The sequence below is a fragment of the Anopheles funestus genome, chromosome X, assembly GCF_943734845.2.
Source record: "Anopheles funestus chromosome X, idAnoFuneDA-416_04, whole genome shotgun sequence".
NCBI lineage: Eukaryota > Metazoa > Arthropoda > Insecta > Diptera > Culicidae > Anopheles > Anopheles funestus.
In genome coordinates, this window is record NC_064597.1 from 3,301,698 (window position 1) to 3,423,571 (window position 121,874).

The 121,874-nt window shown below is 44.2% G+C and overlaps 9 protein-coding genes and 1 long non-coding RNA gene across 19 annotated transcripts; 6 read left to right on the forward strand and 4 right to left on the reverse strand.

Moving 5' to 3' along the window:
* Positions 1-3,244: 3,244 nt before the first annotated feature.
* On the reverse strand, positions 3,245-7,116 carry LOC125761063 (uncharacterized). Its single transcript, XM_049421861.1, has 6 exons — positions 6,721-7,116; positions 5,700-6,236; positions 5,560-5,625; positions 5,394-5,468; positions 5,218-5,277; positions 3,245-3,861 (listed from the first exon to the last, which is right to left on the reverse strand). The coding sequence occupies exons 1-6, from the start codon at positions 7,114-7,116 to the stop codon at positions 3,547-3,549; spliced, it is 1,449 nt and encodes a 482-aa protein (XP_049277818.1). The 3' UTR covers positions 3,245-3,546.
* Positions 7,117-14,862: 7,746 nt separating this feature from the next.
* On the forward strand, positions 14,863-28,724 carry LOC125763046 (uncharacterized). 4 transcript variants are annotated; one of them, XM_049425822.1, is made up of 5 exons: positions 14,863-15,118; positions 18,615-18,915; positions 23,471-23,569; positions 27,981-28,169; positions 28,268-28,724. In XM_049425822.1, exons 2-5 carry the CDS (start codon positions 18,751-18,753, stop codon positions 28,466-28,468), a joined length of 654 nt encoding a protein of 217 aa, XP_049281779.1. In that variant the 5' UTR covers positions 14,863-15,118; positions 18,615-18,750; the 3' UTR covers positions 28,469-28,724. The 4 variants fall into 4 exon arrangements, with proteins under 4 accessions (XP_049281779.1, XP_049281769.1, XP_049281758.1 ...); XM_049425812.1 differs by lacking the exon at positions 14,863-15,118 and adding an exon at positions 17,173-17,416; XM_049425801.1 differs by lacking the exon at positions 14,863-15,118 and adding an exon at positions 18,219-18,409.
* Positions 28,725-29,827: 1,103 nt separating this feature from the next.
* Positions 29,828-30,512, forward strand: LOC125763154 (uncharacterized). Its single transcript, XM_049425991.1, has 2 exons — positions 29,828-30,208; positions 30,286-30,512. The coding sequence occupies exons 1-2, from the start codon at positions 29,897-29,899 to the stop codon at positions 30,379-30,381; spliced, it is 408 nt and encodes a 135-aa protein (XP_049281948.1). The 5' UTR covers positions 29,828-29,896; the 3' UTR covers positions 30,382-30,512.
* A 78-nt stretch (positions 30,513-30,590) lies between these two features.
* Positions 30,591-33,839, reverse strand: LOC125763010 (uncharacterized). Of its 2 annotated transcripts, XM_049425711.1 has the most exons (3): positions 33,018-33,393; positions 30,815-31,207; positions 30,591-30,732 (listed from the first exon to the last, which is right to left on the reverse strand). In XM_049425711.1, the coding sequence occupies exons 1-3, from the start codon at positions 33,162-33,164 to the stop codon at positions 30,625-30,627; spliced, it is 648 nt and encodes a 215-aa protein (XP_049281668.1). In that variant the 5' UTR covers positions 33,165-33,393; the 3' UTR covers positions 30,591-30,624. The 2 variants fall into 2 exon arrangements, with proteins under 2 accessions (XP_049281668.1, XP_049281661.1); XM_049425704.1 differs by having other exon boundaries at positions 30,618-31,207; positions 33,018-33,839.
* A 4,847-nt stretch (positions 33,840-38,686) lies between these two features.
* On the forward strand, positions 38,687-49,609 carry LOC125763096 (uncharacterized). 4 transcript variants are annotated; one of them, XM_049425938.1, is made up of 5 exons: positions 38,687-39,130; positions 47,363-47,496; positions 47,581-47,739; positions 47,818-47,964; positions 48,032-49,609. In XM_049425938.1, the coding sequence occupies exons 2-5, from the start codon at positions 47,398-47,400 to the stop codon at positions 48,161-48,163; spliced, it is 537 nt and encodes a 178-aa protein (XP_049281895.1). In that variant the 5' UTR covers positions 38,687-39,130; positions 47,363-47,397; the 3' UTR covers positions 48,164-49,609. The 4 variants fall into 4 exon arrangements, with proteins under 4 accessions (XP_049281895.1, XP_049281878.1, XP_049281887.1 ...); XM_049425921.1 differs by having other exon boundaries at positions 38,690-39,130; positions 47,380-47,496; XM_049425930.1 differs by lacking the exon at positions 38,687-39,130 and adding an exon at positions 46,013-46,600 and having other exon boundaries at positions 47,380-47,496.
* Positions 49,180-49,885, reverse strand: LOC125763215 (cecropin-B). Its single transcript, XM_049426083.1, has 2 exons — positions 49,648-49,885; positions 49,180-49,570 (listed from the first exon to the last, which is right to left on the reverse strand). Exons 1-2 carry the CDS (start codon positions 49,750-49,752, stop codon positions 49,493-49,495), a joined length of 183 nt encoding a protein of 60 aa, XP_049282040.1. The 5' UTR covers positions 49,753-49,885; the 3' UTR covers positions 49,180-49,492.
* Positions 49,886-50,892: 1,007 nt separating this feature from the next.
* LOC125763208 (cecropin-A) lies at positions 50,893-51,389 on the forward strand. The gene is made up of 2 exons (XM_049426072.1): positions 50,893-51,090; positions 51,175-51,389. The coding sequence occupies exons 1-2, from the start codon at positions 50,899-50,901 to the stop codon at positions 51,250-51,252; spliced, it is 270 nt and encodes an 89-aa protein (XP_049282029.1). The 5' UTR covers positions 50,893-50,898; the 3' UTR covers positions 51,253-51,389.
* A 1,574-nt stretch (positions 51,390-52,963) lies between these two features.
* LOC125762954 (uncharacterized) lies at positions 52,964-57,747 on the forward strand. 2 transcript variants are annotated; one of them, XR_007418283.1, is made up of 4 exons: positions 52,964-53,150; positions 53,219-53,779; positions 53,857-57,002; positions 57,089-57,747. XR_007418283.1 is itself a non-coding variant. In XM_049425619.1 (2 exons), the coding sequence occupies exon 2, from the start codon at positions 54,670-54,672 to the stop codon at positions 55,447-55,449; it is 780 nt and encodes a 259-aa protein (XP_049281576.1). In that variant the 5' UTR covers positions 52,964-53,150; positions 53,219-54,669; the 3' UTR covers positions 55,450-57,747. The 2 variants fall into 2 exon arrangements, 1 of the variants encoding a protein (XP_049281576.1); XM_049425619.1 differs by having other exon boundaries at positions 53,219-57,747.
* A 1,065-nt stretch (positions 57,748-58,812) lies between these two features.
* On the forward strand, positions 58,813-61,044 carry LOC125763225 (uncharacterized). 2 transcript variants are annotated; one of them, XR_007418328.1, is made up of 3 exons: positions 58,832-59,963; positions 60,463-60,971; positions 61,030-61,044. It is a non-coding gene; the product is annotated as an uncharacterized LOC125763225 (long non-coding RNA). The 2 variants fall into 2 exon arrangements; XR_007418327.1 differs by lacking the exon at positions 61,030-61,044 and having other exon boundaries at positions 58,813-59,963; positions 60,463-60,706.
* An 11,786-nt stretch (positions 61,045-72,830) lies between these two features.
* LOC125762931 (carbonic anhydrase-related protein 10) lies at positions 72,831-117,113 on the reverse strand. Its single transcript, XM_049425572.1, has 8 exons — positions 116,439-117,113; positions 97,310-97,798; positions 82,049-82,099; positions 75,235-75,371; positions 74,945-75,157; positions 74,551-74,868; positions 74,293-74,476; positions 72,831-73,957 (listed from the first exon to the last, which is right to left on the reverse strand). The coding sequence occupies exons 2-8, from the start codon at positions 97,365-97,367 to the stop codon at positions 73,935-73,937; spliced, it is 984 nt and encodes a 327-aa protein (XP_049281529.1). The 5' UTR covers positions 97,368-97,798; positions 116,439-117,113; the 3' UTR covers positions 72,831-73,934.
* Between the last annotated feature and the right edge of the window lie 4,761 nt (positions 117,114-121,874).

A 121,874-nucleotide genomic window follows, 5' to 3' on the forward strand; every position in this document is an offset into this window, starting at 1 on the left:
CTTCCTATTCATACCCTCCGTTGCTTCCCTTCTTCGTGTACACCAGAAGGGGGGTTTCTATGGAGGTGTTCTAAGCAAAGACCTGTTAAAGATCACCATCAAACGCAACGGCATACGTAGATAGAACCAGAAGGCAACCCGGCGCACAAACCTTACAAGCGCAACCGAAAGGCCACCGTGAAGGTGATGGACATCTGCAGCAGTTGCACGAGCGCAGCCTCACCTCAGGGTCAGGTGGCTAAGGTCAGCAGAACCGAACGGGCAAATGCGCGCGAGGAGAACAGGTGTTCTTTTTTTTTTCGTCTTATTTTTTTATCCCCCGCGCGCGCAAGAACATACGTGTGTGGGGGAGAAAGGGAGCGAACAAAAAAAATAAATAAAAGCCTCCCCAACACTTGCAACGTGAAGAATCATCACTTTTTTATCTCGCGCTCACACGGATTGAGGTTAATTGTGCGCACGATTGTGCACACAAGCCGTTTATGAGCTTGTTTTTCCGAGCATGTTTAGATCCAACCGTGATCGTGATCGCTTCCTTCTACTGCACTTGAGCGCAGAGTTGCAAACAAGAAACCCGTGCAAAAAGGGCAGGCTATAGACCTGCGCCTGCACAATCGTAGCACACCGTCAGTATTTGCACAGTTTCGAACGAATTCCGAATAGAAAGGGGCAAACAAAAATCTGAAAGCAAAACGTCATTAGCGTCTGCATTAGTCAGCAAAACACCCACCCTAAATGTATATATTCATATGTTTTATTCCACCATGCGAATTGGCTTCGAAATGAGCAATTTTGGAGAAATGTCTCCAGCCGGGGCGGTACATTAAAACCACTTCGGCACTAATGCCTAAAATTGGTCCACTCCGCGGTCTCCGGTGGGTGTTAATGCAAGGACTTTAGACTGGCGGGCTGTCACTGTTTCCCTTGTTTCCACACCCGCCAAAACGGCCGAACCCCCATCAGCCTGACCCAGTGATAGTTTTGTCTTTTACCTATAATTACAATCATTAGTGCCCGTTCGCTGTTCAAATTTCACTACGAGGGAGAAGAGAAAGAAGGAAGATTTGCTGTTAGGTGGTGAGGGAGGGAGGGGGGGGGGAAGGGGTGATGCGGTGAAGAAGTGTTGATATGAAACGAACCGGCTGACATTTATACCTTCTCGGTTCGGTGTTTACAGACAATTTCATCAGCGGCTGCTTTGTGACGGCGTCGTCGTCGTCACTGCCACTGAAGAAAGGAAAACAATTTTAGGCCCCATTTTCAACTCACCGCTCAACCGTTTGCTAACATATCAACAGATACAGGAGAGACAGAAAAATACCGACCCAATAGATAGCTATAGACGTTTTCTGGTGTGTGTAAAAAAAAGCTAAAAAGGAAAGATGCACAGCGGAATGATACAGCAAATGGAAAACAAAAACCAAACTCACACAAAAACCGAACACAATAGTAAAACGAAAGAAAACGCGAACGGGGAGGGAAAATAAAACAAACAAAACTACCGAAAAAATGCGCAATCCGGTGCAGTAGAGAAGAGAAGACAAAATAAAACCGAGACACACAAAAAGGAGAAGCAAACAAACAGGAGCAAAAGATAGCCCGAATAACCCATCAATCTTACGTAATTCGATTAAATCAACAGCAAACGAGTCAGCAATCGCAGCGGACGGAGTGAGAGAGAGAGGAATGAAACGAAAAGAGAAAACAACAACACATCGAAATGCGGCGAGAGAAAATAAGAAAGAGAGAGAGAGAGGAAGGGAAAGCGCGCGGATGGTTTAGTATAATGCTTCGAAACAGATTAGTGTTACAGATGCGCCATACAGCAGCAAGGTGTGATAATGTTCGCCCTCCCCTGGTAGGTCGGCACCATTAAGGCTGTCCGTCCTGCATGAAGAAACACGTCAACTAGCTATCACTTTCTTTCCGTAATTTTGCTGTTGTTTTCATTCGAATCCGTGGATTATCCGTGCTCATCGGGAATCGTCCCAGACCCGGATAAGCGGACAACACGGATGATGCGGTTATTTTCTTTTTATAGTGTACAACTTTAATTTTCTTAGTGAATTTTTCGTTGTAAAAGGGATTTTTTTTGCTCGTTTAGAACGACCTGGCCGTATCAAGACTTATTTTACCACGTAGCAGGATAGTCAATCCATGCTCCTGGGGATGGTCCGGATGGGATTTGAACCCGGTCCTGCCGTGTGGACTAGTGATGGGTAAATTCGACAAGAAAACAGAATCGCTTCCGAATGACTCCATAAATTTTGCAAGCGGCTCCGGAAGGTAGGTGCAATACTCCGAATTCGGAACCGTCCGGAACCATCCGGAACCGTCCCGTGTCGCTAGTCGGGAGCCGAAGCCGTCCGGAGCCGTCGGAGTAGTCGGAGCCGTCGGAGCCGTCCGGAGCAGTCCGGAGCCGTCCGGTGCCGCTAGTCGGCAGCCGGAGCCGTCCGGAGCCATCGGAGCCGCTAGTCGGCAGCCGGAACCATCCGGAGTAGTCGTAGCCGTCCGGAGCCGTCGGAGCCGTCCGGAGCCGTCGGAGCCGTCCGGAGCTGTCGGAGCCGTCCGGAGCCATCGGAGCCTTCCGGAGCAGTCCGGAGCCGTCGGAGCTGTCCGGAGCAGTCAGAGTAGTCGGAGCCGTCGGAACCGTCCGGAGCAGTCCGGAGCCGTCCGGAGCCGTCGGAGCCGTCCGGAGCCGTCGGAGCCGCTAGTCGGCAGCCGGAACCATCCGGAGTAGTCGGAGCCGTCCGGAGCCGTCGGAGCCGTCGGAGCCGTCGGAGCCGTCGGAGCCGTCGGAGCCGCTAGTCGGCAGCCGGAACCATCCGGAGTAGTCGGAGCCGTCCGGAGCCGTCGGAGCCGTCGGAGCCGTCGGAGCCGTCGGAGCCGTCGGAGCCGTCCGGAGCCGTCCGGAGCCTTCGGAGTAGTCGGAGTAGTCGGAGCCGTCCGGAGCAGTCCAGAGTCGTCCGGAGCCGTCCGGCGCCGCTAGTCGGTAGCCGGAGCCGTCCGGAACCTTCGGAGCTGTCGGAGCCGTCCGGAGCCGTCCTGACGGTTCCGACAATTCCGACGGCTGCCGACTAGCGGCTCCGGACGGCTCCAGGCGAAATCGTGGTTTTAACCTAGCCGGAATCGGAGCCGTAGTTGCTATGCTCGGAAGCGGTTCGGAGCCGTGGGTGCAATTCCGAGAACCCATCACTAGTGTGGACGGGTGCCATTTATCACATGCACCACCAGGCCGCAAAAAAATACTTTAAGGGAAATACTTCTCGTTAAAAATGAACTTTAATATGTGTCAAAACAATCGTTACTACTTGCATTCCTACACTCAAAAACATTGTACTAAAGTGCGCTTTGTTATATACATAAAACCTACGTCCTCTTAACGCCACTTCCAATCACTTCTAAGCGAATAGTGTCATGAGTTTGCAATCATCCTGCAGCGAGCAAACTCTTATAAGCCTTTCCATTCCAGCAAAACCGACTCATACCCTTGACTTTCACTTTCCTGCATCTACAGACCACGTGACGTGACGACCGTAATGGATCTTACATAGCCGGATGAGGATGATCGCCCGATGATCCACTGCTCCCGGCAGACGATGCACCGAACGCATCGGCTGACCCCTGCGATGAACCGCCGGACGAACCGAGGGATGCGTTCAGCACCAGACTGGTAATGCCACCGACAACCGACGACACAATATTACCGATGAACGCAAACAGATCCGAACCGCCCTTATGCTGGCAACACTGCTCCGCATCACTGTTCGGATCGGCCTTACGCTTCGCTTCCTCCAGCCCGGTGAAAAAGTTCTCCACGAACAGCTTCGGTTTCAGGGGCAGATTGTCATCCTCCGGATCCTGAATTTGCCAAAAAAAAACCGAAAAATAAAAACCCGGCGAGAGGGGAAAAGCTATTAGAAAGTGTTTTGCAGTGTTTGACAGTTGCATAAATCTCAATCAGCTAGTCTTTAATAGAGGGCGAACGGGATTAGCGAACGTGTCATTAACTCCCGCGTCACAAACGCGGTGAAGGGAATTTGAGGTGTGCGTGTGTGTGTGAATAGATGAATCTGACACAACGCTCATGTTAGTCGTTTTACCCAGCTACCCCTATTTTTTGTTCCCCGCTAGTTGTAATTAAGCTCACTCTCACAGCACGAAAAATGGTCAATTGGATTGGTGATCATGTACCTGGCAAAAGCGACCATTAAGCAAAAACCCCCGTACCCCGTCCATCCATCGTCAACAAACAGAAACGCACTCATTGTTCATCATTACTGGCCTATGACCACCGGGACCAAACAGACAACCCTTCCCCCCCCCCCCAACCCCTCCCTCACCCTCATTGCGATCTGCGCCAACACAAGCAAAACAACACCCCCTGATTGCTGCAGTTTCATAATTTAATCGTAAATAATATGCATTTGTCTTCCGTGTGATGCGAAATGGGCGGCCAAGGTGTGTGTGTGTGTTGCGAGGAGTCGCAGGTTGGTTGTAAAGTTTTTTTTTTTTTGCGGGACCCGCTTCCCCCCGCTTGTCGCCAGTTGTAAAACAACAACTGCAACAAGTGCTCCGCACGGGCTGATGTACGATCTAACGACGCATCGGTGATGGAGCGTGTCATTCCGTGGCCCGTTTTGCATTGCGTTTAGTCCCCCCCTCCCCCCAGAGTTGCGGTGTATATGCGATGCAACACCATATGCAATGATCTGGTACCCTTCCTCCCCCTCACCTCCCCCCCCCCCCCCCATCCCCCTGAGAGAAGGGGTTTTGGGGAAAGATGGAAAAGGAGAATGGGTTAAGAAGTCGCGAGTGCCTCATTACCGTATGACCCATCCACCCCCTCCCCCCTCCCCCCGGCATACCGACCACACGGGACGACCTTTCCTGACGTTCAAGAAGCAACCGTAAACGATGTGGACCTGATGCGTAACCTCCCCCATCAGATCAAAGCAGGAGCCGGGAGGGGGGGTGGGAGGTATGCGATACCAATTCGATCGCAACAATGTGTTGTGCAGCACAAAATGTCAGATTTGAGGAACAGGTGTACAACATTGCTCAATCATCGGTCAACCTATCGGATGGCATTTTCGTTGAAGATGGGCGACGGTAGAACTTAGCCACGCGATTTACGAGCGGTTTACGATTTCTCGGCGTTGTTTGGTGGGGGAAGGTGTATGGAAAGGTGTATGGAAGATGGAAGATGATACTTACCGAGCTGAGTGCAGCGATAAGTGCACCGAGGAAGTTTCCAAAGAATGCACCGTTCATGTCCTGGCTCGCATGTTTAGATATTGTTCGAGAGTAACAAAATGAAATGAAATAAAAAAAAACAAAATGTGTGTATCAGATTGGTAAGCAAACGTGATGGAAGCAGCAAAATTACATACCGCACCACCACCGGAAAGGCCCTCGATCGCGATACCGACGTAACTGCCCAGCACTTTGCCGAAATTGTCATCGCCCTGCAGTATGGGAGAAGCAAGGAAAAAACAAATCGATACGATCGTGCTGATAAGTTGTTGTTGAAAAACAAAAACTCCATTATCAACTTACACCGAGCAATCCAGCAATCAGGGAGGTGCCCGTTCCAAGCAACCCCGGTACATCCAAACCTCCCGGCTAGTAGGAAAGGGAATAAAAAACGAATATAAAGTCTGGATTGAACAAAAGAAAACAAAAGCAAATATGCATACCCCGAAAAGGTTCGTTACGACCGCAGACAGGGAACCGATCAGTGCACCAACATCGGATCCTTCATCGCCACCGCTCAGGCTCGCAATTAGTCCCACCAAACCCCCCGGGCCTTCCTCCTCCTCGGACGATTCTGACTCCTTCGAGTCGGAACCATCGGGCGAGGTATCCACCGAGACAGCTATTTCGTTCGTTTCCGGCACCGTTTCATCCTGTCGCCGGCTGCGTAAGATTCGCTCCAGATGTAGCTTTAACCCACCTTCAATAAGCTCCTCAAAGCGGACTGGTTTTGGAAGGGTTTGTAGCAGCAATCGCTGTATTAGCTCACTGCCGAGCGAGGTGGCCAGGTTCGTCGCTTGCAATCCGTCGGAACCGTTCAGATTGCGTACGGCACGCATCAGATGGGATGCAAGCTGACGGCGCATTACATTCACCTGCTGATCGACCTGTCGCTTCACGTCTGCTGACGCTTCGGATGAATCGTTACTTGGGGCTTTCATGCCGATCCGTGCCGTGGAACGTTTGCCGGACAGCATTTCCTGAAGGGGATATCGAAAACAAACCAAAAAAACACGCATTTTTTGTAGTGTGTATGCATGGGGTATAAGTGGAAGGGGGGGGGGGGGGGGGGGAGAGGGTGGTGAAGGCAAAGGAGGAAGAGGAATGTGCAACACCTTAAAAACCCTTAACGAAGCCACTTTGCATCTTCTAACGTTCATTGTTGAGGTTTTTGCGTTAAAAGAAATCAAAAGACTTCAACGACTTGAGTTAAGCAACGAACCCCATTCTCCGAATGAAATTTCTTGCCACCTTTCACGCACAAAAACCAATCATGCGGTTTCGCTTTATCGATAAACCTAACGATCAGGGTTGTACGGTTGTTTGGTGATTACGATACCTTCATTTGAGCGTTGTATGTTCCACTAAAAACACATTTTTTCTTTGTTAAGCTCGAGCCACTAAAAAAAACCACAAATCCCGCAAACTGCCTTAGCATCTTTGGGCGGGCGGCATGCGTCTTACCTGTGTGCGGGCGATCAGCACCCGTCTGAAATCTCCCGTTGAAGCGTCCGGTCGGCGGGAAGCGGCCAAATCCAGCCCAGTACCAAGAATCTCCATTGCGATCTCGGCACGCTGCAACGTTCCGGTGACGGCGCGCCGTACCCGTTGCTGCTGTTGGCTGGATGGTGATTCACCCAGCTCGTGCAGCAAACGTTCGAGCCGACGCTCAATAGCGGCTTCCGCTTCGATCGCACCGAAAAGGATGCCCAGTGTACCGAGCGTACGCAACGGTTGCGAATTGCCCGACGGTTGATTGTAGCGCACCGTACCGACGTCGGTTGATGGATGTGCTGCTGCATCGCTTGGCTGAAACAGTAACAGCAAAACCACTGCCAGGATACTACCAACGAATGACATTTTCTATCGATAACGATCGATCACAGAAGCGATGGCCAGAGAACTACGGCGCGTTCTGGGCATGGTCGAGGGTTTTTGTACGGTTTGCTCCCACCTTGTTTGTGGTTAAATGTTTTGAGGTTGCTGCAATTCCCGATTTCAATTTTAGCGACAAACGGCACATGACCGGGAGCTGTACCTTTCGTACAGGGATAATTGATGGGTTTGCGCCCTAACATCGTTGACATCCATCGGTATCGGTATTGATGCGTTGCAACAGTCTCGGTGTCCATTCGATGCGATACGCATCGTCAGCCACGCAAATTTATTTGCTTTGCAAAAAAACGATCGACAAGAGTGTAGGAAAGATGTAAAAGACTAAGATAATGCTTTACGTTAAAAAAAGAATAAAAAATAATAAAAAATTTAAAAAATTCTACAAATGTGACAATTTCCTAAGCCTATAGCCTTATATTTTTTTGGGAAATTTAGCAAAATTTATAAATTGATATATTTTAATGCCAATTGGTTGCAATAGGTTTCTTTTCACTCAAATAATGCTTTAAATAAGATAAATAATATAAAATCGAAAAAAAATTTTCAAAAAAATTTCAACTCGAAAATTTCGTAAGGCTTACCCCTTATGATTTTTTTGAGAAATTTTGCAAAAAAAAATAAAATTGATTTAATTTAATGCCAATTGGTTGCAATGAGTTTCTTTTCACTCAAATAATGATTTAAATAAAAAAAAGAGTGGAAAATAATGAAAAAATCAAAAAAATAAAAAAAATTAAAATTTACTAAGGCTCATTTTTGCACCTAATTTTGCCTATAACTCGGTCGGTATCCAACGGATCGCCAATCTTTAACTTGTGGTCGATAGATGGCATCAATGGCTACATTTTCTTCTTGGACGGCCATACCCTCAGATTTCTGTGCCAGAAGTTATTCGAGGAACCAAGTTCCTTACCCTGTTTGAGAAAATGTAAAAATTTTCTCATTTTTGCACCAAATTTTGCCTATAACTCGATCTATACCAAACGGATCGCCAATCTTTAACCTGTGGTCGATAGATGGCACCAATGGCTACATTTTCTTCTTGGACGGCCATGCCCTCAGATGTCTGTGCCAGAAGTTATTCGAAGAACCAAGTTCCTTACCCTGTTTGAGAAAATGTAAAATTTTCCTCATTTTTCTGCAGTTCAGCAAAATTTTTAAATGTGATATATTTTATTGCGAATTTGTTGCAATAGGTTTCTTTTCACTCAAATAATGCTTTAAACTAAAAAAAGAATAAAAAATCGGAAAAAAAATTTCAAAAATATTTCAACTCGAAAATTTCATAAGGCTTACCCCTTATGATTTTTTTGGGAAATTTTGCAAAAAAAATGAAATTGATTTATTTTAATGCCAATGGGTTGCAATGAGTTTCTATTCATTCAAATAATGTTTTAAATTGAAAAATGAATAGAAAATTCGAAAAAAATTGAAAAATTATAACAATTTAAAAATTTCACAAGACTCATTTTTGCACCAAGTTTTGCCTATAACTCGGTCGGTATCCAACGGATCGCCAATCTTTAACTTGTGGTCGATAGATGAGAACAATGGCTACATTTTCTTCTTGGGCCGCCATGTCCTCAGATGTCTGTGCCAGAAATTATTCGAGGAATCAAGTTCCTTACCCTGTTTGAGAAAATGTAAAATTTTCCTCATTTTTCTGCAGTTCAGCAAAATTTTTAAATGTGATATATTTTATTGCGAATTTGTTGCAATAGGTTTCTTTTCACTCAAATAATGCTTTAAACTAAAAAAAGAATAAAAAATCGGAAAAAAAATTTCAAAGAAATTTCAACTCGAAAATTTCATAAGGCTTACCCCTTATGATTTTTTTGGGAAATATTGCAAAAAAAATGAAATTGATTTATTTTAATGCCAATGGGTTGCAATGAGTTTCTATTCACTCAAATAATGTTTTAAATTGAAAAATGAATAGAAAATTCGAAAAAAATTGAAAAATTATAACAATTTAAAAATTTCACAAGACTCATTTTTGCACCAAGTTTTGCCTATAACTCGGTCGGTATACAACGGATCGCCAATCTTTAACTTGTGGTCGATAGATGGCATTAATGGCTACATTTTCTTCTTAAGCCGCCATGCCCTCAGATGTCTGTGTCAGAAGTTATTGGAGGAATAAAGTTCCTTACCCTGTTTGATAAAATGTAAAATTTTCCTCACTTTTGCACCAAATTTTGCCTTTAACTCGGTCGGTATCCAACGGATCGCCAATCTTTAACTTGTGGTCGATAGATGAGAACAATGGCTACATTTTCTTCTTGGGCCGCCATGCCCTCAGATGTCTGTGCCAGAAGTTATTCGAGGAACCAAGTTCCTTACCCTGTTTGAGAAAATGTAAAATTTTCCTCATTTTTCTGCAGTTCAGCAAAATTTTTAAATGTGATATATTTTATTGCGAATTGGTTGCAATAGGTTTCTTTTCACTCAAATAATGCTTTAAACTAAAAAAAGAATAAAAAATCGGAAAAAAAATTTTAAAAAAATTTTCACTCGAAAATTTCATAAGGCTTACCCCTTATGATTTTTTTGGGAAATTTTGCAAAAAAAATGAAATTGATTTATTTTAATGCCAATGGGTTGCAATGAGTTTCTATTCACTCAAATAATGTTTTAAATTGAAAAATGAATAGAAAATTCGAAAAAAATTGAAAAATTATAACAATTTAAAAATTTCTCAAGACTCATTTTTGCACCAAGTTTTGCCTATAACTCGGTCGGTATACAACGGATCGCCAATCTTTAACCTGTGGTCGATAGATGGCATTAATGGCTACATTTTCTTCTTAGGCCGCCATGCCCTCAGATGTCTGTGTCAGAAGTTATTGGAGGAATAAAGTTCCTTACCCTGTTTGATAAAATGTAAAATTTTCCTCACTTTTGCACCAAATTTTGCCTATAACTCGGTCGGTATCCAACGGATCGCCAATCTTTAACTTGTGGTCGATAGATGAGAACAATGGCTACATTTTCTTCTTGGGCCGCCATGCCCTCAGATGTCTGTGCCAGAAGTTATTCGAGGAACCAAGTTCCTTACCCTGTTTGAGAAAATGTAAAATTTTCCTCATTTTTCTGCAGTTCAGCAAAATTTTTAAATGTGATATATTTTATTGCGAATTTGTTGCAATAGGTTTCTTTTCACTCAAATAATGCTTTAAACTAAAAAAAGAATAAAAAATCGGAAAAAAAATTTCAAAAAAATTTCAACTCGAAAATTTCATAAGGCTTACCCCTTATGATTTTTTTGGGAAATTTTGCAAAAAAAATTAAATTGATATATTTTAATGCCAATTGGTTGCAATGAGTTTCTATTTACTCAAATAATGTTTTAAATAAAAAAATGGCGTTGTCTTCCGCGAATTCGATAAATTGGAGTTCCAGATGTCGAAGCCCACGTTTCGCATGACACCTTCCAAAGGTTGTTAAACAGCAAACGGGAGATTCCATCCTCTTCCTTTAGATCTCGGCGAGATTCCGACATAGTTCGGTCCAATGTAATTATATTTCATATTTCTTCTATTACTAATCTTCAAGATCTTTAAAACTATGTCAATAAAGTCTCGAGCTCATTCTCCCTTTCCTATAGCAGAAGTGCTAATTTACGCTCGTTTACTGATTGAACGATAACATTGACTAACATTGTGTTGAATTGATGAATGTTTTTACCGTGTGCAACTGCATATGACCTCTAGCTTTGAGGTTAGCTGTGTTTGAATGGCGTTTCTTTGTTGAATTACATTTATTTAATCAAATGCATTTACCATGGCACATGCAATGATCCATTAGTAAGGCAAATATGATACGATGGGTGTATACAGACCACAACCGTGATTCGTGATCGAAGATCGTCAACGTTTTTTTGGGAGGGTTACCTTCTATACCGTGCTGCTGCTGGTCGGATTGCCGATGTATAAAAATATCATAATTTCACACGCACTTGCGACCCCTGCTTGGGGCTTTGGGGCTTACAGACACGAACGCTCACACACGTATCGGGTCGACCACCCGAAAACCCGTTTTCTTGTCTCGGCGGCTATACAGCTGATTAGCCCCTCACTAGCCCTGACCTGACGGGCCACGCCTGATGCGGTTGCGTTGCAGTACCGACGAAAGAAAAAAAGGTGAACATGATAACCGTCACAAACGCTCAAACAGGATAATACAGCTGTCATCTGGAATGGGGCGCGCTCATCAATTGGGTCAAATCCGTATGGGTCGCTTTGGGTAGCAGCGCTGGTAGAGGTTAAGGTTCGGGTGGTGTATATTTATCTCACCCCCCGGAGGGGTGGGGTGGGAAGAAAAACACAGTAAAGGCAAAAAAAAGTCGTCACCAGACCAGGTCATCGTCACCCTTCCCAGAGCGAGGTGGTTGCGTAATGCACGGTCACAGTTCTTCCGTTGCCATGCGCCCACACCAACAATCACGCGACGGGTCAGACCAATGTAATAACTTGTTCTTGAGCCCCCCCCCCCCCCCCCCCCCCTTTCACCTGCCTAGAACCGGTTCGGTTTGTCCACCCGACAAAAACCTCCCAAGAACCTGAATCGAACGTGTGTAAAGGGTATCGAAAAGGGTGCTCCAACATGTGCTGTGAAGTGAGCGCGAAAGGCCGACAAACAAGCGTCTAAAAGGAAATCGTGCAAAAATTCCACTAAAATGTAAAGCAAATGCAAATGCAAGTGTTCGGTCTTGGAAGGTTGTAACATGCAAACAGAAGAAGCGAAAAACCCCCGAAAACAAGCATGGCGAAACAACAGTCATTCATCCGGCCGCCTGTACCCGGGGCCACTTGTGACATATTGCACCGCGCGTGCACTGTAATGTTCGTCAAACATTGCAAATCCATTCACCATTTGCACTCTTCGATCGGCCCGAAACCACGATCACTCTATAAAACGATGCGCTTCACTGCCGACCTTTGAAATGCAATTTTCGGGTCCGGTCATTGAACTTGAGCGAACAACATTCTTTATTCCGTTTTGCGATGTAGAGCTGTAAGGACTTAACTCTATAAAATATTTTTTTTTTTAAGAAATAATGCACAAATTTATTTTCCCTTTGAGTGCATTATTATTAAACTTCTCAACCCAAAAAGGTGAAGAAAAAAAATCAAAGAAAAATGAGAACTCAACCCTCCCGTGCTCCAGTTGAACCTTTTTGCCGAAGGACAAGGCTCTTCATTATTTAAAAATAAACGAACCATATTCATCAACAACCCAGCACGTAATGCATTGGGAAAAGATGCAGAAGCAAAACGCAAAAAGCAAAAAAAAAAATAGTCCCATACACCATTCTGCTTATCGTGAACGCCCTTCATCGGGTGCGTTTTTTTTACGGTTTTTACTTCGGCCAAGTTTCACTTTCACTTTCTGTGTCCGTGTGGTGTCACACGCGGACACGCTTTAACGGCTTTAGAATGCGATCGATCATGTAAATTACTGCCTCTGAAGTGTGTGTGTGTATGTGTGTGTGTGTGAGTTTCTTGATAAAATAAGATCAAAGATTTTATTATCACATACAGGCTGAAGGGGTTTCTTTCTTTATTTTTCCGTATGACGGCATTTATCGGCCATATTGGATTTTTTTCTTTTAATTGTTGAGAAAAAAATCTTGTGGAAGAAACACGTGAGAAGTTTTTTTGGATTAACTACTACTAAAAAGAAAAAAAACCATTTTTGCTACAATTTTATAGCTTTTCCAACAAAAAAAAAACAAATATAAGTTGAACAACTTCATCAATCGTGCGCAACCGTGTGTGTGTGTATTTTTTTAAATCGCGCAACAATGATTGTTTCGTGTTTTTTTTTTTGGAAGGTTCGTAACGGATAGACCTTGGCTGTAGAGGGGTCCGATCAATTTTTGATTCGTTGCAGACCTTTTCCAATCATTTCTACGGTTCAAACCAAATGAGCTAATCAAATGTGAGTGACCCACCCCGCATAAGGTGTGTATCCGTTTTGTAAAATTTAATTTATATTTTAAAGCTTTTATTTTTAAATGTTCACTTAAAAGTTTGAGTCGGTAGAATGGAAGGAAATGTGATTTGCGTACTTGGCGTGAATGTTTCCAATGATTCAGCGGGTTCGTCGCTTACTTTCTCTTTTCGCTCCATATGGGACGGCCTTGTGGCCGCCTCGAGGGGTGAACACCAACGGGGGTAGCGCTCTTTAAAGATTGACTCTTTTTTATCAATTTTCGATCAGTTTTTGTTTTCTTCTTACAAAAAAGGAAAATATGTATGTGTTCAGAAAAAAGAAGAAGAAGAAAAAGCAGGTCGAAAAGCGAAACACATCACTTTAAATTTAATTATAATCCATTTTTCAATTTTTATCTGATTTTTATTTTCATCTCTTTCTTCGTTTTCATTGCCATCTAATATCGATACTATCAATTGCTGTTGCACCTTCAATTTTTTTTTTGAATATCAACTAACTCTTCCCGTTTTCTCCTTACAGTCTTTCCCTTTCTGTATCTCTCTCTCTTTCTTTTTAACCCTGTCTGGTTTTGCTCCCTCTTGATTGTCCCTTTTTTTTTATTAAAGTGACGGCTTTCTCTCCCTTCGTACCCAAAAGATGGACCAGCCTTGTTTGCCTTTCTTCGCACCTTTACGTGCATCACATAGCTCGCTACTTCCCACATCACCTCCCCCAGTCCCTTTCTCCCATCCACCTTGTTACAGACGTGCTACTTTTACTTGTAGCTCTCCCGCTCTGGCACGGTGTAACCCCGGTTGGGTGGTGTGAACGAGACCACCATTTACGGACATCCGGCGACATCGTTGGTTGGTTGGTTGGTGCGGCTCAACCAGCCAGTATTCCGGAATGGAAACGGTCCAGCCAACATACCGGACGTTAGCCCGACCGGACCTTCAGTGTCCACCGGGACTGTGACGTGATCGGTGTTGCATTGGTCGTTTTTGATATTATTATTATTATTTTTTTTTTGCTAAAGCTGTTAAAGCCTTGTTGATATCCATCCCGTGCGTTCGTCGTTTCACTTTCCATTTCCATTGTGTCCGTTTGTGTCACGAAACAGTGTGCTTAGTGCAGCAAGTACCGTGCTGGGATTGTGCCGTTTGGTTAGCTGGCTACCGCGTGTGCAGTGCAAATTTGTTATGCAGCTCTAAGCCCGGTGTCTACTATCAAAACGGGGTAACAGGCATCCTCACCGCAAAACGAACGGGGGGGAGGTTCGTCGCCTGCGGCCTGTCGGGAATCGGGAAGCTGCGGGAATTTGAGCTTGACGTAATCCGAACGTTTGCGGGCTTTTGCGGGCCTTCTTCACGCGAAATAGATTACGATCCGCGGAACCACGACGATCAAAACCCATTTTGCAATAAACGACTACAGAAAACCGACGAAAGAGAAAGAGAGAGAGAGAGAGACGGGGAAAAGCATGCGCTAAACGCTACCAACGCTCGTCATTGTGCTATTTCGTATCTTTTCATTTTGATTACACTGGAAAAAGGTTTATTTCACCCAAAAACAAGCGACGAAGAAGAAGGAAAAAAAACACAGACACACAAAACATACGGTGCTGCAGCTAAGCGCAACTAAGGTTTTTTCAGTTTACGAACGATTTTTCACGCAGACGCCTATTTTCGATTAGTGTTCACCCTTCCCTCCACCACCCCACCCCTTCCGCAGTACATCGTTCATCCGACCGTTACTACCGACCGTGGAAAACAAAAAACAAAAAACACTGCGTCCGTTGACGAAATTTTAATCGATATACGATAAACCAACCAACCTAGTGTGAGCTAAAAACAAAAAACACTCATCCAAATTAATAGTTTTGCTGTGTGTGCGCGCGTGTGTGTAAGTTTGTGAAGCGAAACAATTTCGTTAGTGACGAACACGCTTCCGGTCAGACGTTGAGCACGCGGAAGCAACTAAAGCAAACAACCCGCAAACCAAAAACCTTTGTGCGAATCGCTCGAATAAGGTAAGTGATTTTGAAGTTAATTTCTGGCGTCCAAAAACAATCAGGTTACGGCTCTTAGTCTTACATACTGAAAACACTTCCAAACGCTGAGAAATGAGGGTAGCAAACAAAGAAGAAACTTTACAAAAATATTGCAAAAGCAAAAAAGCAAAACACAAGGTATGAACAAGGTTCCGGGAAGCGAGAGGATGGCAAGGGTGTTGATAAAACGGATCCTTCCTTACACTCTAACGGTAGCTAACGTAACGCACAAATTTTTCACACCTTCTGCGCCATTGCAGTGCTGTGGAGACTGGCGTGTGGGAAAAAAGGGGTGAAGTGATTGAAAACTGAAAAATGGTTAAACTTTAGTGCTGCGCTTCCAAATGCTGTAAGAGCTAAACGGTCATTTTATCAAGCATGTTGTTTCCGCACAACGGGCGAACGTTACGCGGTCGCTTGTGTAAGGATCTTCAACCTCAAAAGCTACTCCTTGAGACGCATACTAGGGAAGAAAACATAACTACCTTCCCATTCTTCAAGGTCTTCGTCATACTGGCTTCGAAAAAGAAATCGAATTCTCCTTAACAACAACAAAATCTCCTTAATAGAGGGTTCGTCGCTTATGCTCCTTATTTTTTTTTTGCAATCTTTCGTTCAGTCTCTCACACGCTCCCTGTCTCCCTGAGCCAATTTCACTCGATTGTGTTTTATTTTCCACCACGCTGTGCTGGAGATTTCCTTTCACTTTGTGACCCGTTTTCGCTGTAGAAGGTTGCGGTACCCGTACTTGGGAAAATCTACCCCAAAAACTTCAAGGTAATATTCTTCATATGGATACTAAAAAAAACAACCAAAAAATTTAAAAAAAATAGTAAAATAAACCAAAAACATAAAAGTAAAACTCTGGATCAGTCAAGTATCAAGTGGTGTTGCAACGCCATTTTACAAATCCATGAATATATCCACCAACGAAACGGCAGCATCCAGCGTGCTAGTAAAATGTTCGTGACGCGATCGGTGGCGTCGCGCTCGTTTCGTTGCGCTTTTGTTGTGGTTTTGTCATCAAAAAGGCAACGGCAATTTGCCATCGCTACCCAACGGGATGACAATGTCGTTGATTTCATCCCCCCCCCTCCCCGTTGCCGCAGCTCACCCTTTTCTCCCCAACCCGGGGAGTTAGTGTTTAGGCAGTTACGTCACGTCAGGGGTTGAACTTTTCGTGGTGGGATACTTCTCCCGCACTAGTTCCGCTTCCTTTTGCTGGTGGCGCAGGTTTTTTTTGTTGTTGCGGTTTGTCGGTCAATTTTTGGTCGATACGGCCCGATAGACCGAACCTCTGATGTCACCAAGATGATCACGCAACGCCGCCGGGTTATGTGTCACACCAAATGTTGCGCGGCGTCCTCGGCGCAACTAATCGTGCGACAACAAATGCTGATAGATGGAAACCAGGTTAGATCCTGCATTTGTTTGGACCAAATCAACAAAAGAACAGCACGGAATAATTGTCCTACTTACGGGATCTCATAATAAATCGACTATTAACAAAATGGTGTAATTAATTAAATAAATCAACCCCCTCATAAGATCAATTTTCACCCACTTGAATGCCTCCAATTCAATGCTCATCACAACCACACACATCTTGCTAGATTCTTCCAATCCTTTTTTGCCTAATCGCTTTCCCATCTGCTTGTTTCGGCGTCGTACAGTTTCACGTGAAATCGCCCCTTGTACCATTACACACAAGCGTCTCATTCCTCATCGATCGATTTGATGGCGTCTTTACATTTTGTTGTTAGGGTGAGTTAGGTTTTTGGCTAACCACCCCCTCCGTACCCGCCTTCTTCCCACATCCCTTTACTTTTGCCTGTTGCCCTTCAAACGTTTTTTTTTTGTGTTGCCTTCTTCATCGCGGCATCGAGATGCAATCCGCAGAGAGATGGGTACACACGCAGTAGGGCTGGCTAAAGCTAAAAACGGGGTTTCTGTCGCGGGCAGGACAAGTGGTTCTGCTGGAAGGTACGGTCGGTATATGTGCATGTGTGTGTGTGCTGCTACTAAACTAGCAGCTCCTGAGCACGGAAAGCCGGCATCGAAAGAGTAGAAATACGGGCGTCCACTTTAGTAAGGCAATCATTTACCACTGTACGGCGCCAGCGTCCAACACACGGATCAGGTTTGCTCGAATCGGCATTAAGCTTTATTTGGCCGACTAGCCGACACTAAGCGTAAAGAACGTTCTGGCGATTGGTAGGAAAAAAGATCAAGTGTCCTGGAAATATATTCGCTTTCGCATGCAGTAGCTACTTAAGGGTAAGTTTAGTAGGCTTAATAAGCTGTATAAGCTAAGTGTGTAGATATATTACGAGATATACCGGAGATAGTAGACAGATTCGATCTGCCTGCTTTTATCTTCTTCTCCTCCTCCTCCTCCTCCTCCTACCAACCATTCACCTCCCGCTCTCCTCATCCCCACCATAAGGATGTAATGGTGTGGTGAATTTGGTGGTGAAATTCCATCAAATAACCCGATCGATCGTGGTACGGTTCGTACGCGTCCGCGCTAGGGAAGGGAGCCTACGCGGTGCTAGTTTTTCCGTCCCGATTGATGGTCGGAAAAGCGATATCGTGCCAAGACGTACCACCTTCTCTCAAACACCTCTCAACAAAAAAAAAAAACCGATACAACTCCTCGTACGGAGGGGAAATATGAAGTCGAACCGTACTCAAACCGAGGTACGGATTTGTACCCCCCCGGGGGGGGGAGGGGGTAGGAGGAGAGAGGCGTGAGGGGGAGGGGGGGTAGCGGTAGATAGTTTTTTTTCTTATTTTAATCATTGAGCGGCCACACACCAGAATCAAAATTGGTGGCTTCGCGTCGACTCCCACCCCACGGCCGATGATGGTGATGGTTTGGTGGCTTGATGGTCGTTGATGGTGAAGGTCTTTCGGCATATGGTGGCAGACTTCGGGCCCAACCCGCGAGCGAACGGGAAAGAGTCACTCACCAAACACCAGCACAGGAAAGGGAGGGAGAGAGAGAGAGAGAGCACACACCCGACAGGGACCGAGTGAGAGAGAGAGAGAGTGTATGTGTTTGGCGCCGAGGCACGTTCATCACGTGGCGTGGCGTGGGCTTCTTGGGGGCACCCGAACAAGGCGAGCAAAACACCAGCCACCCGATCGAACGGTGATCATTTGTGTGTTTGGAGCTGTTAGAGTCACTTGCATCTGCGCAGTGTAGAGCGTCGCAGACACCGGCCCAGCCCCAACAGCAATCGCAACAGCAAACCAAGCCACACCAGGGTAAACACCAGGGTCTCGCAATTTTTTTTCGTCCTCCTTGTAGGGGATTTTTTTTCCTAAATTTTCTAAGCTACAAGACTAAATCCTTTTTCCAAAAAAAAAAAAAACAAATTTTTGATTGTAACAAAAAAAGCAAAACTAATATTTCATTCTTCTCTACCATCTCTTCCATGTGCGGTACAAACTTCATGCATAATCGCATCAGATCCAGCTTCCTCGCATTGCTGCCGCCTAGAATCTTCAATCAATCACCACACACCGCCGCCGAAAAACACCGTTTGCAAACGGTTCTCATCCTTTCCCTTCCTTTCGAACGGGTAACAGCAGCAGCAGCAGCAGCGATGAAGCCGTTCCACAGCTGGAGTAGTGTGGTGACGATCGCCACACTCGCCTTATGCGCCGGTGTTGCGTTCGCTGCACCGAACGTGCGCGTCAAGCGAGGCGACGAACCCGAAGCCGTTATCATCGCGGATGCCGAATCCGCCGTCAACCCGCTCACGTCCCAGGTTAGTGCAAAAAAGCGTTATTATAAGCAACAACAACAACAACAAAAGCCCGCAACGACACACGCACACACACGCACACACATCAAGTATTCCCGTGAAGGAAGTCTGAAACTGGTGTACAATCAAATTTTGCCAGTAGGGTACACGGTGACTTCAACGAGTGTAATTTGACGAACCTGTAGACTCTGTTTGATAAAGTGTACATATGTGTGTGCGTGTGCGTGTTTTTGTATGTGTGTGCATATTTGTGTTGACGTTTAGAGGTTGCGGTGACGGGCGAAGGTGATGTTTGCGTCCAGTGTTACGCATCATCTCGCTTATCGGGCACCACACCCAGCCAGCCAGGGTGAAGATCACGCGTGAAGGTTTCCCGGTAGCATGTAGCCGAGGCCTAATTGCCCTCATTGTTTATGCCGATCGCATACCGCAGACCTTCTTCCGAACTGTTTGGAGGTTTTCTCACGCCCATCGCCCCAATCATCGAGCCAAACTCAATGTCAGGCAATACCGTGTTTCTTGGGTGTCATTCTTAAAAAGAATTTTTTTATTTCTTTTTTTTGTTTTTTTTTGCAAAACCTTCTCAAAAAAAAAACAACATATCCATAACCTATCCTAACGTAAAGCCGCAACCCGAAGTGGGACAAACGTTATTGGGCGATAAATTCTCCAAACGTCTGTTGCCTAATCTCGGGGTTCGTGTCTTAGTGCTCGAGAGCTTTCAAGATATATAGATTTTTTTTTTCCCCCGTAGTATTTACTGCGTCTCCATCGTAGCCGATGTTGAACGTTGGCTGCTTCAGGTACCGTTTTCGGGCCAGATTGGAACCGGTTTCCTTTATTTTCTTATACCGAACTCCCAACGCTCGTCGCCACACACGAGCACGAGCTGTGCTTTGAGGGCAAATTTTGTAGGGTAATAAGGTTTGCCGAAGCCACTCACCTGTGGCTCCAGTGATTGGTACAGAATTTCGTCTATGAGCAGTCGTACCAGAATGTAAAGATGAGTCCACGCAAATTGATTTTTTTTTGTTTTTGCAATACGGATCAATTACACAGCGCTTGTAAAGGTGCTTCCGTTTACATCTCTTGCTGCTCGCACGCACAACAGCACAACGTGTTGAAATTCCCACCCGCTGTTACACATTACCCGTGCCATAAAGGTCGGAGTCCTTCTAGGCTTTTTTTTTCTTTTATTGCTGCCACACTGGCGAATGTGTAGCAATCGGTGATTTGCTTTTGCCTTGCCTTGCTGCGATATACAATTTCAGCTACTTCATTTGCGTTTTTTTTTTTTTTGCATATCGTACCGCCCTTTCCGTCCAGTTTCTTTCCCTATGCACACGAGGTGTTTATGTGTACGAAACTAGAACGGTCCGGTGAGGTTCGTCGTCTGGTCTGGTTTTTTTGTTTTGTTTTTGGTTTTATTTACTGTTCAGTTTCGCTTTTCGTCCACGCCTTTCGCTTAATGTTTCGATCTCGATTTCTTTCTCAGTAACTAGACCTCCCTCTCCCCCCCCCCCTTCCCCCCGCCCACCTTCTTGCTCCTTCTCGCAAAAAACCCGCTCACCTCCTCAAGCGTACATTCACCGTACAAGAGCGCGAGGAGTCGTTCTTAGGCGTTGTATCAAGTTGTGAAGCAAACGAACAAAAAAAATAACAGCAAAACACCCAAGCCTTGCACATTCAGTGCAGCAAGTTGGGCGAGATGTTTGAATTGCAGAAGGACCATGGTGGTGGAAACCGATTATTTCGTCCACATACACCTCCTGAGGTCACTTCGGGTGGCTTCAAAGGCATACACAGACAACAAAAAAGCGACACATTAATCAGAATATTGTTCAAGTAATGCCACTTGCGGTCAACGCCTGGTTTTTGTCTTTTAAGAGGCACTTTTCCGTCTCTCTTTCTTCAATGCACACAAGCGAACAAATTGTCCAGTTAATTTGCAAAACCCCTTGGTTCGATTCGAATTTAAAAAAACACTCACATGCAATGGAGAAGTCTGCATAACGCCTAACGATTGCTAAGTATGTGTGTGTGAGTGTGAAGGAGCGTGAAAGAGCGGGAGGGAAAGAGACAAAAGGAAAAGGCTGGAAAGGAAAACTCCATTCTCCTTTGGGCGTGATGCTGCGGCGCAGTGCGAGGAGAGAAGGGAGAATCGAGGAAGAAAGGGTAAAGGGGTGAAAAAGGGAGGGGGGGGGGAGGGGGGTGGTAAAGTTACAAGTGAAACGGGACGCTTTGCTTAATGACCGACTCGCAACACTTGAAAACACCATTTTCGAAGTAGCAAGATCGGATTGATTAAAACACACAAAATTACAGCTTCCCCGCTTTTATTTTTTTGTTGTTTTCTTTCCTCTCCCTGTTGTGTTGTGCACACAACGTCTTTAATAAGTGCCGAAAGTTAACCCTGAAAAAGTGCACCCGAAAGTAAAATTGGAAGGCGCACAAAAAACCGTAACGACATAATTCGTTCACGCGTTACAAGCGCACTACATTGCATAACGTAAGGGGCTGCTCGTTTTTTTTGACGTTACTGTATTTTGGGGAGACACTTATTCGGGCAGTTGGGTTTATATGGCCCAGTTGAAAGATTACACAGGATGATTGAAAATTTCGCTTCATCGCGTAAGTTGAAGGTCACAACAGGTTCCAAATTCAGGTCGGGCCAATGAACTGTCTACAGAGCTTTGCGTAATTTAAAAATAAAAAAACAACCCCGTGTGCCGCCGTCTGGGTTACATCTTCCGTGTCGGTTAGCTCTTCAATCCCGATGCGCAAACCTATTTGATTGGAGGACTTTAATCGCTTTCTGTCTTGTCGCTTTTATTTCTTTATTTATTGCTGTCCACCGTTTTGATGCTGTGAAGTGTGGCCGATGCTGACCCCCTTACACAAGCGGCTTAATGTGTTGCCTAATACAAATATTTTTCGATGACAGGCTGAAGAGCTATCCGCACACACACACATAGTGAAGCCTTGCCTTCCTGTTTAATGGAGCAGAGGTTTGCTTAAAAATCTGTTTGCCCGTGTACTGTTCCAAGTACCTTAACGTACTTAATACCATCGAAAAAATCGTTTTACCCTCCTCAATTTCTTAGTTACTTCCTACGTTGTTGCTCGGTTGTTTTACCCAGTTGCACTACCCGAGAAGTGATGTAAAAGGACACGGCGTAAGCGGCTGACCACACACACTCACCGTAACGGGTGCATGTAACGCTGCGCTCAGCGAACCGCGACGACAATCGCGCTTGGCTTTTCCCACTTCACTTGGAGTCCCGAAACTCTTCCGAAACTACTAGCCGAACAAGCGTGTTAATTTGATGCGCAACAAGTGAAAGAGAGAGAGAGGGAGAGAGAGAGAAAGAGAAAAAAACTGATTAAATCACCGCGAATCAGTAACTTCCGAAGTTGGTTAAATGAAAACCCTAACACAACCCCTAAATGATCGTATCAACGGGGTATGAAAAATGCTTTTTTTGTTGCCTCTCTTCCAAACTAACGCCGTGTAACGAATATTTCAAATTATCTCATCGGCTTCTGCCTTTACCACCGCTGCAGAAGAAGCAAAACTCAAAACAGGTTTTTGCAGAGCGAATAAAATTCCAACCGATTTACATACACACACACAAACAAGTATGTTTAGGGGGAGGGAGGGCTACGAAGAGAGAAGCGGGAGGGCGCGCGCGGTTTCAGCTAACCTGACGTAACGCAAATGCCGAGTAACGGGTGCCCCAAATCCATCGCGATGCCGTAATGTGCGTGTGGATCTTCTTCGCCTACTTTCCGAACAGCTGGTTCGCGCTTCCACGTGCTTTTCCAATGCTGCTCCATTCAATCCAACCCCCCACCCCCACCCTCCTTCCCCCCAGGGGGGTCTTTTATCATCAATTTCTCTTTCTTTCTCTTTCGCTTATCCTTCTTCACACTTTCTCGCACTGCGCTTTCCATCCTCGGTTCGGGTTCGGGGCCACTATCTGTGTTGTCCACGGCTGACCTAATTGGTAATGCGCTTTAACTCTCACTCACCGTTCAGCATCGGCGGCGGGGTGAGAGTTGCATCCCTCACTTTCACTGCCGGTGCCGTACCGCACCGTTACGTGGTTTTAGTTCGCTTTTGTTGCACACACACTTGACCACATGCGGACACACTTTACGCGCTATTTCCGACTCACTTTTTTATTTCTACACACTTCGTACACGTTTTAAGGCTTGCGTTTGCTTGCTGTTAGGATAGGCGGGGTGGGAAGGAGGTTTGTTTTTGTTATTGCTTCCTTTAGTGCCGATAGCTATTACGTTTGTTTCGAGCTTGGTTACTTTTTACGCCCGATGACGTACGAAACTGTTCCACCTTAGTGTTTTTTTTTTTTGCTTAGTAAACCTCTTCTTACACGCGGTGATGTGAAACAATATTTTTATTGCTTTTTTTTAAGCTTTTATATTTTATCCTCGATTTCTTCAAATTACTATTTTTCTTCTCCTTTTCCTGTTACGTTTTTCCGTTTTTTTCTTTCTTTTTTTTTGCTTTCCTTTTCCCTCGATTTCTCCAATACAGGATGCGGTAGCCATCGGCGACGACCTTGACCGTGACAAACGCAAAGTTCCCGACCCGAAGTACGAAACCAAGAATGCCATCCTAGGATTCGTGTTTGGAGTGAGTAAACACATACACACACGCACACACACACATCCTTTTTTTTAATAGACTAACATGGTTACAACCATTCTCAAACGGTACAACGGCTTTATGAGCTGAATTAATTGCTTTTTTGGAGGGTGCATTACTAACCGTAATTCCTGCATCATTTGGTGGATTGAGTGCCTTTAAAAACACTTATCAGGTGTGTTTATTTCACTGTAAATTGTGACACGCAACAATAGTTAACATTTCCTACCACGGCACCCACCAGTACGGCAACACTTCCTGTAAGCGACCCACTAACATAACCGTCCTCATAGCGTGTAAAAACTCGCAGGGCTGAAAGTAAAACAGTTGGAAGCCATTTTGATTTTGCACGAGCTGGCCTTCAAGCGGTCAGTCTGCGTGTACGGAAAGCGCAAGTGACTGAGGTGCAGGAAAGCTTTCGCCTCTTGCCACCCGGTCTGCATTCCAGTTTGACCAGATCCTGCCAGCCCCAGTTGCTCCCTTTCCTTCTCAACCACCCCTATTTACACCCTAACTCATCCCTTCGCCCACTCCCCCCATCGCCTTCTCCACCAAGACTCCCCATTTTTCCGATTCCTCCCCCCGAAAGAGGTGGTTTAACAGGTTTTAAGTTTTTTTTTCTTCGTCTAATGCAACCGCTAGAACCGCTCTATTTCTTTATTGCATCGCTCACTTAGTGCACGCGCCTGTGCATGTGTGAGGCTCTTATTTTTTTTTTTGCTTTCTATTTCACCATACCGTACGCACGGTTGCGTATTGCGACCTTCAGTGTGACGTTTGCCAACTGCCGTTTCGTTTGCACACCTTAACAAGCGCTTTTTGGTACAAAAGACTTCAAGCGACGAACCCCGCCACAATTCGTATGCACAAGGAAAGTATCAGTACGGCCGAAAGTGGGAGAGAAAGAGAGAATGAAAAAAACTTAAAGCAAAGAAAAAAGCTTAATCTTCATAACGAAACAAGAAAAAACAAGCATTTTTTTGCTCTTTTTTTGTTAAATCACTTCGGCCCCATCGTAACACCCAAAAATTAGTCATTGAGGTGTCGGATTTCTTGTGAACGTTCGCGCAGCTAATGGATTTGTCAAGCTATTTATTTGGTCACACTGACGAAAGGCAACCACGCTTTCATCTCCATTTGGATCCAGCAAACCAACAAAAAAAAAAAAAAAACGAAAACACCTTGAGCCGGCGCTCCGTTCGACAGCCGCTGGAAACTGTTTCAGTCGGTCAGTAAGCTCCCGTTGTATTTTCGGTGAAGGTCGTTAGGATTTTTTTTGTTCGTCGATTTGTTTGCATTTGTTTTCGGCCCAGACAAACTGGGCCAGGACGAAAGCAGTTGACCCTAGCTTAGAAACCGCAATTTAAAAGCCATTTTTCATCAGCTGGTAGAAGTTCATGCTTCATGCTAAATAGGCCTTGTTGAGATTAGAGACGAAGCTTTCAAATTTCAAGTTCATCTACATTTGGAACGTAAAGATAGGGGACAAAAAAACAGCTGCTAAAAATACGTAGGATGCAAATGTGCAAGCAAACGCATTTAGGTTGAATTTAGGTTTTAAAACTCCCCCTTTCCAAACTCCCTCTCATTCCATCAACCATTGCCTCGGTGGTAGGATATTTACATATTTAATCTATTTCCTTTTTTTTGGGAATTTTGCACGCTAGCTCCTTTTAGGCTTTGTATGGTGTGCACCTACTCTAAAACGAGGTTTCAGACATGAAAGGCACTGTATCATTAGTTTGTTTGTAGATTTATGTCCTGATCGATAGAGAGACTTGTTTGACAACTTTGACAGCTTTGTGTTTATGAGTCATCATTGATTACCTTCTACTATGGAAGAGATCTTCTATCCCCCTCCCCTTCCTTTCCTCTCCTTTTCTTTCCCTTTCTCTCTCTCTCTCTCTCTCTCTCTCTCTCTTTCTCTCTCTCCTTTTTTATCGAATTCTACCAACAACTACACGATACCGTGTCTGTCATGTTCTGTGATAAATCTTAAGTGGTGACATAGTTTGACCAGCGTCAACCGTCCACCCTCCGGTTACTGAAACTAATAGCATATCTCCCACCCTTCCCCCTACTTCTTCCACCCGCTCGATTCATGTGTACGCCCATCCGCCGCGTGTTGTGTCGCCAAATCCTCAATCAAAAACCAAAATGCTCGTACGTCGCGCGCAGAAAATCAACTCGTTCATTGACGCAAAGACGCGCTTCATCGACAAGCTGGACCATGCGAACATTGAGAAGAACAAGCAGCATCACATCGAACCGCCAAAGCCGGTGCCAGACTTCCAGTCGCTCATCTCGTCCGTCATCACGCCGAAGGTGCAGTTCATCACGTCCAAGATCGGTTCGCTGAGCGGCAGCTTCCTGGGCGGTTCGTCCGGTGGCCATAGCGGCGATGACGACCATCATGGCAACGGTGGTGGCGGCGGTGCACCCCAGCTCGGTAACATTGTCTCCTCGCTGCTGAAGCTTTCCGGACCGATCCTGTCCGGCTCGTCCGGTTCGCAGCACGGCGGCTCGAACACGGTTTCGCTCGGCGATCATGACGATGATGAGTAGGAAGGCAAAGCAGGCCCAAAAAATAGCAGCACCGAGCGGGGGGGTGGGTTTTTTTTTCGTGAGGAAGGGTTGGCTAAACAACCCCTTAAGTTTGCTCCTCCCCGAAAAGCTCATTCAAAAACAAAAAGGGAAGCAAAAACCTCACGAAAAAACGCTCCCTGCAAGACACTCACATACACTCATTCTTGGTCACCCACACATGCATAAACATTACACATATACGTACACGTACGTTAGGATATCGGAATTGATGCTTTTATTTAATTTGATCGCCCAGTGCAAGAGGAAACCGTACAATATGTTTCGTTTCTGTAAGAAAGCAGCCTGCACGAAGCTTAGCAAAATGAGCTAAAGAGAGAGAGAGAGAGGGAGAGAAAGAGAAAAACGCAAGAATAATAAGAGGGATTAGTAAGGGACATTTTTTATGTACTCCTCGTTATTTTATTATCTAACTCTATCGCTTTAATAACGCACCCCCCCCTCTGCTCGGGGGGCGGTGTACCCTTCTTCCTCTGCTGTCTTTTTTTTCTATTACTTTCCTTCTATCCTTTTTTTTATTGTTTTTCTGCTATATTTTCCTTTTCTTACTAATGCTTTCACTTTCGCTCTACCTTCTTGTTGATTTAATTATTCGTTAATTGGGGGGTTTTTTATAGCCTGGTTGTTAGACAAAGTTATTCCCAAAATCAACTGACTAGCTAAAGCTGTTTGAAAATGAGAAAATGAAAGAGAGAAGAGGAACGAAAAAAAAAACAAAACGGGAACTTAGATGTAGTTTGAGGTTAGGAACTACAGCAAACTTCCATACAGTGCAGACCATAAGTATAGAACAGAGGTTTTTCCGGTAACGTAGAGACAGTTTTTTTTCTTATGTTAAAGTAAGCTCATCATCAAATCACACACACTTCTTAGAGAAACCATTTTTTTCATCCTTTACTTCAATTTGTGTTGGTCAGCGTTACGTCACGAGCGCAGGAAAACAAAAAAAAAACACACAGTGCCAACGGAAGAAGATTTTTGTTTTAGTAGCGACAGTAGGTTCCTTCATTCAACAGTTCCTTTCCATCAACGGCGCCTTTCGATGAGCGAATGGTTGTGTGAGAGAAAAAAATAGAAAGAGTCACAGTAGGGAAACGTGAGGTTCGTCGCTTATGTCCAACAATAGATAGCATTTGTTATTTTTGTTTTTTTTAATTGAATGGTTGTGGTAGGAATTTTAGTAAAGCAAACAAAAAAAATGACAATTAAAAAAATTTTTAGAGAAAAAATAATTAAATGAAAATCATTGCCACAGGATACCGGATTTGTTCAGGGACAACATTTTCATACTTACACCTCGTGCACCTTTTTTGCTCGTAGACCGTCACGCCGATACGATAAATTTCTCATTTTCTCAATGTGTAAATAATGGATTAATAAAATGCAAATCTTATTCACAAATTTATGTACACGGTTTTGTTCACTTTTGGGTGTGTTCGTTTGTTGCCTGAATTGGGTTCTATCATCCGTAAAATGGTGGGCACAGTTGAGTTGGTTTCTTACTCCGGGAATGCTCCGCAATACCGAATGGGAGGGATATAAGAAGGGAGGAGGGTGTGGGAAATGGTCCTTAACGTATCGTTTTTGTATATAAATTTTTACATGTAATAATTAGGCCTTAAATCAACCCAAAAAAAAGTACACTAACACGTTCGAAGCATGCGATTTGTTTGTTTTTAAAAAAATTAAAAGATCAATTTCCATGGCGACAATTTTCATCGTTTCTATAAACACTTCCTGAAAGAGAAAATTAACGACCCATTTGTTTTCGTATTCTGTTCTGGTGTTCCGGCAGGCTAGCAAACAGTCAGCACAAGCGGTCAAGGACGCCATCCATCCGACGAGGGCTCCCATCCCGGTGACGACGGACGATACGCCCGACCTAGACCGGCAGAAGGTCTCGCTGCAGGTGCCGGACGAGCTTTTCGGCAGCTCGTTTACGCTGGTAACGAATATTTCCGGTCGCGTCGGTGATTTGATCATGGTAAAATTGAACCGTTCCAGCACGTTTGCAGGCTCTCAATGTGAGGAAAATTCTTAAAATCGTGTTTTGTTTTTTTTTCTCCACCCCACAATATCCAGAATACGGCACGCCGGGCGGGTGAATTTTTCTGGGTATTTCAACCACTGTTCGGTAAACATTTGACGATCGAGATACCGACAACCACCACGACGACCACGACGCAGCGTACGACCACGACGACCCGGGCCGCCCGTACAACGACCGACGCAGCGCTCGTACTCGATCTGCTTTCCGGTGCGACCGATACGAACGACATCTAACCGTATCATCCGGTTACGTTTCCTACCCTCACTTATTTATTTATTACGCAACACAACAAGCTCGCGGGAGTGTTGTTTTTTGCTTTGTTTATGTTTCTTTAAAAATATTCGGTAGGTCAAAATTATTGCTTCCGGCGTACTTCTTACTAGCAGAAGCACGTTCAGGACGATTACATATGGTTTTAACGCACGTACAGGAAAGTATAAGCAATAAGCGGTAATAAAGGTAATCTACACCAGCAAATCGTTAATTAAACCGTTGTTACAACAAAACTCTTTCCTTCAGATTGTTCCGTTCCGCAAAGAAAAAAAACAGAGGGAAAGTTTTTAAAGAAATCCGCCTAAAGGTAGGCAATGCGCGGTACAAACATTCACCTACAAAGCTTTATTTTGCTTTTTTTCTTTCTTAAAGCGCGCAACTGCTGAAGTTACTTTTTAAATGTACCTAACGAGATGTGTAAAATTAATGAAATTACCTTGACCCATTAAGAACGGGTTTTTTTGTGTGTTATAATTAGGTGAAAGATATTCAATTAGTAGCACGCATTAGTGCGTAAATCGTCTCATTCACCACAACTAATGAAGTTGATCCTTTATGAATGTTTTTTTGTTTTCTTCTTCCGCTCACTTACGCACCCTTGCACGCACATATTCAATTTTTTTTTGTAATTTTTACCTTAAAGAAAAAAAAGCTACTTAATTAGCAGCAATGTTCTCAAAGTCCTACAAAGAGTGCTGTGTAAGCGATTTAAAAGTGCGTTTTAAAAAATGCGTATCAAATAGCGTTTCGAATCGGGAATTTGTTACAGTAGTATAACAAACCGCAACAAAGAAATTCTTCTGCTCCATCTTTGAATGCTTCACCTACCGTGTATGTGTGTGTGACAAATTGGTTAGCATCCTTCGTGAAATTAAACGAAATAGAAAGGGTTTTTCGTCGTTTGCTGTTAGTTGTTGATTGCATAATTTAAAACGCAGGGTCAGTATAGGTTCATGTTCCCACGGTAAGCTACTACAGAAGTACGTATTTTTCTCAATGAAATGTAGTTTTTTTTTTCTTTCTTGGTTTCTCCCAATTGGACACTTTTTTCCTCCCTTTGGTGCGAAGCAATACATCTCATCGTAACATGAGTCACCTTCCCTTGTGTCCACGACGACGCTGGAATGCATCTAACGCTTACATTCGTTCGGAAGCAGGCGACCTCGACACTGTGCAAAGCACTGTCTTACGGACCGCCGTTCGCCGAGCAAAATGCAACAGAATTATATGCACACCGTTCTCGTTCTAAATGCACCTTGCACCTTTGCTGGACAAGTGGGTTTTTTTGTGTGCGGAATCGCGAACAGCGAAACTTCTAACCAGTCTGTTTGTGTCCCTCGATTCGATTGGATTGCTCGGTAGAATTATTCCTGCGATAAAGCACCACGATGAAGCTGTTCTGGACTGTACAAATGGTGATCGTGCTGGTGCTACAACTCACCAGCTCGTTACCGACTGGAAGCCTACCTACAGAGAACGCTAGTGAAGCATCCGAAACAGCGGAAGATGTCACGACGGAGATGGAACCACCAACCACCACTACATCAATCAATCCCATCCACAACGAAGTGAACACATCCGATGATGAAATACCGACCTTTAATCGCAATCAAGTAAATCTCGATCTACCGAATGATCTGTTTTCATCCACCGCTAATCTGACGTTTCGTTTGCGCAACTTTATCGGTGACTTTATCACGGTAAGTAAGGGTTCTCCTTACTCTGGAGGTAAATTCTTCATCACTAAACGATCGGATCCAACGCCCCATTTTTTCAGCGTGCCTCCGTACGAATTGCGCAGGTGGTACGATTCTTTCAACCCGTGTTCGGATACCATCTGATGATTGACATCCCGAAGGAGCTGGACGTATAAAGTTGTGCCTGTTCGACCGCGGAACCACCCAGCACGGGTTCCACGTGTGAAATTTGTAATAATTTATTTACGCGTTACATTGTTATTAGTCTAGAATTAAATAATTTATCTGCTTCCTTCAACAACAACAAAGCAAAAAAAAAATCTTCGTGTCGTGTTACGATAGAGCTACATCCGGTAAAGGCTGATCCCCATACGGGTGAGCGACATCAGGGAAATTCCGCACCAACATTTCCCAGCACCTCAGTTATCTACACCGGACGGACTCGGTGTCGGTATTTGAATGAACAAATGGCGACCCGCAATCGGTTGGAATAGCTTCATAAATCTGGCCGTACGTATTGCGGTGTTCTGGAAGTGATCGGGATTTTAAAGACATTGGAGTTAGTTTGGTCTTAAAGTTCTCAGTGCGTGTAAAATCATCAAAACTTACCGTGAGAAAGTCTCCAAACAGCTTGGCCGCCGCCAGTACAAAGTTGGTCGCATTACCGAACAGCTTACCAGGAAGTTGTAGCATGATCGTACCATCCGGATTGAACTGCGGTATCTCATCCTCATCCTGACGCGAGCTTCTGTCCGCACGTGCTCTAATGTGTGGCACTGGAGTTATAATAGGTGGTGGAGTTGTTGTTGTTGTGGTTGTTGTTGTCGATGTTGTTGATGTTGTTGAAGTTGTCGTTGTTGTTGATGGTGGCAAGTTCCGACGCACGGACGCATTCCGAATATTCTTAAGCTGCTCCAACAAATCCAAGATGGCGTTAGCTGCGGCCCATTCCTCCGGTCGGTACTTGCGCTTGGTCCGGTACACATCCTCACCGATGGCTTCCTGGGAATAGTGATGAAACGATGTTGAGAACAAGCAGAGATTAAGCTTGAATCTGATAACACCTGGATCAAATTAACTCTAGGGTGGAGTGACGAAAGTCCTCAAGAAAATCTTGAAGTCCATCAACTACAGTATCAACCTTCAATGACTTCCTGGGAATAGTGGAAAATGGATGTTGGGAACAAGCAGAGATTAAGCTTGAAAGTTATTTTGCTCGAAAGTGATAACACCTTGTGTGAGCTAACTCTGTGCCAAACTGACGAAAGTCCACTAGACAATCTTGTATCTTGCATCAACTACAATACAAAGCGTAGCATTAAGGTACAATTTCTTTTTGTTTTTATGCACGCACATCGATGGCGTGGCTCCACAAATGGTCATATTGCGTCCGGGATGTTAAAAAAAAAAAACAAAATTGCTCAAAAATGGGCTTCCTTCACGTAGATGTAGATTTTACGCTTTTGATAATATGCATGTATGTTCGACGTGTTGCGCATACTACTCTATCACTAATTTAACTCCACCACGCACCTTCCTTTCCTTGGAGCGGCACAAACAAAATGACACATTCATCATGGAACCTTTGCTTTTGCATTTTTTTTCTTCTTTCGTTTCTTGACGATGCTGTGCTATTTGACCTCACTGCGAAGTGTGGCTTTTGCTTGGTCTGGTCCAGCCGTTTATCTTCCTTGCAGCGACGCACGAAGAGTTTTTGATTGATAGTGAGGCGTCTGCGTACCGTAGGCTGACGCATCTATCCGTGGACGGTGCGTTACCAAACAATCGACCATGATCGTCCGCACCGTTTGACAAGTGAATGGATTTGTCGTGAGGGCGTCCGGTATTTCATCTTTTCTTCATCTCACATTTTTTCGTCTTTTCTTTTTTTTTGGGGGGTTATTTTGTTACTCCTCATCGGGGTGCCGGTGCAAGCGTGTTTTCGAACAAAATTAATTTTATTTTTCACCTCTTTCCGCTTGCTCAATTAGCTCACCGTATTTATATAAAAAAGGTTTTTTTGTTAATAGTGCACTACGTAACGCGGATGTCTATTATCGGTTTGTCCGTCGTACACAAAAGCTATCCTTATTTTCTACCAGTCCCACCCGTTGTGGGCAGTGAAAGGAATGATTTGTACTAGACGTCGCGTGTACAAAATCGTCCCCGAAACGATGACATCGCGCAAAAAGTCTAACGTACCAGAACGGGTGCGTGAAATTCTTGCGTGAAAGAAAAACCCCCAACTTCATCGTATCGATTGCGCTATACACGAGTAACGCCCTCCAGCTGGGGGGGGGGGGGGGGGGGGGGGGGGCAATGGGAGCCATGGGAAAGACATCAAACAAGTGTAAAATCGTAACCATTTGGTAAGCTGTGGCAGTAACAAAAAAAAACCGCATTGTGATGCATAATCGAGCCGCGCATGTAAACAAAACACATGCCATTGGGAAGGGAATTCTGGCAATTTCTGTTGCTGCAATTAGTACTTTCACTGACATCACAATTGGCGCGCTTACTGATGCACATTAGGGTCTTCGTTGTTGGGTATTGCTCAAGCACACGTGCACGAACTCGTTGGGGAGTTATTATTATTTTTTTATTAACTCTTCTTCTTATTGTAGGACTCCTCTTAGGACTTTTCTTGAAGATGGCACGGCAAAATTGATTGGGCTTTGTTCGTTTGTTTCATCGCCAGTAGATGTGTAGCAGGATGTAAGATTTGATTGCTGAAGATCACTTTCCAATAAATTCCTAACCTCAAATTACTTCACTTTCGACCACTTCCGGTCATGTTCAGCTGTCAACTCACCTTCCACTGTACCGGATCTAGTGAACTGTTCACCTCCTCCACCGTCAGTGGTTCAATTGGTGCCGCTTGGAGCGGACATACCAGGATCAGCCCACAACACCACAGCACAACGCACCGCACCGTTCTACACCATGCTGCCATACTCATGAACTTCCTAACGCTAGGAAAGTACCCGACCCAGTAAATACTGCCGTGCACATACTACAACCCAGCCCTAGAAAAAACACCACACTAGCACCAGATTAAAGAACGCTCCCTGTTTCCACACGTTACGTACGATCGTTTGCGTCCTTCCGGCTCATTGAGCAATGATGGCCGCACGAGTGATGCGCCGCAACATGCGTACGGTTCGGCAATTCGCCCACAAATGGTACCGGCCTGCGCACGGTTCAGTTGACGGCTGTTTTGCGCCCGGTTGGGCCCTGTTTCTTCTGCTCCTTTTGTCCCATCTCGTACGCTACGCCACCACTTGCTGCTGTTGACTCGCTTGCTTTTTTTTAAATTTCCTTCTCCTCTTCTCTCTGTTGTCTTTTCCTTTCCTTCGTTCGAATTTCGTCACTTTCTCTCCTGCTCTGGTTGGTTGTAAATGCATATGCGTGTTATTAAGGGTACACACAGCCAAGATTATGCCTACGTTTGGGGGGGGGGGGGGAAACAAACGTACCATTGAAACCAATGGCTGTGAATCACAATAGCAAAGCAAACTATGTTCCATCGGTGGGTGAGAGAATGAGTTTGTTTTTTTATTGATTTTTTTTTCTTCCTTTTGGTTTTTAATGAGCTTTTTAATCTGTCTTTCGGTCGCTTTTGCCCCAGCATCACTGATTCGATCGATACCGTACGATCGATCGATCGTATCTTATTGGGTATAACCCTTTAGGGCTTGGAGAAGTCCCACAAACTGCATTCCAGAACAAGCTTAGAATAAAATAATCTGTTGGTGGTTCCCTATTCTCCAAGGTCTGCATCTTCATCGCTGACATTTAACGACCTTCCAACACCGATCCGGAAAACGAGATCTTTCGCTCCCGGGGTCAGAGATTATATTATGGGCGTTGTTTCAAGTGCCTGTTGATGAGTTGTCAGCGTGGCATTAAGCCGAACCACTGGACATGCAGGTTGCTAGTGTAAAGCATCCTTTGCCCTTTATGCGCAGCGACCTGATCCTCCTTGACATGGCGCGGCAAAAGCATTCGGTAGCGTTTCGTGTCATGCTCCACTTGCACCTTCGGTTCTGGCCCGCCAAAAACGCACTGATAAAGGGTTCAACTGTTGAACCGTAAGGAGAAAGTGACTGCTGTGTGTGTGTGTCTGTGTGGAAGGTAGACAACACGTGCAATTTCGGACGGTTATCTCACCGCTGTTCGCGTTTGCAGCGTTTGCTGTGTTCGTGCACGTTTTTGGAGGAAGCGTAATCGCTAAGAAAGCAACCGCAGCACAACACGCGAACACCGCACATTAGCTTATGGATGGATGGATGGGTGGGAATAATAAAAAAAAGCAACAACAATGTGACCCCGCATCGTGTAATCGATGCTGGCAATAATACCGGACCGTCGGTACCGTCGGGACACCGAGAAGACGCGCACCGGATCTATGTTTGCGTACCACCATCGGAACGAAGGGGTAACACGAAAAGGTGCTTTCCGTAGCGAATCCTTAGCATTTTTGAGTTGGTCCGTTGTGAACTTGACGTTTATGGACATGGAAAAGAAAAACCGAAAACCGATACCAAGCGTTCCTGTTTGCTTGACACGCTTGCGCCTGAATGTATGCACAAGCATACAAAATCGAACGAAAGACTCAATAATGCAAATAAGCGACGAACCCGGGTGAAATAGTACACACAACACAGCGTTTGCGAAAAGAAACCATTTTTAACTAAAACAAATTCCAAACACCCTCACCCTCCATCCTGTAGCTTCCGCCTTTCCCCTCACCCCCTACCCCTTTACCCCGTCTTATTCAATTCTTCCGCATGCGTTATTTTTCCACGCTTTCGCTTCTGGAACGAAGGGTAATATGAAAGTTGCACAAGCCTGAGAACGCGTGTTTAGGGGCGATTTACACCCGTTTACGAACGAAATGGAGATTGAAGAATGAATTTGCTGCGGGTTTTCTCTCTTTCTCGATTCAATCACGAGTGCGCGGGCGGGTAAAGGTAAGTTGCAAATCACGCAAAGAAAGCCCTTCATCCAAATCGCGCTTCCTATTGCACATCGGGGTTTTTTTTGGGGAAGGATGGAAGTGGAGCGGAGTGGGTGGGTCGTGTACACGTGTTGCACAATGTGCGCTTCCATTACAGCATAACGCGATGGTGCGGTTCGATGCTGTTCGACACACACACGCACACGCGCCCGAGAAACAAAAGTGTAGACCTCAGGCATCCATTAGCCTGGGTCAAATGATCGGTCGAATCTGTCATTAACAGCGCCACGCTAGGGTCACGGTATCAACGCGTTCATATGGAAGGAATAATAAAAACAACAAAAAGCCCCTTGCCGTGTCGCGTAATACTTCCTCCGATCTGCACGACATTACGGTTTGGTATACCCATTGCAGCCGATCGATCACGATTTCGATTATTATTACCACCTGTAACACATCCAGTAAGAGTTGTTTTTTCCGCTTGAATATGTTTATTGTAGCTTCTTTTATTTTTCTTTTGTTGCCATACCACAAACCGATGCGGGCGTTACGATGGCCTTGGTCCAGTGGCGCTTCATTCATCCATCGTATCAGATTAGACGATAAGGCGTACACGGTAAGCTGCACCTGGTATGACTTTATTCGATTTGACACGGCTTAACTTCTGTTCATCATATTTGATACAAGACCGCAAATCCAATTCGAACGAGTTTGCTTTACGAAACGTCCTCTGACCTCTCTCACCCCCCCCCCCCCCCTCCCTTTCCCCCACCCACAAAAAGAAAACCGGTTTAATCGAAGTGAAATTGAAAAATAAATTACTATGCCCATAATGGGCGATCTGACAGGTCGCAGAGGGTTTTGTGTGTGTGTAGTTGCGCGCTTTTTCCTTCAACTTCTTCCTTTCAGTTGCGCGCGCTAAATTTTGCAGCTCTTCGGCTCACCTCATAAATTTTCAACCGAAAACCAATAATAATAGCTGAGTTGCCGAAAATCTGTGTGTGTGTGTGCGTTTTTTTTAATTCATCACAACAAAATGGCAGCTTCACACGCAAGTGTTCGGCATCCCGTTTGGCGCCATGTTGATGAGTGATGTGACACGAAGAAATGAATTAAATTGTCATTTAGTGAAACTATCCTTGAAATAGTTGAGAAGCCTAAAGGTAAATTAAGGTCTAAAGGTAGTTATTAGCTGCCTTTTAGCACAGCGACGTGATGGTTGGTAACAGTAGCCATCGAACGTTACATTAAATTTCTTGTGTTATATATAAAATAACATTAATTGTTTTTACCTTTCAAAATAGTTTATACATTTTAATCAGTTTTATTCATAACTTTTTTTTGTTATGTTTATTATTTTTTTGTTATTTTTATTTTTGTGTTATTTTATTTTTTTTTATAAATGTGATAACTAATCAACTTTTGATTATAGGTTATAGGTTTCCCATTCCTTGTCCCATTCCCATGTCCCATTTTTGTTGTTTTATAACTTTTATAGTAAAAGCCTTGTTGTACGGATATTTTTCATTAAATGACGATCGTACGTGCAACAAATGAGATGCGATAGTACACTTTATGTTAATATTAACTATTTTATTCAAAATAAAAAGGTGGAAATATTTTGTTTTACTTTTTCCAAATTTTCTTACAGTTTCATAATTTCTGTTAAATTTATTCTCTTCTCTTAACTTTTAAACGGGTTTTGCTGTTCTTTGCAAAAGGTTCGTCAGTTGCATTTGATTCAATTCCTCGCTTAAAAGCACTTTTGCAACAAGATTAAAAGCTTCATTTGAGTCGCTTAAAAGCCTACGCCTATTGTATTCGCCTACAAGTATGCAATGTTTGTACATAGTTCATTGGCATCATCTTACACAATAGAAAAAGGTGTCAATTTTTTTATTTCAATTTCTGTTCCGTTTTGCATTACTAAAGCATTTAATCTTCTGTTTCTTTTTCTTTTTCTTCTTCTTCTTGACCTTATGACTCTAAGGTCATGCCGCCTATTTCTTGCTTAATAGACTTGTTTTTACCGTGTAGTCGGATAGTTAGTCCTTGCCAGGGGGTGACTGTATAGATCGGATTTGATACCCGGTCTTGTCAGGTGGATCCGGTGCCTTGCCTTAGCTTTTTTTTAGCAATTTAGCAAAATTTTTGAATGTGATATATTTTAGTGCGGATTTGTTGCAATAGGTTAATTTTCACTCAAATAATGCTTTAAATTAAAATAAAAAAGGAAAAATCAGAAAAAAATTTCAAAAAAAATTTCAACTCGAAAATTTCATAAGGCTTACCCCTTATGATTTTTTTGGGAAATTTTGCAAAAAAAATTAAATTGATTTATTTTAATGCCAATGGGTTACAATAAGTTTCTTTTCACTCATTTAATGCTTTAAATAAAAAAAAGAGAAAAAATAATAACAAATACAAAAACTTGAAGAAAAATGAAAATTTTGCTCATTTTTGAATCAAATTTTGCCTATAACTCGGTCGGTATCCAACGGATCGCCAATCTTTAACTTGTGGTCGATAGATGGCACCAATGGCTACATTTTCTTCTTGGACGGCCATGCCCTCAGATGCCTGTGTCAGAAGTTATTGAAGGAATCAAGTTCCTCACCCTGTTTGAGAAAATGTTAAATTTTCCACATTTTTGAGCAGTGTAGCAAAATTGATAAATGTGATATATTTTAATGGGAATTTGTTGCAATAGGTTTCTTTTCACTTAAATAATGCTACAAATAAGATAAATAATAAAAAATCGAAAAAAAAAATTTCAAAATAATTTCACTCGAAAAATTCATAAGGCTTACCCCTTATGATTTTTTTTGAGAAATTTTGCAAAAAAATTAAAATTGTTTTATTTTAATGCCAATTGGTTGCAATGTGTTTGTTTTCACTCAAATAATGTTTTAAATTAAAAAAAGAATAAAAAATTAGAAAAAAAATTAAAAATTAGAAAAAAAGTTGAAAATTTCATAAGGCTATAAGGCCTTGCCTTTTTTTGAGTAATTTAGCAAAATTTTAAAAATTGTTTTGTAAAGCCAGTTATTCCTTATTAAAAAAAAAATGTAAATTAAATGGAGATAAATCTCATCAATGATAACTTATACATTCATGCAATGTTTGCTTGCAGCGATGGAAAAGTTTGGTGGGAACATCAAGCAAACAAACATGTTCTTAGTGGATGATTCTCTCTCCCACTACTCCAGTGGGGTGGGGGTGGAGTTTACAAAAAAGGTAACTAGGAAGGAGCTTACAGCACGCGCCAAAGGAATTGCATTGTGCAAGGGAGATAGAGACAGCGTGATCGCACGCAATATTATAGCCCAACGTTTCAAACGGGTGCTAGGGCGATAGAGCGAGCGACATACATGGAAAAAAAAGAAGAAGGGGGTTAACAAATAAAAAAAACCGCACGCATACAAACACACTGCAACGACCATGCTGCGATGCCGACCATTCATCGATACGCACACGCGAGCCAATACGCCGGTGTGCAATGCGCGGGCAACGCAACCGCGCGCATATGCTTGAAGCGCCCGCTAGCCCCGTGTGAAGGTGCCGTTTGGGGTTTGTTTGTTGTTGGTTGTTGTACCGTCTTGCTCCGTCTGCAATTGCACTATCAAACTTAATCCGTTTGCGAACGTACGCGCGCGTCTGCCACGCTCTAGAGTGCGTACTCTCCGTTTTACGGGGTTTTACTTTTTGGTTTTTTCGGGGGGTTACTTATTTTAGGGTGCGCGACAATCACACCAAAAACTGGTGTACCTCCGCGTGTGAACAGTGTCCAGAAATCGAGTGGAAATTGTGCTTCTAGTGGTGGATGAGACGCGATTTGTGGCTGTAATTGGTGGACGATTCGTGTCCCAGAATGTGCTGCTGCTGATGGTGCCTGGTGTCGCCTGGTGTACGCTTCTCGGCTGGGTCCTGGTTTAACATCGCGAGCAGCAAGTACAAGCGTCAAGGTATGCACAAGGCGTTAACATTCCAGAGGTTCGCTAGTGTTGTCATTCCGGTGCCTGCTGGGATCCGGTTTAGTCTCGTCCACCTTGACCGTTCGTAGACCGCTGAGATTATATGCATAACCTGCAAGGTCTTCCAGATGATGCCGGAGCTCGGTTTTTCTTTTTTTTCATTGTGTGACAAAACTTGACCCATAGGGGACGTATGTGGCATGATACATGAGCAGGTCCGTGAGTGTGAAACCAAAATACATACGCTCGTGAATATGTAAATCATCCTTACCTCGATAAGGTCCAACCTGATGCGGCTGGAATTGAAGATGAACTGCCTGGAACGCTCCACACATTTTCGGCGGCAAGTTAAAATTCAACCCGTCTGGACTGGCCGCAAGCATTGCGCAATCGGATAAAACACCCGAAAAAGAAATCCATCAAACGTGGTCGTGCTGTGTTGCTCGAACGCCGATCACGCGATTGCTTCATTCGACTCCTAGGAATTCGATCCCCAAACTAGGCCGACTGAGGTGTGCTCGCGACTTTCAACATTAGGCTTTTCCTAACGCTATTCATCGACGATGAAGTTCTAGCACATGGGGAAGTACATTCCGTACAATCAACTGGAGAAATCAATCGTAACGGGCCCGGCGCCGGTTTTGTGAAACCAATATGGCGCACGGGTGCTCAAGATCAAGTTCGAACCGATTTGACAACCCTGGTGATCTATTGCTACGCGAGAACCCCAATCAACCTTTGGAATTTCAAACAAAAAAAAATGGAAAAACAAATCAACCTGTAAAAGGCTAAAGGGCTCGGTATGAAGACGGCACGCATCATAAACCCCATAAGGCACATGAGGCGAAGTGCGACACGCCTGTCAAACTAATCAAACACATACGGTAGTCAGTGTCAGTGTCTGTTACGTGAAGTGATGGGGTGATTTAATTGCATACGATGAAACGGACAGATCGAGGACGGTGAGAAATTTTTTTTGGGTGGAAATGTGCAGGGGTGGAGCGGGGGAAGGAAGGTGGTCATTGAAAACATCTATTAATCCAATTATGTCAATTTATTCACCGTACCGCCACGCCGTGAAGGACACGGTAAAGAGAGACTTTTGTTTACTGCAAAGCGAGGAAGAAAACGCAATCAAAGCGAAACAAAGAGAGAGAAAAAAACAAACGGCGAAAGAGTGCTAAAAAGGGAGAGAAAGAAGTGATGTACTAAGTATCGTTTAGTATGTAAATTAGGATGATGAAGAAACTTCCTCCTGCAAAACAAAAAAAAACAAACATCAACAATCACCCTTTACGTCACATATTGATTGTTTCCTTCGATCGACATTTTCAACTGTCAAAGTAAAAAAAAAAAGCTACTAAACTACTAGCGCACAGTGGGCTTACCTCATCACGAATATTTTTAACGTTCCTGATTGGGTTAGATCGTGCCTTCTCGAGGAAAGGAAAAAAAATCATTTTCGCAACCTTTCAAGATTAATGCACGGATTAGCACAACGTTGGCCTAGTATAAAATTCCTTGTTTGATTTTTTTTCTTATTTAGATATACGCCTAAATCTAACCCGCTCTAAATACGTAAAAGGGTGCACAACTTAAAGACCCCACATACGATAAAAGCGATTGTAATAAAAAAAAACGAATAATAAACAAGCAAACAAGAAGGGGCATTGGAGTGTGCTTCACCGTTCGGTTGCTCCAGGGGGGTTTCTTTTCTCATTCGCTTCCCTCTGCTACGGCGGCGGGCTCGTACGGCAACAATTCACTCTCACTTTCACGCAGCCGTCGTTCGGCTTTCGGGGTTAAGTGTGTTGTATGCATTTTCACGCTCGGGCAACGTTACTCGGGTTCGTTACTTGGTCACTTGGTCAGTCGGTTGATGCCTTTTTTTCTTTTGGTTTTTGTTTTGGTCTTTCCCTCTGCGCTGTTGATTTAGTTTCGTGAACTCAATTCCAAATTTCCTTTCGCGTTCAGTGGCGCTCTTCCTTCTCTACATCCCCCGGGTTAAGATTGTAAAATGTTTACTTGCATCATTAAATAATTCCCTACCATCATAATGGGGGAAAGAATCGAAAGCAAAAGCTAAAATTTCCGAAAGGAACACATTCCCTTGCCAGAAAAAAATTCGCCGTCCCGTATTGCTTCAGCAATCGATTTGCAATTTGCCAAAAAAAAACTATTTATAGATGAGAGTTTTGTCACCGTTTTGCGAGTAGTACCGCGCGACTGTTCAGGTTCGGGACAAGATTGCAAATTTTTCCAAAGAAGTGGTCCATCTTGTTCGCTTCACGCGCGTTTTTCGTGCGCTTCTTTCATTTATTGTCCAACGAAACCTTGCGTCGGGCAGCTTATAATGTTTTTCGCAACCGCACAACCACGAAACCACAAAGCGGTACCCGCAAGGAGCCTATAAAGTGACGCGCCACTCTTAACGAGCACGTTGAGCAATTGCGTTCGAACGAACCTATCCTGTGGCCTGGCTGGACCGTGGCCACGGTTCAACTTTTTTTTGTTGTCGAAGCGTGTGTTTGACCGTTTGTAATCGATTCGGTTGGCGGAGTTATGGTGTGCCCGGGACTGCTGAAGCATCGTTCGAACATCGGCCATTTTGTCTGGTTTTGGATGAGGCTAATGGGTACCCTTTCAGCAGCTGTCAAAGGTCACCATTAGCAGCGTGATGCTGACGATAAATAGCAATCAGCAACGGTCAATTGAGGGCACGCAACGTGCTTAAGCTAGTCCGAATGTTTACTATATGCTGCATACTAAATGGAAGCGTACCGTACCACTGTGCAGTACTAATCTGAACTGTCATCGAAGAAGTCGGCTTCAAGCGCACAATGGTACGGTTCACAACAACAACAAAACTTAATTATTCCCAGCCGTGGGTGAGAACAGTTGACACTAGAGCCGACTTCTCACACACAAATCACCACAATTGTGTATGGCTGTGTATGTCTGCTCTGTCACACATTGCTTAACATTTAATCCGTACCTCCCTCAGTCAGCAGTGTTCGCGAGATGATGTTAATGATGAGAACAAAATGACTGTAATTTTGTATGCACCATCGTGTCCCTTATGGAGATGCGCTAGATACGCTCGAGTCGCTAGATTGTATACATCGGCACACGCAGATAGGTGAGATGATGCGCACTTTGACACTTCTCCTTTAAGGGTCAGTGGCCTTGCGCATTGGTGCATTTAATGATGGGTGACCTCAAGGTACAGTAGGTGGCAAAAACCCACTCATTCCGTCCCCGTTTGTACAGCAGCTTCCCCCCAACCAAGGCCACTCTTCGTAGTTCCAATTCCTGCCGCAAGGGGTGGGGAGACTGTTACGCAACTGTGTGCCGGGTGCAACTACGATCACGCGGAACGTTTTTTTCCGTACTGTCCAAGCTTCTGGAGCAAGGTGATATTATTCGCTCTACAATAGGTTCTGCTGGGGTATGGTCTGCTGCTTCAAGGTCTATTTATGGCGCACCGCGATGTCCTAGACCGGTGGATAGTGGATAGGCATTCTCCCAAAGTGGGGGCTGCTGAAAAGGGAAAACGAAAAATAAAAAAACAAAAAGGAAGCGACAAGATTCGCAACCCAGCTTCAACTGGGTTTTAACCAGTTTAAGATCTTTGCTGTTCGCTTTTGGGTGCTTTCATGGGAACGGTTTTACCCTCCCCATGTGTGGTTGTTTTTTTTTTTGTTGAAAAGCGTGCGAGAAGCAAGGAAATTGCACCAAGCCGCGAACGCTTGACAGAGCAGCAAGATAGTGTTGGGGTGTCCTGGATGCAGCTAGTGTGGAGCGTTACTTCCAAGCGCCAAAAACAAGCGGACCACGTCAGATCCTGCCTCAGTTGCAAGCCAACCGTGAGACAGGTTTCAAGACTTTCACTGCCACAAAACGCTCCGTAGCCAGTCGGTGACCATTGTATGGGTTTTTTGGTAGAATTATTCCCCATAATAGTGTTTTGTGTTTATTGACTATTCGAGTACCCAGCAGCAAGTCATCAATCAAAGTACATCATTCAGAGCACTTCGTGTGAAAACAATATGGCGCCAAAACGTAACGTTCTTCTGTGGAAGATGGTGAGCCTGCTAACCGTACTGCTGGTGCTGTTCATCGCAGAATCCTCCACTGCTAGTCCCGTGTCTAGAGTGAGCAGTTCCAGCTCCCGATTAAGACGTGTCCATAAATCCACCCACACCGAAGGGAACTCAGCCGAACAAATCGCCATGCAGTCCGTTGCGAGTGGACGTCCCCAGAAGGCGCATCTTTTCGAGAGTCACCTCGTCACGGGACGTTCCTTCATCACCAAGAAGACGACAGTGAGCACAACCAAATCTGCCAGCAGCACCCTGCGGCAACGTGTCGATCAGGCAGTGCAGAAGGTACGGGCCCGTTCGAAGGAGATTAAAATGGAGCAGGAGCAGAAGCGCGTTGACCGTAAGTTGGCCCGCGATCACAAGAAGCAGGAGCGCGAATCGAGCGCACCGGTTGCACCAATCAATCCACATAACCTCAAAATGCCCGATTGCCCGGCGGGCAAGGTTTACAATGGACGGCGCTGCGTGACGATGGGCAAGATGCCTAAGCATTAGGTGGGCACCGCCGTAATTCTTGGGTATGGTTAAGTAAGTTTGAGCTGTTTACACTCACGTAGATTTGTAAGATAAACACATTTTGACGAATAAATGTTATTGCTTGTACCATTCTATTAGGTTTTTCGTTGGTGTTTGTTTTTTCCTGGTTCGTCGGGGGGGTTTTTTTAAGCGTGTTTCACGCACAAACTGTATCTCATGCGAAACCTTCACATTGCGCAGTGCCGTGTTGCTTGCAAGCGGCTGATACATGCGTCTGGTCGTGTAGACGGTTCGGTAACGTCGCAACGTTGCAGTACCCTCCAGCATTCTATGGACATGGACGATTACATCTGCCTCGTACCGTTATGACCACTATCATCGTAAGCGGTGAATTCATGTCCAGATACCCCTTTTGTTTAGATGTAAACAATCAAAACTGCATTGATTATGGCGGAAATTGCCAGCAAACGATCGTAGCCGTTTACAGATACACATCATCAGCTCAGTAGCAGCGTACTCATCTCATCCGGCTCCGGATAGACGTACAATGGTGGAAGTCTCTAAAAACACTTAGAACGCACCGAAGGGCAATGATTGTGTGATTATGCGGTTGATTGTATTGTTTTGTGCGTACCGCAACACGCAACTGCGAGGAAATGCTACTTCCTATCGAACCGTGGAAGCATTACCTATGCTAACGAGACTCACTCCACAGCTATATGCAAACCACTCTGTCATTTTGGACGACGTTGAAGAGCTAGAACTCTGTACCCTTTGGTCTGTTGCTTTTAATTTCCTTATACGTAAACAGACTGTTTCTTCTCAATACCGAACTAGTTTGATCTATTTTGGCTACTTTGCTGTACAAAGCACGTCCACGAATGTTCCAATGATGATGACCTTCACCTTCGCGCGTCGGAACGAAATGTAGAAATAATCCACCATAACATAAAATGCCTCTACCCCGGATGAAGGGCATTTCCGAGTGTCGATTTGGCACTCTTTTACACGCTTGCATTGTTAGCTTCTCGTCAAGGAAAGTTCGCCTTTTTCAAGTTTAAAAAATAAAAACCCACCACCTTTTAGCGCACGACACCTTAAGCCATGACGCCGTACCATGGTAATGGTATGATTTATTACCCGCTTTGACTAAGATCGGTAAGCAAAAACAAAGCTCATGAAACGTACACCGCTTAATGGGGAGAGTTGACTTGCACACGAGGGCATAAGAAAATGGTGTAGATTGCCATCAGAAAGAAGGCTATTACGAATGGATTTGGTTTTGCCGGCTGTACCACAGCACTACCTTGCGGCAGTTCAATAAAAATCAATAGAATATAGCGTTTTTCGTCGGCTTACTGCACGGCCTACGCTGCCGAGTAGTATCCACGAAACAGTGTGAACGTTCGCAACCCAGAAGAGGACAAAAAGGAGAAGGGATGCTGTAGCCAACCTGGTAACCTTTATCGTTGTCTGTTTAACCTGTTTTATTTTCCCTACCACACACACACACACCGACAAGGCGACAAGTAGGCAAACGAGCTTGGACACGAAGGCGTCACCGCATTAAAAATCGCATTAGCTCGTTTTCTTAACGCTTAACGCTGCCATAGTGATTTAGTACGCGCCGCTTTTTTTAGTACAACTGCATCAATACTTAGTACAATGTAGTAGCGCTACATTACAAGCTGACCATCTGTCAATCTCTAACGAGCTAATCATATCCATCAATTGATCATCTCTTTAAAAACGTCCCCAGAAATGCAACAGCAAGCAATCAAAACAACTACACTAAAGAAGGTACGAAATAAAAGCATTGTGAGGCCAATGTGAACGAACCTTTCCCTCTCCCCACCTCCCGATGCCGATTCAGTTTGACAGGTAAACAACCCTTCCCCTGGTACAGATGATGCCCCGAGAGCAGCCGCACACGCATCGGTGAGCGGTTGGAAAGAGCTAAGTGAAAGACAAAACGAGTCAAGGTCGTGGTTTGTTGGGGAAGTTACGCCATGGTTGTGGGTAGGCGAAAAAAGAAAAAACACAAACCAAACCAGACAAGGATGGTGCGAACGCAGGTTTTGCCGTTCGTTCCGTTTCGCTATGCGGTAGAGTAGATCGTGATCTAGTGAGCCTTGGGAGGAGTAGGCCAATGGGGATATCGTATTCGAAGAAGGAGGATCGGTCCCCACACTGTTGTTGTAATGGGTTGAAATATCGATGTCAATAGTGGATGGTGAAGCACGCTTAATCTGCTTGTTTTACTTGCCGTTCAGTGAAACCGAGTCGAGTACTAAAACACGCTCAGCGGTCAGCTGACCGGAGCATATAAACTATGTCTGAACATTTTATACCAGCGATCAGCTTCACCGAAAATGCATGTCGACATCCTCAGAGCACCCTTGCCGAAATGGCCGTCTTGGGTCCGATTAGTAGTGTAGTAATCTACACTCGGCTTCGTTCACATCTCCGGCACACACGTTCGTTGGTTCAAGTTTTCACACCACAACAATGGCTAAACGGCACACGATGCCGTCCAAAACGCCGCTGTCACCTCCACGGTACCAGCCCGCGTACGGACGGATGGACCCCAGGCCCAGGCCCTGGCGGTGAATCGACCCGAGCGAACGGTGGTGGCCTCTATCCCTTCTCTCGGCAGCAGCTGCTGCTGTGTAATGGTACGACGAATGCGCACGGTAGGACGCACCATCTAGCAGTAGTCCCCGGCGGTGATCTCGGTGATACATCTTACCGCTGGCGCTTAGACATTAGTTAGTTATTTCTGTTCGAGCGATACACCACGCCAATGAGGTGGCCGTTACCACTACCTATCCTGTGCTAGTGACGCGCGTACTGGTTCCTTATACTGTGCAGAACACACCAGGTTGGTTGTGGGGCTCAAACATCTCCTTCCCGAAAGTGGCTTAGCATATACTTCCTCCGGAAACGTATATTACTATATATTCCCCCCCAAAGTGCTTCCCAGTGAGTGTATTTTGAATTGGTGTCTGATCCTTGCGGGATCTGTCCACCTTGGCCTGAACCGGACTGAAGCGTGTGTTTTACTTTTACTTCTTGTAATATCTCGCAAGGTCGCGCGTCTTGTAAATATTGCATCACGATGCGCAGGTGCCCGCACGCGTAGTAAAACAGGCTTTTTTTTTGTTGTTGTTAAAAAATAATCATACCCTAATCAAATCCCAGCCATTTTACCATTCGCTGCGGGTTACCATTCGCCACTAGGTGCTGCATCAACTAGGGCGACCTTCGTGAAACAAGGATCAGGGGTAAGAGAGGTGTCACCCGGTTCGGTTTGCAGCCACACACAACGGTGTGCCAGTAAGAGCAGCAAAACTGGATCGAGGAAGCACTCCTAGTGTCTAGGTACGGCTAAAAAGCAAGGTCGAATTCGAATGTCATCCGCGAGAGAAGGAAGTGGTCACGGTGACAGTGTGTTCGTGGCGTTCGCTGAAGAGTGCGCCCGTCCAGTGTTTTCAGCGCGTCACTTCACATCGGTTCAGAATTTCTAGTCTCCTGTTGGCATCTCGGGTGTTGTTGTCGTACGACACGATTTCCATCGATCAGCCGCGCCTAACCTAACCGCAATCAAATCACAATACAATATCTTCAATATATTTGCATGCAGCTATATCTCACTTCTAGCGCCATCCACCATCGAGAATGTTTGCCAAGCAGTGGAGTCCCGGTAAGGTTGCGTTCGTGGTGTTCCTGCTGGCGGCAAGCGCCCTCAGCACGGACGTGGATCCCGCTCATAAACCAGTAAGTGACCCTTGAGGATGTACTTGGAAGTTCGCTTTTGCGGAGGTGTGAATTTCTTCGCCATACAAATCTATTCCTTTCCAGCACTCAAGGCAACCGCGTGGATTGGGCTTCTTTCACAAGATAACACACATCGGTTCGTTGCTCTATCAGCAGTACAATGACACCACCTACACGCTGAAGAATGTCTACGATCTGCTGAGCAACGAGTTCACGGACACCTTCACGACGACCACACCGGATGTAAGTAGCGTTGCAATGTACTGTACAGTCTTCAGGCCCTGACCTGACCTTCGTTGTCATCTACCTTATCTCGCACAGCCTCGCACGACATCTACTACACCTGATCCGTCCACCAGTACAACACCAAAATATCGCATCTCACGAGCAGAGCTGGGACGCATCCTGAACCGCAATTACCGGGGTCTTCAGAAACTGTTTCGGCTCGAATGGAACGACGCATGGAACGTGAGTTCTTGCTGGTTATTCTTCGCTGTATAAACACTCGTAACCCTTTGTTTTTATTCTTCCTCAGCAAACAAAGTACAACATCGACGACTACAAGCGGGAACTGAAGAACTCGGCGTTCCCACCACGCAACAAAACTGCCGGCCCTATCAATGTTAACCTAACGGTGGAGGTTAATGCAGATCTGAAGAAGCCGTAAGAAGAGCGTCCGATACTACACCCCAAACGCATTCCTCACTGTGATAATGATGCAATCTCGTCCCTTATCGGAATGCGTAATACCTGCTCTAACAGAGAACCCTTATTCATGTGAGAACTCTGCCGTGGATAGGAAGCTAGAACGCTACCTAGCAGCAGCTTCCCAACACTTCCATTTCCATTTAAAATTAAGATAGGCTTAGCTAGAACTTGACCTGAGTATGATAGGTAGGTACTTTAGAACACACATTTCGTGGGACTCGCAGGGTTTAGTGTAAAGCAGGTGTGCCGCGTATGTGTATATAGCGTAAAACGTGACGGTACGGTAAGCATCCATGGGTAGTAAGAAAAAAAGGAAGGTTTCTTTGTAACTAATTTTGCGCTCCTATTCTAGCTGGGTGTTGTCATTAGGTGTAGATAGATCGTAATCTGAGACATAGCTAGACAAATTCGGTTTGCCAACGAACAGATAAGCGTGGCGCAAAACTGACGCACCCGATTTGTTTTGTGAGCAATCCGTTCCATCTCTCAGGTGGACACACCTGAATGATCCTCTATCGCAATAAAAAATGTCTGACAAAGCTTTCCGACCGTAAGTAAACACACACAGACACAACGCATCGGTATGTTTGCATTTCACCGACTCCGAACGCCCCGATGTCGAAATGTTGACCGATCGGTCCCACCATCGCGCATCAAGGTTAGCGGGCCTTCAGGTGGCAATGGCTGGGCATCGAAGCAGCAGAAAAACGACACATTGACGCATCTTCACTATCTCGCATATTCACCGTTGGCTATTCGCGCTTTTTTTTTGATGGTCGTTTTTCTTCAACATTTCACACCAGGTTGACATTGGTTTCGTGCACCAGGTTTCGTCACCGGATGTATGCCGCCACCATACGCGGTCTTATTATGCCGTTGAACTTGAAGGTTTGTAATTTCGGTTTTTCGCCAAAAATTTGGCAGCTATTACGCCGTCCAAGGTTATTGGACGGAATGGAACCCGACAGCGGCGCGTGATGTGAAATCTATGCAGACATTTTGCCAGTTTTTATTTGTAATCAGGTATAAAAATACTGTAAAGCAGTAGACCGTAACAATACGCCAGTGTTTAACGGTAAGTCGTTAAAGCCATCTATAACTATGGAACCAATATATAGATAACCCTCAGTCTTGCGAATAAATTCACCGAGCTAGTTGATCAGTGAAACATGTTGATAATGGATGCCATTAGTAGTGGGGGGGTTCCTCTTGTGTACGTCCGTTAATGCATTATCGCTAGCGATAGTTCTGAAGCAGGGGCGAGCGGGTTCATGAAGATCAGTTTCATCTAGCCAAGGGCTTTATAGCCGGCAATGACTGGCAGCGCTTTCTTAGCCGCCCGGAACACATTACGTCCAAGTTTTTCCTGCAAGCAAAGCGAATGATGAGAACAATTACGCTTTTTGTACTTTAACGGTAATAATGAAAATGCAAAATTCTTACCAACCGCTTGCCAAACTTCCAACGGGGAGCACCATCCGCGGGCTGTACACCAACGATCACCAGCACAGCGATCGCCACCAGAATGAACAGTTTTGTGAAGTTCATCTTTTCTGGGTTTTGTTGTTGTTGTTTTGGTTAGGGGTACCGAGGGAAAAAGATCCAGAAGTAGAACCCTTTTCGCGAACTACACGTTGAGAGATCTCAGGCACAACTGATGCATCACACAGCCTCAGAGAAAGCTATTTAAAGCGATCCGGTTCGTTCAGCGAAAGTGCACTGTCGAGTTTTTGTTTTCCGCCGGGGGAATTCCCTGATTCTTCACCTAAACATGCCGGTTGAGCAGATTGGTCTGGACGAGATGTTTGGAATATGGTAACTGTTTACCAGCCCATGTCTGATGCCCCCGCCTCGTCTGGGACGTACATGTTTGTCTTCTGCGAATGTTAACATCGCAGCGAGATCAATACCTCTATCGCTGCGTCTTTATGGACGGGAATTCCCCGTTCTTAGTTTCTTGCGGATCTCCGATTACCGGCAGCGTAAGAATGAGAACATAAGGAACTGGAATAATTATACAGTGCGAGAATGATAAACGGATGAATTAATTAGCGGTTTTTGAGGTCTGTTCGATGGAAGAATTCTGAGAGTGGTAAAAATATTATAGTTTATACAAAATTTATTTTATTGGAATTTTTCAAGAAGTCGTCTATTTGTGAAGAGTCGTTCGAATTTCTTGAAGTATAACAAAACAATATCACGAAGGTGTTTACACCTTCAACTCAGTCTCAAGTAAAGAGAAAACAATAAAACATGGATACATGCTGCACTCAGGTTCTGAACGAATTGTACAATCAATGCACACCGATAAGATAAATGTCGTAACAAAAATTCTTCAAAGTGCGTTGATATCTTGATATCTTCACCACCCACAAAGGAACCCTTTATATGGATGGTTTTTTTTCTCCCCTTTTTTTTGAGTCATTTTCCTTTTGAACTTCCTGATGCGGTTGCTTACCTAGGACGATGCGAAAAATACCCTTTTTTCCACCAATGGGGAACCCCCGTTACACGGGAGCACTCGCCCCAAAAAGGGGACTTTGCGCGGAAGCAAAAATACGTGCATCCCTTGTGATGGTTTTTTCTTCGCTTGGCAGTCAGTAGAAACCGGGGATTCCCTTTCGTCTTTACGGTCTCTGGACGCTCTTTGTGGAGTTCATTGAGCGCGAGGAGTATATAAAATCATGCTGATCGATGCAACGGTATCATCAGTCACCTCGGTGTGTTCTACCAGCCAACATCCTATCAAACGAAACAATCAACCAACAACCAAAACCGTTATCAACAATGAACTTCAACAAGATCTTCATCTTTGTCGTACTGGCGGTGCTGCTGCTCTGTAGTCAGACGGAGGCGGGACGCTTGAAGAAGCTGGGAAAGAAAATTGTAAGTATGAATGAGGTGTTGGTGTGAGGGAAGTCTTCCACCTATTACTTACCCCTTGCACGTTGTTACATTTCGCCCCGCTAGGAAGGAGCCGGCAAACGTGTGTTCAAGGCGGCCGAGAAGGCTCTACCGGTGGTGGCAGGTGTCAAAGCACTTGGCTAGAGAGAGAGAGTGCAGGCGAATGCTTTTTAGAACATAAGACGACGTCTCTGATAATGGTGACTACCTGTGAACGCATCCTGTGAAGATAAGAGAAGAAAATGGCTTTAATAAATTAACATATTAATCAGATCACAAAACCACCTTAGCTCTCACTTCACTCATCTCACTATCATCCCTTTACATCAAATACAGCCAAGTACTACATCTTCTTCTCCTTCAATCGTTCTCTGTTCTCTCACAACTACTTCGCACACATACACACAGCATAGTTTGGGTTAGATTTTGATTTCGTCACACACACGTTTTTGGTCCGACTCTATTTGACCCCATTTTGTAGTTGTTTGAAAGAGCCTTGACAAACCTTTTTTTCTGGAGCACAGCAATTGTCTCAATGAATGATAACCTAGAACCGAAAGAAACTCAACCACCAAATCACTTACCAGGTCAACATCGTCAGAAGGATCGTCCGAAGAGTTATATCTGTATCTGCCGGACCGATCAGTGCAGCTAACGGTATTGGCTTTTAGTTTTCTTTGCTGTTTGTCACAGGCCACCATTCGACCGAGGAAACGACACACTAGCACTGATTAACGTATTCATACTAGTCAAGCTACTTTCGATCTGACCGGTGAATGTTTGCCGACTCTTTTTGGGTCTCCTTTATAGCTGTGTTTTCGTTTTTTCGGCCTCTCAAAACCTCTCAAACATTCCCTTTCTCAAAATTTGAATCGTTCGTTTGGATCAATCAATGGAAGGCAGGGAAGGACAAATCGAGCTTGCTTGAAAATTTTAATATTAACCACAGAAAACAACATGGTATAATAAAATTTACAATTAGTTATGATAAATTTACTACTTAACTAGCTAAAGAAATTTTATAAATTATTATTATTATAAAACTGTAGTGCAGTGAACAAAAATTTATAAATGGGAAGAGTTTAAGGTGAGTTACAGCTGATGGTACATCTTTGTGATAAAATGCGGAAAAGGTACAGCTGTAAGAGGAAAAATGTAGCTATAAGCTTCAAAATAATTGTTCATTATTAATTATAATAATTCTCTTTAACACCTCTCTGTTGCAAAAGTTGCCAACCCCTGACAGCTTAGAGTTAATCGATCCACAAGTACAAGGGGTAATTCTTGAGACATTTGGTTATTTATTGCACATTACCAGAACATTATGAACATGTTTTAAAGCTCATTTTCTGCCATTTGTTTCTGTTTATTGGTGTTATTTAGAAGCTTAAAATGTTTCCTTAATCACGAGAATATTAAATATTTAATGGCTATTTTAATGATCTAAAGTTTATTACAGTTGCCTAACCAAGGTCATCTTAATAAACTTAAGTGTCAAAAGTGTAATTTTTTAACCTAAGACAATTAAATAAATTGACGGAAAAAATCCCCACGAAATTTCTAACATCGACATTACCTGTTTCAGAAAATTGTTCATATTTGCATTAAAATAATATTGTTTTACCACGATGTCTGATATGATGTGTCTGGTAACTTTGAGAGAAAATATTTTCAAAACTAACAACACTTGAACTCGTGCCATTACCTGCCGGTACTTATCAATATTAAATACTATCTGCATCATGTCGTACGGTAACGATAAATTTGTTTTCCAATTTCATGTACTTGTGCTCAGTAAATAAAGTATTTCTTTGTGAGGAAAAGTTCCCCGTTTTATAAGAATTTCCAAATCGCCTATATAATCATTGGTTGGATTGTGGAGTAGCTATTACCGAGTGTCGCATCCTTCACGAGCGGATCGTTTAACCATTGCAAAACACACCATGAACTTCAAGCTGATCTTTCTCGTCGCGCTGGTGCTGATGGCTGTCTGCCTGGGCCAGAGTGAGGGACGCCGTTTCAAGAAGTTCCTGAAGAAGGTGGTACGTGTTGCGCGCGTTTGCGGAGTTCTGATCGTTACCGGTGACTAATGTTGTTTCCATTTCCACAGCAAGGTGCCGGTCGGCGTGTTGCCAACGCAGCACAGAAGGGTCTACCGTTGGCGGCGGGCGTAAAGGGTATTCTTGGGTAAGGCGGGGGGCCTGCAAACTGCCGGACATTGCAACAGCTCGACAGATGATCACGAACGCAAACAGTCTGGACACACGTCAACGAACTGGGGTGTAGTGCGTACACTACACCACAATCACAGCAACCCGCGGCAACCCGAAATGGTTTCAATAAAATCCCAGTCTCGGGCCACTTCCTTAATCCGTAAGTGAGCAGAACAAAACCGGTGGGTTAACAGTCTTTGCTTGCCTTTGTTAGCTATCGAGACAATCAATTTGATTGACTCTGATGGTGTGGTCCTATTTGGAGGCTGATAGTGACCCAAGATGAACCTTCCGGAGCGTGTTTGCTGCTGCAGCGAAAGTGTTGATTTCGCAATTTTTCACACTTTTCCTCTCAATCACTTTCATATTCAGTAGCAAACAACAACAAACTGGAATTTGGGGAAGATTTGTCCAAACAAACAAACAAGATGGCGTCCTCTATCATGATCCGTTCTATGGTATAACAAAGAATTTTGGAACCGCACTTAGCGGTTCTGAGATGCAGAAATGAGATTAAAAATGTTCTTCCCATCAGGAAACCGGTTTCATTCGTTTTTGCGTACCGTTACACTTCGCGCAATTTCGCAAAGCCGCGAGCTCCGCGTTCACCTCCAAGCAAAACCTGTCTTGCCAGAAATTCGTTCTCCTCTTCCTCTTCCGCGATGTCCGGTCGCGCGAAATCTTCCGGTTTAGAGAGGGAAAAAACAGCATTCGTGTGATCGCTACACAAGACGCTTCCCATCAATAATCTTGCCGTTTGAGATCAGACGTCAAACAATGGGCATGGAACCCCGCCGAACCCCAACACCTCCTCCGATAGACTGCCGGGACAGCAAAACGGGTTCCGCGCCTGTGTGTGATTTGCATCACTGCAGGTGTGGATTACTCACGATATTCACAGATGTAGCTGTTTGTGTGAGTGTGTGTGTCGATCATCACCTACGCAACGAATGATGGCGACGGGGGCGGGCGGGCGGTAGCGACGACGAGCTGTAACTCTCGACGTCCGCAAGGTAATGAGGCCTGTCCAGTTCCAGGCTGTACTTCCAGCCATCTTCATCATTTCGGCCTTTGGGATACCGTTCGTCGCGTCGTGGAAGTCATTCGTGTTCCGGTGCTTCGAGAAGGTGGTTGTGCTGTGTCTTTCCTGTTTGTTGTTTTGTTGTGTTTATAAAACCCGGATTAGAAAGTTAATTTGGTTGCGAGCGAGCTACACGATAGTTTAAGTTTCTCGCCTAGTGTACGCTGTGAATATTCACGCTCCAATAAAAACAAAACGTGAAGGACAACTTCAAGACTTTCAGTATAACCTGCGCAGTGCATTAGAACTGAGTCGATTTTTGACGGAATGGCTTCACAACTGGTGTGGTTATGTGTCGGGGCTCTACTGTGCTGTTTAGCGAACGTTGCCCACACAACACCGATCGAGACGGTGACGGTACACAACTCCCTTCCGGTACCGTTGGCGACGGACGCTCCGTCCACGCTGGACGCAATCCTTCCGACCAAGGGTACCGAGGTGACGAGCTCTACCGAAACGAGCAAGATGTCCCGGTTTCTGGATGATTTCACGTCCGCCTTCAAGCAGGGTACGGCCAAGATGAAGGAGAGCTTAGAAAATGCGGCCAGCTCGGTAAAGGACGGAGTCCTGCAGGGGTACGACTACGTACGTAGCAAGCTGACCGGTACCGGTACGGAGCTAACCACCCCCGGTACGCCCTCGGTCGACGACGAGACGCACCCAAACAACGGCGGTGCTACATCGACGGCGGCAGCACTCACCTCGGTCACACCATCAACCGAACGTCCTGCAATCAGTGCCGCAACAAGCGGCTTGTCCCTCGCCGACACCAACGATGGCCTAACCGTGCACGGTGGCGTGGTCGGTGTGTCTAACGAACCGGCGCGCATCGTACCGAACGACGACGATGACGACGAGCGGATCTTCTTCAACGATAAGGACTACACCGCGGTGAAACCGCTCGACGGCAGTGAGGACGAACGGGACGTGACGGAGTCACCGGTCACGACGACGGTCGCGGTGGACAACCGATTCATCATCGCCGGTCCGCTAGCGTGCAAAAGCGGCCAGGAGGTGGTAAACGGGAAGTGTCGAAATGTGTTCTGAGCATCTCGCCCATCACGTCCATCTATCCATAAAACCCCCTTTCCAACCCACGCGCCCTTCCCACGTTCCCAAAATCACGAAGTTGGACGAAAGGCGATCACACCGTTCTGCTCGGTGTGGTTTTCCGGCCACCATATACTTGCCCCCCTCCCCCTCACCCCCACGGAGCGCCATTTCGTTAGGAAGTGTGATTTTTTAATTTAATTCTATTACCGTTAATACCGGTCGCCCGCATTTTTGCCACACGACAACTCGCACCGTATGAGCGGTGTATGAGCTCATGCCCTCACCAACACTCACACACATACATAGACATATACACAGATATCAAAACTAGCAGAAACTTATGATGAATCTCGGTACGCAAAAGGCGCGAAGTAGATTGGTAAGGGCGTGTTACAATCCAGGCAAAAAACGTACCGGGAGCGCGCGAGTTTGTGAGTCAGAAGAAGCGAGAAGAAACGAAAATAAATTTGATTTGATTAGCAAAACGGAACAATTGGTGTGGATAAATGGTGCTGGTCAGTTGATACGTCAGATGGTCTGACAGAAGCGAGAACGAGAATAGGTGGGGGAGAACGAGATGGAGTGAGAGAGAGAGAGAGAGAGAGAGAGAAAGATCAAAAGCAAATGAAGCTTGTCGGGGGGTAAGCATGTGCGAATTATTTGCGAGCTCAGCTAGAAGTCACTAAAGTAACTCATTTCCGGATGCTTCGACGACAGCTGACATTGTGAAGGAGGGCGTATACTAATGGAGCTGTTAAATGCGACATTTATCATATCGTCCAGTCGTGTTCAGTCTCAGGTCGATAGATGATCGTGCCTTTCGCACTGATTAAAAGCTATTGAATGTCACGTTTTCTATTGAAACCCCAACAAAAAACTGGAAGCTGCAATTGCAACGTGTGCGGGGATAATAGTGCTTGTCGAAGTCACATAAAACGAGTTCCCTGCTTGTTACCTCTGCTAGCCGATTATCGCTTTCTCGGTGTACCTGCAGTCTCCGGGATCTCCGGGTTAATTAGGCGACTTTTAATACAATTTTAACGATTCGAACGTCCCATTTCCAGCTGGTTCGGTATCTGTCGCCCGATAGTAATGAGTCCGGGTAGTTTGATGGTCACCATTGGTTGCTTGGTAATGACCCTGGTCGGCTCAACAGCGAACAAATGCATTCGATTTGTTGTGTCGCAGTAACGCGCGGTGGGTAGCCAAACCGTACGTCATACGCCATAGCGTATGCGAACGTATAAGAATGCTCATAGGCATGGATGATCCGCCACCGTGCCGCCTATTACGGCGTCCACTAGCAAAACAGCATCCTTCGCCGCTGTCATTCATCCAATCAATGTTGATTTAATAAATAAAACCTACGCCCGCCCGCCGCACTGTTTTGCTGGTAGCGACGCAGTTTAAGACGTTCGGTCCCCCACCCCGCCCGATTATATGAATTCGAACGGTGGTCTACCCGAGGCACAGTGTGCCACACGGCCGCAACAGTATTCATCGTGGGTTCGACGCCACAGCTAGCTAGGTTTTGTTCTGCGTGCGAGGTAATTAGCGCGTCTCGAGCTCCCGGCCTCGAAAGCAAAGGTCTTGCCAAACCGAGCGTTACACCGTGTTTCCGTTTTGTTTTTAGGGGGTTCTGTATTTTTTTTTTCGTGTGTCTTATTGTTTTGTTTTGTCGTATTGGAAGAAACCGTCGTCTTGCCAAGGTCCTTAAGTTCTGAACGTTTTTCTGAAGACGCTAGCCTGAAGATCGTTTGTGGTTGGTGAAGATTGCAGTCTTGTTACTTCCTATCATATCTCTACCGGTGAATATGGGCTCCAAGTTGATCCAGGCTGTTGGTGTGTTGCTGGTTATTGCTGCGCTGGTAACGGCCAAATCTGTTCCGGAGCAACGTTCCCATCTCGATCTGGCCGAGGTGGACTCCAGCGAGGAGCAACCGTGTACGATCGATCGCGTAAAGGGGTTTTTCGGTGATCTATCGACGAAGGTCAAGGAAGGTGTACAGGAAGGTGTGGTGAAGGTGAAGGATGGCGTCAAGAAGGGCACAACCAAGGCGAAGGAGTATGCTACGAATGTGCGCGACTATTTGCGCGATAAGTTTAGCAGCGAGTCGAAGGAGGTGCAAGTAACGACCACCACCACCACCGCGAAAGCAATTGCTGGATTCTGATGATTTTTTGGATAATACGTTCCGCGCACGCACAAATCGGGTGCACTGAGTGCACGAGGACTCTCACCCAATGTTTTTGGTCAATGAATAAAGGCAATGTTACATCGTAAAAACTAAACGTCTGCCACTTGGCCCTCCCGAAAATAATTTACTACACCATAAGAGTCGTTCTACTACCGAAACCCGACGACTTCCAAGCCAACTCCACGTGTACTGGGTATTCTCAAAATAAGAATAGATATGTATCGCCATACAAGTACTTCATATTTCGAATTGCTCTTTCGCATGTAATCATTCGAGTAGGAACGATGAAGTTAAATTTAATTATATTCATTTTTTTCCTGTGAGATTCACGAGCCAAGGTTCCCAATCAATAGCTACTCTGCTAGCTGTCCGTAACCTTGTTGTGAGGTATGTAAATAACACCGTATAGCTACTCCAAACCGCTTGCTCCAATCGGAAGATTTGCTTGTGGACGTTGATAAGTCAGCGAAACTGTAATCGGCGTAAACAAACAAAGGTCAAGAATTTTCGGGGTAATTCGGTTCTGTACGTTGTTTAGGAGGAATTTTGCCACACTCCATTTTCTAGTCCACTAACAGCATCGCGATGAGCCGGTTACGCACGCACCTCTCGTCAGCAGTACTGCTACTGGTTGTGCTAGTCAGTGTATCGCTCGCCACGGCACAGCTTCAGCCCAGCTACAGAAGGTATCTACGCACACGCAAACCTTCACAACCGGCCGAGGTGCACATAGAGGAGATACTGGAGGTGTTCCGTACCGCTGGGCAACCTTCACGCTACGGTGTCGATAATGCGAGGGTGAATCACTTCCTAGCAAGACAATTGTTGCACCCTACCAGAACGACTGCTAGTGGTGAGAGCAGTACGGTGCCGACGTTAGCTGATACTGCAACGACAACGGAAGCGGTCGCTGTCGTTGAAGTACCAACCCGAACCGAACCTACCACCTTTCCGACGCCGGTGTACGAGAATGATAGTCCGATCTACAATTATCTATTTCGTCCATCAATTACTGCAACCAAATATGGCGGCAATCCGGACAAAAGTACGATCATCATCAAGGAAGCGGATCCGGTGCTCGGATCACCAAAATCACGCACGGTATAGACCTTTTTTTTTGAGGCTACTGGCGACGGCTGGTCAAACATTGGAGGTAAGTGTGGAGACATTCGAATGCAATCGAATCTGGCGCTAGTTAGTATGCGTTCGTACGCGGAACAGCTCGTTGTTTGCTAACGTTGCCACACCGAACCGAGGCATGTCTTATCTTATCGCCATACTCCAGAGTATGCAAACAAAACAAGAACGTGAATGACTGTGGAGGGTTTTGGAACCATTGCGAAAGCGTTCGGTTTCATTCAGTCAGCACCCGTAAACGCGATGCGCGCTTCGCACTAGTGGTGTTAATTTTACTTCGGAATTTTTTGCGAACAGTTATGTTGCGTCACAGCCTACTATTGCTTTTGCCTCTTGTGCTGGTTTTGCTGATAAGTGGCGTACCGTTTCGTCCAACCGTAGCCGACAGCACGGTACCATTAGCAGAGCGCGCAGCGCGCCGCGTTATCTTCTACAAGCCGGAACGTGACAATAACGAGACGCAAACCGTCAACAAGTCGAACATTTTCGATCCACCAAAGGTCTGCAAGGAAGGTTATCAGCTCGATCGGCACTCCCGGTGTCGTCGATTGATGGGCTAGGGTTCTAGCGGCTCACCTACACCTACTTCCCACCCCCTCCCCGGGCGTGCCCAAGCAACCCAAGTGTGCGTATAGCTGTCTACCAGGAGACAGCTGTCAGTGTGTCGTGCCGTATATTGGGGTCCAGTCTCGGTCAGAATTTACGCCGCGAAAGTGTGCTCTCACGGCGGCAAACGGATTGACCCGGAACGTATACTTCACGCACACACACACCGACATCAGCACGCCTGAAAACCCAAAGTGCCCCAAAAGACGAACCCACTCTATCATGAGATCATCAAATCAATTACCGCTATTGCTGCTAGTACTTACCATGGTACTCCTGGTACCGGCTGCCACCGGTGTGAGGGTAATTTTTTGGCGTCCACTATCACCACCTACCAGTACTACCGGCTTGAACAACGCGAACATATTGCGGTCACCTAATCTGGCTGGCAGCAGCTGTGGGAACGGTCAAGTGACAGATAGCCGCGGTATCTGCCGTAGTACTATATCGTTCTAAAAACCATACCGCTGCCGGTAGTTAATTCTCGGAAATCACATCACGCCTTATTATCGGACAGGTGGTAATTTCAAGAAACGAAAAAAAGGATAAGGATTCTGATAGCTAAAGGTGCGGATAAATATTAATTCAATTGATAAGTTAACATTTTAGTGCACCAGCACCTGGCAAAGAAGGTATCTACATTTGTGCGATACTGTATCTCTAAAATTTGGTTAGTTAGACGTGTTTCGTGTAGCCGGTCTGAAGGAACCGTTCAAACGTGTACCCGAACACCATGCGAGTTGATCGTTTGCTTACGGTAGGTGCGCTCCTGTTCGCCCTAGTGCTGGTGTGCGATGAACTACCGCGTACGGAGGCGGTACGGTTGCTATACCGAAGTCTCTGCGGTGACAGCAAGTACGCGAATGTGCTCAGTTCACCGCATACTCCCAAGTGTCGGTCTAACGAAAGCGTCGACCTGTGGGGCTACTGTCGACAGGTGGTCAAGTTTTAGTGCTGGTGCGTCTGTTTTGTTAGCTTATCCTTAAAACACATCTTTTATAATGCGCACACAATGTGATTGAACGTAGATTTTAATTGTTAAAAATTGTGATTGATTTCATTGCAGCGGCGACCTTCTAGGTTAATGGGCCAAGTTCACTCACTGGTATAGATGGCACTCAAACATGGGAAGAACATGGCTAAACGATGCTACATCCTCAGGCTGAACATCCTCAGTGAAGTGGAAGCGCTACTTAGACAAAACCTCAACTACCTAGTGTAAACGTAATTACTATTCTATCGCTTGTTACCCAAGCAAAAACCCCATACTGTTAATCTGAATAAAAGCTAATATAAACCGTTCTACTTCACATCACTGTGCTTGCTGTTTTGCCTATTAATTAACCACGTGCGAGCTCAGCATGTCACAAGATAAAGGTTCTTTACACCGTTCCATCGTACTGACCACTTATCATTCTTTATTGACATCGGTTCGCTTTCTTATGCCTGGTGTTTCATATCTACCACGCTACACCGTGCCAACACACAAGGTCTCACATATTTCCCTCCACCTCCATGTGACAAATGCTCTACGAAAATTTCGAACCAATACCAGAATGTTTCCTACCGTCTCCCGTAAGTATTGGATTGAACCCCTTATGTTTTAAGATAAATTATACCCATTTCATAATAGTTCCAGCATTGCACCTCGGAACCTACCTGATAAACACGGGGGGGGGTACACACCCACGGCCAGATTTCTCACCACCAAATGTTGCCCGAAATCAACTCGGGCTCGCAACTCTGCTATCTACGTGCACAGACACACAGGCCGATATTTGATTTTGACCAGTCACGTAACATAAATCAAAACGTTATTAGAATGCTTTACGCCTATTGGAAACACATCGAGCGCATAGCCCATACTCCCGAACGGGAACACTTGCACATTGAAAGTGGAGTGTAAATGAAAGCATGAAAAGTGATGAATTATCTGGAAAAGGTTATACAAGGAAATTTACGAAATGTGAGTTTTTAAAGGTACTATTTAGAGATGAGAATAATAACTCATTAAGGTGAGTTATTGACTGAGTGAGTGACTCACATAACGAGTTAACTGTATGGTAGACTCTTTGAACAGTTATTGGGTCGGTCCGGTGATGTATGTGATAAACGGCGCCAGTTCTACACGACAGGACCAGGTATCAAATCTCATCCAGATCTTCCCTCCATGGCGAGGACGTTAGAGGTCATAAGTAGTGTTGGGTAAATCTGATTCAGATTCATGAATCTGAATGAATCTTTGAACTGAATGAATAATTCTGAATCTGAATGTCAAAGATTCATGAATTGTCGAAGATTCATGAATCTGTTGGGAGTCGACTCATGAATTGAATGATTCTTCACTGAAAATTCATATGAATGACTCTATTCAGAAGATTCATTAAGCACAACACTAGTCATAAGGCTATAAAGAAGAAGAAGAATGAGTGAAATCACTCTTTCAAGAGTGATATGACTCGTTAATGAGTGATTCAAAGGATGCCATAAAGAGTCACGATTCTTTTGAGAATCAAGTGAGTGACTTACATTGCAAAGGAGTTATAGTAACTCTTTGAGGATATTCGAATTAACTCACTCACAGGAAAGATTTAATTCACTCATTAAGAGTCACTTAGTTTCGTTCCTCTAGTTTGAACTTATAAACACTCGACTACGTTCAAGTCACAATGTGAAGTATGTAATCTGCACGACAAACTATTTGTATTACCACTAAGCAGTAGCTTTTTAAGAACGAAAAATGACACTTATTGTCATTTACCTTTTTCTTTCGTGTCTGTAAGTAATGTTTTGCTATAAAAGTTAACAACCACCATTTGACCACATCTGACAACAGTTCTATACCTATAAAGGCAAAAAAAAAACAAATCCACTCAACTAATGAAACGAAGTGAGAGTTTTGCGTTTGGTAAGTGAGGTGTGTGTGTGCGTGTAGATGTGTGTGTGTGTCCTTATCTATTTACGTACGTTTCAGGTACGCTTAACACCTGTCATCCTCGAGCGGAACTCCCGGGAAGTTAGTAAGAATAGTCAATACAGGAGCGTTCACCAGTCGCGTTCGTAAATGTCAATTAACAGCAAATCTAGTGTGGATTACAAGAAAAGAAAACGATATGGATGTGTGTTGTTGATTGTGCATTAATACAAGCCGTGGGTAAGTAGTGACGACTGTGTTCCAGGCGAGCAAAACCGACTGCAAATTCTTAACTCTACCCCGATTGAAATGAATGTAGGCGAGGCGATCACCCACACAAAACCGATACGGTCGCATCCCAAAGGAGGTTGCGATTTTTTTGTTTTTGGTTTTGGTTTCGCCGGATGTGTAACTTGCCCAGTTGGGTTGAGGTTGTTTACTTCCCGGTTAGTGGCTGGTTACAATCGAGGTCGGGTTTTAGTTCTTGCCTCTGTAGCCCGTTCCATTTCCACAGCAGTTTGCCCGGAGGAACACTGGAGCGTGGTGATAAATAAATAAATTTGTAAAAACTAACCAATCCCTCCGTTGACGGTGTTGGGCGTCCCGGTGTCCTTGCCGGCTAGAACCTGGAACCGAACTAAGACGGCACAAAACCATGGATGCACAAGAAACTAAAGGATATTGTGAGAAGAAGAAAAATGTATATATATGGTTCCACAGTTTGTCGTTGTTTTCTGGGGGGGACACACGCTGCCCATTCGAGCAGTATGTCCGGAACGTGGCACTGGAGCAGATCAGAGAAAATGGCAGCTGAAAGCCACGAGGTTGAGCATTTAATGGCAATAAATTAAATTAAGGTGACAGCTTTCAGACGCTTCGAATGAATGTTTGTTTGGGCTTTGTGTCTGTGTGTGGGAGGAGAGTGCGTTAGTGGGCAGCATTTGGTGATGCATTTACCGCCTTTGGTTTATAGGGTTGCTCTTTCTTCGACACCACACGGAAGCGTATTTTCGTCGGTTTTTGTCTATATTTTTGATCTTGGTCGATAGAAACCCGGCACAACTACCCCTGGAACGATGAGCCTGCTTTTTTTCGGGGGAAATGAAAATGAATGCTCATGCTCCCTGCCTAGTACCACTACCGAGAGAGCGCACTACGAACCGGTAACCGGTGGCTAAATTATGATTTGATGATTTGCTGACACTAACCCCGAGCGAAAACTTTTCTCGCTGTGAAGTCCGATTAGCCTTCCGGCGCTAGAGTGCGGTACGTTGCGTGACCAGACTCCGAGAGAACATAACCTCAACGTGCATGACGCTTCGGCTGTGCGAGATTGCGAGTGATGCAAGTTTGACGTACCGCAGGTGTTCCTCAACATTCTCCACAACTCTTTAATGCGAACCTGTCAATCGATGCGATTGCGGTATCCCAAAAATTTTGAGCTGGAAGCGGTGGAGAGTTGGATGACCCGTGTTTTCTTGCTTGTGTAGGGTGGGAGTCGGTGGTGGGTCTTCTACTCTGCTCCATTCATCACGCCGGTGAACACGATGAAACGGTGCTGATGGTGCACTGAGCGCACAGAGCTGGAGGACATAAAAATAACATTCAGTTACATTGCCGGTAACGATCCCAAGATCAAAACACCCTTCGACCCGCTCACCTACCCCACCTACCCCTCCCCTTCAAACACACACAGAGTGGTGAAGAGGATATGGCAACAAAATTGCGATACTCACTACACTGCCATCCACTCGCACATACACCGACAGCAGTGCTCGTTCCGCAAACGTGTCACGTAGTAATTTTATTTATTATGAAACACTGTATACATTTAAAAAGGTACATTTTCAACAAAAATATACGAGGGAAGAAGATGTAAAAACGAGACACGAGTACACACAAATACACATTGCGAAGATGAGACGCAGGCGAGGATAAACTTTCCTTTTGAAGGTGAATCCATTTACAGATTTTTGGTTCCCGGTTTTTTTTTTTTTGTTATTTTTTATCCTCTCCCCAGTTTTACCTTGTTTCTTTTTTCCTCCTTTACCTCCTTTACTGTAGAATATGGAGGTTTTTTTTCGTGGTACAAATGTTCTTTATTTTGTTCAATCTTTTTCCTGTTTTTTTTCTTTCTTCTCCACCTCGAATTGCGATGAAACAAAACAGTAAAGTACAAACGTCGGAGTGTTTTTTTTGTTTTTTGGTTGTTTAGTTAAGCAACGAAGACAGGCAAACCGCGCTCGGGAAAAAAAGGATAATCATGATTTATTTAACCACTCATCTCTTACTGTTTCTCCTTCTGGCCGTATCAGCCCGAACATGATTGACCGAATGCACTTAACTTGAAACCAATACTAGCGCATCAAGCAACGGTTTTTTTTGTATATTCTCTTGCCGGTCACCTGAGAACTCATTTGTTGTGGGTGGTAGAGGTTTAAGGGTAGCTAAATTCATTGAAGGGTAGGGACAGTTGAACAGTATCGAAAGTTTTTTTTTTTCTTCTGTTTCTGATTTCCCTTTACCTGGTTTGGTATGTGTGTATACTATTTTAGCCCAGCTGTCAAAATATGCATTGTGGTGTAATTTACGGTCGCTCGGAGACTGCACAAACGTGTCGGAAAACGTTGCTATATATTCGACCCCCCAAAAACATCCCCACCTACCACCCCCCCCCCCCCCCCCTTACTTACCATCATCCCTTTCATTCGTTTGGCAGATAGTGGAAAAAACACACACCAAATTAAATGAGAACGAAACACAGGTAAAGCAGCATTTTTCGAATGTCGCAAAACGAAAGATGAAATACACACACAACGACACACACACACACCATGGATGACCATTTTCTTTTCGTGGTTGGTTGTTTTTGTATTTGTTTTTTTTTTGGTTTGATTTTACATAATTTTTTCTTTAACTGGATGTGGCAAAGCACTCACTTGAACGGTTCACTGGAAGAAAGCGCTCTTTTCGGGGTGGTTTTTGGGAGGGGATTTTCCCTTTGTTTTTCTTTCACCTTTTTTTTTGTTTTGGTTTTTCTTTTGTTCTTTTCTTGTGGCTAGATGAGAGAAAAACAACCGTACAAGATGGGTCCGTGAGACGATTGCACTAATGATTTTTACCTCCCTTAAGCGCGCGAGTCTCAAACTACCTGCAATGGCCACCATTTTTTTTCATTTCGTTTCATTTTCGATTACGTGTATAACAACTTGTTTTATGTTTGTTTTTCTATTCTTGTTTTGCTTTCTTGTGTCCGCTTCATATAAATACTGGATAGCTGGGAATTTGTTGCTTTTTATTCGTGTTTTTTTCTATCGCTTATCCCATTGACACGTTAGTTTAGAGTTTTTTGTTTGGTTTTTTTTCTGCGGTAGTGTATCGCTTCATTGAGCGCAACTTCATTATGCGTATGATACTTCATAATTGTTGATTTCGCGTATCCTTTTCTCCTGCCACATTGTTTGCGCGGCAATAGTATGCATTTGTTTGTCTTTTTTCCTCCCTTCTGTCTATCTGGTTGTGTATCTGACCCCGTCACTTAAAAAAAACTATAAAAATTTGAAATTTGATTCATTTTAATCCGAATTGATTGAAATAAGTTTCTTTTCACTCAAATAATGCTTTAAACAAGAAAAAGAATAAAAAAACGGAAAAAAAAATTTTAGAAAAATTTCAACTCGAAAATTTCATAAGGCTTACCCCTTACCTTTTTTTGAGTAATTTTACAAAAAATTAAAAATTTATTTATTTTAATGCCAATTGGTTGAATTTAGTTTCTTTTCACTCAAATTATGCTTTAAACTAAAAAAAAATAATGCCGCAAACGACAATTGCTAAGCATGTAGTGTCGGGGTGAGTGTAGTGTTTTTGATAGTCTAGGGCGTGTTTGGTTTTTCCGTTTTGAACCACCAAAAACGACACGCTTCTGTATCTGATTTGGTCATTTCTTACCTATGCTTGCCTTACGTACGTTTATTCTCTTTTTGTTTTTTTGTTCTAAGCAGCTTTTGAATAATTATTATTATCTGTTTTTAGCTTGGGGTTTGTATCTTTATGATCGGTTTTTGTAACAAATTTTCATCCCATCCTTCCATACAAAAAAAAATCTGAAGCGCTCCAGAAAAGGCATGGAAAATGCAACATACAAGCCACAAAAAACACACACACATCCGTCTCCTTAGGATGGGTACCTTTGTTTCTTCATATTTTGATTATGTTTTGTGTTTTGCTTCTCTGTATGATGATGAGTATGTTGGCCGATAAAACACTTCCTACTGACAACATTACGCAACGCAAAGAGAAACTGATACAAATTAGAACTGTGTTAGCATTTCCTTAGTACGCCTGGAAATAGGCAATATAATTTTTTCATAACAAAAAAATGTATTAACTAATTTAATGACAGTGGAAAGAACTCCTTCAGAATCACAGATTTTTTAAACTGCATCATCAACATTCACGAAGTGTAACAGACAGGCCAAAACATTAGAAAATCCTCCCCACATGAACGAGCAAACAATTGCATACATTTTGGCGTTTAAATCACTATTTGAACCACAACTGAAACGGACTAATTTCGGCTATATTTATTTTGCAAATTTTAATTGCTTAGCAACATATACAAAACATTAACAACAAGAAAAATGAATAAAAATTGTTTATAGATTAAATTTTTGTCAAATGAACTTTTATCAAAAGAAACATTTTCCCTACTTTAATTTTCAAATAATATTGCTTTTTATGACTTCCTCTCATTTAAAAGTGTTTTTAATTTAATAAGTAAAATAACGGTATAAAATGCTCCTTTTGTGAGCCAGAAGTTTTTCTTTCTTTCTTCTTTAAAATAAATATCTTCAAAATAGTACCGCAGCGCCTGACAGTATGCAATCGAAACGAAAAAATACTCTTAATTCAAATTATAGTGGTTTGAGTCGTCTCAAAAGTTCGTCACATTCTTCATTACGTTGCTTTTCATCATTCCAGCACAATCATTTCTCAGCCAACAAATACTACTGATAAGATAATGTTTTTGTTGTTTTTTTTCCGTATTTGTACAAGTAACTTGTGTTTATTTTTCACTTACGCTACTCCTCACATAATACTTAGATGCAGTTTGGATGCTGCATGCGAGTAATTGTTGATATCCTAAACACAGCAAGGCGTTATAATTCATCCTTCCAAAACAAAACCAAAAAAAACCCGTTCCCGACCCGAGCGTACGTACGGCTGACGCGTTTTTGGTAATCAGGGAAGGGAGCGAAATTGGGTCGGAAATTGACAGCAAATATTGAACAGCACTATATACGTCCGGGATATGTTTCATTCACATTGATTCCGGAAGCGTTCGCTCCCACTTCACCATACCGCCGCACACAAACCAACATTAGGGCACCGAAATTAATTGTCCGATGCTTAAAAAAGCTCACTCATTTCCATGTACCACTTTTTGTTTTCCCTTCTTTTTCTTAGCTCCATTCGGTTTCGGTGTAGGATTAATGCGAATTAGCTATGCCAGTGGTTTAAACATTGTGGCGCGTTTTATGCGGTTGATATAAATCCAGCTTCAGCCCGGTACTGCTGCCTGTGTACCCCTTTTTGCTAGCATTAGTGTACGCCGATATGTCTGATTTATATGTTTATGTTTATATCACACGCTTACGGTGCGCATATAAGCATACATCCCACTATCCTACTGTCATCACCATTTGATTTTTTTTGTTCTTCATTTTTTTTTTGGTTTTGCCCTAACACTTATCCTCGCACAGCAAACGGAATCGATGGAGGCGCATGTGGGCGGGGAGAGGCGCGGGATGGTGATGTAGTCGGGCCAGAAGGGCGTTCATGTTGTTTGTCCTGTTGCTAAGCGTAAGAGTGTAGCCAATATGTTGCATTTTGTTTGCATCAACATTGCTCGCTGCAGTGGTAGCCGATATGAATATGAGTCGCACTGTTAGCAGCTTTGGATCGACACGGATTTAGTAGTGAATTTATTTCCCATTTTCCTATCCCTACCGTCCTTTACCAACATTTTCTTTTTGCAGCTTTATTGTACTTCTAGTCTAGTCCCTTACATATTGGTCACCGCACGCATTTCCGCACAGAGATATGACGATTCTATATTTACATGTACACCCTCACACATGCATACACACGCACAATCGCAAACACACACACACACACATACACGTCAACACACGTACACAGCACACCAATTGAGGTGAACGGGTGCTCGATTTGATCGGAATCGCTTAATGTTTTATTTATTTATTAGTATATTCCCAAAGCAGGACCGTATAGCGTAGCCATTTCAGTATATTACATCACTCAATTACAGGATTTCTTTTCATAAGATTTACGTTCATCCTTTACACTACCTGATTATGTATGTATGAATGTGTATTGGTATATGTTTGTGTGTCTGCATGCGTGAGTGCTAGGTGGAAATTGCTGGAGAAGCAAGCCTGATAAAGCCCTCCGTAAGTGGCTAGCGTTTGATTTGTTTCGTTTTTCTTTTCTTCTTTCTTCTTTTGCTTGTTAAATTACACAACACCCCGATAATCGACACTTGGTTGAAGACACTAAAAAGGATTCATGTAGAGCTCTTGTGTAGATAAATCTCGTCCCATGGATTGCATACCTTAAGGCGGTATTGGTGAAATTATAACGTCACTTCGTAAAACGCCCGGAAGGTATGCAATCCAAACAACACTATTTGATTTACTAAGAACAACTTAGTCTCTTTGATTTGTTTTGTCGTTTTTTTTTGTTTAAACAGTATTATGAGTGGGATAACCTTATATTAGTTGGTTTTAACATATCTTTTTTTTTTCTTTTTCAAGAACGAATAACCGTACAAGATGTGTGGTCTTAATTACGGATTTTAGTAGCTTCATGCTATAGTACCAACCATCACATGTTTTGTGGTGTAAGAATACTGTACTGTTACGAACGTGGCTGACCAAACAGATTGTGTAACCCAACGGAGAACAGCTGATGGAACAGTTTGATTGATGCATTGACTGACTTCCTTTCTACCATTCTTTACGTTGTACAATCGGGCAAGCGAAAGGGATGAATAAGAATAAAAAAAAGGGAACACCATCGTGTCAAGAAAGAAATGAATAAAACAAAAAAAAACATACTCACACACACAAACGTTAAGCTAACCTGCCGAGTGACGCAGCGAACCGACTCTTCAGGACACCCGGTGAAACAATTCGTGAATGACGCAAACTCGGGTTTATGGTGTGTCTGATTGAAATTCATTAACTCTGTTTACACAGCTTACTCTATAGCTGTAGCTCCTTTTTGCGTTTCGTACGTTTGCCGTTGCGCAAGTGTTACCTCACCACCGCCACTGCAAAACGTGTCAACGGGGTCATGATTAATGGCGTGGCGTGGCGGGAAGAATGGATGTTGGTTTACCACCGGATTTTCATTCTCCAAACGGTAAGCTTCCATCGCAGACAGTTCTCCTAGTTTGGTTGCTTTTTTTTTTATTCTTCTTTTGTTGCTTGAAATTGAAAGCGAATTCCAAAAAAAAAGAAGGAAAGGATGGAAGTTATTTTGAGTGAGTCAATTATCACCCTGCCATGAAGGTTCGTTTGCGTGTAGGTTAGGTTCCGTGGGCATTACCGGGGAAAACTACGGATATCGAGAAAAAATTACATCCCCCAATAGGACCAGTAAAGTATTGCACCGGCAAGCAGCAACACTGCATCGCTGCTAGGAAAAAATCTCGTACGCATATTTCCGCATACGCGAGGCGAGCTTTCCCAAGTTGCTGACGGGAGCTATCATTCCAAAAAACCGTCAGTCGGTAGCACAATTAATCAAAAGAGGACGAAGCAACCAAGAAAAAAAAACAAGCGACGAACAGCATCCAAAGCCAACATTCCCGAGCGGCAGTTTAGTTTTCGTTTTCCGAGCATCATAATCATATTCACCACCACCATCGTATGCCTTGATTTAAAGTTCATTCCACCGACATGTTTGTTTTTTTTTACATTCCCTCTCGTTCAAAGGGTCCTCACCTTCACCCACCCATTCCCGGCCAATATTGAATAGATGTGAATGGGGGAATCAAATCAACAGCCAAAAAAAAAGAAAGACTCCCCCCAAAAAAACACATCCTTCCCAAAAACGGGGCAACTCTTCCAAAAAACCAAAGATGGATGAACTTCGGGTGTAACAAGTTTCTTCCCTTTTCTTCCTGGCCGCTTCTTCCCTGTCTTCCTACCAGCTACTTGCATCACGACGTGCTTTCACTCCTAAGAATGCGAAAAAAAGAACATTACGCTTAACATGCATCTCGCGCACTGTCCGTCCCTACTATATTCGGAAGGTGTTGTTTGCCAGTGAGTTTTCTGCTAACGATGGTGTACAAAATGGTGGAAAAAAACAGCAGCAGCATGTATAAACCCGCGTTACCTCCACTCACGGTGCACTCAGACAGTTTTTGTGAGGGGGGTGGTTTGGAAGGGGGGGGGGGAGTTGCTGCAAGCAAACCCGACCAAAACCGTCTACAAAACGGCGTCTCCGAAAGCGGTCCTATTTGTTGCTAGTTCTTTTTTTCTTCCCTTTTCTTCTCCCGCTTACACAATTTATTAAACCATCTTGTTCTTTCAGTTTTTTTTTTTGCTTTCGTTCCCCGAGAACTCATCCTATTTTTTTTTCGTCCTTCCTGTCTAGGCGTTTGCTCCATTTTGTGTACCCGTGGGGCAATATTACGTCCCCCCCCCCCCTTCACACGGTGCGCCATTATTTCTCTTCCGATTTTAATTTATTTTTAATGTTTATAGTCAACTCTTGGCAGCTTTAAATTTAGTAGCTAGTAACTACACGGGCACCTTGCATGTCGCCTGTTGCCATCACCTATACACCTTGCAACTAGCTCGGTGGTGGGGGTTTTCCCCCCTCTTCCCACCCCTTTCTCCTACCCTCCCCCTCTTACTAGGAGGGCAGCAGTAGCAGCATAAAAGGAAAGGAAAATGGAGAGAATAAAAAAAACCAACAACACCCACTCACACACTAACCCACCTATTGCCGGTGTGGAGCTATCAGTTGCTTTTTTCTTGCTTCTTTGGGGTTCCACCAGCACACCCGGTTCCACCCAGCATCGGTGAAGCTTGTATTAATATTATTTACAAATTATTCGAAACTTTTAATAGAGTTTCAGTTCTCCGGGGCGTCCACTTTTCACCGGATGGGGAGCCGTTTGTTGTTTTGTTTGCTGCTTGCCCCGTATTTACTGGTGGTTCCGGTTGGGGAGAGGTGGGAAAAAAGGGGAGAAGGTGGCGGTAATGTAGTTTGTGTTCACTTTGGTTTTTCCGTTCGGTTCGCTGTGCGGAGTCCGGAGTCACTTCCTGCCGAGAGTGTTTGTCACGCGGAATGACCTGCACCAGGTTGACGTCCATCCTGAAAACCGTCCCGACCGGTGGGCCCACGAGGAAGGTGTGCATCTTTTGCTCGCTAGGTTGACTACCAGAACGTTCGAAGTGGTGTACTATTCGCTTCTTGTGTGTGTGTGTGTGGTAACATTTTGGTTTTGTTCTTCCAAGCACTTGCAAACACCGTAACTGGTAACGTCCAGTTTGTTATCAGCTCTAGTTTATCGTACATTTCCGAAGGCGTTCGCAGACAACGTGTCCGGAATGCTGACCGGTGCCGTACCTGAGCTGAGAATCGGGGACAGGTGTTGGTAGATGACCTACCACTACTAGCATTTCTGCCATGGTTGTACGCACACCGAAATACTTCAGCTGTGTGGGGGTATATAACCAAAAGCTAACCAAACAAAACTGCACACAGTACCAGTACCAGTTGCATCCAGCGTGAATGCACCACGCAACAACCCGATACACAGTTACCACAGTTGAGTGATTCAACACCGCACCGCAAAAACGCATCAAGCGCCTAGGGTTAGGGTCCGGTTGTGGTGGCATGACTGGTTGCGTGTCGGTGGTGGTAGCTTTTGGCACTAGGTAATGATGCACTCCTGTGTACACGATGGTCCAGGATGAACACCGTTCATACTACCGTATATAGCCCGATGGCTGATGATGAACTTGTTTCGTGCCAAATGGAATGGGGGGATGACTTTCACGATGAATTGCCCATTTAGAATACGAGTACGAGCGTTAGCGTTACGAATACGGAAGTTCCGAACATTCAGACACAATAAAACACTAATTTCCTAGGCGCGTGATATATAGGGAGGAAATAGGGCAAAAAGGGGAACGAAAACCGTCACTCAGCGTGTTGAAAAGTGGTCCGAAACCGTTAGGGATCATTCAACTATTACGTAACGGGGGGTTACTGACTGCGTTACGATTTGTTACACAGGGGGTGTAACGTAACACATAGTAAGATACACCTTTGTCAACAATAAGTAGACGGGTTTGACAGCCCTGTAGGAGGAGTAGGGAAGTCATTAGTGCCAAGAACGTAGAGTGAGATCGCTGCCAACCACCAACAGAGGGCGCGTGGCTAATGATACTCTCTTAGGAGAAGAAGATCAATCGCAGATAAGCGATTTTAGGCAGATCCGGCTCCAATTCTTCGATTTTATTGAGGAATGTAGAAGAGATGTGCTGGTTTTAGTTTCACCTTTTGTCGGACATCGCACTCCTACTCAAGAATTCTTTACCAGGTCAGGACACAAAGATCACAATTGACTCAGAGAGGATAGGTGCAAGTAACAACCGCGGATTAGTAAGGGTTGAAGAGGATGAGATAACAGAATTCAAGTTATCAGCCTCAGAAGAACATCCGAGAAAATAATTATTGCCATGGAAGGGGAGGGGTAGAGGGGTGATGGAGAAGGGCGGAGAGGGAAGGAGAATTCACAGTTTACGCGTTACGTAATCGTTGAATCATCCCTTACATCCACAGCAGAAGGTGAGCTAGCCAAATTGAAGCAGGAATGCTGGAATTCTGAGTTTCTGGTAAAACTTTGATGCCTTCCAACCGATAGAGCAAACGAAACGTTACTGATTGTGTTCAGGTGTGTGGAATGGGTATTTCGTCTTGTTATTACTGTCGGGTTTTGTGTTTTTGTGGACTTCCTGTTGTGATTGCCAACAAGCGCGCAATATTTTTAGCTATCCTTGCGAACTCTTATTTTGCCTGCCAATGTCATATTGAGAGGGTAACGCCACATAGAGCGACACAGTGAGTCTATCGTAAGCGCCGACCTACTCATAGTCGAGAAACGATTCGACCAAAACGAAACAAATGCTAGATATGGTTACGGTGTGTACTTACGATTTCAGTACCACTGCCTCCTTCCTCTGTCCCCAACCCGAATACAATCGGCCCTATAAGCTTTAACCTCTTAATTAGTGATATCTAATGATATTTTGTTTTTTGCTTCTCACATGCTAGGCTCACTTGTGGGTTATGCGAACCGATCCGTATACACATCCACATATATAAACAAACACACATTCATGCGGGACACCCGTGCCCATGGTGCCCGGTACAGCGGCGGACATGGAAATCAATCACAGCACCTGGAAACGGAACCTCCCCGCATCAGTTTTTACGGTTCAAACACGATCAAGCTATTATCATCGTGCTCGTCCGACTCGTGTTCCGATTGCTCCCGGTTGCGTTTCCTCCGTTCAGTTGTGTTTCCAGCTATTAGCTATTTCGTACAGAGTGTGGTAAAATTTACAACCAGGAAATTGTATTAAAGAGAGATGATTTAGAAAATAATTACATTTATATGCATGGATACGAGCACCTGAAAGTATGTAAAATTTTGTGCGGAAGAAATGAACACGGTATTGCATACTTTCCGGCGTTATAAACCCCCTCCCCCTCCCCGAGCAGGAAGGAAAATGGAACGTAATGCATCTTGTTTATGTGCAGCGTTTAAAACAGGTGTAAATTATGCCTTTTATTTCAGGCGAATTGCATACTTTCAGGCGTACCATGAATCATTTGTAATGTTGCTGGTTGTTTGCCACTACCTCTTACCTTTATAGTGAACGTCCTTGTACATAGTTGCACATATTTTTCCCCCCTTTTCCTGTTTGTTTCGAAAGTCAATGTTCGTCCGTACCGGACGATGAAGTAGTGGTTGCGGTGGTCGGAAGTTATTACCTAATGGTGCCTTGGGATGATCTGGACCACCCTGCATTAGCCTTCGCAATGCGTGCAGCTGTTAATGGTTAATTGAATGGGGGTTGTTTAGAACCTTGATGCAGGAAGGAGAGTATGGCCGGATCTACATACCTGTTGTTTAGTGATGTAGATGGGTTTGTTCATGACGATCCAGGTGACGGTTTCATAGCATGCCGGTGCCGTCGTCGAACCTTCGTACGTCATGTAGTGTTCCGTGTCGGGTAGTAGATCGCGCACGGATATTCTACGTACCGGCGCCTCATCACCACCGTACCGGATCCTTTCCAGCTGGTCAGTCAGCATGCGCAGCTCAGGATTGGAGAGATCCCCAAGCTGCAGTAGTATGGCGACACCCACGATCCCTTGCGCACGGTACAGCGCGTCACTGAAGTTTGCGTACAGCTGAGAGTTGTAGCCGAAGATTTGGATCTACCCAGAAACAAAGCGCAACGAAACCAAAAGACACCAATAAAAAGATGTTACAGCTGAAGCATCTATGACTTACCTCCGCCGGGAACGTGTAGCCTTCAACGCTGTGCTCCGAACCGAACTGATCGTGCAGTCCGTAGTGTACGTGTATCTCGTGAAATCGATAACGATACGAGAGTGGACCACCGGTAAGATTCACCGGTATTTGTGGCGTACCGTACGCCGATGACGTTTCGTTGTCTGCGGTGAAGATCACGCTGTGTCCTGTGTTGGTGATCGTGCCGCTGATCTGTTTCAAAAAGGGACGAAAAGAAAGATATATTCGTACTATGAAGGTATGGTAAACATTCCTAAAGCGTTACCTACCCGGTGTTTGTCTATGTGCAAGATGCGAAGATTTGGATCGAACAGTAATCGCTGAGGTTCCAAGTTGACCGGTGACTGTCGACGTCCCTTGTTGCACAGGGACCACTCCGGGTTGATTAAGCCCCAGAAGGCTGGACCTGATAGGTAGGATTTAGAAAGATTTTCAAATATTTAACTTTGCAGGGTTCTTCGCTTAGAAATTTAGAAAAGAAGGAATTTAAAATAATTTTCATTTAATACAGATTGTAGAGCACGGCCTACTCCGGGAATTTTGGGATGGGAAATTAATCAAAAGTGGTCGATGGACACACCAAAAGACCACCTTGAGGAAGCCAAGAATAATCGATGGACAAGCCAACAGATTAAACCTGGTGGGAAGGGAAAGGCCCTAATCGAGTATAAAATACTATAAAATCACTTGTTTGAAGTTTTGAGCTCAATTCCAATATATTTTACTTCGGGTCCTTATTGACCCTTGACGTGTTTCATTTGCGTTGTATAATTAGAGTTAATAGGGGCGGCCCGGTGGTGCATGTGATAAACGGTGCCAGTCCACACGGCCGGACCGGTTTCAAATCCCATCCGGACCGTCCCCTCGTACCAAGGACTGACTATCCGGCTACTAGTAAAAATAAGTCTAGTATGCCAGAAATGGCTGGCGTGACCTGTAAGGTCGTTAACGCCAAGAAGAGAGAAAATTAGAGTTAATTAGTTCAGCCTTTTAAATCTAGGACCACTACCTAGTACCTCCGATAGAGGGAGCTACTATACTTCTTTCAGTAGGTGAGTTGTCCTTGCTAAAGCAGCCACTAGATGGCGCTACGCGATCGCGGATTGTCTACCTGCATTTCCAACCTGCGATACTTTGAATTGTTGGGCTAAAATATTTATTTTAAATAAGAAGCTAGCACACTTTAAACCGATTAAACGAGCTCTGAGCCTTGTGGAACGTCTTGAGCATCCAATCAGCCTGTTGGTTCCATAACATAACAACTTTTCCCAACAAAAATAACAGCCCAAGAAAGCGTTACGTTTGCAAGGTGATGAAGTAATCGTGCGGCTAAACGAGCACTTCACACTGTTCTCGAAGAATACACAAACGTTCAACCCCAACTCCCCTCACGCTCGAACTTCAATGTGTTCGAATCCAAATGGATGCTTCATGAATATTTGATAAATCGTTTATCTGTGCACTTTTTCCCCTGCAGTCAGGGGTTTAGCCATTCCCGAACACCGGACCCACTCCCTTTTGCTTAACAAACACGACCAGTTCTGGGTAGGTAGATTGAAGGGTTTTCCAACCACCAAACGGTGTGGTTGCACGGGGTCGCACTATCATGACCATCAAAAGTACCGAGATCATGAGATAAGCGAAGAAACAAAATGCTGACCAGCATAATGGGTACGGTCAATGTTTACCTTTCGCTTACGGTACCACTCTCATTGCCGCTCGATGGATGCTGCTCTGTCCGATACCCTAACTAGTTTGCTCCGGCGATATGAAGAAACCGTACCGCATCGCGCGCATTCCTTTATCCTTCTTTGCTGGGTGCCGGTTTTTGCTTTCAGCCAGCAAACTGATGCTTGCAATGATACACAGTGCGCTGACTCACGTCGGTGTACGCTTACGTGACCATAGGTTGTCGAATTTGACCAGGTTATTGCTCACAATGAGCAGGCATGAAATATATGGGATGTTTCCTTTCGATTCCCTCCCATCTAGCCCTCGCTTTCCCTCACACTTTGGTCAAACTTTTATACGTTTATCCTTCCATTGCGAACCGGAATTGGTTCCAGCGGTGCGATGTTGCGCTTCGTGTGTATGACCAACTCAATCTCCCTTCCACGGAAGATTTAGTACAAACGACCTCTAGCAGCCTTTTGGGGTAGCCGACCGAATGGAATGGTATTGGGCGTCATCTTGGCGTATAGAAGAATGGGTTTAGAAATTAGATACCAACAGCAGATAGAGACCACTGCATGGTGTGGTCATGGTGCAGTGTTAGGACCGTTGTTGCACAATAGAGCGGTTCATTCGCTGCTTTTTCTATGGGAAAGATTAGTTTTGGGTAGCAATAGTTGAACGATTTTTTCTTTTTACCTACAGAATAGTGTAAGTGATCCACTCTTGGGTGCACAATGGTAGAACGACATCGAAATAAAAGTGAGCGAAAAAAAACACACATACACCTTTCACGTAACGAAGATAAAACTAACAAAACCGGAAGTGGGAGATATAAAAAAAAAATAAACACACCAACATCTCCAAGGAGTTTTGCCCCCAAAACCGAAGAGCTTGGGACGTTTATTGAGCCAGAAAAGTACAGAGTGCACACCTGCAGAGCAGAAGTCCTGCCCAAGCAGGGTAGAAGGGGCGAAAAGGAGGAGGAGAACGTGAGAAAAAGGGCGGGAGGAAGGGATGTCCAGTTGCTTCGCTGACATCAACGATACGATCATTTGTCATGATAAACCCAGTTGTCGGAAGAAGCCAACACGGGAGGGCACACGAGTCGATGGACCTATTCATTCGAACCCCCCGAATCCACACTGGGCCGTAGGCTATCGGGGAAGGGGATGACTTCCCTAAAAGTTTCACCCTCGGTTTCCAGGATGAAAGCATGTTTTCTGATATATACATATATTCTTTATGTTGGTTTGATGCTTCCCTCTTTTTTTGTATTTTGGAAGTGCAAGCAACAAAACCCAGACATCATGGGCGAAAAGTTGAAAAGTAACAAAAGAGAGTACTTGTCTTCCACGGTCGCGGCAAACAACACCACCACCATCCATTTCACTGTCAATGTGGTCAAGCGATGGATTTTTTGTTTTCGTCTCTCTACCCATACTACATATCCTCTTCTAACCGAATATCTGTGTACTTTTGTAGAACATTTTGTATGTTTTTTTTTGGGTTTCGAAATTCTCTACCACCTCCCTCCTTCACAAAACAGTTGATTGGGATAACGAAATTATTGTGCTAGCATCTTTACAGCGCACTACATTCGGTACACATATTCGGGAGTTTTTTTTCAACAGTGTTATTTATCCACCCTCATTGGAGTAGTTTGTACAGGAAACAAACACAAAACAACACATGTAACACAATATTTGATTTTGCTTTTGCTACCGAACCGGAACTTCCAGCAAACCCTGCAATCAGAGCTTGGCGATGGGAATGAATGGCTTTGATACGTCGAAGTCGGTGGTTGGCTGGCTTGATTACTAATTGTCGCAAAGATATTGCAAAAAGTATGTTCCAAAGCGGTAACAATCTCCCAACGGCATACCGTCGTACTAGTTTGCCTAATTCGGGATGCAACTTCACACTATTAGCAACGCATAATATAACACCCCCTTGCTGGTCCCACCAAGAGATGAGAATAACAACTCTTTTTAGTGAGTCAACTCAGACTTTATAAATTGATTTATTTTAATGCTAATTGACTGCAATGAGTTTCTTTTCACTTAAATAGTGCTTTAAATTAAAAAAAGAATAAAAAATCAGAAAAAAATTTCAAAAAAATTTTCAACTCGAAAATTTCATAAGGCTTACCCCTTACGATTTTTTTGGGAAATTTTGCAAAAAAATTAAATTGATTTATTTTAATGCCAATGGGTTGCAATGAGTTTCTTTTCACTCTTTTTGATGCTTTAATGAAAAAAGAGTGAAAAATAATAAAAAATTAAAAAAAATTAAAAAAATTGAAATTTTCATAAAGCTCATTTTTGCGCCTTTTTTCTCGTTCAATACAAAGTTTTAACTCATTATCTCACTCATACTCACTTTACACATCTCTAGTCCCACCATATAACCTCATAACCGTCTAACCATTAATAGTAGGTGATTTCTTTGGATGGTAAAGCTTGGACGAGATAATCGTTTGGTTGTAGAAGCTCATAATAGACCATCATCTACTACTCCCACCATATATTTGTTTTGAATATTCGAGTTGTCTATCAATTACGAGGATTGTAAGCAATCCCCATACGCTGTCCAATGATTTTGGTTTCCCTGCCAGTTGCAATCCGACCTAAAAAAAAACGTTTTCGTGATTCCTTATCCTCAAAGAGAACTTGGAAACAGCATTAATTACCAAACAACAAAATACCTTTTTTTCGATTACAGTTTTGAACCTCATTTCACCATCGAACGATTTCTGTCATTTCATTTTGACTCGTACTACGTACTGCTACATCACGGTGTGCGCTACCAAAAACGGCATCGCGCAAGAGATGCGCATTAATTTAGATTATTTTTTGCATTATCCATTCGTTGTAGCATCCCCATCGGACCCGCGGGTAGGTGTTCCATTAATCTCACCGTGGAATTGTTGCAAAACCGTTCTTTATTGATTAGCAATTAGTCAGCACTATTCGGTAGCAATCTAATGGAACGCATCATTAGCGCTGATCGTGCCGGGCGCGGACCCAAATCAACGCCGAAACACTTTTACCTCAATGCCGTGCCCGATGGAAAAGGTTTGCATTAACCGGTTTGTCCCGAAAAATTGCCAACCTTCTAAAAGCTGTTTGTTTCCGCTGATGTTGTGTTACGTTTAATGTTTTACCAGAGACGGCGCACGTTTCTTTTGCTGACGAACCCCCCTGTTGTGTAGCCTGATGGATGGATTGTTACCATCTTGAACGATTCCCACCCACACCTTACCGCCGTCTCGTAGAACAATGGGTTTTTGGGGTGAACCGTTGCCGTAATCACGCTGATCGGGTACGGGTGAAGTATTAATTTGATTAGAATCTGCATTTTATTTTACTCCCCCATCCGCGACGGGATGTACTTTGCCACGCAACCATCCGGAGTTATAAAAAAAGCTCCATAACCTCCCGTCGGTACACTATTGACCAGGTATCTTGAACATCTGGTAGCGCCGAAAGGTGAAAGGAATATATCCTCAATGTACAATGTTTCGATGTATAAATATTTCCCCTTCAGGGGCGTTTAGTGCGCGCTTTGGATGAAAACTGGTCCCGAACAAAACCGATACTTCTCGGTGCGGGGGGCGGGGAACGTGCGGATGATTCGAAATGATTGAAATGCAAATTTTACTGCCCCCCGGCCCCACCATCAAACACCGTAGTGCGAGAAGCGCAAATGAAGGTCTCCGCAGCTGAAGCTCATAAAGGAAGAATTTTCATCTTCATGCTCAGCGAAACCCTAGGGGACCGAGATCGAGAAAAGCAAACAAGAAGAGAAAAAAAATGGCACCACTAGAACAGCGAATCGCAAAAATAAAAAATAAAACCCCGGTTGAATTGTTTTTTGTTTTTTTTTTTTTTGGTTCAGTTTGTTGGGCTTTCATCGGCAACACTGCCACTTCGCAATGGGCTCGGTAAGGGCTCGGGGCAGCGAATCAAAACTACCTGTTTTTTTTTATTATCCACCTTCTTCAAAAGGTGATACCGTACGGGTCGGCTTAGTATTAGCTCGCACCAAACCGCGCGCTCGGCCGAACGGTTTTCATAAAAAATAATGGTACCAAGCGCACACCATCCGTACGTCCGTGACGATGGTTTTTCGGGCCGTTTTATTCGGGCACCGCCGGTGATTAAGACGAGTAAAACCGTCGCCTTAAAATGGCTGATACGGGAGAAGAAAAAATCACCTCCCGCCCATTGGAAAGCAGGGTGACGCGAACGCGCGGTAACTTCATTTATTGCCCGATCGTTTCCTTTTCGTGATGAAATTGATTCCCGAAAAGTTGAGTAGCTTCCGGGAAAAGTCAGGTCAGGAAACCGCCCCCGGAGGGGGGGACCGGACGATGGCAATGAAAAGAATTTTGTCATTAAAACGGGCACCTCCAAACCGACCCACCAAACTGGCTGCACGCGGAGGGAGAAGTGGCGTTGCGAGAGCAGAAAATACTCATTCTTGCCGATTGCGATCGGCTGTATAATTGCGTTGGATTGCAGTCCCGGTCTGGGAAGGTATCGTTTGATGTGATCCATGAAGCTGATCTAGAAGCCGTAGTATATCAAAGAATGACCAATGATTTAGGTAGTACGGTACCGTATTCTCGAAGTCATCGAAAAGGTACGTTCATTTTAGTAGCCGAAAGCTCTAAAAGAGTATCCTTGGAGTTCATTACAAAATAATTACATTTTCTATTCCTTTGAGCTGTTCTGCATCAATGTTCCTTTTGAGGCATTCAATCAATAACGCCTAAATGTATGCAATTTTCATTACAAAAAGGTATTCTAATGAGCAGCATATTTTACTTTTAAACGTCATATCTAAAGACAATATAAAGTACCATTTTACTATAATTTTCGCAATATGATGTTCTTTGTACATCTGCAAGATACACTAATTCACATAATTTAATGACTCCCAGTTTGATCTACCACCGGCAGAATAGCAATAGAGCTAACGGTTGCTTTCGGCACATCAACTATGGCATCAAAGCAACTAATTCTGCTTTAGCTTTAATCGATAATTGGCTGGAGGTGACCCTTACCTGTACGCTCCGTACACCCTCTCAACGAAATCCTGAAGCGATGAGCTTATCCTATTCATTATTGAAATTAATTGTGAGAAAACAATCACATGCTTAACATTGGAGCTGGCTCTCACTGGCTGGCTCTCGCTAGCAAGCCAATCCTAGCCAGACGGCACACCCTCCGGGGAGATCGAAATCTTCAGCTGAAACCCCATCTCACCTTCCCTCCTCCCCGCCCCCACTCTTCCCCTCCTCACCCGGAGCGGCAATGGGAACGTGGACCGATGCGAACAGTTTATTCCTTGTGGTTCCGGTGTGCAAGTTTTCCGGTGAATAATAAGCAAGACAAATACACTTACCCGAAATGCCATCGTACGTCCACCATTCCTCCCAACTGACCGCAGATATTGCTGTTGGAGAAAAGAAAAAGTGTGATAGCATGAGCTTGGGATTGCAATGGAACGCAAACGAATCATTTGACAATGTCTCAACGTATAATGAAATGGTCAACGTAGTAATTTATCACGAGAGTCCTTCACCTTTTGCAAGCCTTTCCGTTTTTTCCACCAAGGAAGGAACTAAGCGAATCGTTGACTAAATGAGAGCTGCCGGAAAGGTGAGGTGGGGGGTAAATCTGACTTTACTTAATGCTGTTGGAAGGTAACGCTATGGAAATGAAACATCAAATGCACATCGCTTCGATTAACCCGTTTGTTTGCAGCGTGAAAAACTCCTAAAGTTATGCAATTTGAGTAATTTTTGGTTTAATCATGATTGTGCTATAATATCGAACTATGTTAATACATACATACTTTCAGGCGTTTTCGAACGACAAAATGCATTCCCTCGCTAAAAGTAAAACCCTTACGTCTCAATTTTAAACCGCAACACGCACTGTGCTCGTTAAACATCGCATTTTGTACACTCTCGCACTCTCGAAACATTCTGCAAAGGTCCTTTAAGACGCGAGTCACCGTATCAATAGCTGTTCGACGGGTGACGTTATGATTTTCGTAACCGAAACCAAACGGCGAAACTTCGAGTGTTAAGATTTGCATCGACAGCAAACCTGCTGCCAGTATTCACCCCCCCAAAAAAAGTTCTCACGAACACAATTTCCGGAAAGTTTTGCAAAATTAAACGATAAATAATGTAAAGTGCTCGAGCGTTTGATTGTGCGTAACAGTGCACCCAACATGTTTGATGGGTTTTGTAGCATTTTTGCGTCAAGTCGCGCTCGACTGCTCAGTCAGTCAGTCAGTCAGTAAGTCATGCCAATGCCAAAAACTTTCGTCCAACCCTCGAGACCGTAGCAGCAGCACGGGGTTTTGATTATAAAGCCGGTCAATTTATTCCTGCCAATTTGGTGCGTGTACTCCACGTTGCACGAAAATTTGGCTTTAATCCGTTCGTGTTAGTTTGTTTTTTATTGCTCCTCGCAATGGACGCTAGAATTGAGCTTAATCTCAGCTGCAATTGGGTAAAAGGAAATGATGGTTTCCAGGTGGAAAAGTTTTACCAAGCTTCTTCGCTTGCTGATTTGGTCTGCTTGGTTGTAAATCAGATCGATGATGGATGTGTTGTTCGTAGCAGCTCGTAGTCAATGTGCCCCGTGTGAGGTAAGGGTAAACTGGATAACCATTAATTAACCGGTGATCTGCTGACCGAAGGTGTACCGAGGTAACCTTCAGAGGTCAAGATAACAACTCTTCAAGGGTTAACCCGAACAACGTAGTTAGACGATACACGTCTACTGCTTGAATTTCTTTAGCATATCCCTTGTATGCGTTACCGGGGTTCGTTCTTCAAGAGGTTCTCGTTTTTGCAAACTGGAGCAACTCATTGCAACAGTTCGGGACTTCAAGCGTAACAACAGCGCCCGTTTGGGCCCGCTGTACGATGCAGCTTGAATTGCAGGCACCGGCACCAGTTAACGGATTACACATTTGAAAACCCATATCCGGCCGGGTTTCTCCAAGGATTGCCGTCTAAAACCGAAACCGTGTGTGTGTGGTATAGTGATGGGTTCTCGGAATCGCACCCACGGCTCCGAACCGATTCCGAGCATAGCAACTCCGGCTCCGATTCCGGCTAGGTTAAAACCACGATTCCGCCTGGAGCCGTCCTGAACCGCCCGGATTCATCCTGAACCGTCGGAGCCGCTAGTTGACAATGATAAATCATGTCTTTCATTTATTATTCATGAATGAATCATGAATAGACCTAAATTATTGCACTATCAGCAAATTTTATATAATCTGGTAAATATAAAAAATAAAGACTCCGACGGCTCCGGACGGCTCCGGACGGCTCCGACGATTCCGTCGGCTCCGGCTGCCGACTAGGCGGCTCCGGACGGCTCCGGGCGGTTCAGGACGGCTCCGGGCGGCTCCGGACGACTCCGGGCGGTTCAGGACAGCTCCGAGCGGCTCCGGACGGCTCCGGACGGCTCCGACGGCTCTGACTGCCGACTAGCGGCTCCGGACGGCTCCGGAAGGCTCCGACGGCTCCGGAAGGATCCGACGGCTCCAGACGGCTCTGACGGCTCCGGACGGCTCTGACAGCTCCGGACGGCTTCGACAGCTCCGGACGGCTCCGACGGCTCCGGACGGGCCCGGATGGCTCCGACGACTCCGACGGCTCTGGACGGCTCCGACGGCTCCGGACGGCTCCGACGATTCCGACGGCTCTGGACGGCTATGGACGGCTTCGGGCGGCTTCGGGCGACTCCGACGGCTCCAGCTGCCGACTAGCAGTTCCGGACAGCTCCGGACGGTTCCGGACGGCTCCGACGATTCCGACGGCTCCGGACGGCTCCGGACGGCTTCGGGCGACTCCGACGGCTCCGGCTGCCGACTAGCGGCTCCGGACGGCTCCGACGATTCCGACGGCTCCGGCTGCCGACTTGGCGGCTCCGGACGGCTCCGAATTAGGAGTATTGCACCTACCTTTCTGTGCCGCTTCCAAAAATTATGGAGTCATTCGGAAGCGATTCCGTTTTTTCCGTCGAATTTACCCATCACTAGTGTGGTATGAGTGGGTGTGAGTGATGAAATAACTTTGACGCTTCCTTTCGCAGATAGGTTTCGGGTTTTTGTTCTCGGTACTCGGTGTACACACTGTGTCCAGCAAATGGGCAAAAAGCCATACACCCATTCTAAACTCTTAGCTTTTACTGACTCGTTCACACACTTATTCTCTCTCTCTTTTTCTCTCCCTTTCACTAATACTCATAGGTTTTGCACAGGCAAGATGGCTGCTCGACGTAAAGCCCGTAACGATAATAGTACATAATCACAGGGAATTTCACTTAGAGCAAAACGATTCTGCCTCGGCAGAATTCCGCACCGTATGTATCGTTGGATGTATACCATCAGCCCAGCCCAGACGATGCAGATGCTCCTGCACAAGGGCGGGGAGGCGGTTGCATCAGGAACTGGGCTGGGTCACGGAGGTGCTGCGTGTTGCTGTGTGCTCTGATTAGAACCACCAACCCAGAAAGGTGGAAAATCCTATTATGGAAACAACCGAAAGAGCGAGCCTTATTGCCGTGAGGCAGGAGAACTCTTCCAGGCAGGTGCAACGGTGTGTGGATTTCTTCGTACGAGGATGACCTTAGGTGTGGGGTAGGCTATACTTCACACCTACCATCTTGTGACCGAACACACCGGAGACTTGGCTTAGATGATTCCAGCAGGGGCTATTTTTTCACCTCCCTCCCCTCCCCCTTCGGTTCCTCTAAAAAGATTCTAGTTTCATTTCATTCTCCAACACTAAAGACGAAGAACAAATCCAAAGACTGACCCAATTGGTGTTGTCCCAGTTGCACTTTACTCCTTCCCTTCTTTTAACCATAACAAAAGGATTCACAATCGCAAAGAGTGTGTGTTTACCCTTTCGTGTGTGGTTTTGTAGAAAGATGTCTTCTTATGTAGTTTTTTTTTTCGAAGTAGAAGAGAAAAAAATCACTGAGATGTACACTCTTCCCTCGCAATGTGTTCCGTAAATCTGGGATGGTAAAGCACAGTACAGTACAGGGAGAAACAAAATCCCCCCACCCTGCCTGCCCGAATCGAACCGAGACGAACCTTTCAGATCGGTAAGATATCAAGAGGGCAGCACTTGAAGAAGCGTTGAAGAGCGAATCCGACTGATGCTAAGGCTAAGGCTGTCGGTGGAAAAACTCAATAGTGGCGGGGTGTACGGTGACAGACGGGTACGGGCGGCACAGCCACAAAACCACAAAACTCCCCCCAAAAAATACCCCCGCCCCAATCATCCTTTTTTCCGGTAAGATAGCGATAGGCTAGAAGCTTAGATTCAATTACAAAACCACTCGTCCACTCGTACCCGGATCGGCAGAGCTGGGTGAAACCCGCTTTCACCGTTCGTGGAATGATTGGAAACAGAGTGCGCTTTGCTCGTACCTAAAAAAAGGATCTTCAAGGATGAACCCCGTACCGGGCAAATGGAAAGGCGGAAGATGCTTTTCAATTATATTTGCCCCGAAAAATCTACCGGCGGCTCTCACATTCGCTTGTAATCCTATCGGTACAGGCATTTTTCGCATGATCCGAATAATTTCGTTCACCACTGACCATCTGCTGCACATTTCATTCCCAGCATGATGGGGAACATGAAAGGGAAGTGAAAGCGCATGGTTTTGCGGGGTTTTTGTTTCGTATTTGAGGCAGAGAGGCAGAGCACCGACGGACGCCCAGATCGCCGGAAACAGTGGCTTACCGTTGCGGAGATTGCATAGATGCGGGCGCGCGCTCGTGTTTTAGCGAATATTTGGCAAACCGATAGAATGTTTGGTGCTGGAATTTCGTACACATGTAGTCGTGGGCGCACAATAGCTGTGGCGTGCTGCGATTGTTCAGGTGCCGAACATTTACAACCATTTTTGGGAACGGGAATTGTAGCACCTCGTATCACCTAGCAGTTGTGTTTTTTGGTATAGTCTACTTTTAGGCGCTTTAAAACGCAATGCGGTTTACATCACATAAGGCAAGGTTAGTAGATTTTTTATTTGCGCTGGCCGTTACTGATTTATTGATGATTGCCGATCTATCTCACTATGAAGCATGTGTGACATTTGAACCGATTAGTAAAGCCAATTAACCTTTCAACCGGTCACTACCTTTGTTCCAGCCGTGTGTATAATAAAGCATACACCAACAAAAAAAAAAAATCTTCGCAAACATTACCGAGGGAAACACACACAAAAAAAATACGAAAAGCTTTCCACTAGTGTGAGTCGCACGTGATAGTGCTTCGTTTGCACATCCTTTTGACCGTTCGCTTCCAACCGGCACACAAAAAAACGCCCGCCGAAGAAGCAGGTTTCGACAGCTGGTTAGTTCTCTGCCGGGTGCCGCGCCACCGTCTGTACCTCTGAGACCGAAATCGCACCAATTTCCATGTCAAACAACGTGTGACGTGATGTTTTTCCCGTTGTTCGATTCTTTCCCAGCCGCGCGAACAATCATTCTTTTGGTCCCGATCATAAAAAGCGGAAAGCCGCGGAAACCGTTTCGCGCAAAACCGATGTCGTTAGGTCGGTTTTTCCAATTTGAGTTGCGAGAAGAAAAGCGCAGGATAATAAAACATATAAAATCACGCAGTCATGCACAGGAAGTTCATAAAACGTTAAAACTTGTCCCCTTGGTGCCTGACCGGGCACACGTACCCCAGTTGCGATCGTGATCGCATCGTGATTGAAAGAAGCAAATTAAAGCTTTGTGATTTTTACGCTTTTCCTCTACCGGTTAGCAACCTCCCCGCCCGGTGCAGGATGCTCAAAATTATGATAATGAGCACAATTATGAGAAAAGGAATGTTTGCGACGGTGGAGATGATGGAACGAGCGCAAACTGCCCTCTAACGCGGTGGTTTTTACTTGGTTATGCCACTTCCCCCACGGGAAGCGGTCGCTCTTTTTTTGGTTTTGTTTGTTTGTTTGTGTGAAGGGGGTCCTTCCCCCTCCGGGGAAGGAGAAGACGCAAAGAACGAAACGTCAATTTAATCCCATCACGTATGCGGAATGAATCGAGGCGTAAATTGAACGCACAAATATGCACATGCATTTTTTTTGTACCAAAAAATTGTGCCAGATTTGTTCGTTAGTGTTTAATGATTGCCGATCGTGAACAAATGAATCGAAATCACACCCACCCGGATATGTCACCGACTGGTGTCTTTTGTTTTCTTTTGCGATTGGGTAAAACGAGCGTGCTTATCATTGCGATTGTCTAGTTCTCAACCTTATACTATAAACCACGCAGAGTTACTCTGGTGCGATAATGCTGTTGTGATGCGTAGTGCATAACTTTTGGGCGTAACATTATCAAGCGTGTTACTTAATCTTTTTATTTGATTTTTTCAACATTTTCGCTTACGGGAAGTAACGTCAAGAATTGTGTTGTGACGTCAGTCCATAATTATCACTCAACTCAGAGAGAGAATATAAAACATTTACTGAGAAGCCTAGCGATTTAACCCACATTTATGTTTCAACTTCAAAATAGCTTCATGTATCGTACACTACCGCTATAAAAAAAACACACTCACCCAGAAAATCCCAACACCAAGGCACGTGTGTACTTTTGCTTTCTGTTTTCAAAATCACTTAAACTGTTTCCATCCCACAACCGCCAAGGTTTTGGAAGGGCGTAAATGGGGGGGGGGGGGGGGGAAGCAAAAAAAAATCCTCTTTCGTAGGCGTCGTGCTCAGAATACTGTATCAGGATGGAAGAAGTCAACATCCAACTGCTGTTTCAGCCCCTGCCGTAACCGTTTAAGACGGTTACGGTGTGTAAACGCGGAAGGAAGGATGCGTTTGGTCGTAAAACATCCACCCCACCCCCCTCCCCACCAAAAGACTCATCCATGGAGTCCGGGAGCGGGGTGGGGAGACGGGAAAAGAATTTAGAAAATATTTAGAAAGCAAGAAAAAGAAACCCCCGGAATCGAAAGCGAAAACACTGTAATCGATTTCCAAAAAACAGCGTCGTAGTACGTGGGCCTAAGCCACTCCCCTTTGACAAACAATAAACAAGCGTAAACTTCACATCGATTCGCCAATGGAGGGTAACTGCTCAGGGAGCGTGTATTGTGGTGTATCAACCTGTCCATCGCAGACCTTTGATGTACTGTTTGCTGTCAGTAGTTGGTAGGATCGCAAAATCGATAAGTAGAGCTAGAAGTTTATTTACATTGATTGCTGCTCGGTGACAGGAAGGCGGTGACAGGAAGGCGGTGACAGTAAACGCCTGTCACGCCTGTAACGACTGCTTGGAATGCTGCACTCGGACACGCCACGGACAGACAGAAATAAGACATCTCATGAGCAATCAGGCTAGATTTTGTTGGTCCATTTCGTTTTGCTATACGTTGTACGCTGGTGGTAACGATTGCACTGTACAGATTTGGTGCATGTTGTACAATTTTTACGACCGCAATCGTTTGCTGTCTAAGCACTCTAAATGAGTTTTACTGTAAGCGCCTAAAGCTATGCAATGCGGTAAACCATCATCATCTAACACTATCGTTACAGTCCCATTAACGGGTGCAAATGTTAAACTTTTACTGCGAAAAAGAGCTACAAAACCCAATCTTTATCACATAAAGGTATTACGTACTTCTATTAATCATACGTCCCTCGTTCGTGATATTAAAATAGAACATGTAGTTATATAATAGTGAAATATGACTCTAGAAAATGTGTTCCCAAAAGAAAAAATAGAGGAGAAGAAAGTTCACCATGCTCGTTACATTTACCGTATCGATCTAAACCCATATTTTCATGCTCATTCCAAATGGTCTTCGGTCTCAGGTATTCGACGCTGACATAGCACTGCCTCCGCTATAAATCTCCTCGTCCTCGCTATCCTCTTCCGATGCGCTGTCCACAACTCCGTGGCATTTTGCAACTGATCCAGCTGCTTTTCCCAGGAAGCGCCAGAACTAGTGTCCGGTTACCCACCCCCATTGCCGGCGGCTACCGGCTTCCTTCCTGTGTTTCCGTGCCTTGCAGGAGTAAAGCAGGATCAGGTTATTCTTCTGGGACGTCGTAAACGACCCGCAAGAAACCTGTGTTATTAGTTACACTTTTACCGTCACCCCGGGGGAGTGGGGAGTTCCTTTATTCTCCGTATAACCTTCAATTGTGAAAAGTAGTTTAAAGCAGTTTTGAGCACACTAATTCGTCACTACAGCAGATATTCCTTTTTGCGGGTGCGAAGAAAGCTTAAGTGAAATTTTCCCCGTTCCATGGATCGTATCTACCTTTCGGTGTGCCGTTCAGCCAGCAGATCCACGCTAAAGTTAACTCTTGCCTCGAACGACAAACGCTTTGAAAGTGGAAGAGATCCTTTTTGTTGCTGGATGGTGGCCAACCACCTTATGGTTTAGGGTTTGCCCTCCGGCGCTACGGGACGGTACGCTACAATCTCCGCCGCCGTCGCCGTACTACACTATTTCGTCAAGTAAATTGAAGCCAAAGCCAGTGTGGTGTTTGCTGGAGTGTTCCGCATGCGAATGCGAAGCAAGTGTGTCCATAATCCAACGGCAGCTAAACAATGGTGGGCACGAACTTTCCTTTTGAGGAGGTCCTTTAGCAAAGGTGCCGGATTTTTCCGGGACAGGGAAGGGAAGGGACCCGAACGTGGACGAACGAAGCGAGAAATAACACTTTCGTTCAACACCTGGCGTTTATGCAAAGTACACTCTTCCGGTTGCTGGTTCAGGTCCGGTTGCAGCCCTTCTTCTTTTTTTTGGCGTTGGAAGCGAATAAAAGACGGAAAGCGCCACGGTGGAAAGTGGCTCGAGGCGGCCAAGAAACATCTGATAGTGACTTCCGGTAAGTCGGCCAAGCGTCTGGTTGCAGCGCACCCTAAAACTCGCTTCGTTTGGGGTGATTTTTTCTCTCCATCTCCCTCTCCTTCGTCACCCAAAAAAAAAAAACGACAAGATAAGATGACGATGACTGGAGCTGCAATGGTTAAAGTTTGTTTCGACAAAACTATTGAACACTTTTTAATTCCTTACCGAATTTAGGCAAATCGATGTAAACTGTGATACATTTTTAAGCTTTTAAATGTCAAAACGCTTCGTTAATGAAAAGCGCAAACATTCGTAAAACTCTTCTGCTTTTCAAAACTCCATAGCAGCGTCGACCCGATCGATCGGTATGCTATCGCGGTAGTTATCTTATTACTCATATGCCACCAGTTTCGTACTCCGTTATCATGCTACCGTTTTCTTATGCCTTCCTTGGGTACGCTATTTGCTATAAAAAAAAATTAACCAAAAGACACATCCTGTCGGTACGGAAGGGTACGCGGGAAGGATGAAAAGAAACAGGAAGCCAATTAGCCTCAGCACTGCACCAGAAAACACACACACACACACACAGCACGAAGCACACAGCGAGCTGGGTGTGAAAGATTTAATGATTTTCCCATTAGCGCGACGCAATTAATGGCAAATGGCTGGTGGAGGGAAAAGATAGTCATAGTTATCTGCCCCCCTCGATAGTGCCGTACCCGATCAAACCTGTACCAGGAACTCAACGATGGTTTAACCTTCCCCTTAACTCCCTCTCCTACTGCTTCTGTTTAACACTAGTACGAAACAACTGATAAAATGAGGTTAAAAAGCCCGGAAAAAATCTTCCTTTCTAAACCGCCTAAAAGTATGCAATTGTGAAGCATTTTGGTTTTTATTACTACATTAAAATTGGTTTTTTTCCCAAGACGATTTATTTTGACGGAAAATAATTTAAAACAATCTTTTTCAATGAAATATACACCTCACAAAATATAAATCTCATATTATATTAAAGTTAAACCACTTTAATTCTGCTTTTTAAATGCGAACTTAACGAACAAACGAATCATGTAGTGTCGATAGTCTCTTATATTTTTGCCCAGTAGTGTATCAGTTAAACCCGACCAAGTGTTCTGTCGGCAACGTAGTCGAACACTGTCTAGGTCCTTTGCATCCCACCCGGCCGAAGCGCGTTCGAAACGATCCGAACCGTATCCAAACCCATCAAAAGCCATCGATAAAAAGGGGTGCAGCTCGCGAAACGATGTCGCTTCCGGTCAGCATAAATTTTACCCAAGAGGTGTGGCGTTTCTTACTAGCTTTTTTTTTGGGGGGGGAAGCCCACATTGGGTGCTTCTTGGCGGTGCAGCAAAATATTTGCGCTCGGTTGTAAGCAGTTTGAGTGGGTGAAATAAAATCAACCGTTCAGGCCGATGGGTTGGTGGCAGGAAATTCTACACGTGGTATTTCGATGGTACCACAATTCATTTTACGGTCATCTTGCTCATACCCCTTCCACCTCCAGCTGTGCCGTAAGGCTAAGCGATTCGTACCGTGCTAGTCGGTTGGGAAAACAAAGGAGTGTCGGTCGCGCGGTTTTGTTTTCTTCCCCCTTGCACTATCCTGTTGAATGGAATTATGTCGCATTACGAGAATATATTTTTTCTTTGTTTTGTAGGGAAAGGTGGGGGGGGAGATTGGGTAAAAAATTCCAACAACATACAATCATGCACCGCCCATGCAGTAAACTTCTCTTCCTGCTCCCCCTGGCAGCAATGGCAACAGCGTGAAAAGTTGCCACTAAACATTAACACCAAAAAGGGTTGCGGAAATTATTTGCTTGAGGAAGAAATTCGCCCCAAGTATATCAGTGGAAATTAAAATAACATTTACTAAAAGCTTAATGAGCCAAACGGGCAAGATTTCTTCACATGTGTCCAGGGCTGGAGGCAAACCTCGGGGAAATAAGTTTTTGGCCGTAAACCACACGAGGATGTGCCTTCTACAATTACGGATGATGCTCACAGCAATGGTCGATCCGTGTGGGATAAGGAAGAACGTTGATGGTGTCGTTGGACAATTGGACGCCCCAGTACCGTACACGACATCCCCGAAGGTCCAAAAACTCTTGGATCGTTCTTTGTCGACACTCGCCTTATTTCCGCTTATTTCCACCACTCACCTGACAAACTAATATTGCAAAACAGCACAAAGCAGCTTGAGCGAAATTACAACAAAAACCTCCAACCCCCCTGGACATGCTGACAAGCAGACAAGGTACCGTATGTTCTAACGACTCCCAGCGGGATGAGAGAACTGCTTGCCCGGTACCAAACATTTTCTTCCCGATTATACACCGGTGTACAGGCAACAAAAAAAGCAACCTGCAATTGCCCCCTTTTTCCGTCTGGAACGGAACGCAACACCGGGAATAAAGAAGATCTTTCCCTTCCACCCTTTTTTCTCCTACTCACATACAAGGCAACGTAAAGGATGGGAGGGGGAAGGGGCAAAGGTTCCCATGCAGCAAAACCTGTATCAAATGACTGTAATTAGACGGCCAAGCGGGATTTTCCGGGTAAAACACCGAAACAACGCTTGCCACTTGACCTCACCGAAGAAGCGGTTTGCAAGGGGATAAGGTGCGCAGCAAAGAAAGCCGGAAGACCCCTTAGCGTTAGGCGAAGGGAAGGGAGAAGGCTTAATGTATTCAGACGGGTAAGCGAGAAAATTGCACTGGCAAAGAAAGATCATGGGTAAGATGGGTTGTGGTGTTTGTGTTTGGCAGCCTGCTAAAATGGGGTTGCTGTTTACAGGCGGGAGGTTTTTTTGCTCCCTTTTTTTCCCTACCGTAAAGGTTAAAGGTGTACTTAGTGTTAACAGCGATTATAAAGGCATGACGGCACCGTTGATGCTTTGTGTCTGTGTGTTTGCTAATGTAGTGCGATCTAATTGTTTTATTGTAATTTAATTAAGTGCAAGAGGCTCAATAAACATCGGCGAGGCACGACAATGGTACGTGTCCGGTACGATTAGCTATTGTGATCGAATCGTATTGTGAGGAAAGTGAGCAAGTTTTTGCTAATGTAATTGTTGGAAGCGTTGAGAAACTCTTCATTTGAGAATAATGCACGCTGGAATGGGGTTTTTAGTCCAAAATGTAAGAATATTGCATACATTTAGGAGTAATATTGCAAAAATATTCAATCGTCATAAGTGTTTGAGAAATCTAATTCATATTCATTCACCTCAATAGATTTTTATCTTAGCTTATGAGTCTTTATATTTCTTTTTTGTTTTAATTATAAACCTCTAATGTATAATATTTTAACTCCTCTATTTTAATCTTTCATAAGTCAGTACCGGTATAAAGTTCCATCAGAGTCGTCCTACTAGTCCAAGAAGTATGTCATGCTCAAAAATTGTGAGGCTTATAAATCCATAGAGACTCACGTATCTTTAGAGACTCATGAATCGTCAGAGACTCAAGAATCTTCAGAGACTCATGAATCTTTAAAGAGACTTGAATCTCCAGAGACTACTGAATCTATATAGACTTATGAATCTTTAGAGACTCATAAATCTTCAAAGACTCATGTATCTTTAGAGACTCATGTATCTTTAGAGACTCATGAATCTTCAGAGACTCATTAATCATTAGAGAGTCGTGAATTTCCAGAGACTCGTGAATCTATATAGACTTATGAATCTTTAGAGACTCATGTATCTTTAGAGAGTCGTGAATCTCCAGAGACTCATGTATCTTTAGAGACTCATGAATCTTTAGAGACTCATGAATCTTCAGAGACTCATGAATCTTCAGAGACTCATGTATCTTTAGAGACTCATGAATCTTTAGAGACTCATGAATCTTTAGAGAGTCGTGAATCTCCAGAGACTCATGAATCTTTAGAGACTCACGAATCTATATAGACTTATGAATCTTTAGAGGCTCATAAATCTTCAGAGAATCATGTATCTTTATAGCCTCATGAATCTTCAGAGACTCATGAAACTTAAGAGATCTTCGTAGAATCATGCATATCCAGAGACTCATGAATCCTTAAACCATATTTTTGAGAGTTCACTCATGATTCGAATAACTCATCTCATGAAATGCATTGAGCGCATCTAAACAAATGTTGTAGGAAATTAAAATACAAACAAACCAGAATGAATAAATAAATTTTATCCTATCCCGACACGAAATATACAAACGCGATGGCTTTATTGGCGCAAAATCAACGCAACATGCTATTTTATTGAGTAAAATCCCAACCTACCACGTAAATGCATTGTAACGCGATAAAACGACAGTGTGTTGATTGAAGTAAACGCAACACTACCGTACGAGCTACCTCAAGTAAACGACTTTTTTTTCTCCACACACACACAATCCTCTTCTTCCATCCGCCATATTCTTCACATGCTCTGTCTTCCCTGTTCCGGTGTGGAAACATTCACTAGCCGAAGTTTATCATAGTTCACCGTAAAATGGCGTCGGTAAGAGAACATTCGGTTGAGCAACATCAGTGACCGATTTGCATAATCGTGTGATGCAATTGCAGTGTCGTGATGTGTAGCCGGGAAGCAGGGATGTACAACGACAACTCGTAGTATACCGAAGCGATGGCGACTGTATGCCAAAACGATTTTCCCAGCCACGATTTTCAACCGTGGAACCGGGAAAACATTTTTTTCTTCTTCGCCCTTTTTTCCTCTCTTCACCGACGACACTCTGTTAGAGGTGAGTTGGAAAAGAGTTGCAAAAGAAGGTAAAATGGTATATATGTGTCACACTGGTAGAGTAGGATCATCACATGCTTTCTGTTCTTTTAGTTTCCAATCCCTCTCGTGCAGGTTTTGCAGGAGTTTTTTTTTATTTGTTTGTTTCCTCTTGTAAATTGTTGTTGCTGCTTGCAAGCTGATGTGCATATGATGAGTTGTTGTGAATGGTGAATGCGCCATGTAAAACACCTGGTAGGACTCGGCGCCCGCCCCTGGTATGTGTGTGTGCAGGTGTTTATGAAATCTTTCACTCCGAGAGCCACTCAGCAGTGAAAAAGAGGCCACGGACATTACGACTGTAAACGGGGACGGTAAGCAAGGAAGCGGTGCGGTAAACGGACGAAATAAAGTCGGTAAAAGGATTTCCTTTGGTGACATAAACTATGAGCGCTTGGGCGCTTTATTAGGTTTACTGGGCCTCGTAAGCCCTCGTCTGCCGGTCGTTTTGTGACGCGTGATGGTACGCTGCCCCTGTCCACGTCTAGGATGATGAGTTGTTTATTTTTATGTAATGGCGTGCTGTAAAAACAAGCTTACATCGGCTGCGGAGGAGGCGGGGCACGGTTAGATAGTGTGTGTGTGTGTGTGTGTGTCACGTATTCCATGTCCGAGTATTTTACGGAGTAGCAGCATCCGTACGTTTCCTGCCGTGCAATTAACCAATTCTAACATCCGACCACCCTAACGTAGAAAAGCATGAAGCTAAATGCTTTACGAAACCGAACGTCAAACAACCGCCCGGCGGTCGCACACTGGCGTTGGTACGTTGGTGCTAATGGGAGGAAAACACTAATTTTACCATCTACTTCTGCTCCTCCTCCTCACCCCCTTTTCATCTCTCCCACTCTCAAAACCTTCGCCCAATACTCACCTCGCACTTTAGGGCCAATCTTTCATCGTCCCCGTCACCCATTCGGTGTTGCTCGTAAGTGCTCAATTGTGCATGTGTTTTTAAGCAGTCGTGTCAAGATAATGGTGAGGAAAGGCAAATAAAAGTAACTGCTTCATCACTTCGACAAGGGTGGCCAGCTTCTAAAATTTATATCTTTTACTTCCCTTTTTTATACGTCCATCAATCGTTTGTCCGAGCTGATGGGGGGGACCGGGGGGAGGGGCAGAATCAGAACCCCCGGTAAAGGGATAATAATCTAAAGCAGGAAAGAATCTTTGCTTGAATTACCTTAACTCGTTAAAAGAAACGAACAAAATACAGCAAAAGGTCACATTTGTCTTTCTGGTTGCATAGTATTTAGGCGTTCCGTTATGCGGATTGCATATCTTGCGGCTGCTAAACTTTGATTGATTCAAAATAAAAAAACTCAACGTTTTGTATCGTTAAAGATAGCTTTCTATCATCTTTTAAAGCAGCTCTAGCACGGTGCAGTTACAAACATATCGACCACACATGGGCACGACACCCTTTTCAACGCCACATTGCATTAGCAAAAGCATTGCAAAAGAAACCGTAGCGCACCGCGCCCTTTCCCTTCCAGCCCTGCAACGTTGTTGCTTGATTTTATCGAAATTAGGAAATGGTTACGATGGTGCATGATGTAAAAAAACCCACAAGCCACGGTAGAAAGACGGCGAAGCGATCAAGCAATATGGTAAGAAGCAAAACGTTCCTTTATCGCATTTTTACGGCCCAAGGTTTTTGATGCGCTCGGCACGTTAAGATGTAAGCATATTTTTAACGCACACGGTCTGTACATAAATGCTAAAGTCTTCCCAAATATCCACACGCTCACACACAGAACACAAACATGTGCGCTACTTGCCCACGTTTGTCCAAACCACCGGGAGTACTCGTAAATGTAAGGGACGGCGTTGAACTCAAACCATGGTGGCATTTTTGAGGCGTGCGAAAATTCTAACCTTCCAACAGCTGAGCATATCCTTTTCAGGGCGTCCGAATGACAACAACAAAAAAATCGTGCATTGAGTGAACAAGATCAACGTAAAAAAAAAGAAAGAAAAAAAGCAGAACAAAAAACACTTACCGGGTATCTGGAGCAGCAGCAGCAAGGTGAGCGCTTTCACGTTAATCAGCAGTCCCATAATTTCTGGCTTTAACACACTGATGCTGCAGGTGTTTCGGGTGTTTTGCAGACGCGTACGCAGCGTACGCTGCGCTTTATCTTCCGGCTTCTAGTGGATGAGCGAATGCGAAACGAGCTACAACGTCCGAATGTTCGCGTGAACCGTACACGGTAACAAAAACACACAACACACTGGCACACACCGTGCGTCCGAGTGGCATACGCGTACATGCAACTGCACCAAACCCTTCCGTCAGGCACATGCGTGAGTAGCGTGTTCAGATGCTGCTAGTACCGGTACCGGCAGCTCGATCGTGTTGCGCCGCTAACGCCTATGGTGTGTTGATCGTTGTGCTTACGTTTGATTGATCGGCGGACCGCACCTACGCTGCTTGGTGTGCACCCTGCACACCTCACACTTCCCCGTTCCTGGTGCTTACGAAGCGAGTGCTTTTGTGAGTGAAAATGGAAAGAAAGAAAAAAAAACACAGTGGAAAAGAGTAAACGTATAAGAAGAAGTTTTTGGATTTAAAATCAAACCACAGCTCTGGTGTATTGCAAATTGCATACTAGCGGGCGTAATAATAGTAAGAGACAGCGTTAAAGGACTATCTTCACAACACGCCTAAAAGTATGCAATGTTGCAAACTAAATTCAATTATTTACACCTTTTTTAATACTTTTAACAACTTTTTCCTTTCAAGCATGTATTTTACATTAAGAGCGGGAAACAATTCGACTATTATGCAACTGCCTAACACGATCAACATTTTGTGCACACCTTGCACACCCTTTTTTCCATAACCGTGGGTGTGGTTTAGGTTTGTGTATTATCAATTAACACGAACCAAAGAAGAAGAAAAAAACGCACACATTAAAGCTTTCAACACCGGGGTGCCCTGCGATAGGGGTTGTTCTTCGTTCCGTCTTCCCTTTTGACTTGTTTTTTGGTTCGCGCACATTTTGCGCAAAGGTGAAGACACCAACCGAGCTGTTCAATATTTTCGAACGAATTATTCCACATGGTGCTACCCAGTTTCAGAGAAGCCGACCTTATCTAATCGATCATTTCTATGCCCCTTGCACTCCGGGGGGGAGGCGAAGCGAGCGAAAATAATTACTATCCGGCACGGAATGCTAACCTGAGTCAGCTCCGGTGTCGATAAATAACGGTACGGTTCGATTGCGCCCAGGAACGGTACGAAGGAAACCGTACCCAGGGAAATGCATGCAACTTTGTGTCTTCGTTTTTTTTTTTGTTTGATACACTTCACTGTTAGGTGAAGGAAGATACATCCTTGCCCCGCCAGTTTGCGAATCAACAGTGGTGTATTGTTTTCTTTGTTGGTGGTGTATTCCCTTAAGAACATTCTATTTATTGCAAGTGAAAATGCATTGAAGGTAAAATTATTGCGAAGCTTTTTTTCATACGCTACCAAACGCGTCAGGATTGCGATTAGTTTCTGCGCTCACAGTGAAGGAGGTGGAAAAAAGCAACACCCAAAAACCCAATAAAGCAAGAGCACCATCAAATGTCTCACCTGCTACACTTTCCCACACACACACAGGGAAGCTTCCGAGTGCCTTAAACCAACGGCGCAGGTTTGAAGCGCGAACCCTTGCCACCGGGTTTCGATCAATTAATACATATTTATTCCCGGCTAATTGCGATGCAGGAAGCTTCCATTCGCTGCTCGCAACAAGGTGGCTTACCTTCCCGGCACCCGGAGACCCGAAAAAGTAAAACACCCACCCCCGAAAAAGCTTAACCTTTCGCTCGCGTTCGGTCGATAAATTTCAAAGCAAATCATTCCTCTTCTCTCGGTTCACAGTCGCTGTGTGTGTTGGTTTAAGCGTCTTTTTTTTGTCGTTTGTATTTTCGTTTGCATCAAATACGTGCAGAACTTCCGCCGTTCCGTCCAACACACACGTTAGGTGAATGCTCCAGACGGTACCGCTACATTAAATTGCAATACGATTGCCACTTCTTCGCTGCGGTTGCCGGTACGCTACACCGCGCCGAAAGATTAGTTGGAAAAATTTAATAAACATAAATTATCCTGCACACCCGGGCATGCTGCAAACGGAGCTGGAGACTGCACTCCAGCAAAACTGCATTTCGGTGCATCTTTCTGCTTGCCGGTCGGACAACGAAGGCGAAAAAAAAACGGCGCTCCGAAACCAGGTTTCTATCTACCCCCTTTTGACACCCCACACAGTTTAGAGCGAGGGCATTCTTCTCGTTTCGCGTGTTTTTTTTTTTTCTTTATTTCCAAGGGGTTTTCCTTCCTTACCTTCGCCTGTTTCCGGGTGCACACCTTTTTCGGTGAAAACTGTAAACTTTTTCATTTATTTTGCCGGCACGAGTAAAACGTGGAAAATCCGAAGCACGAAGCACGAGACAGGATCGTTTACGCCACCATAATTCGGCACAGATTTCTACCTAGTGCTGCGAGCGTGATACCCCAGCTCGTCACGAAGCAGAAGTGATATTTGAGCTGATAGTTTTGGTTGAGAAATTACGGACAAATAGGTAGATATGAATACGGTCGTTGCGGTTCACTTACTGCCAGACACAAACATTAAAAGAAAAAAAAACGGAGAAGAAGAGGCTTGTTGCATTGTAGTTTGTAATAAATCATTGCTATTTCATTTAATATAATTATCTAATAATTGCACAGGAGATAGCGCTCATTAAAAAGTTAAACAGGTAATACGTTGTGAGAATTGCATACCTTTAGGAGTTTTGGTGTTTTTTCGGTTTTTAAAGGTGTAGTATGAGCCATTTTTTTTAAATAGAAAGTTAAACAGGTTATACGTTGTGAGAATTGCATACCTTTAGGCGTTTTTGTGTTTTTTCGGTTTTTAAAGGTGTTGTATGACTTGAGCCATTTCTTAAAAATGTTTTTCCTTATTGAATATATTTTCTATACTTGATATTGGTGTCAAAAAATGTCAAAAAGTGAAATTGTGAAAATATGTAACATATTCTAAAAAACATAATCCATCACTCGTACCTAAATAAGGGAAGGTTACCACAAAAAGGCATCCCCTTCAGACAGTTTTGTCTGATGCACAATCTTCCCAAAACACGTATCGCCACATGAAAAATGGTACCACATCGTCACGATGAGAGCGGTACCGAATTTCGTTTGATGCACTTTTACGAACCAAAGCCAAACGATGGTGCTACCTTTAACGCTAAATTGCGTCAACTTCAATGGCACACCACTATACCAGCTCTGCCACTCAGCTGATGTTCGGAACAAAACAAAATACAACAAAAAAAAATTGCAATCCACCCAGGCAGCAACGGGTTTGATGCTGTATCCCTTCCTGCTCGTGCCATCGTGCTTACAAAACACTTCAGTCATCCGTGACCTTTATGATTGATGAGCACGCGTAAAAAGTGCATCCACCCCACGATAGCAACTGGGCAAACGTACACGAAACGATGTGTGCACCTTCCTGCACGCGACAGTAACGAAGAGATGAAGGGATTTTTATAAAATATAGCATCTCCATAGGCGGGTGTAAAAAAATAGTCGCCTGCTTTCTGTGAAGATGAGCCCGGTGATGTGACTTGATTTTCGCTTCGTATAATAAACTATTTTAGACGAACCGAATTTTTCTTTCAATTTTTTTATTTTGGTCCTCCCATTCATCAACGACATCATGGGTGAAGTTCCTAGACGTGAGAGAACAACCATTTTGCACCACGGGTCAAAGTTTGTGCTTCAATCAATCCAATTATAACTCCACAAGAAGAAGAGGAAAGCAAACAATTCAAATGTAAATCCATTTAGTGTCGAAAAAAAAATCAACATGCGAATGTATGAATAAACCTTGGGAAGGAGAGTGACGTTGGAAAATGGCGGCAAGAAACATAGTAACGATGTAATGCACAAACTGCACTCGTCAGCATCAACGATCAGTGTGTGACGAGAGCGGTTGAAACGTTTCGCCAAGTGTGGCGGCCACGTCGTTCCAGAATGTAAGGAAGATGAGTTCGGCAAAAGATCAGAACTTGGACCGTTTGTTTGGTTAGGTTTGTTTTAGTTTTTTTTTTTTGTTATTCGAATGCAGAAGATCCATTTTGCTGACCATTCCCCAGAGAACCAGTACGGGATGTGAGTGAGATTCAGTTTCATTATTTTTTTGCTTTCTCTTCTCTCTCTCTCCAACTAGACGAGAGCCTCCAGATAATCAATCGTCTGTCTGCAACTGTCGAATCTAGGTTGAGTCCCGCTTTTTTTTTTCGCAAACCCGATCAGTGAGCAAACGAGCTCAGCTTAGGAGCAAAAGGTACGGTTTTGCAATCATAAACAGCAAACGGGTTTCCTTTAAGTTGTTTGTTCTTTCGTGCCATCAACGAAACGTTGATGAATAAAATCCTCCCAGCATATCGAGCATATAATTGAGTCGGCAGCTCACAGGATCACGGTGCAAAACGGTCCTCACACACGGGGAACCGGTGGTCGTTTTAATACCTCTTTGGAGTCTCCCAAGGAGAAGCAAGATGAGTGGCGAGACGGGTTGGGAACCAAACTGACCCGGGGAGTGTTCTCGCATAGTGTTGCAGTAGGAGTTCCTCACACACTAAGCATGCCCGCAACGGTTCGTCTGTGACGGTTGTCATTCCCTAGCGAGGGCCTAGCTCGTTTCCGGTTCGTTACGCTCGCACTGCACCAAATCAGATTAAGTGTCGATTAGAATATGAAATCCATACGCTCCTGGTACGTACGTTCGGCCAACAACAAACGGCTGACAGCCGGACGTTCAGGCTGGGGAGATGGTCGCTAGTACATTGTTGACGTTTGACGTATGACGCTGTACCGGAGGGGCCGGAAATAAAACTAGCGTTCCAACTTTGGTGTCGTGCAAGTCGAAGTTCATCGTACTTGAAGGGTCCATTGCGGAAGATGCATGGGTACGAAAGCGGAGCGGAAATTCCCAAGCGGTTATTGCAACGGCAATACAGTGGTTCTAGCCGGACCAACGGTCCAAGACCTTGCATAAATCTTGCCACTGTCCACTGTCCGAAATCAATCTTCGATCTGGAGAAAGGAAATGAAAAACTCAGTCTCCTGATATCACCGAACACCCCGGGGGGGTGTCGGGTTCTTGCTGACGTGCCTAGACATACTTGTTTTGACGTTTTGCGGTACCAGGTATTGGTTTCCTGAAGATGTGTGTGTATGTCTGTGCTAGAAGAACTGAAATCTCCTACTCCTCCCAAACGAGTCTTCCTCAATTCCTCAATGTTCGACGACTCTTCACGAGGTTAATCAGACAATGATGCACAAACGAATCGCTAGCGCTAAATGTGCACATTAGAGCGAGATGTAAACCATGGCATCCTAATTGTTTTCCGATCCGAATGTACCAAACGGGCTGCAACCACAAACCATACCACCAATGATGGCAAACCGGTCGAACCTGGATGCTTAGACATCTTGCTCCACAGTTCCCGCTAGCTGTCACTGTGGCGGTTTTTGACAGTGTCAAACTAACTGACAGCCATTTTACCGCCAGTCGTACAACTTTTAAGAACGTTGTGCTTGGGCAGGGGAAGGGAAAACAACCAAACGGCAACCAAAAAAAAACACACTCACACCAACACATCAGTATCAGCGAAAGTTGCACAACCTGACAAACATCGACTACGTCCATCCATCTGTCTGGTTGGTGCGGTTTTGCCGATCTCGTACCGTACCGTACCGATAAGATATCAACGGCAGCGTACCACTGCCGTATAGTAAACTAACCAATAATCTTAGCCCTTTCCCGTTCATTCTCACCCATACTACCATCTCGCAGTTTTCCCTTCCCCCCTTCCCGTCCCTGGAACGGCCGTACAGCACATCATTACGTCTCCGGGATTATTGCACCGGATCTGACTACCGGATCCGGGTTCCGGATCAATATCGTGGATAATTGATTTCCTGTTCAAGAACTCCGCCGGGAACCGGTACCCGTGTGCCGTATGTTTCGAAGATAAATGTAGCCACGTTCTGGCGTCGCGTTTTGCTACCAGGCAACACTGGCCCGGTGGTACTGTTTTCTGCTCTCAATTTCGCTTTTCTAGGGCGGACGCATACCAAACCAAATCCAAGGACATCGACCACGAAACCACGATGCATGCATTCATGTCCTCCTTCTCTCCTATGTTTCCTCCACATCTGCTGCTTAGATAGTTGTTTATTCCTGGGACTTTTTCTTTTTTGTTAAACCGTCAATCAGGCCGAGAGCGGAACAGGAAATTCTATCGTTCTCTGTGACATGTTATTTGTGTATTTTCCCTATCAGTACTCAGTAGTATTTAACAACAAAAAACTAAAACGATTCTTAACAAAATACCTCCGGATCGTGTGACTTAATGATTAACAAACACTTTTACGCTGATAAAGCAGCACAAAACAAACCCATGCTCCCACGTACTAAATACTAACAAAGTTGTGTCAGTTTCATTTGACAGTTGTGTACCGCATGAATGACAATTATAGCATTTGAACTTTCTCTTTCTCTTTCTCGCCTACTCTCACGGCTCACACCGGATAATTTGAATGTGCAGCATTCAAACATTCGGACCAACCGTTAGGATGAAACTGTTCCACTTGCACTACACCGGTTGTGCTGATACGGTGTGCTTAAATATTTTAGCAACCTTAGCAAACGTAGCCCGCCATATCCGATGGCAAAAAAAAACAAACGTACAGCAAAAAAAAAGGAAAAGCTCACAAACGAACAGACGGACTGTGTTTGCTTACCGGAATCGAAAGCCAACACATACACACCCCCACTGCCGGGTGGAATCGAACTCAAAAGCGTGTGTTTTGCAGCAAAACGAGGGAACTGTGGAAAAGTTGAACGATGAAGTTTTGCAACCGACCGAACCGACCGACAAAGTGCACCAGTTGCAACCGTGAGGGAGTGACTCTCGGAAAGATAATTTAATATGATTATCTCGAGTTCAATTACAAATGAAATAGTACTGTTTTATGTGTGTGTGTGTAGGAGTGTGTGCTGTTTTCCATCGCTGATTAGTTTGCTATCGATATGCTTTCTTTCACATACAAAAAAAAGGATACCAGTACGGCAGAGCTACTAAAACACGCATACGGGCTGCCGTACCGTTCCTTTTGACTTGTTGTCGGTTTAGTGTACCGTGCCTTTAAGCGCCCGGTGTCGGTGTGTGTGTGTCCGGATATCGATGCCGATGTATCAAACACTTCACCTTAACACGCATTTCGCCGACACGCGGTAAAGTGGATGGGCTCCTGATCCTGACGTGCTTCGCTCGCGCGCAGGTACTTGATGCGAGGAAAATACGAAAAACACGTACCACACCCGGACGGGTACTCCTGCACAAGCCGTCAAACGCTACACCGGCTATTAGTGCTTTTAATAGTGGGTCCGACACTATCTAGGCTTGTACATCGGCATCTAGGCTACATCGGGATGCAACCAGCCAGGTCGGTCGGTTGGTGTAAGGGAGCACACGATTTACATTTTACTTCGGCCAGTGCACTCTTTCGCAACAGCACCGGAAATGCAGAACACAAAACCGTTTCGCGGTCTTATTTCGGGCCCAACCTACCGGGGCCCGGTGTGGGACGCCCGAGTCCGACGGCAGCGCGCCCCTTTCGGTGGCCCGCTGTAGGATGTTTATGTGCATTTTATGCAAAAACCATCGTACAACGGTTGGGATAGATTGGTGCACTGTCGTCACGGTACGTCTGGACGGATTTCTGAGAACTCGCAGCGCCACCGTACCACCAAGAGTGCAATAAGTCTGAGAACTCCTGGGGGGGGGGGGGGGGGGGGATAAACTCACCGAACACTTCACCGAAAGAGTAGCGGCCCGACGTGACGTTATGGCCGTATAATGATGACAATGATGATGCCATCGGGTTTTGTGATGGCATGATGAGGTCACGCGGGTAGTGCGTGGTTTCACAGAGCGTTTCCTATATGTGTAGTAGTGATGGGTAAATCTTAAAATTTTCCGGAGTCGGAGTAATCCGACTCCGAGACATTTCGGAGTAACTCCGGAGTAAACTTCTGAGTTACTCCGGACTAACTCTGGAGTAAAGTCCGGAGTAACTCCGGAGTAACTCCGAAGTTTACTACGGAGTTGAATCTGGAGTTAATATCGGAGATTACTCCGGACTAACTCTGGAGTAAATTCCGGAGTAACTCCGGAGTAACTCCGAAATTTACTACGGAGTTGAATCTGGAGTTAATATCGGAGATTACTCCGGACTAACTCTGGAGTAAATTCCGGAGTAACTCCGGAGTAACTCCGAAGTTTACTATGGAGTTGAATCTGGAGTTAATATCGGAGATTACTCCGGAGTTATTACGGAATTTACTCCGGAGTACCTCCGGAGTTTACTCCAGAATTACCCCGGAGTAAAATCCGGATTAATCCGGAGTAATTACTTCGGAGTATACTCCGGATTTTATACGTCGGAGTGGGAGTGGATTCATGAATCCACTCCGGAATTCCCATCACTAATGTGTAGCTGCATCGACATCGAGCCATCTGACACATGGATGGAATATTCACGATGATTGATATCATACGCCGTAAGCCAATCACCACTCGATCCAGCCAATTATCTCTGCTCACTTCTTACGGACCCTTTACTGCTGCTGCCCCTTTGGTACACGTGTCTGGTCGGTGAAGCGACAGTTTATGGCAGTTTAAGAGAATGGCTGCATGGCTACAATGTACAGCACAATGAATGCAGCAAGAATGCATTTAAGAATATTGGAAATCTTTACCTTAAACACAACCAAGAATTGCCATACAGAAAGATTACACGTTTACGTATATACACTAGTCGTCTTCTCCTGACGAGAGGACCCATAAACAATTCTTTGTGACTATATGTTGCCTAGCGATGGAAAGCAAAAGTAAATACCGAAATAGGATTCTGTGGTACTAGAATGTTTTTGTGTATATCTCTCCTTCTCTCTCTCTCACTCTCTTCAACTGTCCAAAATGATGTACTACTGCAAACTCAAACGTACTCAGGCGTGTTCTGACGCAACTATCTGCTCGTAACCGCTGACAACATCCCCGTATCCAAAATGCACTAGCGTCGCGTACTCTAACGGATTTAGGAAACGTAGGATTTTTCCAACAACAACAAAAAAAAATTCCCTGCACGAGAACGTCGAAACTGCATCAATTTTACATGTCCTGCCGCACTCCACATCCACATGCGCTTAGCGCGATGCTCACAGGTTCCTCATGCTGCTAAGCTGACTACTACAAGCTGATGCACCCCATTGCCTATCAAATGGTTCCACACAGACAGGATTTAAATTCGTGCGGGGGGGCACAACCGACGGGAGCTAGCTAGAGAGAGAGAGAAAAAATTTCCATAACATCAGCCCAACGTTCGGCCCCTCTGGTCGGTCTTTAGAATATGCCCGTGAGTTCTTCATGAGCTGTGAATGTGGAGGAAAAGCGGTGGAAAAGGGGGAAGCACAAAAAAAAACATTCCCTAAAATCCTCATTCCGGTTCAGGAGAAGTACCCGGATGCAAACCATTCCCCGTGCGAAGTGTACCCGATGCCAATCGATGAGACGCATTTCTAGTTCACCTAATCCGCTTACCATCTAAACTGCATCGAAACTGCGTGCATGTTTCCCAATATCCGGACCATGCCTTCACCACCGCAATGCAAAAGACCTCGCATTAGACTTTCGGCAAGGAAAGTGGTCCAAGTGCAATAATAATTCCGGGGGTTTTTTTTTTCGAATGGAAATTGGAAGTGCTCTGATCGGTACTCCGAAGACAACGCCGATCCGCATTATCTCCATGTCCAGAAGATGAGTATTACCCGTCGGTACTGTAAAAATGAACAAATCAACCCTATGGGTAGAGTTCTGACAAATAACTCACTTGAATGGGTGAGTTAATTTACGAGCGGTAGCTCACATGAGCTACTCGTTAGAGTCCTTGAGGTAACTCTGGGTAGTATTATGATTCTTTATTTTAAATATTTTATTGCGCAGATGTAAGAACACAAATATCCACCATAGACATTCAAACATAACAGAGTGAAATAAATCAAATCTTTCGTCTACATCAGTGAAAGATTGAAGTTGACATGCCTAACCTATCGTCCAGACATTGAATAGCAACGCGCAGATAGATCTCGACATCTACAAGAAGTATTTCTTTACCATTCACGTACATCGTCTAATTAATCAATACTCCCGTCAACACTTTTTAGAAGTGACAGCTGTATGAAGGTACCTCAAGACTTCAAGTTCTTAGAATTTCTCTTTCTCCTCAGTAGTTTTTCAATGTCCAATTTTCGTGATTTTGGGGATATTCAAAATACTTTTCGCAAGACTTTCGCATTCCTAACACCTTCCATATTCACGTCAACACCTTCTTATATTGGCAGCTGCCCGAAGTGTGAAGCTCTACGAAACTTGGACTTGTCCCTTTGAATAGTTGGAAGTATACCAACAATATGGCTACACTATTCTCAAGCCAAAAACGCCTCCACGACACTGTCGGCTACAGCTGTCACTACACCGTAAAACTATCGATCTAAGCCGAAATCGTTCCAAGATGCCAAGATCTCGCCGGAGCTAATCGAATAACTCGAAAATCTACACCACACACACACACACACGACAGGTGTTTGCGACTGATTGGGTTGACGTTTAGTAGTACCGGAACGTCAAATACGCGCTCTGCCGTATACATACAGATGATTGAATTAAACTTCAACGTGAAAACTTTTTTTTGCTCTCCAGGTTTCTCCCAAAATGTGCCCTCACAGCTTTGATAGCACTGAGATGTCAACTCCACAAGCTAGAAAGTACATTCTATTGGAATAGTCTACCTTCTCGCACGTCTAATCGGCAAACTAACAACCCAAAAAAAATATTAAAAAAAAAACAAAATACCCCAACAGGAACCTGTACGAAAGCTGTTACTTCGCCCCGTTTTCCAGGAATAACGGACGGTATGGTGGGAAATTGACATTTGTGTGTGTGTGTGTGTCGCGACGATAGTTGCTTCCGGTTTCGCTTCACGATTCTCGACTTCACGTGCCTATGATTGCTGTGTTTTTTTCTTCTCCTTCCTCTTCAGTTGACCCCCCGGGATCACGGGATGTTTTTGCGAAAGGTGGCACCAAGCAGCAAAACACAAACAGCAGCTCGCAACAGTGTCGCCCGTGGTCGTCCCGGTCGGTTCCAAAACTTTCGCCTTGCACCGTGCCGATGATACTTCGACTTGGAAATTAACCGTTTCCAGAGGCGTGTCACAGTTGGGCTTGGTTTTGGTGTTTTTTTTTTGCGTTCCGAAACAGCGCCGTCCACTGTGAGAAGGAGGCTGGCAATAGTTTTAAAATAGTAGCGAGTTTGTTGTTTTTTGCTTTTTTGTTTTACTTAAATTGCGTTGAAACTCTAAACGCAACCGGATTTCCTTCCGGGACGGTACGAAGAATATGGTGGGGGGGGGGGGGGGGGTTGGTAAAAGTTAAGCGGATTAGCTGAGAACACCGGGAGCTACCTTTGGAGGAAAGCAGTTTGAGCTGGAGGAATACTTTAGGGAAAATTTGAATCTCTTCCCTACCCAGCTTAGGGACCCAGCAAACGACCAATATTGATGATAGGGTTAATTTTTGGAGAAAAATGTTGCACAAATGAGTGGTCGCGTAGTCACATTTATTTGCTGGGTTAGGGCTTGCTATAAATTCCCTTGCTATAAAAAGGTGTAAAGCAGCAACACCACCCAAATGTGGCTTAACATTCGCCTGGTAGTGACATTGAATGGGCTTTTTCCCCAACCCAAAATGCTTTCCTCCCAAACAATCTGTCAGACGATCGCATAACACAAACATAAACTTCACTCCCTCATTTCACCACCAGGAGGGAAATAATTTGTTTGAATGGATATTTAAACCCGTGCAGTGGTTCATTCAACGCTGTTCTCTTTTTTTTCCTTCAGAAGCGCACTTTCTTCTCGCATTCGGAACTTAGCACCTGCCACAACTATCACACCGGTTCGGTAGGCATTTTCTTCCACAAACAAGGCGACGACGGTGCAACACACCAGCGCAGCTAATGAATTGAAAGTTTTCGCTCTAGTTTTGTTTTCCTATCTCCACCTTCCAAACCGAACAGATGTCGTTCTCTTTTTTCCCTCCCGCCGGTTGACGCTTCCCGTTTCATCCCGTTGGTTGGTATTTTGGTGTGTATGTTGCTCGTATGACCCGTTTATTCCGGGTGAGCAAACATCCCTTGCCGGGGGTTTGCTGCCGATGTTCCAAAACAGCATCCGTTTTTGCACGGTGTGTCGGCTGGAAGGAAATCGGCAAAGGTGCACCGCAACGTTGACTAACTAGCTGAGTGCAAGGGAACGTAAATGATAGCAGTTTTGCTTAAGAACCGCCCGAACTCTGCTCCTGCCAGGGTAGCGAAACAGATCTACAACAAAAAAACAAGACGAAAAACAAAGAAAAGAAAAAAAACACCCACCGGGAAATGATGGACTTTTCTGCCACGGAAGAGTGAGTGAATGGGACTTATATATTTTTTTATAACAATTTGATCGTTCTCTGGAAGCGTTTTCATCACAATGTTCATCTGTGCCACGTTGTGACAGAATGTTAATATTTTTTTTCTATTTGCCATGGTTACCCTTTTTTTGTCATCCCGCTACGAACGATAAGAATATCTACATCGTGTTAGGTGGTAATAGTGTTGTTAGTGTAAGCTACCCAAGCAAAAACGAAAAACATAAAAACAATGGCGAGAAAGATAAATAATTCGTTTCCCATTTTGTTTACAGTATTTTGTCAAAGGAAAATATTTACACAAGTTTTTCTTTGGGGGCAATCGCATGGGAAAATTACTGTAACAATCTACCAATTATATCCTGCCATAAAAAAATTATCGTGGTAATAGATTTTATAGCATCATAAAATGATTTAGCGTTTCCATTGGATAACAAAAAGAGTGCGTAATCAAACTTAATTTAATCAAATTTCTAATCGTTTTGCTATAATTATTTATAGCATGTTACCATAAATATCATCAATAATCTTATTTGTTAAAACAATTGTAATGATAATACAATACGTTCAAAAATGATTAAAAAGCTAATACGGTTTTGCAGATTGCAGCCTTTCAGGCGCTTTAATTAAAATCAATTGAACCATGATGTTAACCGTTCGGTGTGCTAAATAGCACACACTCTCGCGCACTTTGTAAATCGGAATTATGTCGTAAGAGCTACAGCAACCATACCCTCTGATCGAAACGACTAACTTAAATGAGCCAAGCGTCCAAAACTCATCGTTTCAAGTAATGAGCAGCACACAAATATAAGGTTTGTTTCAAATGTATGCTTCAAACCGAAAAGGGATGGAGGAATAAAATCTACAACCTAAATACACAAATGTAGGGAAGGATGAGCGGTGTAACACAATGGACGAGACAATCATACAGCCGGATAGGCCAGACGAAGCAAACCAGACAGACAGGCGACTTTCGGTGGATTTTTTTCTATTTTTTTGTTGGTTTGTGCTGTGAAATGGGTCCTCTCAAACATAAACAAACAAACGAACCGGACGTTCTGAGCTAAGCTTCCGGTTCTTGGTTGTTGGTTGTAGTTTTGCACTGTTGGATGCTGCTGAGGCAGAATGTTTGAGGCAACGAATGACTGTGTCGTTTGAACGACAAATAGAAAGGCAAAGTGTGGAAGGAAATGTAACAAAAAAAACAGCAGCCGAGAATATCTAACCAACGCTATGGAAAAAGTGTTTTTTTGTTTTAATTTTGTTGTTGCTTTTCCCACCCCTTTGCGTTACGTTTATCCATCCACAAGCTACACCTGCTTCGGTGGGTAGATGGAAAGAGCAAATGGAAGGAGCGAAAAAAAAACAGCAAGAGACAACCTTCTTTACACCTTCCCGCTTGCGTACCGCCGCGAAACCCCGAACGTTGGGCGCGTGCAAGAGAAATGGAATGAAATTTATTATTTGTTCTATAATAATATGAAAATGAGAAAAATCTTTCTCATCATCCGCGTTTAAACCGGAGACGATGAGCACCGGGCGATGACATGGATCGCGCTGAAGGTGTGTGTGTGTGTGTGTGTGGTAACATAAATAGGAACAACTAGATGCACACCTGTTCATGCTCCCGGTCGCTTCGGTGTTTTTGCACCTCCACCTTCAATTACAGTTCGCTGAGCTTGTGCAAAACTAATGCTGAAAATGGAAACCGGTTTTCCACTAGCCGGGTAGATGGAAAACTCTTCACATCTGCATTTTCCGTTTGGAAATGCCGCCTCGGAGTAAGAGATGAAACAGTTTAACATGTTAGTTGAATTATCATTGTTGCTTCATTAGCTTTCGACTTAACTAGGAATGATTTTTGTTTTTGCCTCTATTTGTACTGTCCATTCAATTTGCTATGGTTTAGCATGGAAAATGGAATTTCTTAAATAGGATAAATCTTCTCCACAACACTGCCATGGACAGACAAAGCGTCTAGGCAGTGTTAGCGAACCAAAAACGGCTAGCAAATGTTGTGTAAACGCGATCCGATCGAAGATCCACCGTATCGATCCGTCAAAGTATCCATCAACTCCGGCACCCATCACACCCTCCGCGCACTGTCCCGACAAAAACGATAGTTTAATCGAAAAATCAAACTCCCAGCAACAATGCTGCAGCACGAGAATGTCGAGACGCTAGGCGCAAATTGCAAAAGAAAAAAAAACCCCTCGTGTACGAGATCGCCTGGAAATGGTGAATCTCTAATGCAATGCAAATAACGAATGTATTTATGATTATTCGTCGTTATCCGTTCTTCGCCGTTCGCGCACAACCGTTGCACCGTTGCACCGTGAACCGTGATGTTTGTTGATTCGTTTGAAACCGTTCGCTGGAATCAAAAAATATTATTGCAAACAAAACACAGCAGCAGCAGGAGCAAAAAGGAAAAGAAAACAGCACCATTCGCAGGTCTGCAGACTGCAGTCAAACAGATGACATGGACGTTCAAAGATATATTCTTTAAAAAAGGCAAACCGTTTGTACCATAAATCGATTACGGGTTGATGGGTTCGTCGTTTTCCAAAGCAGCAAAGAAATTCATTTAAATTGTATCTCTTGTCAGACAGACCTGTCGTTTGAATGTGACAGTTTGTATGAGCTCTATCTCTCTTTCTAGCACAGACATTTTTCCTTTTATATGTAACCTAAATGTGTCAAAACAAAAAGCTTGGTAAATCGGATGAAAAAGGAGAGTAGAGAGAATGTAGAAACGAAAATATTGCAACACTCATAATGACACCGTAAAACATGACCAAGCTTTGCTCTGATTAGAAGTTGAATCGTTCTATCACAACGTTTTTCCTTTTTTAGAGCTTATAATCAGCTTAATCTGTAACGCTTTTTGTCTGTCATCTGTCATTTGGAAAAGATGCTTTTGAGCAAATTTGTTTGAAAGAAATAAAATATTTGTTCTGTTCGCTGCATGATTTAGTTGGAAATTGAAAATTCCTTCCTTTAAAATATTCTTTTTGATCGTATTTAACGACAAAAAATTTATCTCATTATTATTGAGTGAAAAATCCGTCTTCCCCGAGTTATGAAGCAAGTTTTCTTAATTGTAGAAACGCCTAAATGTATGCAATTGTTCTTTTAAGCTCATATTTCCTTTTACGCCTCCGATATATGCAAACCGCACTACAAAATTAGCTTTTTTAATTTTTTTCTAAACAATTTAATTGTAATTAACGCATTATTTGTTTAATTTCTCCATTTCCTAATTTGAAATAAACACCACAAAGCAGTATGGGAAGCTTGAAATACACACCAAAATCTAGTAAAACGCAACTCCGCTCCTTTACAGACGGTCGCAGAGTAAAGAAAGGTCCAAACTGATCAACATAATGCGCTTTGCAGGATAAACGTTAACCATAAAAAGAATCAACTACACCTCAACATATCCTTTAATTTCCGTCTTGGTCACTACGGAATAGCCAGCCCTCCACAGCGAGCGCAAAAAAGCAACAGAACGGGAACGGCGGTGTAAGAGGTGCAAGAAAGGAGCAGGAAGAAAAAAATCCCTTCTTTCATATTTGCACAATCACGAACTTTAACACAACTTCCGGGATGGTGGCCCGATGCACCACCGAATGTTTTTCACTAGTTTCACCCTTAACTCACATCGTACCTGCTGCCTGCAGACCCCACCATTCGCACTGCCCCGTTTCGTGCGGTTTAATTCGTTTCGGTAAGCGGGCAGCGGGTTTTAGCAAAAACCTGCCCAGTTTGGGAATTGGAAACCAATGGTCTGCGGAAAAACACTTTTAAACCCCCCGGTTGCACTTGACCGGTGCAAAAAAGGAAAGGGAAGGCAAAACCGATTTTGGACGTACGAAATTTTCTTAACCGAAGGTAGCAAAAGGCAGCAGCAGCAGTTGTGGTTGGTGAGGAGGAAGGGAAGCAGTGTAGTGGTTAAAGGGGATCGGGATCGATTATGTGGGATTCCTTGCAAACATACACACCCTTTGCCCCTTTATCAACGCGATCTAGTACTAGGCGGATGAGCGGGAAGGATTGGGGTGGAGGACCAAGGAGCAACAAAAAAAACCACCCGAGTGAACAGAATCGCTCGAAATGATGCACCCGCGTGCACCATTTGCCATGAGTGCTGGACGAGGAATTTATGCTTTCATATATATATGTATATATATATACCTGCTACCAATGAATGCACATTCTTTCGCCTGTTTGCTGTAGAGCAAAAGGTTTGTGTATTTTTATGTTTTGTGTGGGTTTTTCCCTTCTCTCGTTCTCCTCCTCTTGCTCTTTCTGTTGATTGAGATTTGTGTAGTTTTCTTTTTTCCCCTCCCATTTTCCTTTGTAGTACAATCCGATCCCAAGGGGAAATAAGACATACAGCCACACTCATACCACATAATTACATAACTTTGGGGTTATGGGAGTTTTCTTTTTTTATTGGGAAGGCGAAAGGGGACAAAAAGTATCGTTTGCACTGCGAAATGTTCTACCATTCGAATTATGGTACTGGAAATAGTTTTACTAGCCGGGATTAGAGGAAGTAAAACGTGCCATTTTACAGCCACATACAGATGCGGTGTACAGTGTTTGGGGTGTACAGAACTTATGTGCGGCGAAAACGACGGTAACCACTTTAATTAGTATGGAACGTTTCATTTGATACTTTGATTGAAATGATTAATCTTTTCAAGAGCGACGAATATCGAAGTTACAAAATCGAACAATAGTTTCACAAATTTTAAAACTAATCTATTTTTTTAATATGGAGGCGCCCAGTAGTTTACTCTTTAACCTTAGTATACGGAAATTAAATAACACTTAACTTTAAAAGATAACTAATTTTTAACTAAGACAAAACTTGTGTTTCACAACTTTTAAAACTAATTTCTAGCTATATTCAAAACAATTATAATTATTTCTTAATTATGACAAAACTGATTGACACTTTTTGAATAAGGAGGCGCCCAGTGGTTTACTCTCTGTACCTTAGTATTCGAAATTTAAATAACTCTTAGCTTCAAAAGTAAACCAAATTTAATAAAAATTAAACAAAAAAAGGTAAGTTTCACAAATTTTAAAACTAATTTCTAGCCATATTAAAAACAAATTTAAATTATTCTTAATCGTGGCATGAACGTGCGGCACTTTTTGAATAAGGAGGCGCCCAGTGGTTTACTCTTTATGTTTAGTATACGGAATTTAAATAACTCTTAACTTTAAAAATTAACTAAGGTAAAAAAATCCATCTAACAAACGTTATGTTTCACAAATTTAAAAACTAATTTCTAGCCATATTAAAAACAATTTTAAATTATTCCTAATTATGGCAAAACTGTTTGGCACTTTGTGAATATGGAGGCGCCCAGTGGTTCACTTTGTTAACGATTACTCAACAACACATAAACAAAATAGTAGATTATCAGAACGGGAAATCTTCGTAGAACGCTAACAAAAAGACTTTTGAAGATTTTTTTGTGGATTGCATTAGAAATTGCGTTTACTAAACCTTAATATACGGAATTTAAAAAACTCTTAACTTCAAAAGTTAACTAAGTTAAAAAACTCAATCAGACATATGGAGGCGCCTAGTGGTTTACTCTTTTACGACTATTGAACAACGAATAAACAAAATAGTTGGGTGTCAGGAATGGAGATCTTCGGGGTACACTAAGAAAAAGCCTTCTGAAGAAATTTCAATGAATTGCATTAGAAATTTCATGTACTAAACCTTAATATACGAAATTTAAAAAACTTTTAACTTCCGCAGTTTTATTATACTTTATAATTTAATTTTTTTGCATTAGGATTAGTGAGCAACTTTATCATAAAAATTTAGGAAAAAGTTTATCAATTTTAGTAAAGTTTGTAAATAAATTGGGTTAAATATTCCTAACACAATTTTTCTAAAAAACATTATTTAACAACTGTTTATTATAGAGTAAAACTATAAACACAAAGTTATAACGCAATACATATGCAATGAAAATGCGATCGGAAATTCATAATGGATCTTCTTTGCAAAAACTATTTTCCATCCTTAAGTACCTCTCGATTGACTAAACATAATTATTTCGAAAAATTTGTTTGCATACAGCATAAGTAGCAGCAGAAAGGGAGAAAACAAAATCTCAGCCATAATCGCGGTGACAATGACAGATTGTCAACACCTGCTGGAGATCAACTCGTAACGATGTAGCGAGCAATACATCGCCAGCCAGCCCTTTTGCAATTTGTTCATTTAAATTGAAGTCATTAATCAAATTACAGCACACACACACAGCAATTTGTTTCGCAATCGTTGAAAATCATTTTTCGACAACAAAACCCATTATTAACATTAACTTTTTAACAGCTGAGGGGAAAAAAGGCCAGAACGAGGTAAAGATTTACACAAAAATCACACGTATCACTTTTGTTGCACCAATAGTTTTTTTTTCAGGCATAAAAAAGAAAACACTTTAAGCTTAAGCATCCGCACGTACGAATGATCTCATCTGCTGTTGCCTACCTTCTTCGACGCGAATGCATTTTGCTTTTGCAAAAGATCGTCTCTGCATTCAACTGCAACTAGACCGTTTGATTGATGTAGACGTACTGCTTTCGGATATGTCTAGATGCGAGATAGTTTCATAAGTGCACTGGAGAGTATTCACAACGACACATGGTAAGCTAGTTGAATTTTTTTTTCAATGAGAAACGGATTATCTGAACTTTAGGAAGCCATAATAATTAGTAATGGCCTTTGAGATACAAAGATCACGCTATTATCTTCAAGGATTGTGACAGGAGTAGCTTGTACACACGACGGATTACAGAAGCATCCATCTTTTCTGTCCCCAGTCGAGTGTGATGAGTCACGATCAACAACAAAACAGTGTAGCGTCCATTGTCAAGATCAGTGTTGATCGAGTTCTTCGCGATTGGCGCGCGATTTAATGACAACCAATCGCGCTCGCGATCGTGATCACACGCTCTCCACACAGTACGCGAGATCTACCCAGCACGGGGTCGCTTCACAGGTACGATAACTCTGTTCACTACCGATAGCAAAACGGTTAACAGCCGTCCGTTTATAGCGCTGCATGAGGCCACAACAGAAGTCAAACAACAACTGACTCCACGGCAGAACCGTGTGTTTGCCGCCATCGTGCTGGATGGTACGGTACCAAAACCGGCAGTGAACCGTCCACGATAGTTCGTGCCGATTCGTTCGTGCCGTACGCAATCGGTTCCTATTCGTGCCGTTCGGTAGCACCAGCTGTTTCGCACTTGGCCGTTCGCTTACACCCCAGTTCACTAGAATAGTCTGCTTTCGGTCGGCGCGAAAGCGAGTCGGCGCCGTACGAACGAACCCGCACGAGTACGAGTACGGGCAGCGAATCCCGAGCCTATCCGGTCCGTCATGCAACGGCGGGGGGTGGGGGAGGGGGGGGGGGGGGTATCGGTGTGTAGGATGAAGCCGAAGGTTCGGGCCTTACATTCGGGCAGCACCAACACAGGATGGTTCGGACACCCGCCAAGTACAAGTTCAAGATACCGCCCCCGGAAAATGACAACGGAGCAAACACCGTTCGTTGGCGGGCCCCTCTGCCGAGCTACGGCAGCTGTAATGGCAGCAGCAGCACCAAAAACGAAACAACAAAACAAAAAAAAAGCGCTCAAAAAAGGTTCGCTCCCTGAGGTCCCAAATCAGTCTCCATTTTTTCGTCTACCGCCTTACCGTACAACACGCTGGCACATCCGAAGCAGGCGTTCTTTCGGGTTTTCGGCCAAAGCGTGCGGAGATTCGTCCGGTAGGGTTTGATTGTACTGGCTGCTTGAAGAATGAATTTTTGCCGGAAAAAAAAGGTTTCATCGTGCTTAAGAAGTGTGAAGCTTGCTTGATGGAATTAACTACCCTGTGGTCCTATTGTGCTAGTGATCGTGATCGTATCCGTAACGCTTGTCGCCGAACGCCAAACATGTATGCAAACCGCATGACATTTCACCGGCAATAACGTCAAACTAGTCAAACGGTTCTATTTCTTCCGTCAGATAAGCGCCCCAAATCAAGTCATGCGACTGTTTCTTTAGCGCGTCAAACTGCTGTACGGTTTAGTTTTACATTTTGCATTACCCTCACCACAGCGTGTGGGGTCCTCCTATTTCACGAGACTTCCCTCGGTATCCTTCCGGATGGTCAGTGCTAAAATTTTTGATTGGATTGGTTACCTCCACACCCCCCGGCTTTTGGATGATGGTGACCGGCCGGGATGATCTCGCTTGATGATTCCCGTACGACAAAGTCACGTTAGCTCCCCCTTTCTTTCTCCCCCTCTCTCCTTCCCTACCCTAACAATACTAGTGTGCACCGTGATGTCCTAATGGTTGTGCCACCATCGTGAGAAAAACTTTCTCTATTTTCGAAGTGAAACCATTTCGCGTAGATTAAATCGCATCTATACGCGTTCCGACACCCACCCACCGTACCCGTTCCCAGCTAGAAAACCGATCCCATCCGGAAAAAGGGGGGAGAAAACCGTCCGCTTGAACGTATGGGTTCAACTGTTCCTGGCTGGGCAGAAGGATAATTGTCGGTCATCAAACCATACGGTTCTGTGTTTTGCGAGACAGGGGGAAGCCAAAAACTTTTACTATTTTATTTTCATTTCTATTTGTACCTTTTTCGTGTATAACCGCGTGTGTGTGTGTGTGTTTCAATTTTTTGTCACTCGTTTCACGTTTTTTTAGCTAACTAAAAAAAAAAGAAAAAAAAGGAATGTTTCAAAGGTCCGAGGGAGAAATGTTCGTCAACTTCGTTATTTTCATTTCCTGCGGCGGATTGTGTATCAGTGTACATCTCTGTGTGTATGAGGGTGAGAAGGGTGTTTAATCGGAAGGGGAATAGAAGAAAAAAAAACACAAGCAATAAGGTTAAACGGTACCATCTATAGAACAGGGGGCCTACTGAAGTACTCTATCCCACACGGGAGACAAAACTCGATCCATTTACTAAAACGAACACACCGCATCGGAGCTCGACTTTTCCGCTTGACTCCATACACACACTAGGGTCAGTAGCTTGTTTCTTTGTCCTCTCAAAAATCCCTCCCGAACAGCGTGTGTAGCTGTCCGAAAAACTTCCAGGTAAGGTTCCAAACAAACGGTTCCAATTAAATGTTGGCCCGTACGGTGTAATCCTCCAAGAATTGCCGTCCAAAGACAAATGATAAAGCAACACAAGACAGCAAAACTTTAACATACAGTGAAAACAAAAACAAAACAAAAACCGAAATGATCACAAATAATAGTTTAGGTCCTGGTTGGACCGTTTTTGGTCAAGGGGGACGCCATATCGCTGTACTTAAGTAACGCGCTAAAGTTATATCGACTTTGTCGACTTTGTCGACCGTCTGATTGGACGTGCAAAACTTTCAGCAAAGCCTGCCTGGATGATTACACTTCTTAACCTTAATAATTGACTCGCATTGTTTTGCTGACGTGTTCATCCCTCCTTTCGCAGTGGAACTACAAATCTTGAGGATCGCATCGGGGAAAAACAACACAACAACAGCAACAAAAATAGATTGATTGTCATCATTCATCTCTGAATGCCAACCACAGAGCATATTATGTACGGCCATTCACCGGCCAAAGGCCCCGTCTTCCATCACGGTGATTGTTTCTGGGGGGGGTGGCTTTTCTGATTGCACTTGCTCTCAAATCATGATCAACTCATGATTTCTTGTGGTGCAGATTCGATCTGTTTTTGCTGACATTAGCTGGCTACTACAAATCAACAAGATCCTAGCTTCATCTAGAGCCCAATATGCAGCAAGATGAACACCAGCAATCGGCACGAAAAAAAGGAGAGAACAAACTTCGCGAAAGAAGCAAAAAAAAATGCTCTATTGCTCATCACCAAGCTGATATTTTTTCCATCAATATGGTAATTTGAACTGTTCCGGCAAACGGTTTGTCAGTTTTTGCTGTTGTCTCCATAATTCTTGTCTTCTCCTGGTGAACCACCCACCCCCCCGGTTACCGCGATTTAGCACTGGAATTGCATTGCTTTATAAAAAGGTAATTTTTATCCCAACTCACTATCGTATTGACTCGTGGTTTTGCTGGTGAGTATTTTTTTTTCCTCTTCTATTGGTGTTTCCCCGGCACCGTGTTTGTCTTTATCAGAATTGAAATTCCATTTTACATTTAGCCAGGCCACAGTTCACCATCCACCAGGTTTGGATGGTGGGAGGGTGGGAAAAGTGAGGCTTACCGACGAGAAGCTTCACGTGCGAGGGAGCACTGCTTTGATAAATATTCACCTTCCCCTATCGCCTCCCCCCACCCCCTCCCTCCCCCGGTAAGAATCAGTCAATCATAGCCGCAGGCGATTATGGTGAACGTCGACCAACTGCATGCAGCAGAATATTTCGAAGGATATCTGGTTGTGTCCCCGATAGTGTCAGCTAGCGTACGGATCGCTGCGGGCCCTTCCAGCTACCGAAGGTCAGCGATACTGAAGCGTGGAAACGTGGATCTTCGAAATGGTGTCACCCTCCACGATTAATACTACTCCAGCAGGTCCAACGACCTAGTCGCGAAATAGCAAAAGAAGAAAAAAAAAGTTCTATCTTTCCTGCCTCTTTTTTTTCTTCCTTCCTTTGGTTATAAACACACTTTCTAACGCGCGTCACGTACCGCTTGAGGTGACGTGTGTAGGCCCGCTAGACCACTCGAACCGCTCGCTGCTAAACCCCCACTCGCCAATCCGATACAATCTTTCAAGTTGGCTATCGGTTTTGCCCCCCCCCCCCCCCCCCCCGCTTCCGGTTTCCGGACCCATCAAAGCGCACCCGTCAAGTGGGCCGAAAGGTTGGAGATGAGTTTTGAGCCGTCTCTCTGTGCTTCATTGTCCATTGGCGCGCGCGCTCCACTCCAATTCACCGAGTACCGACTTGAGGCTGATCGAGAGCATCCGCCCCACCGTACTCTGTTCAATCGAACAGCCTCCCACCACACTTCCCGTCTCCTCTATCTCTCTCACTCTAGCTGGGTGTAGAAAATTTCACCCCCCCTCTTCCGGCCCGACATCTTCAGCACGGAAAAGGCTGACGCAGCGACCGAAGTGAACCGATTGTTTGTACCGATTTTAAAATTCCAACTAGAAAAGCCAAAAAACCCCGTGTGACGTGCAAGCTGTTTACCACCGAGCTGCCGTACTGCTACTGGGCCACGGAGTGGCAGAATCAAAATCAAAATCGGTAGCACCGTTTCGCTCAAATCCGACACTCCAAACAAGACGTGACATAAAATTTAAATGCTTATTCGGCACCGGCAGCCACCGAAGGCGAGTTGTTGCTGTCTTTTTTTTTGTCTTCTTCTTTTGTTTTTTTTTTCTTTCCGTTTTTCACTTCTTCAACAATGCACAGATGGTCGATACAATCGATGTGGTTTGGCAGCATTTCTTACCATAGGGCTCGTGTCTGTGGCAGGAATGCTGCAAGCAATCGGGGTTTTGGTGGTGTGAGAGAGTTTTTAGGACATTCCTCAATCAAACGATGATTACAAGATGTACGTAATGAATATGAATACAACAGTTGGTTTTCTGTTACGTCGAACCGCTGTTCGACATGTGTCTGTGTGATTTTTTTTGCCGAAGTATAATACTAAGTGACTTTCAGCACGAGACATTGAAGAATGGTGCTGAATTTTTACGTCACATGCTTAAAAAAGAGAAAAAAACGAATAGAAAAAGCTAGGAAAAATATCTCTTGTACTTAAAATTCACTTCGCTAGTCTTTTTTGTGTAAAAAGGAGTAATTATAACAAAATTGCCTACCTTTAGGCGTTATGTTCCTAAAATATCACTCCTTTGATTTGTATTCGCCTGAAAGTATGCAATTTTTATACGTATCTCTTATTTATTCTTCCATTTGAAATGATACAAGCTAAACTGTTA

Bases quoted from the DNA above. Each gene is read 5' to 3' on its own strand.
- LOC125761063 (XM_049421861.1), bottom strand. From the start codon at position 7,116: ATGTCATTCGTTGGTAGTATCCTGGCAGTGGTTTTGCTGTTACTGTTT. The intron at 6,237-6,720 runs GTAAGACGCATG...TATCCCCTTCAG, and splicing joins TGCTGATCGCCCGCACACAG to GAAATGCTGTCCGGCAAACG. The intron at 5,626-5,699 runs GTATGCATATTT...CTTTCCTACTAG, and splicing joins TCGTAACGAACCTTTTCGGG to CCGGGAGGTTTGGATGTACC.
- LOC125763046 (XM_049425822.1), top strand. From the start codon at position 18,751: ATGAAGCCGTTCCACAGCTGGAGTAGTGTGGTGACGATCGCCACACTC. The intron at 23,570-27,980 runs GTGAGTAAACAC...GTGTTCCGGCAG, and splicing joins TCCTAGGATTCGTGTTTGGA to GCTAGCAAACAGTCAGCACA. The intron at 28,170-28,267 runs GTAAAATTGAAC...CACAATATCCAG, and splicing joins GCGTCGGTGATTTGATCATG to AATACGGCACGCCGGGCGGG.
- LOC125763154 (XM_049425991.1), top strand. From the start codon at position 29,897: ATGAAGCTGTTCTGGACTGTACAAATGGTGATCGTGCTGGTGCTACAA. The intron at 30,209-30,285 runs GTAAGTAAGGGT...CCATTTTTTCAG, and splicing joins TTATCGGTGACTTTATCACG to CGTGCCTCCGTACGAATTGC.
- LOC125763010 (XM_049425704.1), bottom strand. From the start codon at position 33,164: ATGAGTATGGCAGCATGGTGTAGAACGGTGCGGTGCGTTGTGCTGTGG. The intron at 31,208-33,017 runs GTGAGTTGACAG...CACTATTCCCAG, and splicing joins TAGATCCGGTACAGTGGAAG to GAAGCCATCGGTGAGGATGT.
- LOC125763096 (XM_049425938.1), top strand. From the start codon at position 47,398: ATGTTTGCCAAGCAGTGGAGTCCCGGTAAGGTTGCGTTCGTGGTGTTC. The intron at 47,740-47,817 runs GTAAGTAGCGTT...TATCTCGCACAG, and splicing joins TCACGACGACCACACCGGAT to CCTCGCACGACATCTACTAC. The intron at 47,965-48,031 runs GTGAGTTCTTGC...ATTCTTCCTCAG, and splicing joins AATGGAACGACGCATGGAAC to CAAACAAAGTACAACATCGA.
- LOC125763215 (XM_049426083.1), bottom strand. From the start codon at position 49,752: ATGAACTTCACAAAACTGTTCATTCTGGTGGCGATCGCTGTGCTGGTG. The intron at 49,571-49,647 runs GTAAGAATTTTG...CTTTGCTTGCAG, and splicing joins GGAAGTTTGGCAAGCGGTTG to GAAAAACTTGGACGTAATGT.
- LOC125763208 (XM_049426072.1), top strand. From the start codon at position 50,899: ATGCAACGGTATCATCAGTCACCTCGGTGTGTTCTACCAGCCAACATC. The intron at 51,091-51,174 runs GTAAGTATGAAT...TCGCCCCGCTAG, and splicing joins AGAAGCTGGGAAAGAAAATT to GAAGGAGCCGGCAAACGTGT.
- LOC125762954 (XM_049425619.1), top strand. From the start codon at position 54,670: ATGGCTTCACAACTGGTGTGGTTATGTGTCGGGGCTCTACTGTGCTGT.
- LOC125762931 (XM_049425572.1), bottom strand. From the start codon at position 97,367: ATGGGACTGCTGATTAACGTGAAAGCGCTCACCTTGCTGCTGCTGCTC. The intron at 75,372-82,048 runs GTAAGTGTATTT...CCTACCTATCAG, and splicing joins GACGTACGATGGCATTTCGG to GTCCAGCCTTCTGGGGCTTA. The intron at 74,869-74,944 runs GTAAGTCATAGA...GTTTCTGGGTAG, and splicing joins GCTACACGTTCCCGGCGGAG to ATCCAAATCTTCGGCTACAA.